A 144,179-nucleotide genomic window follows, 5' to 3' on the forward strand; every position below is an offset into this window, starting at 1 on the left:
TTCGCACTAATATTTGTGGCTTTACATCAACACAGAGCCCAAGAGGAGAGAAATATATTGTTATGCTTGTTGATGAATTTACCAAAGAAATATAGACTATGTTGGTTAAATAAAAATAAGAAGGTCTTAGTAGGTTCATGATGTTCAAGGCTCAAGTAGAAAATGAAAAACACTTCAAAACCAAATGTTTAGCATTAAATAGAGGAGGATAATTTATCTCCAATGAGGTTGAGGAATTTTTTTAGGAACATTGGATCAAAAGACTATATTCAGTTGTGAAAATCCCTTGGAAAGTGTAGTGTAAAGAAAGAACATGCCAGTTCCAGAAATGGAAACTGCAATGATGGACAAAGAAAAAGTGGACAACACCTTTTGGGGAGAATCAACTCAAACTTTTGTGTATTTATCAAATAGAAATATGTTGAGTCAAAACAGAGGCAAAAACCATTAGGTGAATTTTAAAGCCTAAACTGGGCCTCATAAGGAAAATAATAAAATAATAATCAAAATAATGAAAACATATCTATGAATTTTTAAAGAAAAAGACTACCTTTTATATTGTAATTTTGGCCTATCTACTTATATCCTTTCTAAAATGTCAAGTGTAGAAACCCATTAGATGCGAAAATACTAAACTATTTTTCATGTATTTTCATTTTGCTTCAATGTGGGTCTACTCAAAAGTATGCAGAGTGGGTATTCATTAAATGTGGAATTTAGTTCCACATCAAATAGGTGTTTGCACTTAACTATTCAGTAAACCCAAAAGGAGATAAAAAAACTGTGTCGAAGACACTTCTTCATGTATTTTAATTTTTTTGGTCAATGTGAGTCTACTAAAAAGTATGTAGAATGGGTACTAGTTGAATGTGGAATTTAGTCCTGCATTCAACGGGTGTCTATGTTTTACCTTTACTAATCCTATATGTAGATACACCAAAAATACAATAAAGAAAAGTTGTTTTCTTCTTTTTCTTCTAAAATATTTTCCCCTGGTGAGGACATCATCATATTAAATCCTATTGGTTCCGTTAAAGTTAATTTTTTAGAACATTCTTTTCTATAAGGCCCATTTTTTACCTAAAATATTCCCTAATTCCTTATGGTATATGGAAAGGAAGACTAGCTTTAGTAAAACATCTCAAAGTCTTCAAAAGGAAATGCCACATAAAAAGGAATGATGAAAAACTAGGAAAGTGTAACTCTCAAGTGTATGAGGGTATTTTCCTTGGATATTCATTTAAAGTAAAACCATGCAAGTGTTATAACAAGACAACCAATTTTCTTTTGGAATGCATTGGTGTTAGGGTAGATGAAATATGGCCACATTTAGCACAACCTCATAAAAATTAAAATTTAGCTGATGGTGACTATGATTTTAAATATGTTGAAAAAGAATAGATAAATCAACAAGAATAAGAAATGATCCCTCACAGAGACAAAACTCAATATATGTATGTAAAAAGGAAACATCCTACAAGCCAAATAACTAGATACAAAGAGCTAGGATTTCAAACAAGAAGAAAATTCATTAGAAGTCCTAGATAGGTAAATCTTCCTCTATTTTCCCAAATATGACCCAAAATTTTCATTCAATCTAATGAAGATAAATTGTGGATAGAAGATATGGATGAAAACATGGGTCATGTAAAGAAAAATAACACCTACGAGTTGTTTCCGACACCAAAAGGAGAGAATGTCATTGGTACCAAGTGGTTATTTAAGAACAAGCTGAATGATGAAGGACAAGTGTTAAGGAATAAAACCAGGTTGGTATGCAAAGGATATGTTATGGTAGAAGTTATTGACATTGAAGAAAATTTTTACCCCATATATAGATTAGAATCCATTATGATGTTCTTTGGATTTGCAATTCATAGGAATTTGAAGGTGTTTTAGGTGGATGTCATTTCAACATTTCTGAATGTTGAACTAAAGGAGGAAGTATACATTAAACAAATATATGGATTTTAGCTATCTTGAGATGAAATTCAAGTTTGCATACTAAATAATGTTTAGAATAATGTATCTTGGGAGGTACTCGCACAAGCCTTTTGTGCTTGACTTGGGAGGAGAAACCCACCTTGTGGGAAAGGTACATAAGCCAATGGATTTTGGACCCAAAGTCGTGGGCTTGGAACTCAAAGAAATCATTTTTTTATAATTTTTATGGAGGACAACTTTGATGGAAAAAAGGTGATCATAAGGAAACATTAGAGCTTATATATTCAATAGACAGTGAGGGGTCATTCACATAAGTGAAAGTCACATCTAGTGACAAAAAATTAGCGATCTAAAGAAGTTGCAGTACCTCCAAAGGAATTATGAATTGATTTATGAAGGAAGGCATTGAGAAGAAGTTTATTTTCATTGCATGGAAGGTTTATTTGGTAGCTTGGAGGATCACAAGTCCAAAAAGGAGCCTTAAGTTTTTTTATGAGAGAAGGAGGGTCGTACCCATATTAAAGGGACATAAGGCCTTAGGATTCATCCTAGAATAGGACAAAGTACAGTAAAGGTAGACTAAGAATATTTTTTCTAGATACATGAGGGTTTAGACCAAGATGAGAGACCTCAAGGTCTAGGAAAAAAAATTGATGTATGTTTTGAGGTAGGCTAAGGACTCTTACACCTATTCGAGGATCATTAGACTACATGGAACGTTGGTTTAAGGTGTTTTCTAATGACTATGTGAATAGTAGCAAAGGCTAAATGAAGAGGGCTAATGAAGGAAGTTTTTCATGTCAATGTTGAGAGCTAACAACAAGGTTTAATGTTTACATACACAATAATTTGAAGGACTAAATTCACAATGAGCGATTGAGTATGTAGAGAAGTTAAAGGGTTACTTCCCTGTAAGTTTGGAGGCAAAGGATAATCAAGTACTTAAGGAGAAATAGAAAAAAATGGTTGGATGAGAGGGATTGATACAACAAGTAATTAAAGTATTTGTTATTTATCGTTTTGGGTAGATTGAGAGTCTTATGAATTAGACCTCAATCCCTAGTTGTACACTATTATATGATAGCCTTGTATCAAAGCTTCATTAAGGGCCATGATCCTTCAGATGGGATCCTTAGGAATTTCTTATTGATGGATTAATAAGAAGTGTTTTAGCCCTGTTATAGGAAAAAATCGCTTCTACGGACAAAAATTAATTCCCTGGATCTAGTGCTTTGTGTTTGGTTGTGTTATATTCTTTCCACGACTAGCCCATGTAGTTAACCAAGGGGTTAGATGGGGGCAGAGCCCCCCCTCATTGCACTGATTGTGCAGTGGGGGGGTTATGGGGGGGTAAACAGCCGCCCTCTTTTGGGGGGTTTGAGGGGGGCAGGTAGCCCCCCTATACGGGGTCCAGGAAACACCTCAAGAAATTTTTTTTGCACCATATATTAGGTTGGGCGGACCTACCTATGGTTTTGTGCATGGTTATCACACATGCTTTTGGACGCGATGGCTTTTGGTCCATGGTTTTAGTCATGATGGTTTTCGGTCCATGTTATTGGATGCTTCGACATGTATAAATATGTATTGTAACATTGAAAGGAACATAATGAAAAATCAATCTCGTAGTCCTGGTTTTGGGATCCAGGGGAAAATCTCCGTGTATATGTGTTTTATGTGTTATGCTCTCGCATTGTTTATTTTTTGTGTTTTAGAATTCATCTGCAGGTAATTTCTGTACAGGATTAAAACCTACATTTGGTATTAGAGATATTTTGGCTTCAAGGGGATGCCTTTGTTGCTGAGGGGTTTCACTTGGGCTTGTGGTATACCCTGTTCAATGGGAGATCTGCGGGATCAATTCCAGTGGTGAAAGACAATGGTGAGTAGTGGAAAGATAGAGATTGAAAAATTTAATGGTCAGAGTTTTGAGTTGTGGACAATCAAGATGGAGGATCTGTTGGTGGATAAAGATCAGTGGATCGCGGTAGATCCAGGTACTAGACCAACAGGAGTGTCTGATAAAGAATGGAAGAAGTTGGATTGGAAGGCTAAGAACACAATACGATTGTGTGTCTCAGATTCAGTATTTTTGAATGTATCAGGGGAAGCTACAACAAAGGCTTCATGGGACAAGTTAGGGACTTTATACCAATCTAAGTCTCTGGTGAATAAACTGTTCGTATGGAAAAAGTTGTATAACCTGAGGATGAAATATGGAGACTCGGTGAGAGAACATCTGAACACATTTAATAATATGGTAAGTCAGTTATTATTTGTTGATATTAAATTTCAGATGAAGATAAGTGCGTCAGTTTGTTGTGTTCTATACAATATTCGTGGGATAGTCTGGTTATTGCAATAGGTAGCAATGCAACTGCCTTGCAGTTTGTTGAAATAGTCTCATCCTTGATAACGTAGGAAATGAGATGAAAAAAGATGGAGAGCTAGAATGATGATGCCTTGTCCATACGAGAACGGTCCCAGAATAGAAACAAAAATGAGTCATCGAGTGGGAGATCTAAATATAGAGGGAGATCTAAACTGCCAGGAAAACCTGTAAAGGTGGTTTGCTAGAAATGCGGAAAGGAAGGGCAGTACAAGAGGGACTGTAAATCTAAAGCTCTTGACAAAGGAAATGGATCTAATGATTCTCCTTCTACAAAGGAGAAAACCACCTCAAATGAAGGTGGGGATGTGTACGTGGCTTCTTCAAGTACACATGTAGATCATGAGGCATGGTTGATTGACTTAGGTGCATCCTTTCACTTCACTCCCCATAGAGAGTGGTTCTGCGAGTATGAGAAATATGATTGTGTGTTGTGGGGAAAAGTATCTGATGCGGATGACCCTATCCCTACTCTAAAGGTGACAGTCTTTAGCAACAACTGAAAGTAAAGTTTTGATGATTTCCTTTATGAAAGTACAGAGAGAAGGATGAAAAGATTAACCAACCTGGTGTCTTTCGCTTAGTCGATCCTTGTCCTCTCTCTTTGTCTCTTGTTCCCAGCTCCTTGCTCTCTTTGCCGGTCCAGCTACACACAGATCCTGCACAAAACAAGAGAGGAAACTACAAGATACATGTACTCATAACTGATGCATGGATTAGAGTGAATCAAATATACAAGTAAATACAATCCATCAATGTAATACAAGTATATAGGAGAACATGCAAAACTTTATTGATAGAAGTAACAGGGTTCTGAGAAGGTTACAACCAATGATGGCTCCAATCCAGCAGCACCTCCCCAGCAGCAAGAACTCTCCTCTTCACCTCTAGTAAAACAATCACCCAATAGCTCTAACTGTAAACCAACAGCACCTCCTTGCTTTACACAAAATTCCAGCCTCCTTAGACCTCATAGAAGAGCTCTATATATAGGAGAGAAGAAGAGAGGATGAGTCAGCTTGAGGCTGGCATAGAGCTGACTAGTGTCCTCTCCCTCTTCAGTTAATCTTCAGTTCTTGAGTCCACTTGGAGATCCTTGCTTACACATGGTGATCAAGTACCTCTTACTCATCACAGGGCAAATCTCATGAACCAAGTGTCAGTTTGGAAGCTTCCTGGGCAGTTGACACCTTGCAGAATGACTGTGCCACTTGGGCAATCTCGCCCAGCGCAGGTAGCCTTCATTAGATTTGACTTCCAGCGCAGGTACAAGGAGGAGCAGTTGCATTCCAGCGCAGATGCTCAGTGGAGCAGCTGACATGATCCAAAATTAGCCTGTTTTGAAGTGTTTTCAGGTGGAGAACTGATTGGAAGTGCTGTTGTTTGATGACCTTGTTCTTTTAGGGGTAAGAACAACATGTTTAGGGACTGAGGATCCCTGTAATTATTGACATTTCATGCTCCATGTCGCGAGGCACAAAAATGTCTATAACAGTTGCCGCCTAAAGTATGAGGCCGTTTATCGGGTGAGATGCTTTATCTAGAGGGTCCGAAGTTCATTCCAGTGCTGAGGAGGCGCCCTGTAATACAATACAATACAATACATTATTTTTCATTCTATTTTCATGATCTAGCTGAGGCGGGCATTCCCGTGCTCAGCTTTTATAAATACATTTTGGTACATATGACAGACGATCGTCTGAAGGTAGACTGATAATTTTCTGCTGAAATTATCATCCTTTGAATAGGATGATCATCTGCTGCAATGATGTACATGGCAAATGCTTTTATATTTCCTGAATATATATCGCAGCCCGGATGGATGAAACTAGATCCGGGGTCTTCACACTCGTTCGATCTTCACTCTAAGTACAAGTCGATCCATGTGAGAATTTCGCTGAAGTCGAACATGGAAAGAAATCGCTTGATTACCGGTCAGTAATGAAAACCGTTAACAAGCGCGAGAGGAATCACCAATAATGACGATGACCCTCAAGGTACTGCAGTACAATTCACGTGGCGTGAATAAAGGACTCGGCGTCGAACGCCACGCAAAATCTTCTGGTCGAAGGTCATTGATGTATACCTGTCGCCGGAAGTGAGAAACTTGCCATTGAGGCATGCAAGCTTCAAAGTACTGATGGGGGTGTTCCTAGATCAACTTCTTGGATAATGAGCTGAAGTCGACAAGAAGTGATCCGTCAAAGGAGGGCCTTAATGAATCCCACATCAATGACACGGAACGGAGCTAATGACTTTAGTGGAGGTGAAAACAAACTGTGACATATGATTCAGGGTGGCGATCATGAATGGATGAAGGATAATGTATGGCAGTGGATGGGACATGGTTGACACTTTCAGAATGACCCCTCTTGAACATATAACGACACTGATGCGATGGATCGGTAGCATTACCCCAAATGTGGATGGTTTGGCGAGGACCATGGTGATGAGACCGGTGAATGAAACAACCCAACCCGATGTGGTACGGAGGAAAAGTGTCATGTTCAAGAGTGACTTGCTACCATTAAACTTTGATGTTCTCCCAATTTTTCCCCAGTCATTTCTGACCAGTACCTCTTTATTTTTGTCAAGCTTGAGGAGGATAACATATGCTTGTTCTATAACCTGCCCTTCGGGCAAGCCCATCGCTATGATTTAACGAGCTTAGCGATAGGGAAACTCGTTCTCGTCTAAAGACAAGTTTGTCGCTATTTAATCATTTTAACGAGTCTAACGACAAAGAAAACTCGGTCCTTTTCATTTTTAGAGAGTCTAAAAAGGTACGGAAAGTCAACTCCATAATTCCTTTTTCGTCAGCAAATCCCTTAAGTCCGAAAAAGTATAAAACAATACAGAAGGGATGGTTGTTCGGTACTTTTAACGAGCCGAACAAGACAAGCGCTCGATCCTTTTGTGCAATAATCCCTCAGGTCCAAAAAGATTAAAATTTAGAGGAGGGATAGCGTTCCGGTCATTTAACGAGCTGGAAGGCCAAAACTCGGCAAACTTTTCATATTTTACGAGTCATTGAAAAGAGCTGAAAGAAGACTCGTCTTTTGAGGAACGAGTGATAAACAGGGATAGCTACAGATTCCAGGTACAGGTTGGAATTTTCCAATCACGACAGTGTCACAAGGATGGCTAGGTGAAATCACTCTTCGCAGCTGTTTCTCAAAAGAGGTAAACACACAAATGGAAGTGAATGATCGGCCAAATGAACAGTGGAGGTGATGGATGAAAACACGATCAAGGTTCTTATGGCTGATGAATTTACGATCTCAAAAGGTTATTTACCGGTTCATTTTTTCCATGAGCTTGAACTCTGGGGGAAACTTTTGCTCACACTTTTCTATTTTTTAACGAGCATAAATTCAGTCCTAAAACTGCTCAGATTTTGCGTTTATTTTTTAACGAGCATGAACTATATGCAAAAAAACTGCTCGATATGCCAGTCAAATGAAGAACGCCTCTCGTAAGGACCAATTTTTATAGAGCTTATGCCTTACCACAGCTGTGCTCTCTTTTGGAAAATTTTACTTTTGCCCCACAGGCTTCTTTCATGCAAGTTTGGAAACAGCTAATCTTAAAACCAGATAAATAACCGCCCCTAGCTTGCACTTCAGAAGGTTTGCATGCCCCCAGGTATAGGATAGAATTTCGAGGCTGCCCCTCCTCTCCCCTACTTCTGCTTTTCTTTGGGTGTTCACAGTTATTTGTCATCTTGCTAATCTAATGCTAACGATACTTGTCTTCTCGTTATTTTAAGGGGTCTCGCCCACTTTTAATAAACAGCTATTTGTGACAATAGAAGAACACTACTCAAAGACAAAACATTGGTATTATTGAGGGAGGCTTGCCTCTTTCTTATTATTCCAAAGACGGTTCGATTTGCTGCCGCAAATCAATCTCTTTCTTCGGCGGTGTCTATCATTGGGTTGTCCAAAGATGGTTACCCTCTGTCACAACAATACGGTCTGCTTCTTCGTAGACTGCCCCTGCTTATCCTTCAAAACATATGTTTCGATGGGCGAGGCTTGAATTCAAAGATGGTGACTACTTGTTGCAATAAGGGAATTCCTACTTGGGCATTGCCCACTTTTTTAGACAAAGGTGAATGACTCTTTGGTCAAACACATAACTTTAACAAAAGATTATTATTCCAGAACAACCCCACTTCCTTCGGACGGGGTACGGACTAGTCATATTCTTCTGCGGAAATTCTTCCTTATACCCGGGGTTTCTTCTGCCCGAAGCAGACCAGGGTGCATGCCCCCTGGGTCCTAGTCTTTCTTTCCGAATCACTCGCGCTCATCGGGAAGGAGGACTGGGGGCGGAGGCGAATCTTGAGTGAACAGACCATTTAGGATTGGTATTTGACTATTTGCGATGCGAGATCCCGGAAATGAAAGTTGGTCTACGAGCTTGACCACCCTTCCTTCGTGTGGAAAACACATTACTCTAAAGAGTGAGGAGACTATCGCTCCCATGCAATATATATAGTCGCGTCCAAGGAGTAGGTTATAATCCAAGGGTCCTTGAACTACCAACACGTTCATCCTGACGGTCTTCCCTTTCAATGTAACAGGTACATCGGGGAGGATCCCTAATGGTCGACTGGTTCCTTTATCAAAACCTGAGAGATTTCTCAACTCAGGTAAAAGCGCTGGGGAACCCAGTGCTTTCCAAGCAATAGAGGAAAGGATACTCACAGACGCCCCTTCATCAATGATAGTACCAGCCATGATCATTCTATAGATCTAGACAATGATTCTGAATGGTACACTGGCTGGTAACCGGGGTCTGCCTAGTTGATTCCAATCAAAGGATACAACCAGGTTGCTTGGTGGCGGGACCGAATATACGGCCGGATATGACTCTGATGATGTTCCTTCCTGCGATAAAGGAATGGGCACATTGCCCTGACGCTCATCGGAGTCGGTGCTGATGAAAAGAACCTAGATGGTGTCATCCTTATTCTCTTCAGTGAAGGTGTCGCATGAAGATGACTCTTCGGCGACGGTGTCATTTGAAGACGGGTCTTCAATGACGGAGTCATTGGACGATAGAACCTCTGAAGGAAGAACCGGGCCAACTGTCGTATCGACCTTTAGACTTTCGTCTGGTCTAGATTCAGTAGGTTCATTCTCAATGACCGACACTTCAGCTGACCACTTGAGTGGTTCAACTGGATTTTCAACTATCGAGGGATTAGGCGCGAGTTTTCGATATCCAGGAGGAAGTTGCAACGGTGACACCGGGCGATCTTCCAAAACTCTCTTGGCCTCATCTAAGAATGGACATTTGTGGAGGGCATGATTGCCTTCACACAATAGGCAGGGTGATCTTGGCCCCCTTCTTCGTCCTTCACTCTCGCTAGTTGACGGAATGCAATCAACATGACAACCAGAGGTTGATGCTACCGGATTGTGCAACCTTGGGGACCAGTCCCTTAGTATCCGGGGAATACAAGGACAATCACGATGGAAGTGGATCCCTTTGCAAATGACACATGGCGATTTAGGCCCGGTCGGTGCAGTGTGTGGGTTTTTGTCAGCTTTCTTCTGCTTGCCCCCAGTCGCCTTCGCCAGAGGCTCCTTCTACTTCTTTTCTCTCTTCTTCTTTTCCTTCTTCTCCTTGGGAGGCTGACTTTTGCCAGCTTTACCTTGCGAAGATGAAGGATCAGAGGAAGTATCAGAAGAAGTGGAAGGCTGGTGGGTAGTTCTAGATTGTTCTGACTGTTGATTCGACTGCTCAGGATTAGTGGCGATCTGGACTACATTAGTTGAAAAGAGCCATACAGGGAGGCCGATTGTCAATCCTGGAAGTGACAATGTAGCCATATGAGGCGCACCAACATCTCCCCAAGAGGAGAAGGGATTTGGACTTCCGCCAAGGTTGCCTCCTTGGTTGGTGGGCTCCATACTTTTCAACTGAAAGATCAACGTGGGAATAACAGGTGATTATGTTCCGCTTAAAATAAATTTTATTAACGACGCTTTTAGACACAAACTTGCTTTTTCATGTTTTAAGAGTCGAGAAAAAGCTAAAGATGACTCTAGTCGCCTTCGATGTATTAACGAGCCCGAAGTGACAAATACTCGGTTGGACTTTTTCAGTTATAGAGTTTGAAAAAGGCCAAAAGAAACTGCTCTGGAGATCTAGGCAGAGGGTGTGCCAAACCTTTCGCGAAACCACAGAATACGTTTTACGGTACGGGTGGTCGATCTTCGTGAATGCTGTGTTCACTGCATCGCGATCAGTAGGGCGGTCGACACGGCTTCCTAAGGATAAAGGATAATTGCCTATAGGGGTCTCCCAATATACGTGACGGTACGCGGGAGCGCAAGTCCGTATTAGTGCTATCGTCCCTCAGGAGGAATCACCCACCTTCGTAGAGATCGACAGTCACTACGTTTAACGACGCCGGAACACGTCTCTACCTAGACCTCTATTGTGAGCGTTATGTTACAATGCGTTTTTAGATTCATTCAATATATTTTAAGTTGATCTTGTTTATCAGTTTGTCTTTCAGGATCACCACGAGATGTATTGGTACAAATTCCTAAATGCAGCTAAAATGATAAGCAAGCTTTCACAATCTTTTTAGCTTTGAAAATCCTAACTACTGAGGGGAGAGAAAAAATAATATCTTTCCACACAGAGCACAAAGCACAAACTAATGCACTTTCTCCTAGATCAGACACACAAACTTATCAAAATGCAAATGCAAGATGCATGTATTTATTTTCTTTTCCTTTAACGTTGATGTAGACAAAAGGAAAACTGTTGTATGACTTTCGAATTCAATTTGAAGCGTAAACAAACAAGCTTTGTCTAAATGAAAAGACGCTTTACAAGTACTTGTTTCAACACTCAAAATATATGAATTCAAACCATAAAGTGAAAAACAAACAAACTCAAACAGCCATGAACAGTAATAAAACTAGCTCATAAGATCACAAAGACACTTTTACAGTTCAGGATCTAAGAGGTCACAACTATACTGGTTCGCTTTTCACAATGGGAAACTGTAACTGCAACAAGAAATACTGAAAGAACATTCACAGTTTCATCACACAACTGAGGCGGAATAATGTCAAGGAGAAGTGGTCTACAGCAAGTACAATGACCAGCAAGCAATCAGCAAAAAATCAGTGAAAAAAGGGCTCAGACACAAAGGGAAAGTTGAGCAAGACAATGGCTAACTGGACCAGCACAGGCTCTGGTCTGTCAGATTCACTCTCAGCGCAGTTCCCGAAGGGAGTACCTGCGCTGTAATGCAGACTGCCTGTGGACAGCCTGCACTGACTCACGAGAGTTTCGTCTACAAAGAATTCCGGGTCATAAAAAGCTCAAAAATGCACTGTTTTTGCTGAAATAAAAAGCTATAGGTCAAGTACAGGCTAAGGGATGATCAAGAGGATGAAGATCTATCACAAAGAGTAAAGAGTCTTTTGTAGATAGGCTGTTCAAATCTTGAATTTGCTCAACAAATGAGCAAGAGTAGCAGTCCCTCTACTTCGCTTTTGATATAGTCAAAAGCTTTTCGATTTGGTACTCTTTTCTTCAAGAAATGAATAGCAAAATACTACAAACACCAACAAGATACTAGGTTCTCCAGTGGAGTCGCCAGTTTTTTGTGGGGAAAAGTATCCGATGCGGATGACCCTATCCCTACTCTAAAGGTGATAGTCTTTAGCAACAACTGAAAGTAAAGTTTTGATGATTTCCTTTATGAAAGTACAGAGAGAAGGATGAAAAGATTAACCAACCTGGTGTCTTTCGCTTAGTCGATCCTTGTCCTCTCTCTTTGTCTCTTGTTCCCAGCTCCTTGCTCTCTTTGCCGGTCCAGCTACACACAGATCCTGCACAAAACAAGAGAGGAAACTACAAGATACATGTACTCATAACTGATGCATGGATTAGAGTGAATCAAATATACAAGTAAATACAATCCATCAATGTAATACAAGTATATAGGAGAACATGCAAAACTTTATTGATAGAAGTAACAGGGTTCTGAGAAGGTTACAACCAATGATGGCTCCAATCCAGCAGCACCTCCCCAGCAGCAAGAACTCTCCTCTTCACCTCTAGTAAAACAATCACCCAATAGCTCTAACTGTAAACCAACAGCACCTCCTTGCTTTACACAAAATTCCAGCCTCCTTAGACCTCATAGAAGAGCTCTATATATAGGAGAGAAGAAGAGAGGATGAGTCAGCTTGAGGCTGGCATAGAGCTGACTAGTGTCCTCTCCCTCTTCAGTTAATCTTCAGTTCTTGAGTCCACTTGGAGATCCTTGCTTACACATGGTGATCAAGTACCTCTTACTCATCACAGGGCGAATCTCATGAACCAAGTGTCAGTTTGGAAGCTTCCTGGGCAGTTGACACCTTGCAGAATGACTGTGCCACTTGGCCAATCTCGCCCAGCGTAGGTAGCCTTCATTAGATTTGACTTCCAGCGCAGGTACAAGGAGGAGCAGTTGCATTCCAGCGCAGATGCTCAGTGGAGTAGCTGACATGATCCAAAATTAGCCTGTTTTGAAGTGTTTTCAGGTGGAGAACTGATTGGAAGTGCTGTTGTTTGATGACCTTGTTCTTTTAGGGGTAAGAACAACATGTTTAGGGACTGAGGATCCCTGTAATTATTGACATTTCATGCTCCATGTCGCGAGGCACAAAAATGTCTATAACATTGTGGTGATGTCTTCTTGGGGGTTGACAGGAAGGCTAGAATCCTTGGTCACAGAAAAGTGAAGTTGACGTGCAAGGTGGAAGGGTTGGAACACTTTCGGGTTTTCTGCATGTTCCTGCACTAGCTAGAAATTTGATTTCTGTAGCAAGTTGAATGATGCAGGTGTAAAAATAGTGTTCGAGAAGGATACCCGCAAGATGGTTTGGAGAGCACTAGTATTTATGCGAGGAGTTTGAATTGGAACTCTGTACAATCTACAAGGTAGCATTGTTGTTGATCGCTGCAACAGTTCTTTGGTTCTTGAAAGTGGAGTAGAAAATCTAATGGTCTCTGGAGAGAAGAGTATGCTGTGGCATCAAAGGCTTGGACATATTGGAGAGAAGGGCCTTCAAATAATTCATGGTAAAGGTATGGTAGAAGGTATGAGTAATAGCTCTCTCTATTTTGATTTATGTGAAAAATGTCTATATGGGAAGCATAATTGGGTGAGTTTCCCGTCTGGTGGTAAGAGGGCGAAACAAATATTAGAGCTTGTGCACAGTGATGTGTTTGGACCTGTGAAGGTTCCATCACTGGGTAATTTTGTGTACTATGTATCATTTATAGATGACTTATCAAGGAATACATGGATATATTTCCTTAAGAAGAAATCTGATGTCTTTGATAGGTTTAAACAATTTAAGGCTCTGGTGGAAAACCAGACAGAGAAGAAAATAAAGGTGTTGAGGTTAGATAATAGTGGAGAGTTTTGCAAAAAGCAATTTGAAGAATTTTGTAAGTATGGTATAGCACAACAGAAGACTACTCCATACACACTTGAGAAAAATGGAGTTGTAGAAAGAGTGAACAAGACGTTGATGGAAAGGGCAAGAAGCATGCTTAGTGGTGTCGGGTTAGGACAGGAATTCCGGGAAGAGGCGGTCGAGACAACATGTTACCTAGTCAACAGATCACCCTCATCGACATTGGAGGATAAAACTCCACAAGACGTATGGACTGGTAAGAAACCCTCTATTTCACATCTGAGGGTATTTGGATGTGATGCATATGTACATGTTCCAATGGAGAAAAGAACCAAGTTGGATAGTAAATTTGAAAAGTGCATCTTTATTGCGTATAAGGATGGTTTAAAGAGTTATAAGCTTTGGAACCCAGTAACAAGGAAGGTCGTGTATAGTTGATATGTGGTGTTCAGAGAGGTGAAAGATGTTATTAAACTTGAAGTCTAACCAAAGCAACTTGAGAAGATATAGTTTGAGCTTAAGGTAGAAGAATCAAACTCTATAGTAGAAGAGGAATTAGAAGATGAAGAGCCACAAACTCTAGGCGTGAGAAGATCAGTTCTAGAAAGATGGCAGCCAAAAAGGTATAGTCCATTTCAAATTTTTCTTTATCTATTACTGATGATGGTCCCAGAACTATGAAGGAAGTAGTAGATTCAAAGGACGATGAACTCTAGAAAGAGGCCATGGTTGATGAAATGGCATCTTTGCAAAAAAATGAGGCTTGGGATCTGTTGGAGTTGCCAGCTGGAGGGAAACCCATTGGAAGAAATTGCATGTTCAAGACGAAGACAAGTGCAGAAGGAAAGGTGGAGAAATACAAAGCTTGATTGGTAGAGAAAGGTTATTCCCATGTGTTGGGAATTGATTTTGGTGATATTTTTCTCTTGTTACGAAGGTAGCTTCTATTAGATTACTATTTTCTATTGTTGCTGCTTTTCATTTGGAGGTAGAACAAATGGATGTGAAGACAACATTTCTTCACGGGGATCTCGAAGAGGAGATCTACATGAAGCAACATGAAGGCTTTGCAATGAAGGGTAGCAAAGAACTCGTATGCAAGTTAAAAAAGTCTCTGTATGGGTTAAAACAATCACCAAGGATGTGATATCAAAAATTTGATACATTTATATGGGGACATGGCTTCACCAGAAGCAAAGAAGATCACTGTCTATATTTTAAATTAACTGGTGACTGTGTTATCTATCTAGTCTTGTATGTGGATGATATGTTGCTGGTTGGAAATGACAAAGAAATTATCCATGATTTGAAGGCCCAATTGTCCTCCAAATTCAACATGAAATATCTTGGTGCTGCAAACATGATTTGGGCATTGAAATTAAAAGAGATTGAGCAAAGAGGAAGCTCTGGTTAAACCAAAGGAAGTATGTCGAGAAAATACTGCAAAGGTTTAATATGCGGGGTAGTAAACTGGTGAAGGTTTCTATTCCTGTAGGTGTAAAGTTATTTGCTAAACATTGTCCCAAGACATAAGAAGAGGAAGAGGACATGTCCCGTGTTCGATATGCAAGTGCAGTCGGTAGCCTGAAGTATGCGATGGTCTGTACTGGACCAATCATTACACATGCAGTGGGAGTATTGAGTAGGTTTATGTCAAAACCAGGGAAGGAGCATTGGACAACAGTGAAGCGGGTCCTTAGATACTTTCCTGGAACTAGTGATTATGGTTTGTGCTACCAAGGAAGACTAGGATTGGATAGAGTTTTGGATATTTGTGGCTTTCTTGATGTAGACTGGGCTGCACATTTGGACCAGATAAGATCTACAAGTGGGTATGTGTTTAACCTATTTGGAGGTGCAATCAGTTGGATGAGTAAAAAACAATCTATAGTGGCACTATCAATCGTAGAGGCAGAATATAGGGTAGCCACTCATGCAAGCAAGGAAGCAATTTGGTTGCAGAGAATGTGTTCAAGTTTGAGGTTAGTAAAGGGAGCTATAAGGATAGACTGTGACAACCAAAGTGCAATTTTCTAGGCAGAGAACGCTTCTTCTACCATTCAAAGACAAAGCACATTGATGTTCTATTGGGCAGCAGATCCCTCAATAGCATGTTTCTTGGGCTTGAAGCTCGAATTTTGATCATGTGTAATGTAAAGACCTCACAAAATGTGGGTGCAGAGCACGAGAGTCTAGGGTTTTCCACCCTAAGATAATGTAATTTAATGTAAAGTGTGTTGGCCCTAAGTAGAAAGTAAGTTTATGTTTGTGAAAAGTAATAGATAGATGCAAAGGCATGGTTAAAGGATAGAAGTGGATCTGAAGTGTTTGGGTTGTATTGGTAGGTAGAGGCTCTGCAGCTAAGTGCGCAAAGGCCTAGTGGACTCTGCAGCTGAGTGCGTGGACCCCTGCAGTTGAGTGCATAGGGCAGAGTCAGGTATGTAACTAAACTTGAGTATTAATAAAGATACGATTGATTTAGAATATTGTGCATCTGTTTGTACATCTGTATTTCTATGTTGTGGTTATTTTATGCATCTATATTATTTTCAAGTACGTGAGGTAATCTAAAAGTTATATAAGAAATAAGAATATTGGACCCGCACAAACTAAGTCAAGCATAGTAGAGTAAGGATTGGATAAGAATAATACAAAGGTGCACATGAGTTGCGAAGAATAGAAAGTTGTACGGAGCAGCGCAACACGCAGATTAGGATAAGATAGTCAACCTCCAGAACCCTCATCAAGACATACCTATGGTGTGGAAACCTAGTTCCAGCACCCTCCCATACTACTTCGGGCGAGACCTCAGTCCACGCTACATGGACTATTGCCGAAAGGGCTAGTAATATCGGAATTTTCTTGGCTAAACTCACTACTGAACCTGGGTCAGGCCCCACGTAGCCAATAAATCGTTCCATTGCCAAGACTGGGATCTGCCTAAGGGATGTCTGATGTCGTGCCACTGGAACCCAACAAATAAGGAAATTTAAGAGTGGTTGGACAAGAAGATTCATGAGTTCGTGACACAGGAAAACAAAACTTTGTAGGTATCCAAGAAAAGGTGGCTGGATCACTACGTGTATACAAAACTCCACGAGATCTTTTTCGCATCCTTTCCTTTTGAACTGTATGAGTGGATCATGAGGTTAGCCAATAGCCAGGGAAGGTGTATGCTCAACCAAATGATAGTGTGGACTCCAGAATTAGTGCACAGACTAGAGGCATCAAAAGATAAGATTGTGTGAGATGTGGACCATTGGCTAGACCAGATAATAGGGGGATTTATCACTAATTTTACGATAGATACGATTGTGAGCTACAGTGAAGAAAAACGACATTTTCTCAAGGGACTGCGAGGTAAGTACATTAAATCTTTGAATACCTAGATTAATATGTTGTTATGTGAAAAGCAGATTATGTGAATACATTAATGTTTGGAATGAGGCGGAGTGGAAGGATCTACAAAGGTAGTGGTAGTCCCTTAATTTCACCTTCGTGAGAGAGCGAGGAAGAGCTCGCTCGAGTCTCTCTGAGAAGTGTGGTCAGTTTGATAAGACAACACATTCCACAGTCACCACCTCCACCCACGCCACCACCCGCTTCACCTCCTTCACCTCCATCTCCACCCACTCCACCTGCACCAAACCCGCATTTTAGCATGGCAAGTGCGATCAAGCTACCCATATTCAGAGGAGTAGGGAATGAGGATCCAGACTAGTTCTGTTTCATGGTAAGAGCAGTGTGGGAAGTGTAAGAGGTCACAGATGACAAAATTAAAATGCTACATGGGTGAGCTTGTTGCAGGACCGCACGTTGACATGGTATATCAAGCACTCTAATGATCACCCAAATGCAGGAATAGAAGAGATCCAGAATGCGCTGAACAAAGAATTTAGCTGGCCTAAATTAGAGACACAGTCAATCATCGGGTTTAAGCATATCGCGATGCTTCTAGGCAAGACCCCCTAGGATCTGGATCAGTAGCTGAAGAGTATGATCTGCGAGGCTAATATGACACTCACGGATGCACAACATCGCGCATGGTTTGTGGCATCTCTGACACTGCACCTGAGGATGACGTTGTCACAACATAAACTTTCTACCCAAGCCAAAGCATTGGAAATGGAGATGAGGTTGCATCAGACACCGATATAAGGCCGAGGGTTTGGAGTTCAACAAATACATGTGCAACTACAAAATCTCTGCCTAGAAATGCAGAGCTTGAAGCAGGATAGGGCACCACGGCTAGAGGTGCTCGAGGAAGTGTGGTGCATCAAATGCAAAGGTCAGGGCCATGACAAGGATCACTATCTAGTATTCACAAACAACTTAGTAGGAGGGGCACCAATGTCATTGAGACTAGAAGCATAGGCAGGGTCGAGTGTGACAACTGCATTATGGTGCACGATCTGTCAGATAGGAGGAAAACACACAACTGATAAACATCATTTGTTGTAGAAGTATACACAGACTCCCTAGCAGTTGTTTTGTAATTTCTGCAAGTCAGTAGGCCATGATGAGCACACTTATCACAACTATGGGTTAATGATGGACCAGACCCCCGCATATAGGATGCAGATAGAAACGTGAGCCCTCGACCTAGCTGCGGGGATGGCACACACTGGATTTCGAGGGTGAGGTCGAGGACGAGGAGGAATGGGGCACTACACCCACAATTGTATCAACCCAATGAGAATATCCTATTCATACTGTGCTCAGTTTGATCATGAAATGGTAGATTGTCTTATGTTGATCGCACAGATGTGCGAGAAGTGGGTACTCCAGCCTCCTCTGACTCAAAATATTCAAATGATGAGGTCTGAACCGCGCAAAGAAGAACCAAATGTATACATGATGCTTAGAAGCAGTGTGAGCACAAGGGAGGATAAGGGGACGCAGCTCGAGGAAGATACGTGGGTTTGAAAGGCTCCTACAAAGGAACCTGAGTTTGACTTAGAACATGCAAAGGAGATGTTCATGGAAGCTAAGAAGAGCTTTGCGAAGGCCTCCACTTCAGGTAGTAAGGACCAACCAGAGCCAGGGATGGATCCTTCTATGCTTACTACCTTTTTGGAGACATGCATGAAACTGTTGCGCAAGAATAAGGTAGTTAAGGGACTACAGGAGTTGATCAATACGTGCGCAAGGTCAGGGGAACCACGCATAGTCCACAAACTAGGGAAGCATACATTTCACACTGGGAGGGAAATGAGATTGATGGTGAAAATTGGCAAATATGAAATGGATCAAGTAATCCTAGACCTGTGTTCGGACACAAATGTATTACTGAAGCAGACATGGGAATGCATGGGCAGACCCATGTTATAGTGGTCCCCTATTCAATTACGAATGGTGAACCAATAGAAGATTTTGCCCATGGGAAGGTTGCAAGGGGTAATAGTTGATATCGAAGGCGCGAGCACATAAACGGACTTTGAAGTAATAGAGATAGATTTTTGATGACAACAATCATTATCTTGTGTTGCTAGGAATAGACTGGGCCACTGATATGAATGGAGTCATTAACATGACTAAGCGGAATATGATATTCGAGAAAAAGTCCCTACGCTTAGTAGTTCCGCTAGACCCAACCGAAGGAGCACGTTACACTGAACCAGTGCGTGATGATGAAAGCGACAAGGATTTGGATTGTATTTACTAGATAATGACGCGAGACCAAGATCAGGTGAACCTGACTGCATATGGGAGAATCTCGTGGGAGTGCGACAACTGTTGTACACCAGATTCAAATGAAGAAGTAGAATGTTGGCAGAACTGGTTGCATGAAGTTACAACACTAAATTGAAACATGATGATTAGATCACTGTGTTGCCTGACAATAGAGGCAAGGGAACTGTGAACATATGATGGAGTAACAACGGTGGATGAATTCCTGGACAAATTTGAAAGTGCAGTACCAGAACAGGAGCGGTACAGTGTGATGGAATGGGTGGTGTGTGCAACAGCCACACGATGGTGGAGTACACATCAGAAGACCATTATAAACTGGTGCGAATATAGGAGGCAGATGCGCTTATGGTTTAGAAGCCCTCAGCGGTGAATGAGATCCGGGCAGCTAGGACAAAGCAGCTTGCGCGCCCACCAGTATCGATGGGTACAGACGTGTGTTGTGCAGTCCACACAAATACATCCTAAACTAAGAATCGAAAATTAGAACCAAATGCGGCAGCAGGAAAAGCGACACACACTACAAATATTCCACATAGGAGCAGTCAAAAAGCTATGCAGAAACATGAACAGAATTCACTAGGCGAGATGAACTGATTGGGACCTGCACGTACCAATGGTCTGATGGGCCTATAGGTCCATAAGCAAAAACCGGAACGTCAAAATAACCCAACCACTGACGAGAAGAGACGAAACCATAAAACTAGAGGAAAATCCCCATACAATAACTCCCACAGTTGGGAAAGTACGTGAGGACCCGGGTAAAGGAATTATGTAGTTACGGGAAGCCATTTGGCGAGGGAACTTGAAACTTCATCAACAAAAAAGAGATTGGGTATGACTTAGAAAGAAAAGCATGATGTTGGACGAAGAAATCAACAAACTAGAAACCGAAGTTGCGTAAGCATGCTGCATTGAGAAACTAAGCACGATGGGCCATAGTATAGCCAGCCATACTATGACATTAGAAGAATTTGTGACCCTGCTACCATGGCTGCGACCACACCTTACTAGAAAAAGTAAATAGTGGATCACACCATACAAGGAAGAACGTGACACACTAACGGATGCGAGGGTAATTGAGGGGTACCCATGGATCAGACTGGCAGGTAAATTGAAGCCTCGCACTGGTGGTGCGACCACCTGACTATCCGTAGGAAGCATAGTCTCAGCGCTCCAAGAAGTTGAAAGAGAGAGCGAGACTATAAAAGAGTCTATATGGGAGATGCCTAAGTAAGAGGCTGCGCGTAGGATTGGGACGTCATAAGAGTCGCAGCTGCACATAAGGGGCTGTGCTGCTGTGCAGGTAGGCTGGGAGATGACCATTGGTGTCATTGTCCATGACGAGAGGTCCAATTTAAGGCAAATAGGAGTGGGAAACAGAAAATTAAGATACAAATTAAGAACGAGATTTGGGACAAACTACCACCAAGAAGGCATTAATGATGCAGAAGTGGGGGAAGGGTTGAATTCAAATTCAAAGGACACTATAAAACCCTGAGGGCCAGCTCCAAGAAAACACTTGGTTGTTTGAGAATTGAGCAAGTACAGAGCATTGAGCACTCCATACTCTTACCATCCTCAAGTGTAGACACAATGACAACTTCTAGAATAAGATTTGCCAAAGTTACCGAGGATCCCCGTATGGTGCATGAGGAGCATGGAGAGGTGGCAGTTGCGCCTGAGGTTCCAAAATCACCACACACACAACGGTCACATAAAGATAAGCAAGTGATGGGGCCAGTCTGGGTATCGCCAAGAATACGACACTTTGGCAAATTGTCAATGGTGGAGAAGGGAAAAGTGGTCACCATTGAAACAACGGAGGAGGAGGAAGACTTGTAGGCCCTGATTGCCCAAATTGAGTTGCAAGATGATGAAGTAGAGGATGTCTCACAAAAGCATTTCGCAACAAAGTTACCTGCTTACATCCCCCCGTGGAAGGGGAAATCCAAGGTACTGAAGGACCTGGAGGCCATGAAGAGTGCACTCCAGAGCTCGCTCCTCCTTGATGATATATGGTTTGAAGGTCTGCTGTTGGGATGAGTAGTGACTATGAAGTTTGAAGATTGGGACCTCGTGGACAGCGAGAAGTTCCCATAGTTGGTTGCAAAGAAGTTAATAAAGCAGAAATGGTTGCGCGGTGTGGAGGAGGCCGAGTTACTCCTTCTGCGATGGATAGCCCACTACCACCACGTACCCATCACCATTTTTGTCATTAGGCAGTTGCTGTGCCTGGTAAATGATGGGTATCTTTGGCTGGAGGAGCCAATTCCCATCACAACTGATCTAATTCACCGACTTTCTCAGCTTCCAGTCAAAGCAAATGACCCCGCAGCCATAGCAAGAAAAAGCAGTGACTTGGCCCTCGCAGAAGCTATGAAGGCCAAGTATAAACTAGAAAAGAGAAATTGGGGGAATGCAATAGCAAGCTTTAAAGACCAAGGGGTGTGCATAGCCACCCAACTACTGGCTGGGAAGCTAATATGGAAATGTCGTGTCGACAAAGTACCAGCATCTATGATTACGTTGGTAGAGCAATGCGTAGAGGGGGTCCAGTTCAATTTGGCATAGTTCTTATGTGACAAATTCTTCACAAACTGTAGGGAGGCCCAGGAGTGGGGTATGACCTTCCACTATGCATGGTTTCTCTTATCCATCCCATTGGTTGTAGGGAAGCTGCTGGCGGATAGCCAATTTCCCACTACTAAGGGTGACCTACCCGAAGTCGTGAGGTACACCTCGCTCTGGGCTACAAAAGATGCAAATAGGATTTGTGAGATAAAGGTGTTCTAGATGTTCGTGGAGGCGAGCATCCAACCTGGATCAACCGCAGACCGCACTTGTCCCCTACAGTTCATAACAGCCTACAAAGCATGGTAGAATTCAAGGTGCATATGCATAACCTGTATATCCGAGTACGTAAGGGTCCAACACGAAAATGGGTCGAGCTTCCATTCATTGCAATAGATGGTGTGATCTTAGCCGTGATGGAGTCATGGCCTTCGAAGTGGTGCACCCCAGACTTGGCAAAAATGGAGAAGATTGTAGCTCAGCAATGGAAGAAGGACACCAAGTTGTGCTTTGCTCAGCTGGCTAAGAGGGAGTGCCAGGAACAAGAAGCAGCCACATGGTAGAAGGCAGCCGATGTAGCAGCATCAACACAGATAGCAGAAACCACAACCGTGCCAAATAGAGAGGTCGAGGAAGACTAGGAGATGTCCTTGGGGTAGCAGACCAGGGAAGGGGATAGGGAGGAGGACCACACAGACCCAAGTCCAACATCAACACAACTCAAGCAGCTACATGACCCAGAGAAAACAACCCCCACGAAGAAAGGGAAACCCACAAAGATGCCTATCAACCCAATCATGCTCATATATGGTGATCTATTGGATATCAGAAAAACAATTTGGGAAGTCACGGAAGGCACACTCTAGGGATTGCGGATGGAACAGAACACTGTGTTGGGGGCACTCAGTGTGCAACTACGAGGTTTACAAGTACAACACCTCCAAATAGGCACAATGGCCTAGTATGTCACAACAGGAACCGCTAAGGCCTAACAGCCGCTGCCCACCCGTATGGGTAACACCATCTTGCCGGAAGGTGCATTAGTAGCTGCAAGTGAGGATGACCAGGCTACAATGAGTAGCATCAAAGGTGTTGGCTTGAGCTTGGCCACCCTGCCACACAAAATACTGTACCAGCTACAGCATGGGATCATCGTTGAACTCTGTGCCTAGGAGGGCTGAGTGATCCAAGTCCCGCATGAGCAGGAAATCAACATGAACCAACTCAGTATCCAGAGGGATGAGTTGGTTGTGTAGGATACCAGATTGGAGCAGGCCATAAAGGATACATGTAGGAGCATTTTAGAGTTATCCGTGCTGGAAGAGCTACTGGCAATAGAGCGGGTCCATAGATTGGCGGCCGGAGTCCACGAGGCCTGGGAGGAAATAGCAAAGGTTCAGTTGGAGCTGAACCTACAAATTGTCGAGCTGCGATTAAAGGCGTAGCCCTCCACACCCTCGGAAGTCAGAGATCACCGTGCCCATGCTATCCAGATGTGGTTGGAACAAATTGGCCAGGCGAAACAGGGATGCACCAGGATGTTGGAGCAAGCACTAACTATACTTACGCACTTGTAGGAAGACCTAAACCTACAATGCCTAGAGGTAGAGGCGCACAAGTTGTAGCAAGAGCACGACAGTGTCCGGGACACTATGCAGACAATTTCCCTTACTCAATGACTCACCAGACTACAGCAAGCAAGGGCACTGAAGGACCGATTAGACGTTGCGCACCAAAAGGAAGCTCTACTTAAAGCATGCATCCAGCCATGGATCGATGAAGCATTCACAATCACAGCTACCATTAAAGGGAAGCTGGAACAGATGCAGGATTTGTATATGGTTAGACAAGAATGTGACCCTACTCATGAAAGTTCAGAGATGTGCATGCAACAAGTACAACAGGTGGCAAAACAATGTGCTACGAACACCCAAGTTGTGCGAGACCTACTGCATGGACTTCACGCAAAGATTACTGCACTGGCAGAGTGACTTGGGACGAGTCATGATGATTGTGCTAGGGGCTTGTTGGGCAGCGGATCCCCTCATAGCATGTTTTTGGGGCTTGAAGCCCAAATTTTGTTTAAGTGTAATGTAAAGACCCTGCGAAATGTGGGCGTGGAGCACGAGAATCTAGGGTTGTTTGCCCTAATATAATGTAATTTAATGTAAAGTGTGTCGGCCTACACATGGTCCGTGGACCATGGGATTGTATAAATAGAGCGAGGCTCTAAGTAGAAAGTGAGTCTAAGTTTTTGACAAGTAATAGATAGATGCGAAGGTATGGTTAAAGGATAGAAGTAAATCTGAAGTGTATTGGGTCATAGTGGTAGGTAGAGGCTCTGCAGTTGAGCACACAGAGGCCTAGTAGAGTCCGCAAGTGAATGCGCGGACCCCTGCAGCTGAGTGCGCAGGGTGGAGTCGGGTCTATAACTGAACTTGAGTACTAATAAAGATAAGATTGATTCAGAATATTGTGCATCTATTTGTAGATCTATATTTCTATTTTCTGGTTATTTTATGCATCTATATTATTTTCAAGTATGCGTGCCAATCTGAAAGTTGAATAAGTAATAAGAATATTGGGCCTACACAAACTAAGTCAAGAACTAATATAATAGCATAGTAAGGATCGGATTGGAATAATAAAAGGTGCACATGAGTTGCGAAGAATAGAAAGTTGCATGGAGCAGCACAACGCGCAGATTAGGATAAGGTCATGAACCTCCAGAACCATCATCAAGACATCCGTAGGGTGCATAAACCTGGTTCCAACGCCCTCCCATACTACTTTAGGTGAGACCTCAGTTCTCTCTATGTGGACTGTTGCCAAAAGGGCCGGTAGTACTGGGATTTGCTTGGCTAAACTCATTGCTGAACCTGGGTCAGGCCCCACGTAGCCAACATGTCTAGTATCACTTTGTGAGGGATATGATAGAAGACAAAAAGGTGTTTTTGGTAAAGGTGGACGCTTTAAAGAATACTTCAGATGCATTGACAAAATCTATCAGCTCTGAGAAGTTCTGTTTGTGTAGAGAAACAATGGGCATTGTAGGGTTGGGTAAATCAGTAAGCTCTCTTGTAGCCCCCAGTGGAAAGAAAACAACAAGTGAGAGAATTTTGTGTTGTGTTATATTCTTTCCTTGACTAGCCTGCATAGTTAATCGAGGGGTTAGAGTGGGGGCAGAGCCCCCCCCTTCATTGCACCAATTGCGTAGCGAGGGTGTTAGAGTGGGGTTTGAGGGGGGGGGGGGGGGTAGCCCCCCTCTACTGGGTCCGGGACAACATCTTGGGAACTTTTTTTTGACCCTATATTAGGTTGGGCAGACCTACCTATGGTTTTGTGTATGGTTTTCGCACATGGTTTTGGATGCGATGGTTTTTGGTCCATGGTTTTAGACGCGATGGTTTTCGGTCCATGGTATTAGATGCTTCGGTGTATAAATATGTATTATAAAATTGAAAGGAACATAATGAAAAGTCAATCTGGTAGTCCCAATTTTCGGATCCAGGGGAAAATCTTCGTGTATATGTGTTTTATGTGTTATGCTCTCGCATTATTTATTTTCTATGTTTTAGAATTCGTATGGAGGTAATTTCTCTACAGCGTTAAAACCTATAGTTTGATCTTCAACAACAAAGAACAAAAAGACCTATGTTTTCTTAAGAGATATTATAATACAGAAAAGATGCCTACTTGGAATTTGTAGTAAGTCCTCCTCCTCTCCCTGCTTGTGAGCTCCAACTCTAGTTTCTAATGTTATAAATGGAACCTAGAAAAAAGACTAAAACAAGCAAGGGAATTACAATTTCAAAATAGCATAATCCAATATCTCTAACCAATGAGCCAACATGGCATTGAAATACATAAGCATCGATATGAAACAAGTATAAGAAAACAAAGGTATTTATGTATTAATAAATAAAGGAGAGAGTTACAACCATATATAAAATCTGACTTTGCAGATGTCTCCGCAATCATCTTGTCCTTTCTTGCAACAAGGTGAACCTTCACACTCAACCCTAATGCATAAATGGATGGATTCCTTAATCTCAAAGTAGCAACATCAAGGCACTAGTAATCTCCAAATTCCAACCTAGACTCTATGGGAGGCAGTAAATTTACAAATTGAAACTTGTAGTTTAAGATTTACCAATCTAGGATTGAGATCCACATATGAGGGAGGATAAGCTTTAGGGATAAGAGACAAGACCACTAAAGTAGGATAAGCCAGGAATTTGAGATTTCTATCCATGGTGAATGGTTAAAACTACGGTAGAAGCTTATGGAAAAATAAGTTTCGAAAATATTTTTTAAGTTTCCTGAAATTCTAGAATTTGTGCACCTCCAAAGTAGAGCAATGTGTGCTGACAATCACTAATACTCAATTATGAAACTTGCACCCAACACAGGTGGATGTTGGGCACAACCCAATTTGGTCCATGTTTTCGTCAGACTCCACATTTTGAGGAGCGGAGCACAAAAATATGGCAAAGTTCTATTCAAGGAGCACTGTTTAGGGGCTTTGGGGTGGGTCAAAAGTCCCTTATTTTGTAATGGGTTTCGGGTATTAGTCCATTGTTTTGTTGAATCCATGGTATGCGGACCATGGTCTTGTAGTAAGAGAGCCTATATAAAGAAGATGTAATACTTTGTCAAATAATAACTAATTAATCATATGTTGTTCGTATTCTTTGTCTTGAATCTATATTTTTAGGGAAGGATACACAGCTGAGTGCATGGAGGCCTTGAAGTGTTCGTAGTTGAGTGCGCAAACAACCTGTTGCTGGGTGCACAGGTCAGGGAAGTGCATGTATTGGAGATTCTTATTAATAAAGAACAATTTTTGGTGAACTATTGTGTATCCTTTTGTGTTCATTCTCTATTGTTATTGATATAGTTATGCATGATTTTTACGAAATTAGCGAAAGAATACATGTTATACTGTTTTATGTTATGTATATGCATTAAGTACCAATATCTGCAGTTATTCATCAACGTGAAGTTATTCATGTACACGAAGTTGTCTGTAGATATAAGAAATAAGTGAAAAGATGGATGCGACAGGGCGCATATCCCTCTTGCTGCAGAAACCTACTTCTACAACCTCCCATAACTAGGTTGGCCGCAACCCAACTTGGTCCAAGTTTTGATCAAAGACTCTGGATTTTGGGGAGCGGAACCTATGGAACTAGTGAAGTTCTATTCACCGCAAAGTGTTTAAGGGATTTGAGGTGGGTCAAAAGTCCCTTATTTTGTAATGGGTTTCGGGTATTAGTATATTGTTTTGTCGGATCCATGGTATGTGGATTGTGGTCTTCTAGTAAGGGAGCCTAAATAAATAAGATGTAATACTTTGTCAAATAATAAGTAGCTAAGAATATATTGTTTGTATTCTCTGTCTTTAGTCTGTATTTTTTAGGAAGGCTCTGTGGCTGAGTGTGTGGAGGCATTAAGGAGTCTGTAGCTGAGTGTGTAGACCACCTATAGCTAGGTGCACTGATCAGGGAAGTGCATGTATTGGAGATGCTTATAAATAAAGAATAAGTTTTGGGGAATTATTATGTATATTTTTGTGTTCATTCTCTGTTGTTATTGATATTTTTATGCATGTCTTTAAATGAATTATGTGAAATAATATATGTTATACTATTTTATGTTATGTATATGCATTAAGTACCAATCTGTGAAGTTAATCATCAACATGAAGTAATTCATGTACATGAAGTTGTAGCTAGATATAAGACATAAGTGAACACACACATGCCACAATGCACATATTCCTCAAGCTGCAGAAACCTATTTCTCCAACTTCCCATGACCACTTTGAGTGAGACTGCGGTATGCTTGAAGGTAGTTGTCGAAAGGGCTAGTGGTTGAGGGTTTTGTTTATGTGCAACACACTATGAACCTGGGTCAATCCCCCTTAAACCAACAAATGGTTTCGTTGCCAACACTAGGATCTGCTTAAGGAATATGTTTTGGCGTTCGTCAAATAAAGGAATCCAGAAGTGAGTGGAATAGAAATCATCGATTATCAGCTAAAGACTGGTTGTAAAAGTACATCTTCAAATAGAAATATGAAATCTTCTTTAATTCATCCCACATTGAATTGTACGAGTGGGTATCTAAGTTGACCAAGCATAAGGTTTGATTCAAGAATGATGAACCTAAGGAGTGGAATCCTAAATTGATAGGATGACTCAAGAATGTCAGTAACAGTATCTCAAGGGATGTTGATTTCTATATTTATAACATTTCAGGATGATTTATCACTAAGTTCCTGATAGATGCAATCATATCATATAGTGAAGATGAATAAAGATTATTCAAAGGACCACGAGGTAAGTTCTTAAGCTCTTTTATTCTATGGATTAAGATGTTATCGTGTAAAATCGGGATACTGTGAATGCAGTTAGATTAATGTTTGGATGAAGAGGAAATAAGTCTGAGCCAAGGTTTGAGTGAAGTGGAAAACAATATAGGACAAATCTGAATAATTTTAGTGAAACTAACTATAGCCCCTTGATAGGAGGATTTGAGAGCGACAAAGAAAGATGTAACCCTACAACCCCATGACATTCTCCTTCCCATCCTGAAGTCACAACGAACTTAGGAGTTGAGAAGAATTAGGGCGTCTTTGGGATTCCCAATCCATATACCCCCTTTACACCCCATTCCCCTCCCCATAGTTCCCCTACACCCCCACCCCCTTTTCCTCCCCCTCCACCTAGCCCCTCAAGAAGGAAAATGACTGATGACATTGAGCTTCCTATTTTTAAAGGATTGGGATTAGAGGATCCTTATCATTTCTGGTTTGTAGTTGATGCAGTATGGACAACAAGAAAAATCACTAGTGATGATGTAAAGAATTCATAGATTGTCACATTGTTGTGATAGAGATGGCTAACATGGTACATGAAATACTCTGTGACTAATTTGAGTACTTCATTATATGAAATTAAGAAAGAATTGGTATCAGAATTCAAGAAGCCAAAATCAGAATCACAGTGCATCAAAGACCTAAAATAAATCAAACAGACAACAACTGAATCTGTGTGGGAGTTGGATCAATGATTCAAGTTTTTGATGGGTCAAGTAAGCTTTAATTTACCCCTAGAACAACATAAATAATAATTCATAGCCAATCTACTGCCAGATATTAGTTTATGTTTGACACAATAGAAGATTGTGACTCAAGTTGAAGCATTGGAGATTGTGATGAAGCTCGAAGCTTCACCAATTGGAGATACTCATGCAGGGATACAATAGATACATAGTCATCTTGCCAATTTGGCCTTATAATTGTAGGATCTGAAGAAAGATAAGAGACCAGCTTAGAGGTATGATGTACAAAATGCAAAGCAGAGGGTCATTATAAGGATCAATGCCTTGTGTTCAGAGATTATTTAGCAAGTGGAGTCCCTAACACAGTAAACCTAGGTCTGTGGTGCAATATTTTTAGAACGAGAGGCCAACATCACTCTAAAGATTGTTACCAATTAAAAAAGTATGTTCAGACCCCAAAATAACTATTTTGGAACTTTTGTAGATAATTAGGCTATGATGAGAAAAACTGGTGAAGTTACGACTTAATGATAGAGTGCATTGCTAATGCTTATAGACTACAAGATGAGGGACATACACATGAGGAGCCAGTCTATCATGTTGTTCGAGGAGGATTTCAAGGATGAGGACAAGGACAAGGACAAAGACCTGGTTGAGGACGTAGCCATATTACTTGTTATAACTATGGAGAGGTAGGACACTTCGCAATAGACTATCAGAACCCTACGACAACCTATAGTTACTACAAGTATTTTGATCATGTGATAGAAGAATGTCCCATCCTTATTGCAAAGATGCAAGAGAAAAGGAACCAACAACCTATAGAAAATATTCAAATGGTGACTGCTAAGCTATGTGAGGAGAAACTGCACATCGACATTGTAACAAGAGGCAAAGCTGCAACTGGAAATGATAAAGCCAATGGAAAAAAGGAATCTGAAGTTACATGGGTAAGAAAAACTATTAAAAAAGCTCCTGCATTTGATATCATGAAGGAAAATAAATTATTTATGGAGGCAAGGACAAGATTTATGCATGATGGGGCCTCTACCTCTACCACGCAACCAAATCAAAAGGATAACTACAAGATGGTATTGTTTGTGACACAAGATGAAGATCCAAATATTTTGAAGCATTTTCTACAGACTTGCATGGAGTTGTTGAGAAAGACTCTTATTCTCCTAGAGAGGTACCGCAAAGAGAGATTCCTACAATGAATAATCTGCATTGACACAAGAAGTGGATTGGAAAGGAAATGAGGTTTACAGTGTAGATTGGGGAATATGACATGGATCAGGTTATCTTGGATCTAAGATCTGATATCAATGTATTGCCAAATCAAACTTGGGAATTGACGGTTAAGTCGAAGCTGCAATGGTCAACTATACAGGTAAATATGGTGAATCAATAGAAATTCATCCCTCCAGGAATATTTTCAGGTATCACAGTAGACATTGATGGAGTTTGCACTACCACTGACTTCGAAGTGATTGAGATTATGGGCGACATTAATGCCTACCTTGCATTGCTTGGATTTTATTGGGACTTTGATAACATGACTATATTTAACATGAAAAAAAGGAGAATGATATTTGAAAGCAATAATATGAGAGTTATTGTGTCATTAGATCCATCAGAAGGAGAGAGATATACTGAAACTGTCATAGAAGAATACAACATGGAAGACATTGACAACATTTATAAGATAACAAAAGAAGAAGAATGGATTAGCCCTACTACAGATGGAAAAGTGACTTAGGAGGAAGATAGTTCCTCGACTTTAGGTTTAGAAGCGAAATTGGATAACTAGCAGAATAGGTTAGATGAAGTGTCTACAAGGCAATGTCTAAGCGTCACTAAAGAAGTGCGATGTATGCCAATAGAAGTATGTGATTTACCTTTGTATGATGGTTTGGGTAATATAAATATCTTCTTTAAAAATTATGAAAGTTGAGTACCATAATGTTAGAGATTGTTAGCTCTAGATCAAGCACTAAGGGCTACTCTTGCTAGATGGTGGGGTACTCATAAGAAGAATATAGGAGATTGGCAAAAGTGTAGAAGGTTAATTTGGGTGAGGTTTGGTTAAGTAGAAACAGAGCTTGTAGACAAGTATGATGGCCAAAATGATCCTAGAGACCACATACAACTTTGTATGGCAGCTTGGGGATAAATCCTACGAGAATAATGGGTGCATGGCTTCATCCATACCCTGGAGACAATTCTTCTGAATTGGTATTTGAAAATTGAGCTTTGAAATGGTATTGCTAGCTCACTAAAAATGGTTGATGGATTTATAATGACATTTAGATTTGAATATGACTACCCACATATAGACGAAACTCTCAATATAGTTAAGAAGAAGATTTTTTAGAATGAAGTTCCAGTTATCTAACAACCTGATTGGGCTGCGCAGATACGTAATGTAATGGAATGATATAATCTCACTGCCAAAGAGGATGAATATCCTCGCAATATTAACATTAACAAATCATAAGGGAATCACAAAGTAATTGGACCTGAGATAGAGATTCCTAATATAACAAAGCCATTGAGGATAAGGAAGGTGAATATAGGATCAGAGGCTAAACCAAAGTATGCAATAATAGGATATTACAGGGATGAAGACAAAGTTAGCAAGATTATAAATCTCTTGCATGAATATGAAGAGTTGTTCCCTACTAAGTTTTAAGATATGAAGGACATGTAAGGAGATTTTGGAGTCATTAGGATTCCTCTAAAGCCTAATGTGAAGCTTATCGAGAAGATACCTTATAGATTGAATCCAAAATACAAGTAAAAGGTGAAATAAGAATTAGACAAGATGTTAACAACTGGAATAATTGAACCTGTTGAAGAGTTTGAATGGGTAAGTCCCATGGTGTTTCGTGAAAAGAAGGCAAAGGGGAAATGAAAATTTGTGTTGACTTAAAAAAATTGAATGACACATGCCTACATGACCCGTTCCCTACAACATTTATAGATGAAGTATTGGACAATGTACGAGGAGAGGAGGACTATTCCTTCATAGATGGCTTGTCAAGATACCCTCAGATCAAAATTGCGCTAGAAGATAGACATAAGACAACTCTTTCTATAGAGTGGGGCTCTTATAAGTACACAATGATGCCTTTTGGATTAAAGAAAGCGTCTGTTGTATTTTCCAGTGTTGTAGTTACCGCCTTTAAATAATATATACACAAGTTTCTCAAATTATACTTCAATGATTGGACAATATTTGGGCTATTAAAGAAGCATGTTGCAAGATTAAGGCTAATGCTGGATATGTGTAGGTAGTATTAGATCTCATTGAACTTGAAGGAGTGCATATGTTGTGCACCATTTGGTATACTATTGGGACATGTAGTTTGTAAACATGGATTAATGGTGGATCTCATGAAGATCGAAGTTATTGTGAAACTGCCAGTAGCAAAACAGTGAGGCAACTGCACAGGACAATGGGACACACTTGCTACTAGAGAAAGTTTATAAAGAGGTATGAACATATAACTGTGTCGATGGAGAGATTGTTGGAGAAAGATGTGACTTTTCAGTTGAGCGAAGAGTGGCAGAAGATCTTAGATGTACTAAAATAGAAGATGGAAATTGTGCCCATTCTAGTTTTCCCAGACTGGAAGAAGGAGTTCTATGTACATGTTGATGCATCTTGCATAGCATTGGGTGTAGTGTTAATGTAGCTAGGAGCAGGAGAAATTGATCATTCCATAGAATTTGCAAGAAGGAAATTGACCAATGTAGAAAAGAAATATAGCATGACAAAAAAAGAGGGATTAGCTATGGTATATGAATTACAAAAGTTCAGGCACTATTTGTTGGGGCTGCACTTCAAAAAGTTCATTGATCACATTGCGCTGAAATATTTGGTGAATAAGCCTATTTTAGGAGGAAATATTTGTCGATGGTTGTTATTTTTCACAAGTATGACTTCGAAGTTATATTGAAGCTAGGTAAATCGAATGTTTGGACTGATGATCTATCAGGAATAAAGACAGGAGAATAACCCACATATATCAATGATAACCTACTCGATGCATAGTTATTTGTAATTAGAGTCACAGATAATCACTTTGCAGATATTATTCAATTTCTAGCCACAAGAATGGCACCCACGGAACACATTATCAAGAAAAAGAAGGAGTTGGTCATTTGATCAGCTGATTCCTCATTGATTTTTGGACGCTTATACAAAATGGAACCAAATTTTTTATTGCGCAGATAAGTCCTTGAACATGAACAACAAAGTATTCTCAGAGAAGCTCATGGAGGAGTCACAGGTGGGCACTATGTAGGAAAAACCATTGTGAAGAAAATCTTGGGCGTTGGGCTATGGTGGCCCAAAGTACAAAAAAACGCAATATAATTATGTCAAGCCTGTGATGTATGTCAAAGAACAGGAAAGCCATCTAGAAAAGACAAGATGTCACTACTACCACAGGTAACTTTGCAAGCTTTTGAAAAATGTGCTATTGACTTTGTTTGACCTATCAGTCCACGAGGAAAGAAGATTAGTATGAGGTATATCATCATTGCCAATGATTATTTGAATAGATGGGTCGAGGAACAACCAATGAAGGATTGCAATGCATAAACTATTGAGAATTTCATCATTGAATATATATTGTCTAGGTTTAGTTGCCCAAAGATCTTGATGAGTGACCAAGGCACACATTTCACGAAAAAGAGCATTCAAGCACTAACTAAGGAATTTCCAGTTTACCACCAGAAGAGAACTCCTTTTCATCCTCAGTAAAATGGTATAATGGAATCTTTCAATAAGATTCTAGAGAATGCATTGACCAGGGTATGCAATGTGAACAAAGATGAATGAGATTTAAGGAATCCAGTAGTTTTATGGGAATATAGAACAACATGCAAGAAATTGACAGGGAAGGCACTATTTAGGTTGGTATATGGAAAAGAACCAGTTATTCCTATGGAATACATCATGCCAAGTTTGAGAATTGTAGCTATCATGGACATGGAATATCTTGACATTATGAAGGAAAGACTGTCATAGATACTAGCTCTAGAAGAAGATAGATTCAGAGTAGGGTTCCATCATCAAGTGCAAAAATCAAGGGAGAAAGCCTGGCATTATAGACATATCAAGAAGAAGACATTCTAGGAAGGAGGGTTGTATTATTATATGACAGCAAATTCGTGAAGTTCTAGGGAAAATTTAAAACACATTGGTTACGACCATATATTATCAATCACGTCTCTGAAGGTGGTGTAGTTCATCTCAGGAAGTTGAATGGTTAGTTAATTCTAGGATGAGTGAATGGTAGCAGGTTGAAGATATATAGGGATGACTCTATCCCTGGAGCTTCTCAATGAAAAGTGAAGGGAAGGAAGTATTAGTGCTACCTGGAGTTGATAGTGGGTGCAGGACTATAAACTACTCTATAGAAAAGGGACTTCACTGAAGGAAAATTACTACGTGATACTTAGGAATATGATGAAGTTCGAAGGAACTGTGACAAAGAAATGGTGACTACGACACAAGGAAAGGTTTGTCAAAGTTGGCTTGACTAGGACATGGCACCCATTTCCATACATAGTAACTAAAGATGACTAACTCATCGTAGTACAATAATGGCCAAAAGAATGGATGGATCCACTCAGTGTAGTGGTTGGAACAGAGAAGGGTACCCCGCAAGATGTACGTACAAGTGGAAAGGATGCAAAGATAGAAACAGAGGAAACAAAGTAGGAGGATAAGGAACCCCTCAGTGATGTAGGAATATTAGAGGAGTCACATTTTATTTTCATAAGCAGAGACACAAAAACTGTGGTGAGCAAGAGGAAAAATCATAAAGCAGATAAGTCCAATGGTGTAGAAGCGCTTGTCTTCACTAATGTGGACATCGGCGAGATCGGAGAGAAGGTCCAAGAGACCACAGCTGAGATTTCAGACAAAATTAACGATCGATATATAACAATTTTGGTTCAGGTAAATCAGGGCAACGTGGAGCTAAATGCGTTGTCACAAGTATAAAAACCACTAGAAAAAATAGCTCAGCCACTATATGTAGAGTGAATAATAGAAATGCAATTCGAAATTAGAATTTTAAAGTTTCTAGTTGGGGCACTACAATGGTACATACCAAAGGATAGAGAATGATTCAAATAATGGAAGACCATTAATATAAACATTGTCTCATTTCCCATATAAGTGTTGCATGAATTCCATCAAAGTTTAATAATAAAGTTACAGGAGTGGGAACCATGAACCTTGGCTTTGATGATACAAATGGAAAAGGAGAAAGTTGCACTGAAGGAGGAGTTGGAGTAGGTGGCTAAGAAAAGAGATGATGCATGTTAGTGACAAAAACAATTGGAAAAATCCATTGAAGATAGTTGCAGCACAGTCCTGGATGTGAAGGTCGGTGAGGAGGAACCACCAGTAGAGAAGGTCGTGAAGCTCACCCTCACAATCAAGGAATCAAAGAATACACTGGTGAATATAAAATTCGAGTATGAAGTGAAGGTATCAGAGCTACAAATAAGGCTGTAGCTAGTCATGTAACTAGAAGTGCCCAATTAGAGGCATAAAGACTTAAAGGTAGCATTGGAAGGCATCTTCGACACAGTGGTAGACTGTGGGAAATTATTGGATGACACAATGCATATTTGGACCTCAGTGTAGGAGGATCCAGACATCCAAAAGATCATGGAGGAATTACAGTTGGAGAAGATGTAGCATGCCAAGATCTTGGTAGTTGTAAATACCCTACCATTCTTACATAAACTCGTTATTATTACTAAAGGAAGGAACCTCCAAAATAAGATAGATGATCTTTGAAGGAAGGATCAAATTTTTCAAGCAAGGAATCAACCATGGCAAGATGACACCATCAAACTTTCTCAGGCAATGGGCAAGAGGCTTACAGAATTGAAGAAAAGGGAGGTGAAAATACTATAGAAGGTTGTTGGCCCAACCATAGAGGCATTGCTCGAGGAGGTGCAAAAATAGGAGAAACAAATGCCAGAGACAATCCAGCAGTATAATGCAGTCTACAATGGAATTGCAGTGAAAATCAAGGGAACTGGAGATAAGTGACTCGGGATTAGTCACCGGTGAGTGTTTAGGGTATGTTGGGCACAACCCAACTTCGTCAAAGTTTTTTTCAAAGACTCCGCATTTTTAGGGGCAAAGCACGCTGATTTGGTGAAGTTCTATTCATCGCACAGTGTTTAAGGGCTTTGGGGTGGGTCAAAAGTCCCTTAATTTGTAACGAGTTTCGCATATTGGTCCCTTGTTTTGTCAGATCCATGGTATGTGGACCACGGTCTTGTAGTAAGGGAGACTATATAAACAAGATATAATACTTTGTCAAATAATAACTAACTAAGCATAGATTGTTTGTATTCTCTATATTGAGTCTGTATTTTTGGGAAGGGCTCTACGGTTGAGTGTGTGGAGGCCTTGATGAGTCTGCAGTTGAGTGCACCGAACACCTACAGTTGGGTGTGCAAGTCAGGGAAGTGCATGTATTGGAGATCCTTATTATTAAAGAAGATTTTCTTACGAACTATTGTGTATCTTTCAGTGTTTGTTCTCTGTTGTTATTAATATCATTATGCATGATTTTTAGCAAATTACATGAAAGAATACATATTATACTATTTTTTGTTATGTGTATGTGCTAAGTATCAATCTATTATGTTATTCATCAACGCAAAGTTATTCAGGTACACGAAATTGTAAGTAGATATATGACATAAGTGAACACACAAATTCCATAATGTGCATATCCCTCTGGCTGCAAATACGTTGTTCTACAACCTCCCATAATCACTTCGAGTGAGACTATGATCTACTTGCAGGTCATTGTGAAAAAAACTAATGTTTGAGGGTCTTGTTGGTGCACAAAACACTTTGAACCTGGGTCAAGCCCCCTTAAACCAACAAATGGTTTCATTGTTGGGACTTTTATATAAATAAGAAGTAATAATTTGTCAAATAATAACGAACTAAGCGTAGATTGTTTGTATTGTCTGCCTTGAGTCTGTATTTTGGGGGAAGGCTTCACATCTAAGTGCGTGGAGGCCTTGGAGAGTCTGTAGCTGAGTGCACAAACGTCTTGCATCTTTGGGTGAATAGACCACCTGGAGCTAGGTCAAGGAAGTCCATGTATTGGAGACCCTTATTAATAAGTACGAATTTTTTGTGAAGTATTGTGTATCTTTCTGTGTTCATTCTCTGTTGTTATTGATATCGTTATGCATGGTTTTACCAAATTATGTGGAAGAATACATTTTATACTATTTTATGTTATGTCTATGCGTTAAGTACCAACCTGTGAAGTTAATCATTAGTGAAAATTTATTCATGTATGAGAATTTTTAGGTAAATATAAGACATGAGTGAAGACACAGACACCACAATGGGCATATCCCTCTGGTTGTAGAAATCTGGTTCTACAATCTCCTATATGGCTTCAGGTGAGACTGCAATATGCTTTCAGGTCATTGCCGAAAGGGCCAATGGTTAAGGGTTTTGTTGGTGTGCAACAAACTCTAAACTTGGGTGAAACCCCCTTAAACAAATAATGGACAGGGATGGAGAGTGCACTAGGGCCAAAAACATGGTTTTTGTGCTTATTGAATGAGAAACATAGACTTTTTAGAGAAATAATTATTAGGTATTTGCAAAGGGATTATGAGAATGTGTCAAAGTATATTGATTGATCCAGTTTTTTAGGCCTTTTCAGAAGATGTGACAACATAACCTATAACAATTCCCCCACTAAAATATAAATTCAAAAGAAATCACTTTACCTTGTGACAAGTCTGGATCAAGAATAAATTAGTTCGATATCATCATCTACTAAAATACATATTATCATCATGATTTCATTGTTAAGGGAGGCATACCAATACTCAACATATAAGCCAATATTTCATGTACACTGACCAAAATGTCTCATCTAGTGATGGAAGAGTGTGGACACATGCTTGGATGATTGTCTTGATCACAACCACTATAGTTTGGAATATTGTATCAACCCTGAAATGACAGCTAGGATGGATAGAACTAGATCTGGTGTCTTCTACCATGTCACTTGATAGTATGAGTCTAACCATGTCAATAAATGAGCTAGAGTCGAACATGGTAAACACCATCTAATTATTGGTCAATTATTTAAATCATTAAAATATGTGAGAGAAACCACCGATAATTATAATGGCTCTCAAGGTACCATACTACAAAAAAATATTATGACCTAATGCCAATAATGAGGACCTATACCCAAGGGTAAGGAAAGTTGCCATTGAGGTATGCAATCTCCAAGGTACCAAAAGGAGGTTTTAATTAAAATTCCCTGATACGGAGCTGATGTCGATAGGAAGTGACCCTTTCTAGGAGGGCCTTGATGTATTCCTAATCAATGACATGAAATACGTATCAATGTTTGAGACAAAATGAATCATGGAGAGACAAACATGAGTGAAGGCTTAAGGTATTGTAGCAAATGTTAACTGAGGAAATTTTCTTGAACATATCAATGACACTTTATCGAGTTAGTATCATTGACCCAAAACTAATTATCAAATATTTTGATATGGTGTGATTAACCAAATAGGTAAGAAAATTACCGAACCCAAGAGTCACAGAGATGAAGTGAAAGAGTGTCATATTCAAGAGAAACTCACTTCCATTAATAGGTTAAGTACCCCATTTTCCCAATTTCCCCAACCATTTCTTATCAGTACCTCTTTATTTTTGACAAGCTTGAGGAGGATAACATATGATTGATCTATAGGTTCATCCTTCGGTTGAATCCTTTTGAATATATTTAACAAACCTTGAAAAGGACTTGAAAATGAGTGGTTTGGTCCCATCATGTGTGACAATTCAAATGTTGTTTGATGATTTTACAAATCCAACGAAGGTGTAACATAATTTATTTTTCATGTTTAGAGAGTTGAGAAAGAGGCGAAAAAGAAAACTCACAATGTTCCTTTTCGTATATTTAGTCTCTTGAGTCCAAAAAGGCAGGAAACGATAGTCAAGAGAAGATTTTAGCTATGTTTGACTAAAGTATTCGTTTTTTGTAAATAGTCTATCCCAATATGGAAAAGGGTTAAAATTATACTGGGTAGACATCTTTTCATTTATTTTAACGACTTCAAAAGGACAAGTGCTTGACAATATTTTCATGTTTTGGGAGTCTCAAAAAGGCTTAAAGAGGACTCCTCTTGGATGAACGAGTGATATAAAGGGTAGAAAATGGTTTTGATCATGGTGAGACTTCTAAAAACATATAAAGGCCAAGAGGTAGGCTAACAAGACCACTCACCATAGTGATTCCTCGGGAAAGGCTAAAACAACCAAGTGAAAGCATATGATTGGCCAAGAATATGGTGCTTATGGAATGAGAAAACCAAGGCTCATCTAGTAGAAACATGTAATAAAAATAGAAATCATGCGGGATAGGATGAAAATTGTTTCATTTTTACAAGCTTGAAACATAGGAAATTATGCTTTAAATCAGTTTCATTTTTATGCCAGATTGAAACAAGGAAAAATAATTACTAAAATTGGTTTTCATGACCCCAACATAATGAGTTAATTCAAAGGACATTCCCCCCAATCCTCATTTAATTCACTTAAGTAGATTACTTGTTATTAATAGGTGGATGGACTAAAGGTTCACTTATGAGATCAAGTGAAAGACTCAACACAACATTTACGAGATCTAGTCAAAGACTCGAATTGGAGGGAGATTTGTTTCATTTTTTAATGAGCTTGAGATAGTAAAATAACAATGCTCAACACACCTTGTTTCATTTTATAATTAATTTGACATAAGAAAACAAACTTTTCTCTCAGGACCTTGTTTCATTTTCTATCAAGCTTGACACAAGAAGAGGAACTCTACTCTGGGAGCCTTGTTTCATTTTTTAATGAGCTTGACGCAAGAAAAGGAACTATTCTCAGGGACCTTGTTTCATTTTTAAAAAATGAACTATGCTCTAGGATCAAATCATGGCCTCCTCAAGGCCATGGCTTCTAAGATGTTCTCATAAGACAGAATAACAATGGTTGGGAAGAAATAAATTGATCCAATGGAAGGATTAGGCCCCATTGCTCCTCATAAATCATTCACCATTTCACCCACTAGATCTAGGTCAAAATAAGTTTAGAAAACAATGAAATTCTCATCTTTTGTAGTAGGTACAGGCATGGGATAGGTAGCCACATAACCAACTTATTGAAGGGAAGATACCACTGACACATTAGGAACATTTAGGGAAGTCGAATGATTTGTAGTCAAAGCAGGACCAACAAATGAAAGTTGGGAATTACTCACCATTTTTCAATCATGTGGGAAACACATCAATCAAAAGAATGCATACACGACAATGTTCATAGCATAAACATAGTCTCGCCCTTGGAGAAAATTGAAATCTAAGGGGCCCAGGACTACCATAAGATCAATAGATACAATTTTTTCTTCCAAAGTAATGGAAAATCGAGGAAGGATCCCTAAAGGTTGATTGGTTCTTCTATTAAAATGTTACATATCTGGAGTAGTAGACACGAGCTGAGGGGAACCCAAATCTCACAAAACAATCGAGGATAGAATGCTAATAGAATGTCCCTATGCGATGGAGGGTTTTATCACAAGCCTTCACCTTGATTTCAAACGGCATGTAAGAAGGGAGACAAGGTTCTCCCAATTGGTTAAAATGACCTGATTACTTGGAGGGGTTTTGTGACAACACTAGGAGTTTCCATTTTCTTTGTAGAATAAAAAAGAAGAAGAACCTGAGCGATATGATCTTCACTTCGTATGGGAAGAGTATGATCAACTAAAGGTGGAGTTGAGTCAATCCTTTTCTCAAGCAATGGTTTGTTGGGAACAGGTGAATGGGATTAACATTTAGAAAGAGTGGGATTGCTTAAGGATGAAATCAGATCAATCACTTCATCAACTATTATGGGATTAGGGGAAATATTTTGGTAACTAGTTGGAATTTTCCATTGAGGAACAACAAGATTTTCCAATGCTTTTGAGGGTTCCTCCATGTAAGGACAAAGCAGAATAGGATGATGCCCTTCACATAACCTACAAGGAAAATTAACTTTACCATTTTTCCTGTCGAACTTAGTATCAGTAGTTAATGGTTTATCACCAGCATGGTCTCCAGAGGCTGATGACAATGGTTGATACGAGCCTATGGACCACACTTTTTAATACCTGTGGAATATGAGGACGATATCTAAGAAAGTGACCACCCTTACAAAGTGGGCAAGGTAATTTAACTTTACTAGGATTAATAGAAAGTTTCTCGTCATCAATTGCATTCATAGAAATGTTTTCTTGGTTTCCCCTACTTATTTTGCTTCTTCTTCTTCATCATTTTCTTATTCTTAGCTTCCTCATTACTAGAATCCAGACTATCACTAGGCGAGGATGAAGAAAGGGATGGGGAAAAATAAACGAAGAAGGAAAAGGGATAAATTTAGGATCAACTTGAGGTTGATGATTTTCAGGTGGAGGAATACTTGATTGAGAAGCAATTTGGACATTTAGAACCAAGGAGGTAAATAAAAAACCAAAATGGTAAACCAATAAAAAAAACCGGGAATGGATAATGTTTCCATATAAGGAGCAATGATATTTTCAAAGGAATTAAGAGGACCAGGATTCCCATTAGAGGGGTTTCCTTGACTAGTGGACTCATAACATTTTGCCATTAGTCTCAACCTAAGATCTACTAAGGAGGTGTTCCATTGTGAGGGTATTTTTTTGTGGTCAATTAATTTATTTACAAATTAAAGACATAAAATATAAGAATGGGGTAACTAGGAAGATAAGGATTACGAAGTCACCGTGAACTATGGATTATCATTTCTAGTACATGCAAGAAATCTCCCCAAATGTTGTGTTCAGTGTATCACAATGGATAGGATGACCGACTTAGTGACCTATGGAAGGATATCAACCTATACGAGACTTCCAAAATATACCCATAGGTACATAGAAGTGCAGTCCGTAGTAGTGCTATCTAATGTGTCCTGTACGATAGGAGGTATTCCAATATACTTTTGATACATGGAGTGCCATCTGATATACCCAAGGGTACATCGAGAATGATCTAATATACTTATGTACATGGAATACTAACTACACCCAAAATCTAACAAAAACAATTAATTACAACTCCTATGTTAAAATACAATGGAACAATTCTCTAGCCTAGATCTCTATGTGTGTTCTTAATGTTCCAAATTTTCCTTAGGTTAATTGAATAGATTTTAAAATTGATCTTCAATTAAGTTTCAATTTCAAGGCTCATAGTACAAATTCACCTGGACTTCCTATGATCAAACCAACTATATATTTCAATTTCTCTATTCTAATTCAATTAAAATCCCTAAATAAAGCCAAACCATGCAATGTAATCTATGGGCGACTCCCATGAAAACTATGCAAACGTAATCTATGTACAATTTAATTTCCTTTTGTGAAAATGAGAATTTTAACTACACAAATATAATCTATGGAATATAATTATTCAAAACAAGAACAATATTATTCCAAGTGAGCTAAAGAATAATATAACAAGACTACTTATGAATAACAATACCTTCCTTTACTGATTCAATGAAAGAACCAATAAAGTGTAGAGGAAATCTCTAATGAAATCAAATGTAATCTGAAATTTCATTAATAGAGGATTCAAATTGAAATTGGGTGAAAATTCCAAAGATGAAAAGCTAAATTTTTTCTTTTCTTTTCCTTTTAATTTCAAATGCAATGAAAATGAAAATGAAGGTATATTATTGACCAAAATAACACACATAAACTACAACTGTAATATGAAAATTATTTTTATCAAATAGACAATCAAGCTCATGTTTTTAAAACCCTAATGATAATAAGAAAGAAAAAATTAAACAAACTCTCATCGAAAGAAAATAAATCGAAATGTAAACATAATGATGACTTTACAGAGACATAAACAAATTTAGAGACTCAAGAAAACCTTCTGGATGAAATAATAAGGGAGATCAAGGAAAATAACAATTTTGTTTCAGATTCTATAGGATCGGCGTAGGTGTAGTGTGGGCACCAGAGTGCATTAACGCACTTCCAAGGAAGAGAGACTGCACTACAATGCTCTGTCAGAGAACAAAGAGTGCGATGGGGATAATTTTATCAAAGCATGACATAAGAAACCGTACGAAGCTTAAAAATGTGTTTTCCTAAAGTGGATTATTGTCTGAATAAGTCAAGTAAGGTCGCTTTGAAAGGTTAAAATATGCTAAAGCCAAGGAAGCTACTACAAGAAATCTCTTTCCCTAGAATGATCACGAAATTGTTATATAAAAAATTCACTTATGAGGAAAAAATGAACTCTTGAGATCTAGTGGTGTAATATACAGCAAAAGAGATAAAAATGATCTATAATTTCCTTAGAAATTTTAGAATATGAAAAATAGACCTACCTAGAACTTCTAGTAAGTCCTCCTCTTCTCATTGCTTGTAAGATTCAACTCTAGCTCCTCATGCTATAAATGGAACCTGTAAAAAATACTAAAACAAGACAGAGAATTACCATACCCACATATCATAATCCAATATATCTAATCAATGAGTCAACATTCCATTGAAATTCATAAGAATTGACATGACACAAGTATAGGAAAACATAGTGCTTTTTGTATTAACAAATAAAGGAGAGAGTTACAAGCATATATAGAAGTTGACTTTGTAGATGTCTTCGCAATTGTCTTGTCCTTCCTAACCACAAAGAAAAAGTTCACACTCAACCCTAATGTATAACTCAATGGATTCCTTAAGCTCAAAGTCGCAACATGAGCGAACTAGTAATGTCCAAATACAAACCTAGACACAATGGGAGGTAGTAAATTTATAGGGTGAAAGCAATAGTTTAACATTTACCAATATAGGATTGAGATCCACATATGAGGGAGGATAAGTTCTATGGATAAGAGATAAGACCATTAGAGTAGCATCAAATAGGAATTTTAGTTCTCTATCCATTGTAAATGGTTAAAACCACCATAGAAGCTTCTCGAACAAGAAGATTCGAAAATATTTTTTAATTTTCCTCAAATTTTAGAAATAATGCACTTGCAGGGAAGAGAAGCATGCATTGACCAACATTGATACTCTGTTAGGAAACTTGAACTCAATGAAGGTGGGAAAAAATGAAAATTGTGTTGGTTATGATTTGGGCTAACCTAGATTTGATCTATTCTATGCATCAATAAAACCCTCAACCAATGGCACTTTCAGCAACGACCTGCAAGAAGATCGTAGTCTCACCTAAAGTGACTATGGAAGGATGCAAAGAAGGTTTTTTAAGCCTTAAAGGATGATGCAATGGGGTGTTTTCATGTTTTATTATCCCTAACATTCATAAACTAGTTCGTTGCATTCATTTAACCACTTAAACATATCATATAAGCCATACATCATTACTGTACTAAAATAAAGTGAAACTGAAATAAACTTCTACACTACAACATATAGTAACAAAATATACACATGAAGACACCAATTTTACCATGTTTCGTTGTAATGCTATGTCCATAGGAACTGTTGCTTATAATAATAATTCTTGTACAAAAAACAGCTCTTGACCTACGCACTAAGTTGCAGGTCATCTACACACTCAACTGCAAACTCAGGCCTTTGCGCACTTAGCTGTAGAGCTGTCGAAAATAATACTAAGAGGGGCGGGTGAATCAGTATTATCAGAACTATAATTTCATTTCCCAAATAGATTTATATAGTACTTCAGTGAAGTGAACTAGTGTGTACATGCAACTGTACTTAAAGAAACCAACGTATATGTAGAGAACTTTTTATTTAGACAATTTATCATGTATTGAGCTTAAACTAGTATATAGTAGATTTATAAGATAGTGCAGTAAAATCATAATAAAGCATCACACATAAGGAACACACATGAACACCAACATATAAAGTGGAAACCTAATGTGGGTAAAAGCCACTTGTTGCTGTCATCTCTGTCTTCTTTTAATAATAAGAAAATTTGTTTACAATCTTGTACTCGTGCAAACTTATACCAGTACGTAGGAACCCACCTGCAAAAGGATACAACCTTCTCTCATTCTCCAGCAACTATTGGAAGGGAGCTACAACCCCCTAGCTCTTGTACTAGCCAATATGTTTACTAATACATAGGTGCCAGCCTACATGAAACTCCACTCTTCCACCAGGGACCACGTTTCATGAATTTATAGAATAGATACTACTAGAGCTGAACACCACAATCTTAAGGCCACGTTTCATCCAATTTTCATATTGGACCCATCAACAACATTGAAACTCAAAAAATCATAACTGTAATAAAACCATCAAATACATCTACATCAATTAATCTCTAAAACTCAATCGTCACTTTCTGAATCAATCAATCACTTGACAACCCATCATCTCTGTAGAAAATCACAATCAATCAATCTGATCATTCAGAACACTGTCACCAGAATACAGTCACCAGAAGACAAAGAAGAACCCAGAAATATACAACAGAAAATAGAAACAATTGAAACTTTAAACATCGTACTTCATAAGGTATACACTACTACCATGCATCAAACCAGCATGCATACGAACTTTTACCAAAGCAAAGTTGTGTACAAATCTATAAATGCTAACTCAAAACATCACAACTATTCCAAACTTCAGTGAAACCCAGATCATCATATTTATAGAATAAAACATGCATCAGTATTCAGATCTAGACTGTTCAAGATCAAACCACATAATGATAATACTTTTAAGCTTTTATGATCCCAGTCCATCAACCTTCATCAGCCATATAGGTGCCTCCTTAAATGAGATCAAGCAAACCATCAGAAGCTCATTAACATGCATATATGATCCAACACCTCATAAGATATTCAGAATACTTGCTCACTTGGCCTAATGATCTTCTCCTCCTTATATATTTTTAGGCCTTTCTCAATACCATGGACCAAAACTACTTAGAACCAATACCTTGGACCAATTACCTTGGGTCAAATACCTTCAACCAAAAACTTTATTTTTCCAAGATATGCGTGCTTTTCCATTTTTGAAAGTGCATGTGTACGTATACAATCCTTTTGTTTATTAAACCTGCATTTATACGCAGCTTGGACTAGGTGAACCTGTGTATACCTCTCTTTCTTCATTCTTTGTAGTCTGATCTGTAATTCTTTGACCCGTTGCACTCTAAGCTTTCATCTGAGTGAGTTTCCATCAAGGAAAACACATGTATCATAATGCCAACAATCCCCCCCTTTGGACTTGATGGCAACAACAACACCAAGTCCCTCTCCCCCTTTGACATCAAGGGCAAAGGATGAACCAAGATATATTCTCCCTCTGACATACATTATGTTGTTCATGCTCCCCCTAAGTACATGCTGAATTCTCTCATTGAGCTCCCCATTTGTACATGCTGAGATGCACTGAAACCGTCCATGCTCCCTCTGGGCACAAGCAGAGTCTGCAGAAATATTTTCTAAAAGAATATCATGACTCTATAACTCAACTATGTGAGGATGACCTTCCTATCACCAATGAATCATACATACATCCATCTCCCAACCAAGTGGGGATATATGAAATTTGACTCATCCACCCAACCAAGTGGGGATATACCAATTTTTTATACATGATAGAAACAATAAATATTATATCATCCATCCCATGTAAAGTGGGGATACAAATTACATCATTTGTCTTAGAGGACTCATTCAAATGTATGAGAAGATATATCACACCCTAGAATTTTACATGACTTAAGTAACAAATGGTATAAATATCTAAAACCATAGCTGGACTCATCAACCATAATGCCAAAAATGTTGAATGTAGGTGAAGGCTAATGCTCCCCCTGAACCTGTGCTACCAGTGCATTGTTAGTAGGTCAATGATCAAGGCATCTTTGTAAGTCATATAAGAATTAATAAACAAAGCATATCGATAGACATTAATCATTAATATCATTGAGATCACCCATATCAAAGCCCGCCCCACTGTTTTTCTTGTCTGGAAAACATATGCGCTCCTTGAGCCACAGAAACCCCCGTGTGTATGCAACAATAATTCATGAAACACGTGTATAATAACCGTTCTCTGAAAAATTGGATTTAACAGCAGGATGATGCAACAACTACTCCCAGCTTTTGTTTGAGATATTCAAATGTCTCTCTGGGCAGTGGTTTAGTGAATATATCAGCAACTTGTTCTTTGGACGGAGCATACTCCAATTTAACCTTTTTTTCAAGCACTTGTTCACGTAGAAAATGGTACTTGATGGGTATGTGCTTGGTCTTGGAGTGCATGACTGGATTCTTTGAAATACTGATGGTACATGTATTAACACATAGAATGGATATGGGTGGAGTACATGTGATCTGAATGTCTTGCAAGGTTTACATCATCCAAAGTAGTTGTTTGTAGCAAGGTGCAACAACCACATATTCTGCTTCAGCTATAGATAACACAATTTAACTTTCTTTATTGCTAAACCAAGACACTAACCTGGAACCCATATAGAATGCACCACCACTACTACTTTTTCTGTCGTCAACACTTCCTGCCCAATCTGGATTTGTATATGCATGAAGAGTAAGATTGTATCTCTAGGATACCATAAACCAAAGTTCTTATCCTTGAAGATATTTGAAAATTCTTTTGACTACCTGAAGGTGTGATTCCTCTGGATTTGCTTGGAATTTTCCAACTATTCCTACTGCATGCATGATGTCAGGTTGGGTACCTGTTAGATAAAGCAGACTGCCAATCATAGATCTATAAGTTGGTTGATTTACTACTACTAATTCATGATTTGAGATGAGACTGCATCCTGTCACCATTGGGGTATGTACAGATTTAGAATTTTCCATGTCGTACTTTTTCAAGATCTATTTGAGATACTTGGTTTGTGAAACAAAAATGACATCTTTATTTTGTTGAACTTGTAGACCAAGAAAATAGGTAAGTTCACCAAGCAAGGACATTTCAAATTATTGTTGCATTACTAAAGCAAAATTCTAACTCGTGGATTCTTCATTGCTACCAAAAATGATATCATCAACATAGACAACAATAATTGGAAATTTATCAGTTTCAATCTTTGTATATAGGTTGTAATCTACTGAACCTTTTGAAAAACCTTGTTGGTGTAGATATTTGTGAAGGTGGTAATACCAGGCCATTGCAGCCTGTTTCAAACCATATAGAGACTTTTTGAATCTACATACAAGTTTTGCATCATTTCCAACAATGAATCCTTCTGGTTATTCAATATAAACTTCTTCTTCTAAATCTCCATTAAGGAAAGTATATTTTACATCCATTTGGTATACTTTGAATTTCTGAAAGCTAGAAAGAGGAAGAAACATCCTTATGGCTTCGAGTCTAGCAACAGGCGCAAAAGTTTCTTCAAAATCTATACCTTCTTGTTGAGCATACCCTTTAGAAACAAGTCTGGGCTTGTTTCTAAGGACTTATCCATTTTCATTCAGCTTGTTTTTGAATATCCATTTAGTTCCTATAATATTTTTATCATGAGGTCTAGGAACTAATTCCCAAGTATTATTCTTTTCAATTTTCTCAAGTTCTTCATTCATGGCCTTGACCCAACATTCATCTTTGTATGTTTCATTTACATTTTGAGGTTCAGTGGAGGATAGTAATGCTAGATAGCTTGAGGTATCTGCAATAGTTCTTCTTGTTTGTACACCTGCCTCTTTTTCCCCTAAAATTTGAGTTTCTGGATGATTTTTCTTAACATACCTGGACGAAATCTTTTCTTCTATCATTTTCTCTTCTTCTGGTGCTTCATTGGTTTCTTCTTCAATATCATCGTGATTTGATGTGGGAAAATAATCGCCATCTTTGTCATTATTATAATATTCTACTTTTATCTGTTTTGGATTTTTGCATGCTTCATCAACTACAACATCAATATTTTCAACAATTTTCCCAAGTATTTTATTATAACATTTATATCCTTTACTTCGGGAAGAGTAACCAAGAAGAATACCTTCATCTGCTCTGGGCTCAAACTTACCAAGTTTTTCATCAGTCCTTTTGATATAACATTTTCTTCCAAAAACTTTAAGTATTTTATAGTAGGAGTCTTACCATACCAAAGTTCATGTGGAGTTTGAGTGTTATTTACCCGAACATTTTCTTGGTTGAGAATAGTTACAACAGCGAATGTAGCTTCACCCAAGAAGGTTGCAGGAGTTCCAGATTGATCTAGCATAGCTCGAGCCATTTATTTAATAGTTCTGTTCATTCTTTCTACCACTCCATTTTGCTGAGGAGTCCTTGCGGTGGAGAATTGCCTTTTTATTCCATGTTGTTCACAAAAGTCAAAGAATTCATTTGAGGTAAATTCCCCTCCTCGAGTAGATCTAAGGCATTTGATTTTTAGATCTGATTCATTTTCAACCAATGCTTTGAAGGCTTGGATCTTTTCAAATGCTTCATATTTATGCTTTAGAAGACCTATCCAACACATTCTGGAGAAATCATCAATGAACAAAATAAAATATTCTTCTCCACGAGGTGACTTTTTCCTTGATGGTCCACATAAATCAGTGTGGACAAGTTTAAGAGGCTTACTAGCTGACCCTTCTTCTTCCATGAATTGAGCTCTGTTTTGCTTACCGATTTGACACAGTTTGCATATTGTATTTTTAGGGATGCTCGTATATGGAAGATAACAAACAACCTTGAATCTGCATGCTTTTCTTATTTGAGAAAAGCTTCGATGTCCCAATATTCTACATGCCACAACCAATTTTCATCATTTTTGCTTAGATAGCATTGTTGTTGTCCTCCCTTGAGTATGTATAAGTTGTTTGGTGTTCTTTTACCATTGATCACAATCTCTCTTATATCAAGCTCATGAACAACACATACGTTTGACCGAAAGATCACTTCATTTCCTTGATCACACATTTGGCTCACACTCAACATGTTATGCTTTAAACCATCTACATACATAACATTTCCAACTTTAACCTTTTCTTTCAAGAAAATAGAGCCTTTACCTTTTATGACAGCAGGAGTGTCGTTTCCAAATGAGAGATTCTTTTCCTTTTCTAAGGCATTATATGAGTGAAGTTTTTCTTTGTCACCTGCCATGTGTTTTGAGCATCCACTATCGATGTACCATTGATTTTATTTTCCTTTTGCATATAAGGCTATACCACATGTTTCTGTTTGAGATTCTTTCCTTCTCCGTATCTTGGGATTTAATGGATTTTGCTCCTTTTGAGATGCTTGTCGAAATTTGCTCCTGCATTTAGATTCTTGATGACCAAAGTTGTTACAGATTGAGCATTCTATTTCATTTTCAAGAAGAGAAATGTTATTATAGGAAATTTTCTCGATCCCTATTACATTCCTTTGATTTTGTGCTTCTTTGGTCATTATGGTTTTATAAGCAACACATTGAGCATCTATGTGTCCAAATTATGACATCAAAAACATTTCCCATTAAAGAAATTCCTATGACTATCGAATCTATTGACTTGGTGATTGTAGTTTCTATTGATATTCATCTTTGGAGCAAATTGAGTGTGATTTACCTGAGGTTGGTTGTGGCTTCTATTCATCCTTAGAGTAAATTGAGTCTGATTTACTTGGTGATCTGCTTTATGCCTTTGCAGATGATTGTCATACTATTCACTGGTATTTGTTGCATCAAGATAGCTTTTGGTAGAGGTTGATGAATTTTGTGATTGAGATGCTTCTTTAGTATATCCAAGACCTGTCTTTATTAGAGGAGAACACCGAACTTTGATAATTTCATTTAAAGTTTCTGATCCTTTAGCAAATCTAAGATTGAGATATTTCGTTTTCTTAAGATCCTTTCTTAGACCCATAGTTTCACATTATAGTTTTTAATTGTGTTTTTCTTTTTCAACAAGTTGGCATGTTAACGTATCTATAATCATATTATTTTCTTCTAAATCGATTTTGATTTTAGATATTTCTTCATGAAGGTCTTCCTCTTCTAAGGCATCCCAAAAGTTATCATCATCATAAGCCATGAGAAGTCTGTAATCTTGTCTAGTTTCATCTTCATCACTATTAGATAAACCATCACTATATTCATAAGTATAGTAACTCCTTTTATTCACAACTTGTTTTCTATTCCCTTTTGCATATTCCTTTCCTTTTTCAATTTTATCTTTATGAGGACATCTGGCAGCATAATGACCGACTCTGCCACAAGAAAAGCATTTGAAGGGTAACTTACCTCTGAACCTTCCAGAACCCCGTTGAAGCTTTTTGACAAAGTTTACCTCATCTTCTTCTTCTGAAATATGTCCTGATTCATTGGGCTCTTCCTTTCCTTTTGCTAAAGCTTTTAATGTGGCTTCTCTCATATCTAATGGTCCTCCTTTTCTCATCTCAAAGGTAGTTAAGATTCCGTGAAGCTACGTCATAGTGATATTTTGCAGATCCTATTTTTCTTCTATGGTAGACACTTTGGATTCAAATTTAGCAGAAAAGGATCTCAAAACTTTCTCAACTAAGGTAACTTCCTTAATTTCTTCACCCAGATTCTTCAAACAATTGACAACCTCATCTATACGTAGGAAGTAACTAGCTATAATTTCATCACTATGCATTTTAAGAGTTTCATACTGAATTCTGAGAGTTTGAAGCTTAGCACGTTTTACCTAAGAGTCTTCTGTGTAGCTTAGAATGATTTTTTCACATATTTATTTGGTTGATTTGAGCTACATGACCTTGACAAACTCTGATTGTGACAAACTTCCTAATAAAGTATTGACAACTCTGGCATTGGTTTCATATTGCTTTTTACCTGCAGTATCTGTAGGAATTATTGTTGGAAATGTATATCCTCCTTCCACAATTTCCTAGACGTTCGTTCCAAGTGATTGTAGATAGGTTGTGGTTCCTATTTTCCAACAAACAAAGTTTCTCCCATCAAAGATTACCAGTCTGATGGATCCCGCGCTTTCTTGATTACTCATGATGATGGATCTCCCTTCAAGTGATCAAGCTTCCTCTGAAGGACCTACTCTGATACCAATTGTTGGAAATAATACTGAGAGGGGGGGTGAATCAGTATTATTTGATCTAAAATTTATTTCCCAAACATATTTATATACGCTACTTTAGTGAAGCGAACTAGCGTGTACATGCGATTGTACTTAAATAATTCAGCGTATATGCAAAGAACTTTTGATTTAGAAAATTTATCATGTATTAAGCTTAAATTAGTATATCAGAGATTTATAAGATAGTGCAGTAAAAGCATAATAAAGCATCACACATAAGCAACACACATGAACACCAAGATATAAGGTGGAAACCCAATGTGGGTAAAAACCACCTGATGTTGTCGTCTTTGTCTTCTTTTAATAGTAAGAAAATATGTTTATAATCTTGTACTGGTGCAGACTCATACCAGTACGTAGGCACCCACCTGCAGAAGGCTACAACCTTCTCTCGTTCTCCAGCATCTAATGTAAGGGAGTTACAACCCCATAGCTCTTGTACTAGCGAATATGTTTACTAACACATAGCTGCCAGCCTACAGAAAACTCCACTCTTCCACTAGGAACCATGTTTCATGAATTTACAGACTAGATACTCCTGGAACCCAACACCATATTATAGAAATTTTTGGGCACTACAACCCCAAGCATAAAATGTCCATAAACCAAGGGCTCCTAATTCCCTAAAAGTGTTGTTCCAACCCCTAAAGGAACAAGGTCAACTGATTACAGCTTCTCCCAGAAGTTCTCCATAAAAAACCACTCAGAACTGGTCAAAACAGGATCATTTCACCTGCTCCATAGGCAAAGTGCGTTGCATCTCACCTAAGTACACTATGTGGGTGCATTGCATTTCAAAAATCCCTTCTATGGGGTGCGATGGGCGAGAAGAGACAAATGTCAGTGTCAATCCGCGAGGTGGAGAGGCATAGAATCTTCCAGAAACTTCTCCTGTGACGCTTGCCTCTCTGAATTCGACCAAGGATGAGTAAGAGATCATCAATCTCCAAGTGGAAGCAAGAACTATCAAAGGGAAGACACTAATCAAATCACAAGCTGACTGATCTCCCTTATAGATATCTATATATGGATCCCTCATCCCAGAGATCCAGAGGCTGGAATTTTTCATCTTGTAAGGAATTGTTCTTGGTTTCTTGAGGCAACATCACAGTGTTGGGTGATCTAAGCTTTGCATGAGGTGAAGAAGGGCTTATCTGCTAAGAGGATGATGCTGGGTCAGAACAACTGGTTGTAACTCTCTTGGCTCTTTCTTGATTATCAATAAAGCTATTCAAGTTTTCCTCCATACTCTTGTGTAATCTATGTTTTGTGCATTTGTATGGTCAATTTACATCTGATCCTAGATTGTTTATGATTATAGATCCATGTTCTCGTATAGTGTTATGCTACTTTGATTCTATAGGTACTCTGTGAAGCTGGGTATACAAGGAAGCGAGTATCAAAGGACTATCAGAAGAGAGAGGAATCGAGCAAGGAACCAAGCGCAAGATAGAGGTTGGTCTCTTTTATTGTTCTCTCATCTATCTTTCATAAAGGAAAACGAAAGCAATTTTACTTTGTTTGTTTCTAAGGTAGCTACCACACCTTAGTGGGATTAGTAGTTCTGCATAGACACTTTTCCCTGTAACACACCACAATATGAAGGCCACGTTTCATCTAATTTTCATACTGGACCCATCAACAACATTAAAACTCAAAAAAACATAACTGTAATATAACCATCAAATACATCTGCATCAACCAATCACTGAAACTCAATCATCACTTTCTGAATCAACCACAAATAAATCAATCAATCACTTGACAACCCATCATCACTGTGGCAAATCACAATGAATCAATCTAATCATTCAGAACACTGTCACTAGAACACAGTCACCAGAACCCAAAGCAGAACCCAGAACTCTGCAACAGCAAACAGAAACAACTGAAACTTTAAAAATCATACTTCATAAGGTATATGCTACTTCCATGTGTTTAACCAGCGTGTATACACACTTTTACGAAAGTGAACCTGCGTACAGATCTGTAAATGCTAACTCAAAACATCACAACCATTTCAAACTTCAGCCGTACCTAGATCATCATATTTACAGAATAAAACACGCGTCAGTATTTAGATCTAGACTTTTCAAGATAAAACCACATAATGATAATATGTTTAAGCTTTTATGATCCCGTTCCATCAACCTTCATCAGCCATATAGGTGCCTCCTTATATCAGATCAAGAAAACCATCAGAAGCTCATTAACATGCATATATGATCCATCACCTCATAAGATATTCAGAATACTTGCTCACCTGGCCTAATGATCTTCTCCTCCTTATATAGTTTTAGGCCTTTCTCAATACCATGGACCAAAACTACTTATGACCTGTTAGCCCCTGAGGTGCAGTGCAACTACTTTTAGGGGAGGTGTCCCCTGTTTCAGCTCTGATGGCCACATCTCCTCTTGCTCCTCTTTGACCATAAACTAGACTTCAAAATATTACTCTCGCATCTATAATTGCATCAGGTCCTGATCCAAATGGATCCAAATATGCTCTCTAAGTCTTCAAAAGCTAGTAAAATTAGGCCAAAGACCAAAACAATCGTTTGAGGAGAACCCTTAGAATGGTGGAAAAACACTATCGGGAGGCAAGAAACACATAAAAATAGTGAAAAACAGAGTATCAGAGGCATAAACAGTGAAATGCATAGTCGTCGTCAGATCTAGCTGACCAACGGTCTAGATCTGTTCAGCGGGTCACAATTGGTGGTCACAATCAGTGGAGGCAATCGGTCGATTCAGGGCGGACCGTATGAAACTTGTGATGGAAATCGGTGATGCAACGTGGACCGTCGATCAAGCACACAGATCAACGACCCACGTTGAATCGCAAGATCTCTATCAGAAAATACAAGGAGTGCTTACATTATCCTAGGGCATGAGCGATGTGCGATGCAATGAATCAGACCTAACAGTTATATAAATAATATTGCATAAGATTTGAGATCTACCGAAAGGCATTTTCCTATGTATTTTGCATATTTTCGTTATTTAAAAAAATTCAAAGGGGCAGCACCGATGTGATAAAACCCGAGCCCGAAGGGGTTCGGGAATGAAAATATATAATATTTCAGATCCGCCAAAGCCATTTTTTCAAGATTTTTAGTGTTTTTAATGTATTTCAAAATACAAAGGGAAGACTAGGAACAGGCTATTTGAGACTTGCTATAGTGATAAGGACAGACCTGATAGAGGAATAGACCGTGTTTAAGGACTCTTGAAGTTTGAAATGGACAGAGCTTGGTGGGATTTCACAGTTTTGTCGTGTTTTTTTGTGTAAAATAGAAAACAATCATTGTTAGTAATTGAAAGGATTTCAAAGGCCCGAAGACCCATTCCATCACAGAATAGAGGCCGGGAGATAGATACTACGAGACAGAATGTCAGAAGGGGAATGTCAACAACGCAACACAACCAAACCAACAAATAATCATGTAGCATTGTTGGCACGAGCAAGCCACCTGACAGTGCAACACATTTACCAAAATTTGGTTACTATGCTGTTAGAGAAAGAAACCTCCAAGCTCATGTGTGCCTAGATAGATTAAGACACCTCGAGGCTTTGAGAGCATGGGAGCATTATAAAAAGCCTATAAATGGCTAAAAGTTAGAAGTATGAAGGGTTCAACTTTCGGAGACTGTGAAGACTCTGCTCCTCTAAGCTTCTCATCTTCATTCCAGCAATATAATCTTCTTTTGCTGTTACATGTTCAATTCCCATTTTCTCCTCCATTCTATGCTTGCATTTGAATAGGTTATTCATGTTTTCTTCTGTGACTAATGCCAGATAACTGTCATCTTATCTCTACATTGATAAATTAGATTCGCAAGCTTCATTTTCTTTCTATAGTTAGCCATTCATATGTGTTTATGTATGCATCTGCTAGTACGTATTCTCCATCTATCTATTGAATCTATAAACTATTGAGCATTAGTGGTCTAAAGCCTTGTAAAGCTGAGGGTGTTCATGCATGTCTTGAGTGAGAAAAGAGTTGAAATAGTCACCTGACTTGATACAAATCATCATCCATTCCCATATTTTAGAGAACAATATTGAAGATTTATATGTTACCAGGGATCTCTAAGTTACAACCTAGGAGAGTTCCTGGAGTGATAACAGGACCAATACCTTGGAACAAATATTTCAGACTAATTACCTTGGGTTAAATACCTTGGACCAAAAAGTTTGTTTTTCCAAGATATACGGAGTTTTCCTTCTATGAAAGTGTGTGTGTACGTATATGATCCTTTTGTTCAGTAAACCTACGTGTATATGTAGATTGGACAAGGTGAACTTGCGTATACCTCTCTTTCTTCATTCTTTGTAGTCTGATATGTAATTATTTGACATGTTGCACTGTGAGCTTTCATTTGAGTGAGTTGCCATCAAGGAAAACACCTGTATCATAATGCCAACAAGAGCCTCATCTTCCTTCCTGAACAACATATCACACGAATACAACCATTCAATTCAAGGTGTGATGTTTTTTTCTCTCTTATTATTATCGATACCTATATATACTATTACATCGAGGGATATATCCTCAAAATACCATGGTCCATAAACCACGAACTCCCTAAAACAATATATGATGGTCCGAAAACCATTCATATTTTACAACATTACATTATTTTTACAAAAAGGAGGGGCTTCGACTCACTTTGATGCCCTTATACCACACGGTATATTCCAACTATTTTGTTGTGTGGTCGACTTCGCACTCCACTACATTCTCCATTATGCACTATCTCCACAAAAATGCAGAGTTTTTGCCAAAAACTAGGCCAAGTTGAGCTGCGCCCAACAGGCCCCCAACACTCACATGTGACTCATCCCAAGTCACTCAGCTTCTTTAACTCTGATTTTTACTACAATATTGTTGTAAATATTGTTGAACTACTGTAGAGTCTCTATGAACTACTTTTCTTCAATTCACACCTCTCCAACAACGCTTCTGTCACATATGTTTCAGCCTTCTATACCATCATTTTCTCCCTCTATCAAAGCTCTTGGAGCTTTCATGTACTACCTGCTATAGTTGGAGAGCCTCATACTGCCACGGCTGAGTCCTCTCTGTTAAAACTTGTTCTTCCTTCTTCAGATCCTCAATATTCTTTTGTAGGGACTTTCCCTCATTGATTCTTTGTGAGCTTCTCCAAGCTTGGTAAGGTCTTTCGAGATGCTTGAATCTCTTCCCACTGCTGTTGCTTTTGGAAAATATTTTCCTGTAATTTCTATACATTTTTATTTTCCTGCAACAAAGTCCAAATTTGTAAACTCTTGTCTAAAAAATTTTTATAGTCTTCAACTACTATGGAGATGCTATCCATTATGGTTTTCAGGTCAGTCTCCTTCTACTCTCTTACTTCATGTAGCATGGTTGGCTATAGCTTCATATGTAGCTCGTTGATCTACATTTCATATTTAAATTTCCCATCTGTAATTTTATGCTTGTTTCCTTTTACTGCAAGGCCTAGCTTTGCAACCTTGTCCTCCATTGATTCTTCTTCATGGACATCAAGATCCAGAATCTCTTTACATATTGCTTCAACCACCTCCTTGATCTTCTATTGTTGTTGAACTACTTGATTCCTCTCCTAGATCATCTGGTTGAGATTCTGCTACAACGAAGCCCACTCTTTTCCACATGAATATTCAACTACGATGTATGTTTTTCGCGCAGCTTGAGCTCCTCTATTATCTCAAGGTGAAACTTATGTAATCTTGGCAATGGTACCACGTTCATGTTGACATGATTCGACCTTCCTTCTTTCTGTTGTACTTTGATGGAGTAAAAAAAAGGTGCTCCAACTAGTATTGGTGCTAACTTCACTGCAAGTGTAGGTTGTATTTTCCTTTCTTCTCCAATCCTCCGCTCAATCTGCACGATTTGTCTAATTGTCTCTGCCAAAATTTTAAGCTAGGTGATCTGCTCTTGCACACCTACGAGAAATGTGTCATAGAGATATACCCACTTACTCCATGACTCTGTTATTGCCTCCTAAATTCCACCCTCAATATTTTCCAGGTCCCCATCAGTAAGGACCGTTGGCGAGATATCCTTCGTCATATCTACCTATTACTTCTTCTTGATCTTCATGGTAGCTTTGCCCTGTGCCTTCCTCTTTTCTACAATAGCTTATTCTTTTTCTATATTTTCAGACTTATTATTTTTCTCATCTCCTTTAGGAGGATCCTCGTCACCCTCATCAAGTTTCTCTTGTTATTCTGATTCCTTCTCATCCTTATTCTTTTCCTTCCCACTCACTTCACCATGCTACGGGGTGTCCTCTTCTATCACACTATCTTCTGTCACACTATGAGGAGATAATATTATCTTACTAATTATGGCACGGGATGCCATTTCTTCTTTGTGTCCCTGCAAGCTTATATATGGACTTTGTGAAAATTGGCCTTGAACTTTGCAACAGTGCTATATTGTTTTTATAGGCTCGGTGAGAGGTGAGGGTGTTGGTTCACTCACATATGTATGTCCATGTGATATAATATGAAAAACAACATGTTCTCCATTGTTCGTGATCATTGGGTGCTATACCATAGTGAGGCATACCACATAGTTTCAAAAACATTTGAAGCTATTGGAGGAAACTTAAAATCCTCCGATTCTCTAAATGCCACATTGCAGTTATGAAAATTAGCTAAGCGTAATGAAATGTTGCACCTTTTTCCTGGACCTCACGCAGCCGTCCAAAAATTCTTTGCAAAGGTATTTGGCCCAGTTGTACTGAACCACATTGGTGTATTGCGCAGCTAATAAAACCATTATTGTCTGGACTTGATTAGCCTAACAATTTGGCATGAAATTCCCAACCAATATGTGTGTCACGAAGCAATATTCCTAGTCACTGATTAAGTTTCTAGAGTATCCCCTCTTTCCTTTTGTTAAACCGATTTTTTTTTTTCATGCTGTTAGTTATGGCATGGTCATGATCTCTTCCAATGAATTCTTCTGTGGGGTTCTGTGCTTGATATGGTAGTATGGTGATTCTCCATATCAACATTGGATCTATAGGGAACTTATTTCCCAGCCATAGACATCCATCGTGCACCAACACGAGCAACTATCGCACACAAGTCATGCTTCGCATACTTCTGCCGAAGTGTGGTACATTCAACATGTTTATTAATCCTGAATGCACTAATCAATTTTCCCACTACTGTAGTTCTAACCTCGTCACTCTGCTTTCTAGGTAGCTCACTTGTTTTAGATAACTATCTAGTGCGAATGGTGGGTATTTATTCTTGTCATTGAAGTGATAGTATGTGAACATTAAATGCGCTATTTTCCCAAGTAATTCCTCTGTAAATGGTACTTCTTCTAACAATATGGGTGTGAAAGTGCCAAAATTCACATCCTTGGATTCTTTCACTGGTTTAGCAATGGGTTTTCTTGATGGAATATATGGTGGTAGAGGTGATGGAAATTATGTGTCATCTGTTTCCATCTGCTCTACAAGCTCTGCTTCTTCCTCATTGTCTCTAACATGCTCAACTTCTTGTTGAGGTTTGACATGTTTCTTATCTTGCTTCTTCTTTGTTCTCTCTTCCTTGGTTGGTTTCTTCCGTGGACATATTCGTTGCTTTTGTGATGATTCTATTGTGGTTGATGTTGTTGTGGGTGTACTAACTTCCATGATTCTAGATAATCCCTTCTCATGAAAATTATGAATAATTTTTTCCCACGAATACTGAGATGACATATGACAACAAGAAATTCTGCAGCTTCTTCACACTATCAATAGTCGATCTCTCAATTCAACAAAATTCCAAATCTCTGCAGTACACAACATTTTATAGAAATTTTGAGTTTCTAGCCTCATCATTAGCTTAGATTTTATGCAGATTGTGTTCTTTGATTTCATATCTATCCTTAGATCTTGTCAATATGTCCTCATAAATGAAACTTTCCGCACATTTTAATGTTAAATTGCCCATTGTACAATCATACTTTTCTAGTGAAATTTGACACATCCATATTGTAGTGAACAGCCCTTCTTATGCTGCAGCTCCTATGTACTTTGACATAATCCACACTATAGAAAAGTAACTCCCTACGTCAAAGCTCTCTATAGTGTATTTTAAAGTCCAGTTCCCACTTTCAACTACACATGGCACTAAGACTTTCATCCCTTCTTCTTTAGAGCGAGGCTATATGGACAGGGATGTCATTGTATAGCTTCAACCTACTACCATTTACTCTTCCTTGGATCAATTCTCCAATTAGCTTTACTAAATGAACTGAGCTTGCATCTATAATATGCTTGATAATGTAGGGGTCCAACCATTGCATCTTGAATTTTCTCATAAATCTCATAAACTTACTTCCATAGAGGAGAACAAGGTCTCCTACCTAGAACTACTTCTGCTTAATATGTTTTTCATGCCAAGCCTTTTCCCTTTCTTTTTGTACCTGCTGATGGAATCCTGCTATAAATCTATCTTCTTCCAAAGCAATCAATTGTGACATTCTTTCCTCCATTATATCAGGGTTTTCCATATCTGTAAAAGTTACAATCCTCAAGCTAAGAACAATGTATTCCATGGGAATTACAACTTCTTTTCTATAAACTAGTTTGAAGGTTATCTGCCTTTTCAAGTTTTTACATGTGCTCCTATAACCCCATAAAATTGCTAGAATTATAAGGTCCCAGTCATGTCTATTCACATTGCATACCTTAGTTATTGCATTCTCCAAAAATATTATTGAATATTTCTATAGTTCCATTGGCCTGAGGGTGATATGGGGTACTTATAGGTTTTAACCCCGTACAGAAATTACCTGCATACAGATTCTAAAACACAGAAAATAAACAATGTGAGAGCATAACACATTAAACACATATACATAGAGATTTGCCCCTGGATCCCAAAACCAAGACTACCAACTTGATTTTTCATTATGTTCCTTTCAATGTTACAATACATATTTATACATGCTGTAACATCCAATACCATGGACCGAAAAACATTCCATCCAAAACCATGGACCGAAAACCATCACGTCCAGAACCATGTACAAAAACCATGCACAAAACCATAGGTAGGTCCGCCCAACCTAATATAAGGTCCAAAAAAAATGTCCCCATGGCCCTGCCCAGGACCCCATACAGGGAGGCTATCCACCCCCCTCAAACCCCCCAAACAGGGGGGGCTTTCGCCCCCCTTGTGAGCCCCCCACTGCGCAATTGATGCCACAAAAGGGGGGCTCTACCCCCACTCTAACCCCCGGTTAACTACGTGGGCTAGTCGTGGAAAAAATATAACACAACCCAACATTCTCCCGCTTGTTGTTTTCTTTACACAAGGGGCCACAGGAGAGCTTAATCATTTATCCAGCCCTGTAACACCCATTGTTTCTCTACACCAAGAGAACTTATCAGGGCTCACAGATTTTGTCAATGCATCTGCAGTATTCTTCGAAGTGTCCACCTTTACCAGCAACACATTTTTGTCTTCTATCATATCCCTCACAAAGTGATAATGAACATCGATGTGCTTTGTCTTTGAATGGTAAGCAAGGTTCTTTGCCAATAAAATTGCACTTTGGCTATCACAATCTATCCTTATGGCTCCCTGTACTAACCCCATACTTGAACACAATCTCTGTAACCAAACTGCTTCCTTTCTTGGATGATTGGATGCCATGTATTCTACCTCTGTAGTTGATAGTGCCACTACAAATTGTTTGTTACTCATCCAACTAACTGTACCTTCAAATAGGTTAAAGACATACCCACTTGTAGATCTTCTCTGATCGAAATCTCCAGCATAGTCTATGTCAACAAATCCACGAATATCCAATGCTCTGTCTAATCCTGGTATTCCTTGGTAGCATAAACCATGATCACTAGTGCCACGAAAATACCTGAAAACCCACTTCATCGATGTCTAACGCTCCTTCCCTCGTTTTGACATAAACCTTCTCAATATTCCCACTGCATGTGCAATGTCTGGTCTAGCGCAAACCATTGCATACATCAGACTATCGACTGCACTTTCATATGGAACACCAGACATGTCCTCTTCCTCTTCTTGTGTCTTGGGATACTGTTCGGCAGATAACTTTACACCTACAGGAATAGGAACCTTCACCAGTTAACTATCCTGCATATTAAACCTCTGCAATATTGTCTCGGCATACTTCTTCTGGTTCAACTAGAGCTTCTTCTTTGCACGATCTCTTTTAATTTCCATGCCCAAAATATAGTTTACAACACCAAGATCTTTCATGTCGAATTTGGAGGACAATTGGGTCTTCAAATCCTGGATAATTTCTTTGTCATTTGCAACATGAAACATATGATCCACATACAAGACAAGATAAATAACATGGTCACCAATTAATTTAAAATACACACAATGATCTACTTTGCTTTTGGTGAAGCCAAGTCCCCATATAAATGTATCAAATTTCTGATACCACTTCCTTGGTGACTGTTTTAACCCATTCAGAGACTTCTTTAACTTGCATAATAGTTCTTTCTTATGCTTTACCGCGAAGCCTTTAGGTTGCTTCATGTAGATCTCCTCTTCCATATCCCCGTGAAGAAATGTTGTCTTCACATCCATATGTTCTACCTTGAAATCAAAAGTAGCAACAACAGATAAAAGTAATCTAATTGAAGCTGCCTTGGAAACAGGAGAAAAAATATCACCAAAATCAATTCTTGTCACTTGGGAATAACCCTTAGCTACCAATTGAGCTTTGTATTTCTCCACCTTTCCTTCTGCATTTGTCTTCTTCTTGAACACCCATTTGTTGCTAATGGGTTTCCTTCCAGCTAGAAACTCCACCAGATCCAAAGCCTCATTTTTGTGCAGAGATGCCATTTCATCAACCATGGCCTCTTTCTAGAGTTTTCTATCCTCTGAATCTACTACTTCCTTGACATTTCTGGGATCATTATCAAAAACAGATAAAGCAAAATTTGAACAAAAAGCAGATGGGCTATACCTTTCAGGATGCCATCTTTCTCGAACTGATATTCTCACACCTAGAGTTTGTGGATCTTCGTCTTCTGATTCCTCCTCTTCTGTAGAGTCTGATTCTTCCTCCTTATGCTCAAACTCTATCTTCTTAGGTTCCTTTGGTTTGACTTCATTTTTAATAACATCTTTCACCTATTTGAACACCACATCTCGGCTATACACAACCTTCCTTGTTATTGGGTTCCAAAGATTATAACCCTTTAAACCATCCTTATACCCAATAAAGATGCACTTTTCAGATTTACAATCTAGCTTGGTTCTTTTCTCCTTTGGAACATGTACATATGCACCACATCTAAACACCCTCAGATGTGAAAGAGAGGGTTTCTTACCAGCCCATACCTCTTGTGGATTCTTATCCTCCAACTTTGATGAAGGCGATCTGTTGACCAGGTAACATGCTGTCTCCACTGCCTCTGCCTAGAATTCTTGTCCTAACCTGACACTATTGTGCATTCTTCTTTCCCTTTCCATCAACGTCTTGTTCATTCCTTATGTAAATCCATTTTTCTCAGGTGTGTATGGAGTAGTCTTCTATCGTGCTATACCACAATTCTTACATATTTCTTCAAATTCCTTACTGCAAGACTCTCCACTGTTATTTGAGCTCAACAGCTTTATCTTCTTCTCTGTCTGGTTTTCCACCAAAGCCTTAAATTCTTTAAACCAGTCAACGACTTTAGATTTCTTCTTAAGGAAATATATCCATATATTCCTTGAGAAGTCATCTATAAATGATACATAGTACACAGACTTACCGAGTGATGGAACCTTCGCAGGTCCAAACACATCACTGTGCACAACATCTAATATGTGTTTCGCCCTCTTACCACCAGAGGGGAAACTCACCCAATTCTTCTTTCCATATACACAATTTTCACAGAAATCAAAATCTAGAGAGCTATTACAGATACCTTCTACCATACCTTTACCATGAAGTATTCGAAGGCCCTTCTCTCTAATATGTCCAAGACTTTGATTCCACAACATGATCTTCTCTCCAGAGACCACTAGATTTTATTCTCCACTTTCAGGAACCATAAAACTGTTGCACCAATCAAAAACAATGCTACCTTGTAGTTTGTATAGAGTTCCAACCTGAACTCCCCGCATCAATACCAGTGCTCCCTGAACCATCTTGCAGGTATCCTTCTCGAACATTGCTTTTACATCTACATCATCTTGCTTGCTTATGGAAATTAGATTTCTGGCCAATGCATGAATATGTAGAACACCCAGAAGTGTTCTAACCCTTCCACCTTGCAATTTCAAGTTCACTTTTCCACGAACAACAATTATAGCCTTCTTATCATCCCCTAAGAAGACATCACCACCATCGTATTTCTCATACTCGCAGAACCACACTCTATGGGGATTGAAGTGAAAGGACCCACCTGAGTCAATCACAATGCCTCATGATCTATGTGTGTACTTAATGAGGCCAAATACACATCCCCACCTTCATATGAGGTGGTTTTAGCCTCTCCAGAACGATGATCATCAGATCCCTTTCCTTTGTCAAGAGCTTTAGATTTACTGTCCCTTTTGTAGTTACCTTCCTTTCCGCATTTCCACTACACCACCTTTACAGGTTTTCCTGGAGATTTAGATCTCCCTCTAGATTTAGATCTCCCACTCGATGAATTATTTTTATTTTTTTTCTAGGACCCTCCTCATATAGACAAGGAATCCATTTGGCTCTACATATTTTTCCATCTCATCTCCTCCATTAGCAAGGATGAAACTATTTCATCAAACTGCAAGGCAGTTGCATTGCTACCTATTGCAATAACTAGACTATCCCACGAATTTGGTAGAGAACACAACAAACTAAAGCACATATCTTCATCTAAAATTTTCATATCAACAGATAATAGCCAACTTACCACAGTCTTAAATGCGTTCAGATGCTCTGTCATTGAGTCTCCATCTTTTATCCTCATGTTATACAACCTTTTTCTTAGGAACATTTTATTCACCAGAGACATAGATTGGTACAAAGTCCCTAACTTGTCCCACAAATCCTTAGCCATAGATTCTACTGAAACATTCAAAGACACTAAATCCGAGACACATGATCATATTGTGCTCTTTTCCTTCTGATCCAACTTCTTCCATTCTTCATCGAACACTCCCATTGGCTTAGTACTGGGATCTACCATGATCCACTAATCTTTATCCACCAACAGATCCTCCATCTTGAGTTTCCATAACTCAAAACTCTCACCAGTAAATTTCTTAATGTCTATCTTTCCACTACTCACCATCCTCTTTCACCACCAGAATCGATCCCGTAGATCTCCCACTGAATAGGGCCTACCATAGGCCTGAGTGAAACCACTTAGCAACAAAGGCATCCCATTGAAGCCAAAAAAACTCTGATACCAAATGTAGGTTTTAACCCCGTACAAAAATTACCTGCATATGAATTCTAAAACACATAAAATAAATAATGCGAGAGCATAAAACATAAAACACATAGACATAGAGATTTTCTCATGGATCCAAAAACTAGGACTACTAGCTTGATTTTTCATTATGTTTCTTCCAATGTTACAATACATATTTATACATGTCGAAGAATCCAATAACATGGACCGAAAACCATCAGATCCAAAACCGTGGACAAAAAACTATCGCATCCAAAACCATGCACGAAAACCATGCACAAAACCATAGGTGGGTTTACCCAAATACGTGGGCTAGTCGTGGAAAAAATATAACACAACCCAATAGTACCCTTTTGATGATAAACCTGGAATTCCTCAATCAATGCTTCAATAGTTTTATTGAGGAAGTGGGAACCTTGGTCATTCATCAAAATATTTGGACATCCAAATTTAGACAATATATAGTCAAAAGTAAACTTCAAAGAAGTCTTTGCACTGCAGTCCCTTAATAGTTGTGCTTTGGCCCATCCTATCAAGTAATTAGTTGTTGTAATTATGTACCTTGTGCCAGTCCTCTTTCTAGGTGGGTTCATGGGTCCAACAAAACTAATAGCCCACTTATCAAAGCCCTGCAATATAAGTTGTGGTACCAATGGAATCTCATCTCTTCTTGAAAGATTTCTTGTTCTTTGACACACATGACATGCTCTAAAATATTCCTTTGCATCTTTGTGTAGTGAAGGCCACCACAATATCGTTCTCAAAATCTTCTGTGCAGTGGATTTTCCTACATAGTGTCTACTAGCTGCGCCACAGCTTCGGCTAGAATCATCTGTCTTTCATGTTCAAGAATATACCTATGCAATATTTCATTCAGTCATATCCTATATAATTGTCTTTGTATTAATGAAAAGTCAATTTCCTCAATCACTAATTCTTTCTTTTGCTACCTAGTATACTCTAAAAGAACCATCCCTGTGGTAAAAAATTGAATGATATCTACAAAATGGTCATCTGCAACTCTGATTGTAAACAAATGCACATCAGGTAGATTATCCTGTATGCTAGTTGGTTCTTCCCCTATTTCTAATATTGAAAGATGATTGGGTTGTACATTTAGTCTTCCTTGTTTAAAAATGATTTCAAAGTCATATTCTTGGAATAATAGTAACAATATGAAAATGTTCCCTCCTAATACATGCTTGTTAACCAAATACGTTAGTGATGAATGATTTGTAAACATTTTAAAGTGTGATACTAACAAATAGTGTCTAAATTTCTCCAAGGCATACACCATGACTGGTCTTTCGCTTTCTGTAGTGGTGTAATTATTTTCTGCTTTAGGTAATTTTCTAGTTGCAAAATCTATAGGATGATAAAATTTTCCTGCACCAGGTTGTGCTAATAATACTCCCAAGGGTATACAAGAGGCATCCACATGGACATGGAATTCCTTATTGCAATTGGGAACACTAATATAGCTGCTAATACCATTTTTTATTTCAATATTTTGAGGCTTTTCTAACATTCTTCATTCCACTTATAAGTTTCATCCTTCTTCAACAATTTTTCCATCGGCACAGTGATATGTGCATACGCCTTGACGGATTTCCTTTAATCCCCAGTATGTCCGAATGTAGTGCAAAGTTGTCTTACTATCTTAGGTGGAGGAAACTTCACAATGATAGCAATCTTAGTATGGTCCACCATTAGTTTTTTCTTGCAAACAATATATCCCAACAATATGCCAAAAGGTACACAAAATATGCACTTATTTAAGTTCAAAGAGATCTGATATTGTCTACTTGTGTCAAGCATAAGTCTTAAACTTCCAATATCTTTTCTTAGCAACCCAAATACTATACAATCATCAAAATATACCTGTAAATATTTGTGGATATATTCCTTAAAAGTTACAACCACCACTCTAGAAATAATCGCAGGGACATTCTTGAATTCAAAAGGCATTACTGTGTATTGATATGAGCTTCATTTTGTAGCAAGTGTGGTCTTATGCCAATGTTCAGGTGCAATCCTAGTTTCATGATATCTTGAAAGTCCATATGTAAATGAATAAGCTTCCTGACCTCCTACATTGTCTAACACTTCATCTGTGAAAGGGGTAGGGAAGGGATCATGTAAGACTACATCATTCCACTTTCTCAAATCAATAGAAACCCTGATTTCTCCTTGAGTTTTCTTTTCTTGCAACACCATAGGACTCCCCCATTGAGATTCTTTTATTGGCTCAATAATTCCTATTGATATCATCTTATCAAGCTCCAAATTTACTTTCTCCTTATACTTCGGGTTCAACCTGTAAGTTCTTTGTGTTGGTGCACTAACATCGCTATTAAAAGAAATCTTAATATTTGCATTAATTATCAACCCAGGGTAAGTCTATTTATTTCAAGAGTGTTAAGCATTGTCTATCCAAGTGAATTTAGAGGTTAATTAAAAATGAAATGATTTAGAACAGTTGCAATAATTAACATCTAATTCTGAAAGTTCATTCCAAGAAAATATGAAAGCAAAACCTTAAAATAGTTTCAAATCTATATTAACCTATTGTGCAGAAAGCTCAATCTGAATGCAAGTAAAATAAATCAATATTAGCAAGTCTAACTAGCATCAATAATAACTCATTCAGTAACAAAGGAAAGCTATAGAAAATGAACAACAAAAACTACTCGAGCTTCTAATTGAAAGAAACAACTGCAAACTTAAGATTTCTAATAACACTACTTCAAAATGAATAACAATCAGATACTTAACTAATCTTTTGAATTCACCAAAGATTAACACATAGATGTGAACATAGAAAGATCTAGAATCTAGTTTGAACAACAAAGGTAAATAATAACGATCAATACTCACATAAATCATAATAATTATAATTTAATGAAATAACAGGAATAACAGTTGCAAGAGTAAGCAGAAATAAATATGACACAATTGAAGTACTAAATCTCCTAATGAGCGGGCCTAAAGTCTCCAAAATTCTCTGCCGAAAGACACTCGGAATACGGTTATATGTATAACACAATCTTCTTCATTTAACTTGACAATAAAGTAACATCATCACCATAGTGAGAATTCTTGATGTCCAAAGTGAACAATTACAATCTTCCAATTTCTATCTAGCTATTCTATTTCACTTGTCGACTTTATATAACTTATGAGAGACAAATGGATAGAAGCGAATCCTTAGGATGAAGAGATCTTGAGGATTCCACAACCGACAATATGATTTCATTGTAAAATAGACTTGATTCTCGTGGTCTTCTACTATCCTTCATAATCAATACGTTGACCTTTTTCCTTTCTTAGTCGTTGTTGTTCCATCGTCTGAACAATAATCATCCCATTCACATTCCTACATATAAAAGTAGTGAAAGTTAGCTTTAACACTCAAGATTACTCAATTCGTTAATGATCAATTTTATCTAGCTTCTACGATTGTTTCTTCTCAATTATTTTCTAAAATGAATATAAAATGAATGATTCATTAACCTAGGATGAGGATAAAACATAAATTTTACATGGCCCAACATACTCCCCTGCTTGGCTTTCTGCATGTCCTCATGCAATCAAATGATTGAGGTGTAGTTGTGTCAAAGAGTAGGCAGGATAAACTTATTCCTTATATATCCTAAAACCATTTTTCTGTTTAATTATTGCAAAATCCTAGTTTACATGGTAATCTGGGAAATCATAATCACTGTAATACCCATCAGGGCGGTACCAAATAATAGTAAATATGAAACGACATCATATCCGGTCATGACCCATGCTTAGGACCATATTGTTGTACTTGTGTAGGTGGGTAGCAATAGCTTTAAAGTTTCTGTACCCAAATGGCTCCTTGTTCTTGACATTGTTATTGGAAGCTTCCCATCTTTGCCTTGCTGCCAACAAAGATTCCTCCTTAATTTCCTAAATGTATTATTTTCCTGCCTATATGATATTTGTATGGAGTGGTCCTGATTGGGCCACGACTCCTTTTCATTCTATGAACTGTTTATGTTGGACAAAAAGATGTCATCGTTTGATGGGTTCTCCTCCGACCCATAAATCTATGCCATATTACCTTTTCTGAAAAGTGTTATAGGCTTTAGCCCATTTAACCAGATTGGTAGAAAAAGAGACGAAATCTTGAAATTGAATGTCCCCAATGAAGGGGCCAGTATTGCTATCCAGTTCATCCTCAAAGAAGAATTTTTGCATGTATAATTCACATAGAAGGCATTGCACCCACTCATTTTGTTCCTTAAAACATTTGACAAAATCTAGAGTGCTCTTGAATTCTGCTGACTTAGCAGCCCTGACAGATTTAACTTTCAGCAAGAGGTACCTTTCTAATAAGAATAGTGCATAATTCGTGGTAGGTTTCTGGCAAGACAAAGCATCAAAGTAAAGAGAACAAATAGTTTCAATTTCTTCCTTGGCCTTATGAATCTTGGCTTGTGATTTTTCTAACTTCTTCTACTCATCTTAGAAGTTGGCAAAAGTCTCGTCTTCTATTATAGTAAGCTCCTCAAATCTCTTCTGCATCTCCTAGTGTACCTATAGTGGTACTACTTCTTCTTTATGTTGAGGGACCTTGTGATGGGTCTTTGTTAATCCATTTTGCAATTTTATGATAATAGTTTCCCTTACCAGAGGAATGTAGAGAGGTTTTTCCTCTGTCTGAGTTTCATCATCCTGTGTTATCGCTAAATCAGTTTGAACAACAGCTTCGGTGACTTCTTTGGACATACAACAAACTACCAAGGAATTTCCTTCAAAATCCATTTGAACAACAACTTCAAATGTTCCTTGGGGCATACAATAGTCTACCGAGGCATTCTCCTCAGAATTGGTTTGGACAACAACATTTGTGGTGTGAAAGTTTGTTTGGGTCTCCATTGAGAAAACACAAGGACCTCCAGTCTAAGTCTCAATATTCTCCAAAAGAAGTTTCTCTGTTTTGGTCCCTATTGAACAAACACAAGGACTTTCAGTGTGAGTTTCAATATCCTCAAAAGAACACTATTTTGCTTGGGTCCCTATAGTTCCCAATTCCACTTTCAGTTTCTGAACCCTAACTAGGGATAGCACTTCCAGTCACTTTAATCAGCTGGAGAGGCCAATCGCTCGACAATCTTTTCGTATTTTACGAGTCAGTTGAAAAGAGCTTAAAGGAGACTCGTTCTTTGAGGAACAAGTGATAAATTTGGGTAGCAGCTAATTCCAGGTAAGGTTTGGAATTTTCCATTCACGGTAGTGTCACAAGGATGGATAACAGGATCACTCTTTGCAGCTGTTCCTCAAAAGGGTAGACAATCAAATGGAGGTGAATGACTCGACAAAACAAAGTGGAGGTGATGATGAGAACACGACCAAGGCTTCAAAGGCTAATGATAATACATTCACGATGGTTATTTACTGGAAAATGGTTCATTTTTTAATGAGCTTAAACTCTGGGGGAACATTTGCTCATTGTTTATGTTTATTTTTTAACGAGATTGAATTCCACATTAAAACTGCTCGATATAATGGTCATTGATTATTTTGGTTTTACCATTGACAACTTTGTTCCTTCAAAGGTTGTACTGCCTGCTCAATTGCTTCATCAAACTAGTTAGAAATGAACAATACATGTTTGAAAAATGAGTTAAAACACTAATATTTTACTTGAATTACGTGAAAAGTAATTTAAAACTGTGTTTTACCTCTCATTTTACCATTTCATTTGAACTTTGGTTTGTTGGAGCTTTGGAGGTGCTTTCCCCCTTGATTTTCACTAGCTGATTCCGGGAGATTCTGTGGACGATTCTCGGCGCCGTCTGGACCAGGTAGGAGCTAAACTTGAGCTCTTTAGTTTCATCCTTTCCTTTTTGAATTCTGAGCATGTTTTGCAGTTTTTCTGAGCCTCTGGGGTTTGAAAAACTCGCCCTGGCTCCATCGCACCTCTTCTACATCGAAAGGTGCAATGCATGCTGGCTTGGCCATTGGCCAGTCAGCATGCATCCCACCTAGAACACTGCTGGGGGTGCGATGGGCGCAAAGAGGGCAATTTATGCATAGTTTTTCATGGAAATTTTTGCCTATTTTTCACCAAATCAGGATCTTAACTCTTCTCTTGTTTGTTTTAGAGATTCATTGGAGCAAAATGCTTGTTACATGGCGAGAACGTGAGCATGAAGAAGAGGACATGCTTGCTTTACATGATCCAGTTACAGTAAATGCACTATGGAACTGTGGCCTATTCAAGTTTTTCCGCATCTCTTGCATGAGGCAACAAATCAACCTGTTGCAATATTTTCTCTATGCATGGGATCCTACCACCCAGGTGTTCCATATTAGGGGCAAGTCCATCCCCTTGACTGTCGTGGACATCTATTTTTTGACCAGCTTATCGAGGCGGGGTACCCCTATCTCATTATCAGGTTCGGCCTGTGGGGGTGAATCTGTGAGAGATTACATTCATAGGTATTGCAGAGAGGGATCTCAGCTGAGTAAGGATGGAAAGATCATTATCCAAGATGTCACTGACAGGTCCCTAAGGACATTCTGTTTACTTTTTCTAGACTGGTTGGTAGTGCGGCTCTTCACGTGGCCAACAGGTCTTATATGCAGTACGCCTTGGAATGCCTTGAACCAAAGGTGTTCAAATGGTGTGATGCAGTACTCTCTGTGATGAAAGAACAACTGACCAAGGTGAAAAATGGAAGATTGAAGAACTTTGGATATGGTTCTATCTTGACAGCTTTCGCCTTGGAAAAGATCCCGTTGATGCAGCCGAAGTATGTTTCACTTGGTTTACCTCCACCGACTGAGCCACGGATGCAGAGATGGGTTGACCTTATGGCCAAACATGCTGGTCAGTCCTAGGTTTCCTTTTCTGATACCTTTTTTGAGTGGTCCAACCGTCAGGAGATGGTTTTTTCTGAGTATCAATATGCTAGTATGGATTTCCGGGGTGATTCAGATTTGGTACTGCCTGCTGGCGAGCAGTGGGGTGTCATCGGTAAATTCTCTGACCATATCTCTGTTTATCATTCTTTTATAATGTTCCTGTGATTTCTTCTATCAGGACTAAGCAAAACTCATGTTCTCATGCAAATGTTGGACCAGTTCGGCCAGTAGTACGCCTGAGAGTGCCAGCTGCCGCTCCAGTAGGAGAGGGTGTGGGAAGGGCTATCCTTCGCGACCTTGATGTGGTCGAGACTCTTTCAGCATTATAGGATCAGGTTGAAGGCCTCACTCTTGGTATTTTGGACGTGAGGACCGACGAGCTACCCCTGAGGTTGCAGCGACATACTATCAGCATACCGAGTCGGTGGACTAGGCTTTTACGCATGATTACACAGGTGGTGACTTGTTATCATCAACATCATTAGACTAGGGTGCCCCCTAGCGTTTTGAGTTTTGGGTCATTTGACCAATTTTGTCTTGGTTACAGAACATTATGTGTAAACCATAAACAATTATATATATATTTTTGATTTTCGAAGTTTTATTTTGGTTAAGTTACATGATCCTGATGCAAATACTGATGAAATGCTTCTTTTTATAAATGTTGCAAATGTCTATCTAACACATAATTTGCCAATGAGTCTATTAATGTGTTTAAGTTTCTGGAAATATGTTGATATTGAATAAAATCAAATTGTCTTTCCAAAATCTTGACCCTTAGGAACATGCGATAGATAGCTGGATTTCGGACAGAGTAGATACCAGTGAGTTGTAGTATGACGAGCTGTGAGTCTAGCCTGACGACAAGTCGGCTTATGCCATGTGTGATGGCATCAGAGAGAAGTTCTATCAACGCGCTATATTCAGCGATGTTATTTGTTGACCGACCAATACATACCCCTCTGAAACTTACTAACTTGCCGCTTGGATCAAAAATGGCCCAGGCCGCAGAAGATAGGTTCCACGAACTACGACTCGCTCCGTCGGCATATCCAAAAAAATATTCCAATAGGTTCGACATCTGCGACAAATGTAAAAAGTGGATTACTTGACAAAAACAATTACTCTTAGTGAAAACAAAAATGTAACAAAAGCATATGGGTTACCACACTGAATTATGCGTAGTAACGCTTAAGGTACAACCCATTACGGGGTTGTGCCAGTGGAATCCCGTCGTAATCCATTAACTCATAGGCTCCTTTTGCTAATACACGCTTAACAATATAGGGGCCCATCCACAAAGACTTGAACTTACCTGCTCCCAATTTATCGGATTCCTGGTCGTAAAGTAAGACCAAGTCACCTTCTGAGAAGACACAGGGTTTAACATTTTTGTCGAACTGCGCCTTGACTTGTTTCTTATGGGCTTCGTTAGCCAAAGTGGCATCACGACGGGTTTCATCCAATTGGATTAGTTCCAAGAAACGAGCCTCCTCTTCTGAAGTTCCGGGGAGAGGGTCGACTACGAGTTTGAGGGACAAGATTTCACACTGAACTGGTAAGATTGCTTCTAGGCCATACACCAGTTGAAAAGGTGTAAACCCGATTGGATTTCTTACCGATGTTCGGTATGCCCACAAGGCTGAGTACAGGATGAGGTGCCAACTACTTTTGTGGACTCCAATCATCCTTTGCAGAATCTGCTTCAGGACTTTGTTGATTGCTTCAACTTGTCCATTGGCCTGTGGTTAATATGGAGTAGAGCTATCGTGGGACAACCCTGTTTTGGCAGCCAATTCAACCATCATGTGATTGTGAAAATGCAATCCATGATCTGTGACTATAGCCTGTGGAATGTTGAATCTGGCGACTACATGATTGAAAAAAAAGGGTAGCTGTTTCACCAGTGTTATCTAATGTAGGCATCGCCTCGGTCCATTTGGTAAAAGAGTCTACTGCGACTATGATATACCCATGCCCCCCGGTTGAGGTGGGGTTACATGTCATGAAATCAATGCCCCATTTGGAGATTGGCCCAACAGCAACTATCGGTTGCAGAGGTGCAGGTGGTTTTCTGGTTTTGCTATTGAAAATTTGACATGCATGACAACTTCTGACTGCGGTTATGAAATCTTTGAACATTGTTGGCCAAAAGTATCCTGCTAGTAAAAAAATTTGCGTCGTAGCGTAACCAGATTGATTCCCCCCACACGTGCCTGAATGGCAATCATTCAGGACTTTTTCGGCCTCCTCATGGGTGAGGCACCTCCTGAGAACTGTATCAACACCACGACGGTAAAGTGCATCACCGACGATCATGTAGTCTTTTGATTGGTATCGAATACATTTTTGTTCCGAGCGAGAGGTATTAGACCTATATTTTTGGGTTTGGAGATAGATGATTATATCTCCATACCACGGATTGCTTGAAGATATCAGAAACAAATATTCATCCACGATGGTTTCTTCGGATGTTTCATCGTTGGACGACGATGGGAGATCGCATAGTAATTCCGCAAAAACCAGGTATTTCTTTGATTTGGATTTTGTGAATTCCAAATCAAACTCTTGGAGAATTGCTATCCATTTTGAATATTTTCCCCCTAGCAATTGTTGAGACAATATATAAGTCATGGGGTTGCAATCTAACAAAATAGTAGTTTTTCGAAAGAGGACATAATGTCGAAATCTCTGTATCGCTTGAACAGCTGCAAGAGCCAGCTTTTCAACATAGGAATACTTGCTTTCTGTATCATTTAAATTCCTACTCAAATAATATATAGGATGTTTAATTCTGTTGTCTTCTTGAACTAAAACCATTGCACTGGTTGTATCCGTTGCAGCTAGATACAGGTTAAAGTCTTTTTGATAATCAGGAGCGTACATTAATGATGCTTTCATTGGGGATTCTTTTAAAGCATCAAAGGAAGCTTGCGCAACCTGATCCCAGACGAAGGGTACTTCCTTTTTTAATAGATGTGTATAACCTTTAGCAAGTTCGACATAATTTGGAATGAACCTCCTCAAAAAGTTTGCTTTCCCTTGGAGTTTCTGAATCTGAAGAAAATTTGAAGGTGGAGGCAAATTTATGATTGCCTTACCCTTACAGGGGTCGAGACAGATCCCGTCCTTCGAGACTACAAAGCCAAGTAAACGACCAGAACTGACACAGGACACACATTTGTGTGGATTGAGTCGTATCTTGTAGTGTCGGCAACATAGAAATATCGCTCTCAAATGCTGCGGATGATAGGTCCGCTTTTGCGAGTGAGCCGGAAGGTCGTTGAGATATAGTTGAACGATGTTCTTGATGTCATGGAAGGCATAATTCATTGCCCTCTGAAATGTTGCCCCTACGTTCTTTAAACCAAAGGGTAATTTGCGATATGCAAATGTGCCCCAAGGACAAATAAATGTAGTCTTTGACTGGTCCTGTGGGCGGATATTTATTTGATTATACCCGGAGAATCCATCCATAAATGAAAAGATTTCACATCGACCGCATTCATCAATTATCTGGTCAATAAAGGGTGTAGGGTAGTTGTCTTTTGGACAAGCTTGATTTACATCCCTATAATCGATGCACACTCTAATTGTTCCTTGTTTTTTCATTACAGGAAAAATGTTCGATACCTAATTGATTAGAGGAACAGGGTAAATAAAACCAGCATGGAGAAGTTTCTCAACTTCTGCCTTAATGGCAGCGGCTTTCTTGGGGTGCACCTGCCATAGCCGTTGTCGTACCGGTTTGACATCTGGATACATCTTGATTTCATGTTCAACTATACTCGAGTCAATGCTTGGCATTTCATCATATGACCAAGCAAAGACATCTCTGAATTCACGAAAAAGAGCGTTATATATTTCCAGTTCTGAAGGAGAACAACAATTGCCAACATAAATATTCTCTACAACATCCGTTTTGGTCGAGATATTTATGGCTATAGTCTCTTCAATATTGGACAAGTTTCACTCAGAATCCACCGTGTTTACAGTATTTGATAGGAAATCAAAAACTAAAGGATGGTGAAGGTCATCAGGAGTATCTTCTTGACAATCTGGAAGATGGGAACGATGGTGGTAATCTTCCCATGGCGCCCCTTCAATTATCATTGACTAAACAATTCCTTCATCGGTGTGATGCACTTGCGACCAAGGATCTAAAGGGGTGTCATATTCCTTAGACCTATCTATCCAAATGCTTGATGAGCGTTGATTTGGGTTTTCCTCCCATGCCAAAAACATTGATTGCTACAATATTTCTATTTGTCTTGGAGGCAATACCTATAGATGATCCATGCTAATATCATTTTCTGAGATCTTTTGAATAGAAGATATCATATTGCAGGCTCCTACCATTGCCACTTCCGCCAGATTGATTGGAGGTGGTAGGGAAAAAGTCCCCATTAATATAGGGTCTTTTAGTAGGCCTACTCCAATATTTTGAAGCGAATGGGGGCTTCCATGGATCATCGGAATGCTTCTCGTAACTTGGGAACTATTGGGGAGAAACGTTTTTTGGTTGACGATTGTAATTCCTCCTTGAAAAGGAAATGCAATCTTCCTAAAATAGGTCGACACAATCGCAACCATAGCATATATCCATGGTCTTCCCAATAGGATGTTGTAATCGAGGTTTCCGTCGATTACTTCGACATCTATTTCTACTACTTTCTCCCCTAGTTCAACTTGCAAGTTACTTAGAATACCATATGGGGTATATGTTCGTCCATCAAATGCTTTTAATGTCGTCGAAGATCATGACAAGGTTGGAGATCCTAAAGTTTTTCAGCAACTCATCGACATAATACATGTAGATGCCCCCTCATCAATAATTGTTCTATGAACAGTTTTGTTGAGGGCTTTCACCTAAATGAGGAAAGCTAGTTGAGCTGGTAACTAAGGATCATATCCTTTATGATTAAAGGACACAAGATTAGAATCCTTTGGGTCTATCCCACCTATAGCTGATAATAAAGCCTGCTTTTGGGATGGGCAATTTTGTAGTTCAAGTGTCGACATAGCAGATGGTGATTGGGCCAGATCTTCCAGTATATTATAATGTTGTGCTTCTCTGGCACAAGGATTAAATGTCGACTTGTGTACTACTCCCTTTGGTGGTTTTATTGTTAGCTCTGGAATGATGGGTGGCGTAACTTCTGTCGAAGTTGTTGTCGAACTACTAGGTTGATCCTTATCTTTGTTGTTCGACAGCTGTGGATTCCCATGATCTTTATTCCTTGTCGATATCAAAGCATCATTGTGCTGTTTCGAAACTGACAACAGCAGCACTTGGGACGTGGAAGCATTTTCGCTAGCAACCAGATTTATTCCTGGATTTGGAAACGGATCAGTCAATACCACCGAGGTTTTTGAATTCTTGAAGAATTTTCTAAGCTCAGCTTTATATGGACAATCTCTTGTCCAATGATCCTCATCACATATTAGACATGGACGACTTGATTTCTTATCTCCAGAAGGGTTTGCGGAAGATTTTTCAGGTGATGATTCCTCCTGTTTCTTCTTCTTCCCTTTGTTTTTCTTCTTGCCTCCTGGTTGCTTGGTTTCTTTGCCTTTATCAGTCTAGACGGCATTTACTTCCAAGGTGAGAAGTTCCTCTTTTTCATTTTGACTGGAAATCTTACGGGCCTTTTTAGATGTAGCCTTTGTCGTTTTCGTGTCTATCATACCAATCACGCCATCCCCGGCATGAGAGTCATTGTTCGATTTAGGAGGAGGAGGGACGGAAAATTCCGGTCTGGGAGTGTCAGGGATTTTATCGTAGAGCATGCCAGACTGAATATAAATCAAGTCTAAATATTGCACACAAGCAATAAATTGCTCTTCAATGACGACTCCTCCTTTTGCCACATCTTCTGTAATGGAAGGTAATAATGACTTAATAAACCATTCAGCTAAAAGCTGACCAGGAACATACGTTTTTACCATTCTATGACGACATCGCCACTCATGAATATGCTCGGATATGTGAGTGGTCGTTGTTTGCTTGAAATTGGTAAGAAGTTCTGTTCCTATTTTGTACCTTATCGGTAACTGAAAATGGGTTAAAACGGTTGTGGCTAGGGCACTTAAGTTGTCAAACGAAGCTCTGGGTAACTCGATATACCACTTTTCTGCCAGACCAGTTAACGTCCTCTGAAAAAGGCGAAGCCTAATCGAATCATCGTTTAGGGTGTTTGATGAACACCACAGATGAAATGTCATCACATGATTCGACGGGTCTTCCCCCAGATTTCCATTAAATTTAGGAATATCTAATGGAAGTTTATGTGGAATCGCTGGCCACCAAGGGGCATAAGCAATTGGATCGGTCATTAGCCGATTTAGATCTAGTAACTCTAAAGTTGCCACGAAGGGTAACTGTTGATTCAGGTTTGGCGAAGCATACCTAGGATAGGATGGAATGGCCTGAGCAGTTGGTATTTGCATACCAACATAATGCATTTGATGTTGGTAAATTTGGTAAGGTTGATGGGCATAACCATTGTAGAATGGTTGATTTTGACCGTTTTGAATATACGGTTGCCCATTATTTGCAAAGATTTGTTGCTCAGATCCTTGGTATACTTGTTGGAATTGCGGTTGTTTGTATTGCACCAGCCATGGTTGCGAAGCCATCTGCTGTTGTCCAATACTGACCGTTTGACCAAGATGAGGGGTAATTGTACCCATTTGAGCCTGTGTCATTCCACTAGTTGGCGATTGCGGTTGAGTCGTAGGGACAAGAGATTGTTGCATTACAACTTGAGAAACCTGAGGTTGGCATACAACAAGCAACGCTTGTACTTTCGACACCATCACAATAGCCGGCGTAGTTGGTATATTTGACATAGGTAAACATTGTTGCATCGAATATACAACTCTTGGTTGTTAAGGCAGTATTGGCACCCAACCGCTAGATCTAATTCCAGCATAACCTGAATTTTGTTGTGAACTCTCGTATGGTTGTCCTTCGAGAGGAGACAATGAAAGGGTATATTGCCCCCCATACGGCGGTAATCCAGTACTCAAAGGAATTGTTTGTCCTTGAGGACCGAACTGCCCAAATTGACACCCTAAAGGATCAATTTGCTGAGACTCAACATAAGAGTTCCCGGATACTATTCCGGATGAACAAATAGGAATGGACCATACTGTCGAAATAGCCCTTGAGTGGGACCCTTCTAGTGATTGAGACCTAGTTGGGACAGATGGTATGCTGGAAAACATTGTTGGAGTGACATCAGGAAGTTCTGCCATCACTATGTCGGATGACACAGTCCTAGATGTCGACGGTTGTTCATACATTTCTATTCTATCCAAAAGATTTCCTAGCGATTCTACATGAGCTTCCAATGACGGTAGACTAATTTCTGATGAAGAAGGATATAGAGTGATCCCAACTCCAAATCGCAATGGAGTACTAGATGGAGGATCCTCCACAATATCTTCTATAACAATCAGACTAGGTGGAAGAGGTAGACCGTCAGGTCCGTAAAATATTTCTGGTGCCGAGGAAGGTATAGAATCTGCAGGGACAGATGTTTGGGGAATAACACCTTCCGAATTAGCTGTAGATGGAGCTTGTTCAGTAATATAAGTGTTTACCTTCACACTAGGATCAGTTCTACTGTCCTTTGGTGGCTACAAAACTTCTTCTGTAAAGGCAGGGATACCAGAAATGTTTGGAGTAACCGGAGTCTCCGAAGGTGTTGGAACACTTGTTCTAACTTTACCAGGGGATTTGGAACCGGTTAAACGAGTTCGCTTTGTCCGTAACAGTTTCGATTCTGGAGACAAAGACGGTTGACTCGTAAGCCTCCGCGAACTATGGGGTTTCAATTGACTTTCTTCCACGATTGCGGATTACTCGATCAACTAAAAATAAAGGGGAAATATGTTTCCGAATTAAATGAATTTTAGACACTTTGACACAACTTGCTTTTTCAATTTTTAAGAGTTGAGAAAAAACAAAAGATGACTCTAGTTGCCTTCGATTTTTAATGAGCCTGAAGTGACAAGTGCTCAGATGGACCTTTTCCTTTAAGGAGTCAAAAAAGGAATGAAAGAGACTACTCTAGAAATCTAGACAGAGGGATTACCAAACCAATCGCAAAACTGCAGAATACTTTTTATGGTACGGCAGTCAATCTTCCCGAATGTTGTGTTCAGTGCATTGTGATCGATAGGGCAGCAGACACGGCTTCCTATGGATAAAGGATAAAGCCTATTGTGGTATCCCAATATATACTCGACGGTACATGGGAGCACAAGTCCGTACTATCATTTATTGTCTCAAAGAGGAGGAATCACCCAACCATCAATGAAAACAATAGTTACTAGGCTTTACGACGCCGGAATAAGTCTCTAGCCTAGACTTCTAAATGTTGTGCGTTAGGTTCCAAAGCGTTTTTAGATTCATTAAATTTATTTTACAGTTGATCTTGCTTAAGAAATTTTCCTTTTAGGTTCACCGCGTGATGTAGATGTACAATTCCTAAAATGCAATCTAAGATGATAAACAATCGTTTAATCTTCTTTTTGCAATGAAAATCCTAGCTACTAAGGAAAGAGAGATGATATTCTTTCAACATAGAGCAGAGAGCACACACTATATGCACTGTTCTAAATCAAACCAACAAACAGTCTAAATGCAAATGCACATGCATGTATTTTTTTCAGCCTTCTTAATTTGTGAATGATAAAAAGAAATCCAAGCGCAAATCTAAATTATTTTTCAAAGCGACATTACTAGCAAGTTTCTTTTCAAGACAAAATGAGGACAATGACGAAACTTTGCGATTTGGAATTGAAAACTTGCTTTCGACACTTGAAAAACTAATAATTCAAATCAAATACAAGAGTAACAGTGTAATCGACTATCAAGAACAATCGTATTCTCTTCTATGACTGAAAATGACACTTGCGACACTTTCAAAGCAAGAAACGACAATTCAATTACGCTACTTCTTTGTAAAAGAGAACTGAAAATGGCTCAAAATACATAAAAACATTTACAGTTCTTTGCACAATGGAGGCGGAATAATGGCAAGGAAGGGGGTTTCAACAGAGGTATACTGACTACAGGCAACAACACTCTTGAATAGAGCTAAAAAGAGTGAACACAGAAACCAAAATCTAAGAGCAGAAGAGGCCTTGTCTGATCAGCGCACCTGTAACACAGGGAAAAAGAGATGCAGCACACCTACTACACTCGGAAGTGCGATGCATCCAGAATACAAAGAAGAGACAGTGCGATGGTCCAGGGACGAGACTTCAACTGGGTTCCGGGTCACAGTTTGCAGCTAAGTTCAGGGATTTAGGCCGAGCAAGTGGTAATCAGTAAATCAATCACAGGGGTAGATATAAAGAGGTTACTAGAGCCACCATAAGGGCAATTAGAGAGCTTGTAAATTGATTTTTTAGTTCATAAACAAAACCTAGAGATAGACTGAAGTAGCATTGATCTACTTTTCACTTGCATAGCAAATGCAATTTGAAGGCTAGCTGGCTTGACTTCAGGCTCCGTCTGTAAGTTTATAAAGCAAACAAATGTAGACAAACAAACAATCTATTCACTCCCCAGTGGAGTCGCCATTTTGTTATCGGGAAATCTAGTGTCTATGCAGAGCTGCTAGTCCCACTAAGGCTGGTAGCTACCTTAGAAACAAATAAACTAAAACCACTTTCGTTTTCCTTTATGAAAAATAGATAAGAGGGGAATAAACGAGACCAACCTCTGTCTTGCACTTGGTTCCTTGCTTGATTCCTCTCCCTTCTGATAGATCTTTGCCACTCGCTTTCTTGTCTACCCAGCTTCAAAGAGCACCTGTAGAATCAAAGCAACATAACACTATCCAAGAACATATATCTATTATCATAAACAATATAGGACCAAATATATATTGACCACACAAATGCATATATCATCAATCATACAAGAATGTGGAGGAAAAATTGAATAGCTTTATTAATAATCAAGAATAGCAAAGAGGATTACAACCAATTGTTCTGACCCAGCATCATCCTCTCAGCAAGAAAGCCCTTCTTCACCTCATGAAAATCTTAGATCACCCAACACTATGATATTGCACCAAGAAACCAGCAGCACTTCCTTACAAGATACAAAATTTCAGCCTCTGGATCTCTGGGATGAGGGATCCATATATAGATGTTTGCAAAGGGGGGTGAGTCATCTTTTGAGATTTGATTAGTGTCCTCTCTCTGGTAGTTCTTGAATCCACTTGGAGATTCATGATCTCTTACTCATCCCTGGGCGAATGCAGAGAGGCAAGTGTCACAGGAGAAGTTTCTGGAAGATTCCATGATCCTCCACCTTGCAGATTGACCCTGCCATTTGTCCATTCTCGCCCATCACACCCCATAGAAGGGATTTTCAAGATGCATCGCACCTCCCGTGTGTATTTAGGTGGGATGCAGTGCACTTTGACCATGGAGAAGGTGAGATGGTCCAGTTTTGACCAGTTCTGAGTAGTTTTTCATGGAGAACTTCTGGGAGAAGATGTAATCAGTTGACCTTGTTCTTTTAGAGGTTGGAACAACACTTTTAGGGACTTAAGAGCCCTTGGTTTATGGACATTTATGATTGGGGTTGCAGTGCCCAAAAATGTCTATAACAGGTGCGGTTCAATAATACTTGGTTTCTCCGTGACCTACTTCTTGATCTTTGATCATGCTTCCTAACATTCTCTTACTTTAGCACCAACACTTGTTCCAACATTATTCTTTTGTCTAGTGAGTCGAGTCACAGTCTGCATATGCCTAACCCATAATACAAGCATGCCCAACACACAACCCATGTCTGTTATCCATTCCAATATCAACCTCCCTTATTTTCTAACATTCTCCACTTTTAATCCTTTTCCTCCACCTTGAATGCTTAATTTTTGTTCACTTCTATTGATTCCTCTTTTTCCCTCATCCACCCCCTTACAACTCTTGTGTGCTGACCACATAGCACATCCCACAAAGAAACAAAGTTTTTAAGGGCGTGTCGTCCCTTCAGTAAGATCATACTCCACCTCCTTGCTTACCATGCAGGCCACTAAACCCAGTTAGAAGAATTGGTGGTCATTAAATGAATAGCCTTAGGTAACCAATCCCAAGGTAACTCTTTTCCCAAAATTCTGAATCTGTGTGCACTCCTAACAACTAATCATCACTTTTACATTTCCTCAATATTTACGTCAATTACAATTTCACCATAATAATTACAAGAAGGTAACAAAACACAATTGTTACATATATATATTATAATTTAACCTCAAATTTTTTTACTAATGATTATTTTATTTATTTAGCTAATATGGAATACAATACTATTTTTTTTATAAGCTGATGCAAAAAAATCCTATTGATCACTAGAAATATTACAACATATATAGATCCATAAGTGAGCGACCATAGCCAACTGACTTATCAACGTAGTACAAAGAATTAAGACTTAGAAGAACAATAGTAAGAACCAGAGTAACTAGACCCATGTCCTAGAGCAATACCATTATCAGCCCTAAAGGTTGCAATTACAACTTCGCCTTCAAACTAGACTGTGAAGGAGAGAAAACCAAACCCAGAAAAATATAAGAAAATTACAAGTCTTGAGCACTGGAAACATAACCAAAAGACCCATCTTACAAACCAACAATATGTCCAACCACCAATGACAGGACCAAGAGAGCCATATTCCACTTGTGAAAGCATGGGAATGTTGCACCCATACAAAATTTTAACCAAGTCGAAAGGGGGTTGTGATTGAGAAAAAGAAGAAGGAAAGCCATATGCCTATGCATAATCCCATTGAAAACAAGTGTTCCAAACCACAAAAGGAGAAATATGCTAACATTTAATGGTAGAATTATCAAAGCCATTGCATAGCAAGTTCCTTGCTCAAACCAAAAGTGTCTCAATGAGAGACTGTAATATGTCTACAATAGGAAAAATGGTAGCCAAAATTCCATTCACATTTCTATAGAAAAAAAGATCACATATGGTTTGAAATAAGTCTTAATCCGATGAAATAAGGGTAAGGTATTGCACACTATCAACGAGAGGGTCGACGTGGTCCCTAGGGTCACTAGGTGGGTCCGTGAGGTCCTGTGAGGCAGAATTTCAACTAATAAAATTTTCCACATGAGCCAACCTAAACTCAATACTTTCATGACAGAATAGTTGACTCCACGACATTTGCTTGATATCCTCTAAGTTAGAAAACAAATTATAATATGTGACTTTATTGTCCTTGAAGATTAGGCGAAGAAGTGAATCCATCTATTGGTGCAAGGTGAGGGAATACAAGGATTGAAGACACTTTTTATGGAACCTACTAGGATCAGGGACCCTTCTTAAATCCAAGTCCATCTCCTAAAGCTCAGAATTAGAGTAGGGACGTTCTCAACCTCCTTAACCTTGAGGAGGATAATTTTTTTCTTAACCTCCAAAGGAAACACATCAAAAAAAGAAGCTACAAAATTGAATGCAAAGAGTCAGGTGCGCTTGAAACCCATAGACCCTAAGCTAGCCCTCCTACTCATCATGTGTTGAGGAGGGGGCATACAGATCAAAATTGGAGAATGGACTAAACAATAACAAGAACCACGACCAACAAAGGAAGATGACAGACACACGACAAGACCGAATTTGTCGAGGTGGAAAATCGCTAGGTCATCCAACCACTTCCACAATAGGGGGAAATTTCAAGGCAATAGCCCAATTCACGACACCTTAAGGACATAAAAATCTAAAGCCCTCAGGAGCATACCAAATGTAAGTGAAAAATTGTGTGCATGCCCTCACTAGGAGGAAATACAATTGACCAGGTATCTAGAATAAGACTCGAACAGGGTAAGAGACAATACCTAGGATGTGACTGACAAGGACTATCCAATAAATCTTAGACAGACAAACTTTGTGTACCCAATAGACCCAATGTGAAATGAAACCAAACAAAGCTTGGGATATTGAAAAATACACCTTTAGCCATTAATAACAAGATTAACCACCAGCTACACCCTTCGTAAGATAGTGCCACAATACTAACATACATAATTTATGTTCAAATATAACAGGAGAAAAGCAGTAAAATGATATTTGTACTCAATATATTAAATAGAATTTATAATACCTTTCGTCACCTTCTTAGAGAAGATAATTGATTACCCTCCATCTCGATTGCATGCACCAAAGAACCCCATGCAAACACTTCCATATGCATTGTAATAGAGGGGGATGAGGGAACAACCTCAGAACCCTTCACCCATAAAACATCCTTTCACCACCCCATGGAATGAGACTACATTTATAACGACTTAACGAGTTATACACTTCCCAACACTCACCTTCAAACCTTCGACATGCCATAGCAAATGGAAGACAATTGGAGCAGGCGCATTTAACAAGGAAGTGTCATTACCGCGTGGAGAACACCTCCATCAAGGGAGGATACAATATTATATTAATTGTAATAAGTATTATATATTTTAAAACCTACCTTATGAGAATATGATATAATATTTTTTGATGTAACAACTTCTCTAGCATATAAGGTCATAGAATCACCTTTCAATGAAAAATGTCAGGGAAGAAAATTAACTTTGTGCCACACGGACTTCATATTCCATGGAAAACTTATAGTGCTTTGTAGTGGTCTATAAAATTCTCTATGCTCTTCCCAATATCGTGTCTCTTTATGGTTTTCACATGTTCTAAGTCTAAAAAGGCCCCACATGGTTTCATATGGTCCAATTTTGAAGGTGTTTGAGCATCACCTTTAATTAGGTGGTTGGTTTGTAATAATTCCAATCAAAGAGAAGGAAATAGAGTATAGGTGGGTGGTTGGTAGTAACTCCAATCAAAGAGAAGGAAATAGAGTTATCAATATTAATCTTCGAGGTGCAGTTTTATGTGTTAAATGGATTATTTAATGTTTGGTTTGATATAAGTAATTGAATATTTTTAAATAATTCCAAATTATTATTGGTAGGCATACTAATATGATTATATGAAGTAATTTTATTCCTATTTGTTTGGTATTAATCAAGATTAATAGTTTTATGTTAGTTAAAAATAAATATAAATTAGCAAATGCCCTTAAAGGTGAAAAGGTACACCGAAGGAATAGAAGATTTGGGAAGATCATCTAACCACAAATAGTGCCCATTGTTGAATGCATGCACAAAAGTTCCGCCAAACTCTCCAATGCAAATGCCACAAGGCAAGCCCACTACTCACAACCTATGCATGAGCATAAAGTGTTGGCAAACCTTGCCCCAAGTGTGTCATGCTTGGGTATCTGTCTTTTGTATGCTACACAGTACCGTTAGTCTCAGATTTCCGCTAGAGCACGAGATCGATCCCCATTGAGGTCCTAGAGCCTAATGACTAATTCCCCAAGTTGTACAAAAATTATAGAGAAAGTAAACTTATAAAAGATTTGGAAGATTACCTTAAAAAAGATAAAATTGTAAAGTTGAGAAATTGAAAAAGAGATATAAAACTTGCAACTCTGATAGCTTCAACAAATGCAAAAAATCTGTGACAAACTCAACCATACAATACAATACAATAGCATTTTTTAAAATAATTAATGATTCACCTAAAATAAAAAAGATCAAACATGACACTATGTTGAAAAAGATTTCATACGAGCCAATACTTCTCATCTATTACACCTAAAACAGAAACATATTTAAACTTATCCCAATATAAAGTACTCTCAACAGATAACATCATTTTTGTAAGGTCTTTTACCCTCCCTCCTTTCTCGTCAACCAGTCCTAGGCCACATGAATCCCCCTCACCCACGACATTAATGTATATAACCAAGTTGTTGTAAACCTAACTCTATCACTTTTGTTACCTTTGATACATAAACTCCGACGAGTGCTCCGTGCAAGCAAATAAGTCTGTCTTTTGGTAGCACCTCACACTATCTGTCCATTGGCTTGCCCAACCTCAAACTCGGCTCAAAGCTCAAACAAAAAACTTTATAGACACACTCTTTTAATATACCCTTTTATGTTTATTTTTAAATTAAAACAAAAATATTTTCAAAAAGGCTCTCACGTGTTCATAAACAATACACAAAAATTAGTGACGACTTGGTTAACGCGGCTCGACTTCAGCAGAGCCTGCCTTCACGTATTTATGAACAATTCGACAAATAATCCTAAAACAACATTAAAAAGAATTGGAAAATTATAACGATGAAAAATTAGTTTGAAGTTTAAAAATATTGGTAAATTTTTAAGATGCACACTATAAAATATTTATTGATGTATTTGTAAAATTATTTAAATTTATAATTTTTATTTTTTTTTAAGAAAAAAATCGTAATTTTATTTATGTTGATAAAATTACATTTTGTAGATGCATGAAGTATATGCAGTTGGATGTTCTTGTAATGACGGGCAACAATAGAAAAAAACACAAAATAGCAGATGGTTGTTCCTGTAATGGCAGGAAGCAAACAAAATAGAATAAAATAAGTTCCAGCAAGCCTAAACTTTTCTGCCCTTCTTCTTCTCCACCCGTCGCCAACCTCTAGTGTCGGGAGTGGGTGTAATAATAGCTAGCTGATTTTCCATTGGGATCAATGGACATTCTTTGTCATATTCCGAGCCCTTTGATCCATGAGTTGGTTTGATGCCGCTTACTTCCATTTGTGGCACTTGTTGCAGATCTGAAATGTGTGGCCCCAAATGAGTAATTGGGGCATTCTCTTCCTGAGTGTATTTCTATCTCATTTGAGTATTAGGTTCTGTCTGGTTCTCTGTAGGATCCGCATTTATGTCTTCTTCTTCCAACGGGTCAATATGCTGCCACCCTCTGGGCTTTTTTGTTGTTTCTTGGTTCTCCTAGGGTCCTTTCGAGCAAATGGGCAATCATATTGAAGGTGCCTTGTTTGCATGCAGCCCCTGCACCGGAACGCTGTGTTCTCGTAGTCAAGCGGTTGTATCCATTGAGAATTATTGAAGTTCAGAGTGATGTGATCAGGTAGCCCCTGACTCAGGTCCACTTCTACACATATTCTGGCAAATGTAAATATTCCCCTGATAGCTCTGTCTTCATCCATTTTTAGGAATTTCCCCAGGGAGTTCCCAATGGCAATTAATACTTTGTGATGCCAAAAATGTAGAGGGAGACCATGTAGCCTTACCCATACAGGCATCGTTGAGACTTTCATTGTATTGGCGTCGAAATCAGAAAACCAGGGGGTGATGAAGAGGCCAGCACTGCCCCAGAACCAAGGCCCCTAATTGATAATGCTGTCTCGTTCTTGTTCTGTGTTAAATCTAACTATGAAGAACCCTTTTGGGCATAGGTAAATTTCACAGTTAGATGTCCATGTTGAAAAGATCCATTGGTGCAGGGCATCTGATTTTGGCCAGAAACCATTAAATCTACAAATAACTGCATTTTTGGATAGATCTGTGTGTAGACTAGTTACCTCTGGCATAGATACTTGTAGCATTGGTGATTCTGGCTTTTGTTCAACAATGTAGGGGCCTGGTAGCTCTGGTGGTGGTGCTGCTTTATTTTTCATTTTTTCCTTCCCTTTCACTGCATCCCAAAAGGAACCTGTATTTTTAGAGCTGGTTCCAGTGCTTCCGCTACGCAGTCGGAGATTTAGAATAATGGTTGAATTTTGGCAATGCCGTAGCACTGTAGAGTTTGGTTGTCCTGCAGACTGTATCATGAATATATAAGGTTTTGATGTTGTGCTGGGGTTCCAAGGTGACCCTGGATCTCTTTTTCTAACTCATGGATGCTCATCCATGCAAAAGTGTTTACCCCCAATCGATTTGATGAAAATCTGAATCAGATTTGCATCCATGCGGCATAGATCGGTCTTGTGGAGACCTCGCTTTGTTGGATCTGGCAGTTCCTCTTTGAATCCAGATGCCTCATTCCGCTCTGGATCCTGCCCACTCCTTGGTTTCTCCAGATCTAGCTTGTAGAGGTCATTTATCAAGATCCACCCGCTCTGTCATGGGTATTTGTATTCAACAGGAAGATCCAGGCCTCCAGGTTCGTGGCCGCTATGGTTAGGGCCGCTATTCCCAAGCTCCATTCGATGGTGTATACCCTCGCCTGTTCAGCCAGGTACTAGTGTGTCGCAGCCTGCACAATCCATAAACTCCTTCGTGTTGTCCAGATCGGCCTTCCTGTCTCGCTTTTGACCTCTACTACTCGCTGATCTGAACAATTACCCTGGTGCGTGAGTAGAGGGCGCCCAAGCGTCGATTTTATGAGTGGGGTTCCTGCGTGACCACTGCGTCTGGTGTGCAATACAGCGATGGCTTGGCTAGCTGGTACAATAACCCTAGCCCTCCTGTCGTCATAAGCGAAACTGCCTTTGTCATTAAACCTGAAAGGGAGCAATCTGTGAGGAATGTGCTCCTCGACTGGAGGATTCAGTTTGGTGAATAGAACTGCCTGTTCCCATTTGACGCCATCGATACTGCCTTTTAGATCCGCCCAGGAGAGATCATGGGATCGATTCCGGTAACTCGCCCCTTCGTGCACGCTTTGTTCTTCGAAGCCATCCTGTTCCCTCCAAATTTATAATAATTTTATATCTACTCTCTATATAATTTTTAAGATTTTTAAGATAAAATAATTTATATTGTAAAATTTGGAGGATTTTTTTTATAACAAATGGAAATTGACTAATTCATTTTTAAAAAATCATGGAAAATTAGTTCACCTGCTAATATTAAAAACCAATCTGAAAAACCGTTCTATCACACAAATTTTATTAACTCAATTCATATTTAATAAAGAGTGCAATGAAAAATCCCTTTATTTCAATGTGGTCACCTGTGTTTCTACTCCCAAACCCTAGGCGCAATTCCTCAAATGTGAATGACAGACCACCACAAATTCGAATACTCTTCCAGAATGGACCAAGGAATGTGAGATTACAAAAGTCGCAGGGCAGGGGTTGCAAGTCACGCGTATTAATAATCGTCTGCGCCTGGGAGTACTAACAGACAAATCACCTGTCACGGGAAAATAACTGTTAGCTGGCCGAAGGCGGCAGTAATGGGACCGCTGAAATTATTTCCAGAGAGACTTGAGTCTTGGGAGGTTGGAGATTATCCTGCGAAGCGGTAAAAAAATTAATTCTACGAAGGAGGACGAAAATCCAAAGGTTTTATCGGCCAAATCTGCCTAGCCCAAGCAGGGCAGAGGATTAGCAAAAATAAACGGAGGTTTTGGGATGCAAATTCCAAACCTTTAACAACTTTTCAGGATCTATAATGATATATCATTTTATTGTGATATTATTTCATCTGAATTAAAGAGGAAAAATGTAACAATGGATAAAAATGAATGATTTTATAAAATCAACTTTTGTAGCCGTGCATCTAGTCAAAAAGATTGGTTCTTTGTGAAATTATATATAATCTATTTAAATATATAAACTCAAAATATTATATTAATGTCTTAGTTTCTCTTTTACTCCCGAGAGAGGTTGAGTAAATATCTAAGATAAATGGGATGAATCACCTATGTACAATGTTGTTATTTAGGTTCCTCTCTTTCAGGCTTTAGGTTTTTGACCACCTTATTCTATAAGGGCTATTGTCTCATGTGCGTAGAGGTTGACCATATATTCACATGGAAAATGGGTGAATCACCTGCCTATATTTAGCTCCTCTCTTTCAAGCTCTAGATCTTTTATCACCTTCTTGTTCTCTAAGGTCATTTAAGCTCCTCTCTTTCCATCTCTAGATATTTTATCACCTTCTTGTTCTCTAAAGACTATTGTTTAAGGTGTGACAATATAGATGGTCCATAAACACATTGTGCATAGATGGAAACAATTCTCCATCTTTATGGTGATATACAAGCATTTACTAAGAAGCTATTTCACTGGGTGATAATGACTAATTCAGTATATAGAGTACGTCCATTTTTTAAGAATTTCAATTTTAGATGTTTCTGTGAAAGTTCACTTTTGAAGTTGGAGATAACAATTTTTTTATTTTTTTTAATGGTTTTAAAGAGAGTTTGTTTCATGAAATTAAAGCTACAATTTATAAGTAAAAAATACTCTCCCAAAATGAGATGTATTGGATATATTTGATGTAAAATATAAATTACAAAAAAAACACAATTTTAATATTAAATTTAAAAAGAGCAATAGAATTTAACATGATAATGTCAATTATCAAGATAATCAATTTTGGAGGAAAAAGAAAAAATCTATATTTTTAATATTTTTTACTTGTAATCTTATATATCTACTCAATTTTCTATTATAGCCATTCATAGATACATAGTTAAATAATATATCCAATAATAGAGAATGCGTTCATGTTTTTCCGGTTTATCTCATTGTATCTATATTAAAAGTATCCAAAATGGATAATCCTTGGATATGAAATTATGTTCCCTATTTAATAAGTGCCGATAATATAAGTTTGAGTAAATCTATAAGAGGTTAAGTAAAAAAAATGGTTACAAAACTAGCTTTCTCTCTCCTTTGAAAATTCATATCTTAATTTTTTTTTGGTCAATTGATTTTTAGAACTTAAAATTTTCTAATGTGCTTCAATATTTTTTTTAAAATATAACTTGATTTTGGGAAAAATGATTGCTACCCTCTCTACTTTAATTCAATGATGACAAATGATATGTTAAATTCTTAATAAGCATATATTTATTTAATTACCTTAAACCCAATGTATTTCATGGAAAAAATAATTATTTATAATATATTTTAAATAGTAACACATTTTTCATAAAAATAAACCTATCATTATATATATATGAGAGTATCTTTGTAGTATCTTCTAATATATTTTATTTATATTAAAAATTAATAAAAAAAATTTTATAAATATATTTTATTTATAATTCTAAATATTAATCCTATAAACCTAAAAGATAAATAAATAAAAGTTTTATTTCAAAAATAGAATTAAAAATATAATTTAAATTCAATTACAAATTAATATCAAATATTTCATTAAGTTTAATATGATATATTTCATCTTAGGCTAAATTAAACTAATCAATTAAAGATATATTAGTACAACCACATTAAAAATATTAATATGGTTGATATAGCCAAAAGCTTCATAAATACAACAAAAAAAACTATTGCAACATGAAGAATGCCTTACCAATACACATATTTAACTGATTAACCATGTATGAAAAGGTTATGGATCAACTTTAACTTGAGGAAAAAAGGAATTACATATCTTATTGTAAAATAGACCATTTTGCTAATAAAATTTGCTTATATATATAAATAAATGTTATAAATAATAATGAGGAACTTATCATGGAGGAACTTATTAGAATTGGAATAATCTCAAATCCCTACGAAATTGGTGGGTGGGGAGCCATTTTACATTAATCTAATTTTTTAAATTTATTAAAAGTAACGAACCATTTTGGTAAATAAAATTTTCTTATATATAAATGAATGTTCTAAATAACTAGACTTTGCACCACATGTTGCAAAGGAAATGTCATAAGTCTAGCATTTGCACCCGATGTTGCAAAGGAAAATTCCTAAGTCAGTAGCTCATATAGAAGAAGGCAATAGATGAAAAAAGATATGATATGTTATGTGATCTACCTATAGCCGAATTTGAGTAAAAAAAAATCATAATGATCATTTGAAGATTTCTATGGTGAGAATCTTGAGAATGATGAGTACTTGAAAATAACCATTACTAAATGTTTATAATTTTGGTGACTTAACAACTCATTATAGTTATTATTAAAAATACTTCAAACTTGAGGTCTAATATGGGTATATATAGTTCATATTCTTTAAGAAATGCACTTTCCATTCTCTAACTTTTTGGTATCATGAAGATGAGAGACTAGTGCATCCCATTGTATTTGTCTAGTGCCATGTTTCACAATAAAGATTGTGAAAGTTCAATTTTATTTTAACAACGTTGATTTTATTTAAACTAGTTCTAATATAAACATATTTTCTATGTTTTATATTCGGTTAGATAACCTCATTATAGTACCTCAATTTTTTTATTCTTTACTTCTTCATTACACCAAACTCACTCATATAATCTAAATCTTATGGTATTTTAATTGTATTGTCAATTGATATTTTATATTCTCCAATAATTTATCTAAGAATTAACATCTTTGGACTATTCCTCTCAAGCAAATAGTGATCATAACTAGAGTTGAAAAATCTTAGGAATTTTTGTATTCATCATAGCCAGACTTTCAATAAATAAAAACCTAATCCAAATTAAGATTGTGATAACCTTATTTTAATTAAATTACCTTTAGAAATACCTAACTTATTTGTCATAAGGAAAAAAATTAAATATACATTTTATTATAAATATATAGAACTTAAATTAATATTTACAAATTTAGAATAAAAATTATAAAACATTAATCAAAATGCATTATATCTATATATATATATATATATATATATATATATATATATATATATATATTTAACAATACTTAAAATAATAAATATACACCCAAAACTTTAGATATTTAAAAAACTTGCTAGTGCAAGAATTATTGCATAAAAATGAGTAAGGTGCTTTATACTAGTGGCTAAGCAAAAAAGCAAGAGAGGAATATTAATGATGAATTTAATTCAATATAGACATATTCCATAGTCTATATAGTTTATAACATCACATAGAAAATAACCATAATTCACAGAACCTCAGAGGGCATAACAAAGTCAAAGATGGTCCATAAGATATGGCACATAAATTGCCACTAATATTAAAGACCAGAGTGTTCAAGGATGTTATCACATTAATCTAGGACTTGAAACTAAAGGCAACTTCCACACTGACAAAATTTTGTATATGAATAATGCTCTACAAACCATGTGTCCCAGATACTTTCAAAGCCCAACAAGGTGTTTATATCTTCATTTACACCCAGAGTGGGAACCATTGCACATAGAGAAGCAAAGCCCTTTGTAACCATCAAGGCTATTGAAACAAGAGAAGAAAAGTTCTTTGCAGCCTAGTTATTGTAGAAGATAAGCGAGAGCTTTACATCCTATGTGGGAGTTGGAAAATCCATAACAATGGTTTAAGAGGATGAATTCAGTGTCAGTTAGGATGTGGTTTAGCATTTTCATCACTGACCCATTGTTTTTTCCCAAAGGAATGGTACCTTGGGACATTTCATTTAACCTATATCCTGGGAATCCTTTCTTATGGTAGTTGGATAGAAGGACTGAAGGGAAATTAGTCCCAAACTCTGGAAAAGAAATATATTTTTACTGTAAGTAATAACAAAAAAGAGGATCTATGAGTATACTGCACATGGACATTAATACATGGGCTAAGTGCCCCAAATGAAACCTTCATTCATGATGACTTGAAGTTGAAAGAGGTGTTGATGGTATCTTCTACAAGCCCAAAATTTGCATGGCATCCTAACCCTTGTGATCCCAACATACCATTGGACTCATTGTTATCAAATTATATCCATCTTGGAGCTTGGAACATATCCCAAGCAACACAAAAGGCTGAAATATTTGTCTCAAATGACATACCTTTGCAAAATATTCTTGGAGGAAAGGGGATGGTCAGAGTAGGACTATACAGAATAATTTTAGCATATCTTGCATACCCTTTCGCCAAATTTCCACCTAATATAAGGAAGCAAAGTGTGATTACTCTTGTTGAGTCTATAATCCATGAAGCTATTGAACCATTTACAGTTGAGTACTCACTTTCAGTACGAATAGAAAATGGTGTGGAAGATAAGTTTAAAGGAAGAAGAACCTGTCTGGTGAGATGAGAAATGTGTAAGAATGCAAATTTTGATCAAAAAGTTTGATCCACACAATCAAAAGGAAACTATGTCCTTAGCAACTGATTTTACAGAGGAGATTTCATCTAGCTTGTTGCCCGAGAATCTTGATCCTGTTGCAGGTTTATGTGAGGTGGTTAATTTAAGGTGTATTTTAAGTTTTGATGATGATGTAGCCAATTACATGCCCTAGTCCAAAAACATGCAGCTGTTAGAGGATGAACATTTCGGATCATCTATTTTTCCTAAAATGAATGAAAGCTTGTTTCCATCAAAACCAGGAAGAGGATTATATGGATGTAGCTCCGGGGACACGAAAAGTATCTTGAGAATAGCTAATCCAATGAAATCAACTGGATTGTTTTCTCTAGATTGTCTACAAGGATGGGAAACGACCTTTTTTTTGTTTAAATAAGCAATAGCCAATATGGAAGAATCTGCATCCGAGAGCATAAAAAAGAAGTTGGTGAGGTTGTCGTTTCCATTGGTAAAAATAGATATAAATTAGAGTGTCTTCTGAAGCTGATAGGTGATGCCCACTTCAAAATTTTGATTACTTCATAATTTCTTAGCGGAAATGAAAATAGTGGGATTGTGCCACTAAAACTAGATGATTTACTTGGTAGTCTTGAACTGATGGAATATTTTGTAGTAAGTGGAAAATGAGAGGAAACAACTTCATCACTTCCTTCTAGTGGCAATGGTAATGGTGATTTGGATGTAGAGATGTTGAATTCAATTGTAGGAACTATTGGCATGAGCCTTTATGGGTAGAATTTATCATATGGTAATCCACCTAACAAACCTAACCATGACATTTATGACATTTGTGTCAACATAAGGCCTTAGTGGTGTGTGAATTTATCTAGAATATCTTAGTGGAGCTCATCCCTTCCAATAATATCCCGAGGATTTACAAAATTGTTACTTCTGGGTCTTACAGAATAGCAGCGCGCTGGCTCATAATAATACTCTAGAAAATATGGATATAATTAGAAATCATATCAATTTGAAATGTGCTAAAGAGGTCAAGAGGGTCCTTCAGGAAAGTAGGATTCTCAAACATCTAAATATGTCAAACACTGGCACGAGTGATAAGGGTGTTTCCTACATTGCAGTTGTTCTATTTTCAAACCATACCCTACAATCCTTGCAACTTGAAATAAATCCAATGGGAGGAGAAGGAATTGATCATTTTTTCTATCCTCTTAGTAGGTTCAAACCAGGCTAGCCTCAAGCAAATACTTCACTAAAATTTTCGTCCATTGGGGGGCATCAGACGAAAATGGGTAGTTCGCGTGTAAGTGAATTGTTGCAGATGATCTCCACAAACCAGAGTTTGTTAAAATTTGCTATAAATGATGACCGTAGCATGGGTGCAATTGATTTCATCAAAATTCTTGTAGCTCTTCAAAGAATTGTGGCTTTGAATTCCCTGTCTTTGAAGGGATTTAAAGGAGTTGTAGGAGATGCAATACTTGAAGCAATTATGGATACATTGTAGGTGAATCGTTGTCTTGAAGAGATTGATCTAAATGGAACTTCACTTCAAGCCTCTGGTAAAACTGATCATGTTCCCCAACAGCTTGGACAAAATGCTAATGCCAAGCCAGAGATTGAATTTCTGGAAGACATGCCCATGACAGTGCCCAAAACTACTAGAGTTTTCCTTTATGGACAAGAATTTGCAGGCAATATTTATGAATTTCCCTATTCACAATTAATCAATTTCTCATTATACACAAAGGTGAAGGCAACAATCCAATCTACTTCTATATATTGTTGAACTATTTAGTGAGGAGAATGATAATGTGTTATATATAGTACTTAAAAGCAACTATAGATAGATATATCGATCATGCAAGACCACGAGGAAGATTATTCATTATTTGGAATCAAATAAAATATAACCTAAAAAGAGGTTGCTTTTCAAAATTCATAAGAGTAAGAAAATTTTATAGTTTCTGAAATTTGATGACTTATACTTGTTATGAATGTTATTAGGTATTCCATGATAAATTGGACAGCCAAATTGATTTTTCCAATTCAAATGCCCAATATATGCAATTTTGGCTACATGTAAAACAAATCTATGTAACTCCATATTGCAGAGTTTTGCTCGAGCAAAGATTCCATCAGTAGACCAAATAAAAACTCGTGTGAACCTCGTTTAACCCATCACAAGAACTCAGGGTATCAAAATCAAGGTCGTGGAAGATGATGACTCTAGAATCTCAATTTGGAACCTTGTCGGTTAGCATGAGTTCCATGTTTTTCAAGATCTTGTGTTCCTTGGTCTGAGGAGCCCATCTTTCTTTCTCATAATTTGCAGACTGTTCAGAAAACTAGACAACAGAAAACCCAAAAAGCTTCAAGAACTTGAAGAAGATATAGTATATTGGCTAAGATTTATTGTTTCCAATTCCACAAGAGAAAAATCCTTTCTCACTCATGTCACAATTGTTTTCACTCATATTGATAAAATTTTTGAAAGTTCAAAATTGTACTTATGAGCGGTCTAATGCATTTACAGGCTTAGAGATCATTTCAATGGCCTTGTTGAATTATCCCCAACCATATACATGGTGGATGCAAGGTCATCTAGTTCAGTGAATAAGGTTTCTCATCATGTGCAACAAATGGCCAAAAAATGTTTAGAAAGGGTTCTGAAAATTTATCGAGTATGTGATGACTTAAGATTGTTGTTGTTCAATTGGAAATGTTCAATTGGAAATATGAGCATTCCAATAAGACAATTATGAGATGAGAAGAGTTTGCTCAACCATGTGAAACAAAGATTCTAGCACTGAGAATAGAGTCTCACTATGATGACCCCACAAGGGTTGAAGAGAGAAAAAGAGTCGTAGCATGCTCTTTGCATAAAGCTAGAGAAATCATTCTATTTTCAAGAGCTTGATTTCATCATAGTGAGTTATGAGTGTTTTTGTGAGGAAGTCCTTGGATGTCTAGTAAGACTAAACACCATAAGTCAATCTTCTTTGGATCAACAACAAAGGGGCTTTACAACTAGAAAAGAGTTAGAGGTGATTTTAAGAGAATCTCTACAGGGTTCAATACCCAGATTTGGTCCCAGAATTTTTGAGAATGTGCACCCAAGTGACCTTGTGAGCATGATGTTGAAACTAGAACTATGTTATGAAAAATATCCTTGTAGTCACAATTTTAAACTTTCCGTACCTGCAATACTAGAGGAAGTTTTATACAACCACAAACATGACAACTAGGTGGATAGGGCTACATCTACACTAGCTTCCATTTTGAGTATGATGATTCAAATCACACTTTCCTCACTCCTATATTATTCCCAAGGTTGCAGGTATGACCCTTTGGTTTTAATCTTTAAAAATACATAAAGAAAATAATCAAACTGGAGTCTCTTTTATATTTGAGAAGAATAAGAAACATGACTGAGTTATTCTAGATATCAGAGATCTCATGTCTTGTTTACTGCTCAACCTTAGATAGATTTGAAGTTGTATATCATATTCCATGGGGTGCAAGGCATAATATGTTATATTCGCCCACTTATCCATTTAATGAAAATTGATTCAGGATTGTAAGAAAGAGCTTCTACTTGAAGATTGTGAGCCATTATGTAATCACTCCCCCATGTATGTCTATTTATCTATCTCCCCAAGGACATTCCTAACTATTGTATGCAAATGGGGATACAGTGCTTATGTATACAATGCATCCCTTTGTTCATGGAAGGAAGGAAACATGGGGAATGCATCAAGGAACACAATGAATTATTCCATATGGTTTGGTCTAATTATCGAACAATGCTTTAATGGCCAGTTTCAAATCTCTTCGAATAATCAGCTCTCGAATCTCTCCTTGTAAAGAAATATTTAAGCTCCTTAGAACTGTCATGAATTCTCCTTCATCATAAGGACTACATTCCAGGCCTTGTATATTTGAAATCGGAAAACTATTGGAGAAATTTCATATATGGCTACTTGTGCCAATAACCAGGGATTTTCCTTTATTTCTCCGTGAAAATGGAATCTCTAGAAATCCAACATGATATCATCTAGGTCAAATTCTATCATTGAATACTTTGAATGAACCATAAAATCCTTCTATGGAATGAAGAAAAAAAAAACCAAACACATATTGTTTTCCAGCAGTTATGGCTTTTCCGAACTCTCCACCCCTCTTTTAATGCACTTCAATGAAACTTATCAACTAGTTACTAGCCCACACTTAGTTCTTCTCGACTCTCTGGATCCCATCTTTGAAAAATTTCCTTGTGTCTAGTTTATCCAAATTTACTTTACAACAAATATTGGTAGGGAGGAAAATACCATTTTTCATACTTTTCGCCTTTTAATGTGAAAGGATAGTCATTTAATTTGTCACAACCTACCAAAAATGACTGGGATTTCTCTCTACGCAAAAAGGTTTTAGGATACAAATGCAACTCTATGGTTTCCATGAGCCAGACCTTCCTAGTGAACCAACATAACTAAGTAGAAGACTCAAATCTTGGAATTTACAACTTTAAATTGGTTATACCTCAAAGAACCATGGAACACATAGGGAACCAAATTGTTTGTGTGGAAATATTCTGATATAGCAAAACTCACAGAAAACATGCCTCACTAGGAGAAATTTAGAGAAATGAAAATCATAATTGATTTGGCGGTTTGTAATCAATATTGGCATCCAAAAACTGGGATTGCTAAAAATTCAAGCCTCAAGGAATGTTGTATTCATCACAATTGTCATGTATTCTCCAAACCAACTTCTAAGTGGCTGGAGAGACCAGGATATAGAAATAGTTGAGGATGGTTAGAAAATTTATAAAAGAACGGTGCAAAATCACATTCAAGAAATTCAAGTAAGAACCCTTTTTCTATTTGCAATCCATACTAGAATTACATGTAGATGCATAATGGGAAACTCCTTCCCTATAAATGATACCAAAATACCACCAATTTGTCCAGACTCCATATCTCCATTACATTATATTACCTAGAGTGGATATAAATAGATCTCAAGCCTCAAGGTAGCTGACCAAGCATGAATATCCATCGGTAGCTTAGCTTACATAATCTCTACTTCCCTCGAGACATAAGGTCCAAATGGTAGTTTCCATGGTTATAAGATCCAATAATAGTGTTGTTGTTGCTACCAAGCATGGAATTTGAAACTTACATTAGGAAATTTCTCCACTTTCGCATCAAATTACAAGATTATATCCCAAGTTGCCCATACCTACTATCCATTTTTTCTTACCTCTGGTTTTTCTATTATGTTACCTTATTGTGCCAGTTCCACGGAAGATTGCTCATCATTGAAGAATGAGTGGAGTGAGATAAAAGGAATAGAAACAAATTCCATGTTATTTTTTATGAAACTAGATGTCATTCCTAACAATTATGTCCTTTCGATATATTTGATATATATATCTAATAATTTGATTTGCACCTTTTTCTCATTTTCATGCCGACCTTTTTTATCTGGAATGGTGCACCTCTACAACAAGATCTTGGGGTGAGGTAACATACAAAGTTCCACTTAAAAACTTGAGAAGAAACCTATCTCAATAGTCATCAATCGCGTTGACATTCGAGCTAAACTCGAAGTGAAATGGGCTACTGTATCAGTATACTAGATTTCTCATCACAAGACCTCAGTCAAACTCTTAAAGTTCTAAACTAAGTTATTGTTAAAATCATTCTAAGACTCTGTGTCATATGCAGGTTTCCAAGGACTATTATTAGTTCAGGGTATTTTAAGGCCACAATGTGTGTAGGACATTATACCACCGACATACAGGAAGGGTGAATTTGTTCTAGTGGAGTATCTAAAGCAAGAGCTACTCTCAGTTACAGTAAAAAAGCATATATAACTATCAACATACCTATAGTGTTATTGCTGAAGGAAGGTCGATCATCTTAGTGGTTGGATTCAACTACGCAAGGGACCTGCTTGGACAGGAAGAATTCATGGATGTATTGTAAAGACAATGCCACGATCTTTACAGGCTTGTTGTTGAGCTAGATGTGCCATCAACTAACGACATCCTTGATTCTCAAGGTGCTCAGAATGATGATGATGACAAAGAAAACGAAGATGGGTTTGTGTTTGCTACCATTGTTGGGATAGCAAAAGGGGTTGAGAAGGTATTGTAGAGACTTAATATTATTGAGAGGGACCTCCAGGACATCAAGTAAGAAATTCAAGGACTAAGGTATTATGAGCACAATCTTCTGATGGAACTCCAAAGAAAATTAAACAATCTAATCAACTTCTCAATCCAACTGGAAGAGAGAAAATTCCCACACATGTTTTATTTTGTTAGAGCAGACAACGACTTTGCAAAAATGTTGGTGATAGACATTGTTTCTAGCATGACTACACTAAAATTACATCTGTTATGTGAGAACATGCGTGAATTACATGTTGTTGATGGCGAACTGGGGTGCAATCTAATGAAAGTCGACAAGAAAATAGTGCAGAGCATCCTTCCATTTCTTAAAGGGTTCATGAAAATCCCGTAAATCATGAGTATAATGCACATGGACATTAATACATGGGATGCAGGGGTAATTCGAATATGGACTTCAATAAAGAGGATATATGGGGCACAATAAATATGGACAGTAATACTAAGAATTTAAACCAGGAAACATTTGGGCACATTGAATAGAGACATTATTACAAATCATCTAAACCAAGAGTATGCATCTAGTTTGCTAAGCAGAGTTCAAACAAAAATGATTATGGAATCCGAGATATGCAACCTTCAGGACCATATCAAACCATAGGCCATACAGGTTTGCAATGTGCTAGTTGTAATCAAACAATAAGACAACCACAAAACCTGACTGATGAAACTAATCCATCAATAAATCACAACAAATCCAAACTGTCAAAGGCCAAAAAATACTACTAGTGAGATTGAGAACTGAAAGAAGAATTTTGGCTTCCAAGGATGTGATTTGACCCCACACGCACCTTTCTTCCTCTTGCGTGCATTGTTTGAAGAATCAACAAATCCATCAGACAAGTACCCATCCTGATCTACAAATCCACATTCGCTTGTCTTAGAACAATGATTGACATTGTAAAGTGAATGGTAATGGTCGAGATTTCCCATATTGGGGCTCTTTCTCATGTCGACCATGGCATCGTCTGTAGCAATGAGGCTGACCCCAAAAGTTATCAGTGGAAACTGCTTTCTTATATCTCCATATTTTTCATTTAACAATTTCGAATAACAGAAGCTTCTTTGATGTCTTCAAAGGCTTTTGTGAACCCCTGATAACGAATACCCCCTTTCACAACATCTCATAATACAGGTCACCCATAGCAAATCTACTCCTATATTGTGTATGGTAGGCATTCCTCGTCACCCCTACTACGAAGCATGCCTCAGCAATCAAGAACGTTATCCAGCAAATAAAGAATAATATGATCACACATGTGCGAGATCCAACATGTTTGAGAATACTTCTGGGCCCAAGCACCTGGTGAAGGCCAGGACAAGAGCTTGGCTCACCAAAAGAAACAAAAACACCCTGACTCCATACCAAGTAGAGATGTACGAATTGTACACACAGAAATTTGCCTCGTCTTACTCTTTTGGAGTCAGGAATCCAGTGCTCCTCCTGCACTCTACGACCACTGCGAAGGAGAAAGTAATGATATTGAAAATGAAAATGAAGAACATACGCACCATTGATGCCATTGTTGTTTGCTTGCTTGTAGAACCTGGGATGAAGATGATTGGACAGATACCTCTTCGTGCAAGTCTTATAACTAAATTTGTAATAATTTAATACTAGATGAATGAATCAGATGGTTTAAATTAGTTTAATCATTGACCACCTAAATCAAGGGCACAAGAATGTACACATAATCTAAGCGGAGAGTTCTTCTAAGAAGGAAATGCCTTACAACATAATAATGAGGAAATTATTATGGAGGAGCTTATTAGAATTTGAATAATCTCAAATCCCTAGGAAATTGGTGGGGGCAAGCCACTAGGAATGAATATAATTTTTTAAATTTATTAAAAGACAATGAAACCTAACAAACTCTATAATGCACTACAACCCTTGATGAACATTAATACTAAGCATATGATGAGCATATTCTCTTCAGAATCAATCCAGGTGGTAAATTAAAAAAAAAGTGAATAGATCCTCATCCACCTCAAGTTGAAATAAAAAGCCTCCAGCAATGAATCAATAGAAAAAAAAGATAGCAATATATTTATATTGAAATTGTAAATTTATTATAAATTTATTTTTAAATTAAAAACTTAATTTATAAATAAATTTATATATTAATATTAATATGATATAATTTATTTATTTTTTAATTATTTTATACATATATATGAATAATATTTTTTATTCTTAAAAATTTATGGATATAGATTTTTTTTTTTTTAAAGGATAGTGGAATTATACCTAATTCATTGTATTGATTTTATTAAAGCATTTTTTAATAGAATTTGAAGCTATTAATATGACAAATAAATAAAAAATTGAACTTTAGTGGAGAAAACAATAATCATTACTCTCTATCTTTTGAAATAAATCATTCATATATATTGTGAATATGTGAATCTCCCTACCTATTTTAATCTCCCCTCATAATATGATGAATTTTGATGTAATAATTTGTACCCTTTTAATATTTCTCTTTTTATTATTATTGTTATAAAAACTACATAATAATAAATATATTTAAAAACTAAAAATCATTACATCAAAATTCATCCTATCCGGCAGAAATTAAATATATAAAGAAAATAACAAATTTACAATCATTCCTCTCAATTATTTTATTATATAATTATCATAAAAATATATAAAATATTTTTATCAAAATAAATATAATTAAACTCATATTTTCACTTTCTTTACTTTATTATATATCTTATAAAAATTATAAAATATTCTAGTATTCATCCATAATTATTTTTAAATTCATAACAAAGGAAAATTACAATCATTCTCCTCGATAACTTAAATATAAATCCAATTAACTTTTATAATTTCTTTTTATTATATAATATATAAAATAGGTTTATCTTCACCATATAATTATTTCAATTTAACAAAACCTTTTTATATTAATTCATAATTATTTAAAAATTCATAACCAAAATAGAAATATGAAAATGCTAGCTCATCACTTGGCAAACACCCGATTAGTAAAATGCCACCCGATACTTAGTAAAGCGTATACGATCACTGTACCATTTAATGGCGTTTCATCACGTTACAAAGCATTTCATCACATTACAAACATGGATGTGTCTGGAAGCGCGGGAACGGGAAAGTATATTTTTCTATGGTTTGAACTTTATTTAAAGCCGTATTCTAAGGATGCTTCAAATTTGTCTAGAAATTCTATTACGATTTTGAGGCGTACAAAATAATCTTTTCTAAAACCCTAAGCATATTTAAATTTAATGATATTGAGTCTTAAAACAAAGGCACTGATGCCGTACATCGATGATTGTGCTACGCTTATTTTTTTCAATCTCTAGCACTTGGGAAGGTCTCGAGGAGGCGGCTCCAAGGTTGCCTGAGGGCCGTGACCGTTCTTCACTATAAACACCGTATTCAGTCCCCATACTAAATGGTCGTCTAAATGGCAGTGGAGAAACCACACTCCTGTCCAAAGAGCAGCCGTTGTTTGCTTGTTATACTAACGAAAGAGTGAAGCATGATTGAATTGAATAGAAATGCAAGAATTGTAAGTATCAGTTTATATATACCTGGATTGTCAGCTTTGAATCTTATCGCAACCCAACCGCTCACAGGAGCTATTACTGTGTTGCGTAGTGGGGGATCAACCAAATTAAAATTAAGCGGATCGGTCGCGGGGTTATAGTTCCCGAAGCCTTCTCCTATCACATAAAAATTGAAGCCATGAAGATGCATGGGATGGTTCTCAGCCACGAAGATGTTTGTTGATTGAAAAACGAGCTGCACTGTAGCGTTGTATTTGAGCACTTTCACTTTTGTTGCCGGGAGAGGGATCCAAAGGTTTCGAGGTATATCATCTCCAGTATAGTTGAATTTATGAGGAGGTTTTGATGGAAAATCCCTGGAAAAGACCCCATTAATGCCGAAATAATTAGCTTGAAGGATGGCAATGGTGGGATCTACGAAGGATATGTTGTTCATACTTGCACTCAGCCTCGTTCCGTTGGGGCCTTCACAGGTGTTTCCAGTTTCACAGGGAAGCAACCCCAGTCCAACTGTGGAGATGAATTTTTTTTCCACAGTTTGTGGAACGTCGATTGGGTGCTCTTGGGAAGCCAGGCTTCGCATTGCTTTGCTAAATTTAGTGACAGTCGCAGTATCATTGTAGGATGGAAGGTTAGGAAAAATGGGACGTGCAGAATTCATATGCCCCATGTACTCTATAATGGCAGTTGTTGTGGTGTTATCGAAATCGCCTGCTGCCTGATTATTATATGCTCGGGCGGCCATATAGTATTTGCCCACAGGCTGGTTGGCCGTGAGAAGAACATCTGTAGTCTGACCAGCAGCGATGACGAGTACATCTGTTTTGTATGGCTTAGTGTAGGTAGCATCCACGGCTACAACAGTAAATTTGTGTCTTGCTATCTTGAAAAAGTGCCCAGTATTGAGTGCAGCATTAACGATCCGCAGAAGGTACGTTTCTCCTCGTTTTACAGGGAGCCGAAATGTTGCTGCATCAGCAATAATCTGCTCAGTATCTCTACCAATTTTCACAAGACCCATTTATCTAAGTTGAATACCTCATCTGTGAAAGGAAAAACTCAATACCCGATCTAGAGCACCGATACAGATCTCCTGGCTGCCCATTTATGGTGTAGGCATCGGACAAATTGGGCGCGCCACCTGTACTAATTGCTTCATTTATCACGGCTATGGGATCTCCGTTCCACCATTCTCCTGATCAATAACATCATCCCTTTTAATCAGTACTAACCATTGAAATTCATTAGAGTACTAACCATTGAAATTCATTAGATGTGCCAACATTTGTGTATTGAATCCCATGCAATCTCATCACCTATTATAATTGGAATTTCTGCATGGGGTTTAGGAAAGGGATATAAGCTTCACTAAAGCTCCATGCACGGTAGCTCGGAGCCATGAGATATGAGCATGCCACCACAAGGTTCCTTCTTGTCCTGTAATGTTGAATCTCTGCGTATAACGTCCACCTGGTTGAATCGGACATTGTGTAATATATGCAGGTCCGTCGGCCCACCCTGTACGCAACTGCTTAACTCCATGCCTGAAATATTTAAGCACGAGTTTTACCATCAAATCTATCTATATTATCATCGATCCTATTTGTAAAAACAAGAGATGTAACTTTGTGTGAGTTTACTAATGTCTTTTTACCATCAAACCTATCTATATTATCATCGATCCTATTTGTAAAAACAAGAGATGTAACTTTGTGTGAGTTTACTAATGTCTTATGTTTGGAATGGTTTTATCACTCATCATCAGTGATTCAAGTAAAGTATATCACTTTTCAGATTTATCATGCTTACTTGAGTGTTAATGATGACCATTTAGTAAAGTATATCACTTTTCAGATTTATCGTGCTTACTTGAGTGTTAATGATGACCATTTAAAATTTAAGATATTACTAAAATTGCACACAATATATATTCAAAAATTTATATCAATATAGTCATACTACCTATCATCATGGATTCAAGTAAAGTATATCTTTTTTATTTATCAGGCTTTACTTAGTGTTTGATGATGGTAGTGATGGTTGGTGAGAATATTCAAAATCTAGGATATGAGTAAATTCTCACATAGCATACATTCAAAAACTTATATTAACATAGTCTTACTATTTTATAGTGCTTTACTTAAGTCCATAAAGATGAGTAATAAGATCACTCAAAGTCTAAAACATCAATAAACTAGCACACACCATATATCCGGCCTTTCTATTCTCTCTGGTATATATTGAACGGTTCTTTTCTTTTCCCTCCTCTCGGGTTATGAAATGTGTACCTTCTCTCTCGGCCATTGATGGGATTGGTTGCACGCAGTAGGTCACATAAAGATTTCTTCATCGTGTAGGCTTTCAAAAGGGAATACAACTGGTTTGCCGACCCAAGCACTAACAACATATACCAGTGCACGAAGGACAAGATAGCTCAGAGGAAAATTGATGAAGACTTCAGGCTGTAGGGGGAACAAATCAGGGCGAAAATTCAGAACCTAGGAGGTGGTTCTCTATATGAGGGATCTCGTTCTCTTTCATATGGGTATGACTGATTCATCGACTGAAGAATCAATAGCTAAAGATACTTATATCAACAAAACTAAGAAAGATGTACACCCCCACATACAAGTGAGGCTATCACAGATATTCAGCAGAGACATACCAGTGAAGAGTAGCATTGTACTGGGCTCTGTTATAAGTTTTAACAATAACAGTGTCCCCATTTCGTACATATATCGTTGGACCCGGTAGCTGCCCATTGACGGTGACAATTGTATAATTCTTGCATAGCCTGGTTATCGTTTTCCGTTCAATCTGCGCAGGCATTCAAAGCATCAAATATTATAGACATCCGTTACTTATTATTCCATGATTATGTGCACATAGAAATACAACTTAAAAGTAAAGAGTAAGCACAACTTACAATGAAGGTATAATGGTGGATATCTGCGTTTATGATAGCTGCCAAATCAGCAACAAATGTCAATAGAAAAACAAGCCCAGCTGAAGATAGACGAAGTGATGGCAATGACATTGTTGCAGGAACCAATGTCGTGTAAACAAATATATTGCTACGTTTGCAAATCTTGAAAAGGGTATCTAGCAAATATCATTCATTCTCCCTGTGGACATTGAAATGGACAAGTCGATGAGGACCTAAGAGAAGCTTTGCATACTGAATGGACTATACTGGTGTGCTTTTCTGCTAGCAGGACCATATATAAAACTAATAACTGTGAGAGCAAGTTGTTAGGAATGTTTGGAAATCTAAAATAGCTTTACCATCGTTGTGGGGACTCTTAGGTCCTTTCAATCTTTGTGGGATTTATAGGGATTAGTAGGGCCTTCCACTATATTGATTTTCAACCCAGCCATGATAAATCTGCACAAGTGGTTCAAAGCGTCACACCAGAATAGCTGGAATCTGCAGTGTTCTAAATATATTTATTGTTTCTTCTTACCTGCCTGGCATCTCACGCAACTTGTATCCGATTCCACGTTCGAACATAATCATATCAATACTTTTGTTACTATTGACGGATGCATTCGTAGGGAACATTTCTGATTATCATCTACGCCCAATAATAAAAATATTCACTGTATTTTGATTAAGTGACCCGCCATCTAACTGAGCCTGTATCCTGTTTCACGGTACGAACATAGTCATATTGTGACTATTGGCGGATGCTGTTGGGGACCAGTTTTACTTATCGTGGACGGTCAAGAATAAAATCAAAAGACAGCAACCTTGCAAGTTCTCAATGTAAACTAACAATCAATTCTATCGACGCAACGGGAAAGAAGTAACATTGAAAATATTAAAAACAATTCTTTTATTAAATTAAAGGTGAGGTCGAACTGCAGATCATTGCTGAATCACTTGTACCTGTTACTATGATTGTTACTGTTAGTGTATTTGAAAATTCTGACACAATTGTAGTCCGTCATTATTATGCATCATAACATACATCTCATCAAAATGCAAATCTCCTATTTGAAAATTCTGACACAACTGTAGTCGGTCATTATTATGCATCATAACATACATCTCATCAAAATGCAAATCTCCTGTTTAAATCTTCTAGGTATATTTTCGGTTTTTCAACTTTATCATCTATATTTTATTTTTTCAACTTTATCAAAAATTCAGCCGGGCGGAGCGAATTATTAATAATCCAGAGATTCACTGCAATCACAATCATAATTACAATAGTGGAGATAGCTATCATTATTTGCTATCAGTTAATCTAGGCTGATTCATCCTTATTATATATTCAAGGAAAACTTAATTTGTAATTACCTTATGGTTTTAAAGGTGGAAAACTTAATTTGTAATTACATTATGGTTTTAAAGGTAGGTTTTTACTCCTATTATATATTTTTAGGTTTTGGGCCTTCAACCTGTTTCATTATGAATATGAATTCTTAACCCAATCAAACAAAAACAGTTTGAAGACATACTCACCTTAATCATATGTCCGTTCAAAATGAATACTTAACCAAATCAAACAAAAACAATTACAAGACATACTAAGCGGTAATCAAAATTAATCACAAATTCTAATTAATTATTTACAGGAGAATAGAAAAATAGATTTATTTGTAACTTTTTTAATTCAAATATTACAAAATTCATTGCCAACTTAAATTCATTTAATTTAGAAATAAAAAATAAAATACATTTAATCTTCCACAACACAATCCTACATTACCCCCTTCAATGAAGCATATATGATATACTGCTGCTGCTGATGACAATGATGATGATAATGGTTAACATCCACTGAAACCAAAATTAAGATAGAGAAAAATGAGTTTGCCGCTGGTAGTGACACTCATTCACTTGGTTTTAAATAATTCTTCTTAAAGATTTCAGGTCCATATTACCCATTTCTGATGGAAATAATTTAATGTAACGTGTCCTTAACATTTCGTGGCAGAGATTTAACTTTTTCTTTCGTGAGTTGTTCTGAGTACGAACCTCAGATGAAAAAATAGATTGTTACGAGTTTTCTTAACGTTCCGAGGGCAATAACTGGCGTCCAATGTCCTCAAAAGATGTAGAGTTATTGGTCACATCTCCTCAATAGATGGGACGGTGCTTTTGGACCTTCCGTATCACAAAATAAATTATTGTGTGACCTAGGGAGAATTTCGTGGAAAACAAGTACTCTGGTCCACTAAAATTAAAAGAGTGTCCTCCTTAAAAAGGTAATCCTGTAATCCTATTGCTTTCAAAAATGTTTCGAGGAAAATAAGAAACCTTCTTAATATTTGTAGTGTGTGTTGCTAATTAATTTTTAATAATTGTAAATTATAATATAAATATAAAATAAATATTTATAAATAAAAAAATTGTTACACAGTAGATATTTATATTATAAAATATAAAATATATTTTTTAAAATATAATTATGATAATAAAATTTCATATAATTTTATGAAAACATATATTTATATGGATGCATGTAAATGAAAGGTGAAGAGTTTATCTGAAAAAGAGATCAATTTGTTATTAAAGTCAAAAATTTCAATGACCTTAAGTAATTTAATTCTCACAAGTAACTTAAATGTCAATTTTTATACCATTTACTTTTGAAATGGAACATAAGATTGATCAATACTCTTTAATAATTAATTATCTATAATTTTTATTAATAATTTAAATCTTAATTTTTATGTGATTTATTTTTGAAATGGAGTGGATTAAAATTTTATTATTGATCAATATTTTTCAATAAATAATTATTAATTTTATTTTAAATTAATATATTTTAAAAAATAAAATAAATATATATTACATTTTAATAAAATCTTAAAAGAAAAATATTCATAAAATAAATAAAATATATAAAATAATATAGTCAATTTTATTATTATTAAATCATTTAAATTTTAATGAAATATACACATTTATATTTTAAATATAAATATTGTTAATTTATAAAAAACAACTCAATTAATAAATAATAATAATAAGTTATTTAATATTTAATATTATTATTTTGAATAATTCAATACATCCTCAGTAAAAAAAAATACAATAAACAACCGACATTTCATCATTCCTTAGATTGTTTAATTAAATAAACAACCAACATCTCATCACCATTTCTTTAGTGGTTCACCTTTCCTTACGTTGTGCACAGTTTTGTATTAGTGGTATGTCCCAATTCTATACATGATTTAGTTGTACCTTTCCTTAAGTTGTCCAGTTTTGTATTGGTGGTATGTCCAAATTCTATACCATTCATAACCGACATCTTATCCTCCCTTAGACTGTTTAATTAAATAAACAACCAACATCTCATCAGCATTGCTTTAGTTGTTCACCCTTCCTTACGTTGTCCACAGTTTTGTATTGGCGCTATGTCCAAATTCTACACAATTCATGTATAATTGTATAATTAACCTCATAAAAGGGTTTTTTTTAATCAATTACATGATTTTCTTAATAAAAAATACATTTTATACAAATTAATATAATAATGGAGTAAATGATGCCATTATAGACGTAGAATTATATTCTTTTATTATTAAACCATGCTTATAAAAGTTAGTCACACATGGAATTCTTAAAATACTTAGAGCCTCTATAATGTGAATCAATGTCAAAATTACGATCCAAATATTGTGATATCTGTGTTATTAAACAATGCTTATAAAAGTTAGTCACATATGGAGTCTTAAAATACTTAGAGCCTCTATAACGTGAATCAATGTCAAAATTACGACACAAATATTGTGATATCTGTCTATTTATGATGCGGTAAAAAAGGTTGTGTTTTGATATTCAAAAACTAATACAATTATATAATTCAAATGGTTTATATATTTTGATTCGCATTATTTTCCAGCTTGTGATATTAATGTCATTAATTGGTCTATAAAAGGTGAAAAATGATGTTCATTGATGTATGTGAATTATTTTATTAACATGTTCATGTTAGTTGATACTAACATGTGTAGGGCGGATTAGTGCATCATCATTGACCATGGTTAATATGGGCTGCTTATATTTAAAAATAGTTGACGAGGGTTTACATGGTTGACAATGGTTGATCATGGTTATCCAAGGTTATTTATGGTTGATGATGGTTGACAATTGTTGAGCATTCTTGACAAGGTTGACTATGGTCAACCATTAATGTAACAATGTATTTATGTTACATTGATGTTGACCATTGTTACACTAATGTTACATTATTGTTTACAATGTTTCTACATGGTAGGAGCATGGTCAACCATGGGTGACTATGTTTTTCATGGTTGACTATGGTTGGTAATGGATGACCATGGTTGATCATGTCTGACCATGGTTAAATATGGATGACCATGATTAAACTTGTTGACCATGTTTGAACATGGTTAACTATAGTTGACCATGTAAACAATCATTAAACACGTGTTCACCATGTTAGACCTTGGTTGGCTACGATTGATCATCTTGAAATTTGTTGACCATGTTGTTTATGGTTTACTATGATTAACCATAGATGACCGTCATTGACAATGTTTGACCACAACCAATCATGGGTTGGTCTTGGTTGAATTAGTTAAACATGGTTGAAAAAAGTAGTGGTTAAGTGCCAATTGGTGCATGTAGGGAGCATTAGAATAACATTATTAACCATGTATAATTATAGTTAAATAAGGTTGACTATGTTCCAATGTGATCTAGCTATGGTTTCCCATGTTTTAATTTGGTGGATCTATAGTTGATTATGGGTTACAATGGATGAATATGGTTAACCATTGTTGTTGATGTTTGACTATTGTTGGCATGATAGACTATGGTTCACTAATTGACCATATTGACATTTATTAACCATGGTGGAAACCATTTGACTATTGTTGACATGATAGACTATGGTTCACTAATTGACCATGTTGACATTTATTAACCATGGTGGAAACCATTTAACTATAGTTGATGAAAGATTATGTTGGTTCACTATGGTTGATAATGGTGATAATGGTTAAACATGGATGACTGCCCTTTGACCATACTAACCAATTTTGACCATGGTAGACCGTGATGTTTATGTTTGACCATGGTTGACAATTTTCTGAATAAAGGTTTATGATAAAGTTGCATAGATCAAGAGTGATTCCTTTCTATGGAGCACATCCTAGCACGACTTTTTAGTGCAATTTCCCCAAAGTGAAAATTTCGGAAAGTTTTGCTTGTAAAATATTGTAATTTCTTAAACAATATTAACCATTCATCATTAGATTGTAGATCTAACAGTACAAGTTATGTTACCATTGTTTCCCTAGAGGGAGCCCTATTTTAAAAGGGAATTGTATAGTAGTTATATGAACTTTGAGAGGTATAGAAAGATCAACCTAGTTTTCCTGTTTCTGGGTTTCCAGGATAAAATATCTATGCAAATTGTGTGGATGAACTATTGAATGTTTTTTGTATTGTATTAAGAATTATATGTATAGGGTTAAATCCTACATTTGGTGTCATAAAAATTTTGGCTTCAAGGGGATGCCTTTGTGGTTAAGGGGTTTCACTTGACTTGTGGTAGCCCCTTTTATAGTGGGAGATACATAGAAGTGATTCTTGCAGTGAAAGGGAAATGGTGTCTAGTTTGAAGATAAAGATCAATAAATTCAATGGGCAGAGTTTCAAGTTATGGAAGCTCAAAATTAAATATTTGTTGGTGGAGAGAGATTAATGGATCACTATGGATTTAGGTATTGCACCAATGCATATGTGAATATAATAGAGACCAAGTTGGATTGAAAGTAAAAGGGCACAATATGAGCATGCCTTTCAGATTTACTACTATTGAATGTTTCAAGGGAAGCTACATTGAAGGCTTCGTAGGATAATTTAGGGGATTTGTATCAATCAAAGTCCTTGGTGAACAAATTGATCATGTAGAAGAATTTGTATAACCTCGTGATGAAGGATGGAGGCTTAGTGACAAGCATCTGAATGCCTTCAATCCTTTGGCAAGTCAACTATTTCCTATTGATATTAATATTTCTAATGAAGACAAGTACATTGATTTGCTATGTTCTCCACTAGACTTGTAGGATAGTTATTTTTGTGGCCATAGGTATCCAACTACTTTAAAGTTTGATGAAATATTCTCATTCATGTTGATGGAGGACATGAGATTAAAAAATGGAAAGATAGAATGGAGTTTCATTTTCTATAAGACGACACTCCCATAATACAAATAAAAATAATTCCTAAAGTGGGAGATTTAAATCAAGAAGGAGATCTAAATCTCTAGGAAAATTTGTAAAGGTGTGTTGGAGATATGGGAAAGAAGGGAATTACAAGAGAGAGTGTAGATTCAAAACTACTAGCAAATGGAAGTCATTTGACGATGATTCCTCTACAAAAGTAAAAACATCTTTAGATGAAGAAGGGGATGTGTAAATGGATTATTTAAGTACAAATGTAGATCACGAGGCATGTTTAGTTGACTCATGTGCATCCTTTCATATGGATACCCACCAAGAGTGGGTTTTCAAGTGTAAGAGATATGATGGTGGTAATGTCTTCTTAGGAGATGACTCAATAACCATAATCACAGGAAAGAGAAAATTAAAGGTGAAGCTTATGGGTGGAAATATTACAACAATCCTTCGTGTTCTACACATCTCAAGATTGGCCAAAAAACTCATTTTTGTAAGCAAGATGAGATATGTAAGAGTAAAAAACGTGTTTGAAAAGGATACCTATAGAATGACTTGAAGGGAAATGGTATTACTAAGGGGAGTTTGAACTGGAACTATGTTGTGGGAGTTAGTTGGCTCAACCGACTAACTCGAGTCAAATTTATAAGTCTATAATGTAATGAAAGGTTAAATAATGACAGACTAAGTATCATGCTTGGTCTGAAAGTTAGACTAGCATAACTATCCTCACTATTAATATATGTATGTCTGCATAACAATGTAATAGTTTTGGTTTGACATAAAATAGAGATATATTTGCACCCTTATGCTGGTTCTCCATTAATGTGTCTCTTTGCATCTTTATCTATGCTTGTCGTATGAATAATTGATGTCTAACTATTGGTAAAAATGCATGCTTTTCATTGGATTAGAACATTCATTTTGTTGGTGGTAGTCAGAAATCAAGTCACATATAATGAAGGCATAAATGTTAACATTAGAAGAGATACAGTTATGGTCGAAGGAAAAGATCAATAATTATTTAAATAACTATGCACACAGAAATAGTCTGAAAATTACAAAAGAAAGAGACAAATTCTTCACAAAAGCACAAAAATGATTCATAGAAGGTGCCCTAGTCAAAATCAAGAAGTTCCTCAACTATGATTCCCATGAAAATACCTTGGAAGGAATTGATGCATGAATGTTACAGAAACTGTCGAACGATGGTTGAATGAATCTACATGAGTGGATTGAGTCGATTATTGAATACTATTGCAAAGAGAAAGAAATAGGAGATTGAACTTTGATTGAATGTATTAAGACTAGATTTTATGACGACCTGCATGACAATGTCCTTTGCACAATCCCTTCACTTTTACACAAGTTCCTTCTTGAAAAAGATGCATGATATATCGTTAAGTACCAACCATTGCTAGGAATAACATCCAATATTGATTGGAAGAAAGATCAAACCAAGTGGTGAAATTTTCTTGACATTCAGTGTAAAGATATAAAGGAAGCATGGGATTATTTCTTAAGAAAATAACCATGGCTGAAGGATACCTCTTTGCAAACCGATACTAAGTCAGGTTAGCATTGGGGGGTAGTGGATTATCAGAAATAAAGAAGAAAAATGAAAAATAAAAAAATAAAATTGGAGAAGTTCGTATAACTGACAAACATGGAATAAAGAAAGTCAATTGTCAGGAAAATAACAACAAGAGAACAACAGACCAAGTAGTGTTCAAAAATACAAATAATTGACTGATATACATAAAATAACAAGAGACAAGAGACAAGAGAGAGAGAGAGAGAGAGAGAGAGAGAGAGAGAGAGCGAAGATGCATGGGACTCCGCAGGAGAGTTGAGAGGTGTAGCACCACCTGCACTGATAAAGAATGAAGGTCTACTGATAACCCCTAGAGAGAAAGTAGACACCATAGAATTGACAACTATGGTCAAGTAATAAGAATAACTCTCACTGCAATAATAATGACTACCAATGTTTGAGAATCTTTTTCAGTCACGAAATTATTCAGAAATACTTGCAGTTTGGTATAAGGAACAATAACAACGAAAATATCAAGAGAGAAAAGATCAAGCCTGAGATCAATCAAACAATAATAATAAAATAGAATAACCACTTCTCCAGCTGACCAAGATCATGATCGTACCCCCTTGTCGTAGCTAGTAACCGTTGCAGAAACCAAAAGTAGAAAACCGATCGATGAAGATTCACAACTTTGTGAAATTCGGTTCACAAAATATCTAGATAGGGCATGCTAGACTCATGAATCATTATCACATGTTATCATTGACAAAGAAGAAGGTAAGAATACATCATTCGACAAGAAGCCTCACAATAACGACAATTCAAGTAATAGTCTAACATCTCGACCCACACTACCTCATTTAATCAATGAATCACATGCCCATCTATGAAGGAAATGAAGACCCAAAAAGGAACTAGTTTTTCTACAAAAAAATTTGGGCCGCAAATAATATTAATGATGACGACAAGAAAATGGCACAGTTTGCTGCAACCTTAAGAAAAAAATGTTAACATGGTTTATGAAAATTACAGAGAACAACCTAAATATAAAAGTGAAATTAAGACCAGTTTTCTAAGATTTTTCAAAGCTCAATACATCAAGAATTTATCAGCTCAAAAATTAAAGGAAATATGAAAAACGATATAAATATCTATTGAACTAGATTCCATATACCATCGAAGAACATATTTTAGTTAAACTGTATGTGGCTGATCTACTCCAAAAAATACGTGGACCATTGCGAATGCATGAAGTTACAACCTATGAAGAGGCATTAAAATTATCACAACACATTAAGAAAGATGACAAAGGCTAGTTGACTATCTCATTGACTAATAACAAACTTGAAGATAGACTAGACCATTTACAAAAATCTCTAATTCAATTGGAACTTCAAAAGAACCAAAGAAGCATGAACCGAACATACTACACATTTGCACCAATTATAAAATATTAAATAAATTAATAGTCACTGGCCCATTCCTGACCCTATTTGCTGATGAAATCATAAATGAAGTGTTGGGGCATGTCGCTGTGAAAAACACCCTCCAAAATTTTGCCTACACTCAAATTTTGGAGCCTACTGTGGATATTGTGATCAATCATTCTATAGTTACTTTTTGGCCAGCAATTCTTTTGCAAGATTTCAAGCTCCCTTCTTGGATTTCAAATGTCGAAGTCACCTTCTTATACATGCTTAGCCCGTAATGAATTCATTAGCACATTCTTTCACGCAAGATTGAATACTCGTAGCGCAGTCCATCAAGACAATGTTCGTGCTATGCTCAAACCATGTCAACAGTTAGTGAACATGTTCATTGACAGACTCTTACTTTCAGCTGTGTTGTTACTTCTATTTTGGTGAGTTTTTCAAACTGTCGCTTGTGCACATCTTCGCTCTCGTGAGTGCCGTTTTCATGTTTTCGACTGTCACTTTTACTTTATTCACTCTAAATAGTATCATTTTCATGTTATATTCTCTTTGGCATGTGTCACTTTCACCATCATTTGCATAATGCAAGTTTCGTTCACTCATTTATTTCTATACTGTATGTGTCATTTTTGGGCATGTGAAGTGTCACTTATCATGCAAACCAAAGTTTTGGCTTGTTTCAAGGGGAAATATTTGTGATAATGAGTTGTTCCTATCATGTAGACATGTTTCACACTCATTTCCAAAGTGATCCAGGTGGGTCTCCAGATACCAGTGGCATGGAAAAGGCTCAAAATTCAAAGAGGCGGAAAGATGATTAACTTGACATCAGATCGAAGTGCTCATCACCCTAATTCAAATGGTGTGAACGACACTCCAACCCAAGTCTAGATGAAGGAGATAGAGGCACTCAAAGTTTGGTTAACTTTTGCTGACTAGGAAGGATTAATGAAGATACAATTTGGAATTTTTTCGGCAGACAGAATCTGGCCAACTCTGGCCAGATTCCAAGCAAAATTGTCGCCTACTTAAAACGACTCCTTCGGTAAAAAATCCAAATTTTCAAAAAGGGCATATTGTTTTTGAAAACAAAAAAATTATAAAAAAAGGGTGGCGGGCCACCAACCCCACCACCCTAAACCGTATCAAAGCAATGTTTAGTGGAGGGGCAGGCCACTACCCCCGACCCCTCCCACAGAACCACCATAACCATAAGTGCAAGATTAAGGTGGTGGGCCGGCCCTTGGGGCATGGACCCAACCACCAACATTAAAATGAAGGCCTTATATGGTGGGTCGGACCTTGGGGCGCGGATCTAGCCTCCACCACTCATTAAAAAAGAGATACGGGCCAAGGAGAGGGGACAAGTGAGGTGGGCAGGCTACCCAAGGTGGGCCCAACCTAACCTCCCTTCCCATTAAATAATTTTTGTTATGTAAAAAAGGAGGAGGCAAGGATTGACCACCTGACCTCCTCCGTAACAAACTGATCTCAACCAACTCTGCCAAAGAGATTCTTGGAAACTCCGTTCAATTTTTCGATCTAATAGTCCCACTAAGACGGGTCGCTATCTTAGAAACAAACAATCAAAGCAAATTGTAATTTCCTTTATGTATGATAGATAAGAGAGAAGTAAAGAGGACCAACCTGGATCTTCTGCTTGGCTCCTTGCTTGTTTCCTCTCTCCCTTGATAGAGCTTTCCACTCGTCTCCTACTTGCCCCGCTTTAGAGAATATTTGTAGAGGAAAAGCAACAAAATACCATCAAAAGCATCTTGATCTATGATATCATAAACAATGCAGAATCAGAAATACATTGACCATACAATTGCATCCACAAATAACAAGATTCACAAATACACAATTATATGGAGGAAAACTTAAAGAACTTTATTAATAGTAGAAATAGAAGAGAGGATTGCAACCCAGCTGTTTGATCCAGCATCAAAGCCCTCTTTAGCTCATGAAAAGAAAGATCACCCAACAATACAATGTCTCTTCTCAAAGAGAAACCAACAGCACTTCCTTACAAATTACAAATTTCAAGCCTCTAGATCTCTCAGATGAGGGATCCATTTATAGATATTTGCAGAGGTGTGAGTTAGCTCTGGGTTTTTGATTAGTGTCATTCCACTGATAGTTCTTAGTTCCACTTGGAGATTTCATTGATCTCTTACTCATCCCTGGGCGAATTCAGAGAGGCAAGTGTCATATGAGAAGTTTCTAGAAGATTCTCTGGGTATCCACTTAGCAAACTGTCTCTGCCATTTGTCTACTCTCGCTCATCGCACCCTACAGAAGGCTCTCTCAGTATGCATCACACCTAGCTAGTGTAGCAGCTAGTATGCATCGCACCTTGACCATGGAGCAGTCAGTATGGTCCAGTTTTTGCCAGTTCTGAGTGGTTTTTTAGGTGGAACTTCTGGGAAATGATGTAATCGCTTGACCATGATTCTTTAGGGTATGAAACAACACTTTTATGGGTTAAAGAGCCCTTGGTTTATCGACATATATGATTGGGGTTGCAGTGCCCAAATATGTCTATAACAGTTCCCCCCTAAAGCATGAGGTCGTAAATCTTCTGATGTCGAGTGAAATGCTTTATCATGAGGATTGAGGTATTCAAATTGTAAGGTGACTGTTATAAAATAAAATACAATACAATACATTATCATCATTTTATTTTCATGATCTAGCTGAGGTGGACATTCCCATGATCATCTTTATAAATTCATTTTCATGTACATAGGACAGATAATTGTCTGCTGTTGTAGACTGGTGATTCTTGTAGAGTCATCATCCCTTAGCTTGGATGATCATCTGTGCAGCTTTTGTGTACATTCGATGTCTTTATTTTCACGAATATATCGCAGCCCAGATGGATGAAACTAAATTTGGGGTCTTCAAGCTCATTCAATCTTTGCCCGATATACAAGTTGATCCATGTGAAAAGATGTTCTGAAGTCAAACATGGAAAGACATCACCTGATTACCAACCAATGATGTAAGCTACTAACAGGTGCGAGAGGAATCACCAATAATGATAATGACCCTCAAGGTACTACAATACAATTCATGTGGTGTCAATATATGATCTGATGTCGAACACCATGCAAAATCTTTCGGTCGAAGGCCATTAATGTAAACCTGTCGCCGGAAGTGAGAAACTTGCCATTAAGGCATGCAAGCTTCAAAGTACTGAAAGGGTTGTTCCTAAGTCAACTTCTTGGATAATGAGCTGATGTCAACAAGAAGTGACCTATCGCAGGAGGGCCTTAATGCATCCCACATCTACAACACGAAACGAAGCAAATGATTTTTTGGAGGTGAAGATGATCTGATGATACAAGGTTCAGGAATGGCGGTCATGAAAAAGGGAGGGTGAAGGTATTGTAGTGGATGAGGCGTTAGATGGGTGGTGAACTCTCTGAATGACTTCTCTTGAACATTTCGGTGACACTGAGATGGATTGGTAGCATTAACCCTAGAAGATGGATGGTACGGAGGACCAATGGTGATATGACCAGTGAACAGAATAACCCAACCCAACTCAATCATGGTGATGGAGTGAAAGTATCATGTTCAAGAGCGACTTGCTACCAATGAATTTTTTCAAGTTTTCTTCCCTTTTTCCCTAGTCATTGCTGACCAGTACCTCTTTATTTTTGTCAAGCTTGAGGAGGATAACATATGCTTGTTCTATAATTTGCCCTTCGGGCAAACCTGTCGCTATGTTTTGGCGAGCCTACCAACAGTGAAACTCGTTCTTGTCTGGGTGGACAAGCTCGTTGCTATTGTTTTAACGAGTTTAACAACAAGGATAACTCAGTCCTTTTCATGTTTAGAGAGTTTGAAAAGGGATCAAAAGGAAGCTCCAGCAGTCCTTTTTCGTAGCATAATCCCTTAGGTCTGAGAAAGTATAAAATAATACGAAAGGGATGACTTTTTGATTGCTTTAGTGAGCCGAAAAAGACAAGCACTCGATCTTTTTTGTGGAATGATCCCTCAGGTCCAAAAGGATTAAAATGTAGAGGAGGGATGGAGGTTCCCTTTGCTTTAACACGCTGGAAAGGCCAGTAGCTCGGCAATATTTTCATTTTTAATGAGTCTAAAAAAAGCTTAAAAGAGACTCATTTTTTAGGAACGAGTGATGTTTTCGGGTAGCAACTAGTTCCAGGTAAGTTTGGAACTTCTCAGAACATGGCAGTGTGAAAAGGGTAGCTAACAAGATCACTCGTCGCAGTTGTTTCTCAAAAGGGAAAACAATCAAGTGGAAGCGTATGACCAACCGAAAGAATGGAGGTGACAGTAAGAACACAACCAAGGCTTGAAAGGCTGATAGCATGGCAATCACAGAGGTCATTTACTGAAGGTGGGTTCATTTTTTAATGAGCTTGAACCTTGCGTTAACATATGCTCAGTGGTGGGTTTATCTTTTAATGAGCTTGAACCTGGCGGAAACATTGCTCATTGGCGGGTTTATTTTTTAAGGAGCTTGAACCTTGTGGAAACATTGATCATGCCAGTTGTTTTATAGATTTCTCTCATTCGTAGGTTCATTTTTTAGCGAGCTTGCACCATGCAAAACTTTGCTCATTGCCTTTTTATGTAGGCTAGAAATGACCAAACTACAGAGCTAACTACACTGAAAGCTAAGGAACTACTGAGGTTAGGTAGGATGGTTTTGTCTTTCGACACAACTTTTCCTTTGTTCTTGCCTAGTGCACATAATTTTTTGGACCAACTGCCTAACCTAAGGAGTTTACACTAAAAAGCTAAAAAGCTAAAAAAATGAAACTGGTCACTTTTCACTTGCATAAAAAGGGTTGCATGTCCCCAGGTATTGAGAAAACGAGAATTTCTAGGTTACCTTATGGAAGTCCCTACATTTAAGCAGGATCGTTTCGTCCACAGAGTAGACAAAACACTTCCCTGGCTTTGTCCATCGAAATAGACAAAGGTGAATGGTGTGAGCTTCGAATCACATAACTTGCGAGGAGATAACCGTTTCAGATTAATCCCATATCCTACAAGGAAATGGTGTTTCACACCAATCATATAACCTACAAGGAAATCTGTTTTTTCAGCTGGGTTCGCCTGCCGAAGCAGACCAGGGTGCATGCCCCCTAAGCTTCGTTACATTCATCGGACTACTCATGGTAATTAGGTGGATGAACTAAAGGTTGAAGAGACATTCTTGATGTAAAGAGATCATTTAGGGATGATGTTTGACTCATAGTTGCGTTTGAACCGGGAAATGAAAGTTGGTCAATAAGTTGCACCACTTTGCCTTCATGTGGGAAACACATCACTCGAAAGAGTGTGGAAACAATAGCTCCCATGCTATAAACATAGTCACGCCCAAGGAGTAGATTGTAATCTAATGGCCCTTGGACTACCATCACGTTCAGGTGAACGATTTTCCTTTTCAAAGTTATTGGCAACTTTGGAAGGATCCCTAATGGTTGACTAGTTCCTTTGTTGAAGCCTGACAAATTTTTATTCTCACGCAGAAGCGATGGCAAACCAAGCGCTTTCCAAGAAATTAAGGGAAGGATACTCACAGAAGCCCCTTCATCTATGATAGTGCTAGACACGATCATTTTGTAAACTTGTACTATGATTCAGAATGGTACATTGGATGGAAGGCGGGGTCTCGCTAGTTGATTCCAATCGAATGAAACAACTAGATTGCTTGGAGGGGGTACTGAATAAATGGTGCGATGAACCTCTTGAACCAGGGAACATTCCTCCTGTTGTAAAGGAACGGGTGGATTGCCCCCAGGTTAATCAGACTCTATATTAACAAAAAGAATTTGGATAGTATTGTTCTCATTCTCTTTGGAAATTGTATCGTCTAAAGGTAGACCTTTTGAAGGCAAGATTGGGTCAACTGCCATCTTGACCTATTGAATTTGGTCTAGCATGGAATTAGAAGGTTTACTTTCAACGATAGGAACTTCGACCAATGGTTGAGTTACATCAGTCGGGTTTTCAACTAGTGATGGACTTGGTAAGAGTTTCTTGTATCTATGTGGAAGCCGCTACGGTGAAGCAAGACGGTTATGCAAGATTCTCTTGGCCTCATCCAGAAAATGACATTGGCGAAGGTGGTGGTCTTCATTGCATAATTGACATGGAATTTTGACCTTTCCTTTCTGTCCAGGAACTTCATTTTCTCTAGTTGATGGTGTGCTGTCAACATGATTACCATCGGTTGATGACACCGGATGGTGCGAACGGGGAAACCATTCTCTCAAGATTCACGGAATTCAAGGACAATCTCGATGAAAATGGTTTCCTTTGCACATTAGACAAGGATATTTAGGAGATTTAATGTGTGGTTTTTCACCAGATGATTCGTTGTTGCCCCCTTGCTTAACTGACTTCTTCTTCTTCTTCTCTTTCCCTTTCTTCTTCTTCTCAGCCACTTGGTTTTTAGTATCACTAGTTTCACCGAGTGAAGAGGAAGAAGGGGAGGGAGAAACAAATGAAGTAGAAGGCAAAGGGCCAATTTTAGTATCAATTGGTTGTTGATTCGATTGTTGAGGAATCATGGTATTTTGAATGATAGTCGTTGAGAATATCCATACCGGCAGACCAATTGTGATTCCCGGAAGGGACAATGTAGCCATATACAGAGCACCGATATCTCCCCAAGAAGAGAGAGGAATAGGATTCCCCCCAAGAGGGATTCCTTGATTGGTGGACTCCATTATCTCAACCTAAGATCAATGAAGGAACAGGGACGTTATTCCGAATTAAATAAATTTTAATGACGCTTTGACACAACTTTGCTTTTTCAATTTTTAAGAGTCAAGAAAAAGCTAAAGATGACTCTAGTCACCTTCGATTTTTAATGAGCCTGAAGTGACAAGTGCTCAGATGGACCTTTTCTTTTAAGGAGTCGAAAAGGAACGAAAGTGACTACTCTGGAAATCTAGACAGAGGGATTACCAAGCCAATTGCAAAACTGCAAAATACACCTTGGTAGTAAATTAAAGAGAAATTACCAAGGACTTATGTACGATAGTCAATCTTCCCGAATGTTGTGTTCAGTGCATTGCGATTAATAGGGCGACAGACACGGCTTCCTATGGATAAAGGATATTAGCCTATTGTGGTCTCCCAATATATACTCGACAGTATGGGGAGCACAAGTCTGTACTAGCACTTGTCATATCAAAGAGGAGGAATCACCCAACCTTTGATGAAAATGATAGTTACCAGGTTTTACAACGCCATAATACATCTCTAGTGTAGACCTCTAGATGTGTTGCGTTAGGTTCCAAAGCATTGTTATGTTCATTGAGATTTATTTTAGAGTTGATCTTGCTTAGAAGTTTGTCTTTCAAGGTTCACTGCGTGATGTAGATGTAAAATTCCTAAATATGCAATCTAAAATGATAAACAGTCATTTATTTTAGCAATGAAAATCCTAGCTACTAAGGAAAGAAGATAACAATTCTTTCAACAGAGAGCAGAGAGCACACACTAAATGCACTTTTCCTAAATCATTTTCCACATGTAGTCTAAATGAAAATGCAGATGCATGCATTTTTTTCGTTTCCTTAATGTGAGAATGCCAAAAAGGAAAACTAAGTATAGATTTGAACTATTTTATTCAAAGCGACACTTCGAAAATTTCTTTTCAAAATGAAAGGAAGACTGAGACGACACTTTTCGATTACGAATATAAAATTTCTTTCAACACTATAAATATTAACAATTCAAATAAAATACATTGGAAAAAGTACAATTGGCTATCTAGAAGAGGAAGACTTTATGACACTCTTCTTTTTTACTCAAAATGACAGTTACAACACTTCTTTGCATCAAAACGATAGTTCGATTAAGTTACTTTTGACAAAGAAGGACTGCAAATGATAGACAAACACATAAAAACATTTACAAATCCCTATCAATGGAGGCTAAATAATGTGAAGGAAGGAAGCTTTAGCAATGATATACTGATCATAAACAACAAAACCACTGAATAGAGCTAAAAACCTGGAGGGAAAACCAAATCCCAAAGGCAGAAATTGTATCATTCAATCATCGCACCTGTCCTTAAGGGAAATAGGGATACATCTCACCTAAAACACACGGGAGGTGCAATGCATATAGGCTACCAGTTACAGACAATGCGATGGGCCTGGGAGCAAAACAATTTGGTTTTTGCTCAAAATTTGTAGCTAAGTTCAGTGATTTAGGTTGAGCTATGATAGACAGTAAAAAAACAAAGTACAGGGGTATGATCTTATGAGGTTAATGAGCTACCACAAGGGCATTTAGGATGCTTGTAATTCAGATGTTCAGTTCAAAAACCAACCTGGAGATTGACTGAAGCAGCATTCATCTACTTTGCAGTTGCATAGCAAAAGCAGTTTGAACGCTAGCTTGCTAACTTTAGGCTCCGTCTGTACTTTATAAATAAAACAACAATAACAAACAAACAAACTATTCGATCCCCAGCAGAGTCGCCATTTTGTTTCAAGGAAAACTAGTGTTTTTTCGATCTGCTAGTCGCACTAAGATGGGTAGCTATCTTAGAAACAAACAATCAAAGAAAATTGTAATTTCCTTTATGTATGATACATAAGAGAGAAGCAAAGAGGACCAACCTAGTTCTGTAGAAATTTTGAATAATATGACACTTATTCAGAGATTATCCTTATTATACACTATTGCAGAATACATGCATAATACATAACCTCCTCTACGTTGATCATCAATTTAGCAGCATTAAAAACAATGAAACATCAATCGCATGCACACATTAACATAGTATGTAACCCGGGGAAAGCATACAGCTAAAAACCCCACACTATCTGTATATTATAATGATTGATAACATGTAACAATACATAGTACAATACTCCCCACAAGTACTCAGTACTATCTCCACCTGTTACACACAAAACTAGCTCAGATCCGAACAAGTCACAGGTTCAAATCTTCTCCGCTGCTTTGCCTGCCTCCACTGCACAATCCTGCAAGAGAATAAATGAGAATGGCTGATCCAAACTCCTATTTACCTTGGCTGATCCAAAATCACGTGAGAACAAGCTACAATTGCTTGGATATTGGCCCACACTGCGCAGTCCTCATTGGCATAACTCAATCCCATTGATTGTGCAAGATCCCATGCACAACTATAGTCACAACTGATAGCAATCTCAACCTCTAACACATGTCTCCACTGAATTGTCCATGCACTGAGTTAACTGATGTATTCTTCAGTTTCTTTATGAGTTAACAATTAGTGAACTAATTAATAATTAATTCACACAACTCATCAAGAGTAAAATAAAACTAGTTAAACCAAGTCAAACTGAACACAACTCCATCAACTCCACCAAACTCAACCACATGAGTTCTAAATGAAGCCCTGCATGCAGTAGCTCAACTGACCCACAATAAAAGCGTATTTCTTTTTGACAGCTGCATGTGCCACATCTGTAGCTCAAACTGAAGTGCTCCAAGAGGATAAGATGATGTTTATAGTCCAAATATTACTAAGGGCTAATAATATTTGACTGTTTCTATTTTTAGCCTGGCAGTCAAAAAATAAACTCTGATCACTCCGCTGTGAACCAAAAATAGAATTCCATCTATTTTTCCCAACATGACCAATCATCCATAAACAGCATCCTGCAACTTATAGACCATGATCCATATGTCTAAAACTAGACATAGTATAAAAATAGACTTTGCGCCAAAAATAGCCTGCGGGCCCACTTAGTGAAGGCGACTCCTTTCCACCAAGCTCCATCATCTTGTTGCATTTTCAACACTCCCTCTCAACAAGATATGGATTATCTGCAACCCCTATCCCACAACTCTGGAATGTTCTGCATGCAACACATTTGCCTGATCCACTTGCTCCAACAACACTTGGAACAAAAAAAACACTCCCAACTGACCACTCCGTTGGGCTAGGAACATACTCTGATGCTAAAGCTCTACCTACTGCTGACAAGTGCTCCCTCTCTGACATCTGTACTACTGCAACATCTCCATGCATCTTCCACCATTGCACACCTCTCTGTGCCACCTAGCACTGTGCAAAACACTTGTCCCTCTCGCATTGCTACAGCCTGCTAGCTATGTGCTGTCCTGGGATTCCCTACATTGTCGCTCTCTCTACCGCTCCATCCGCATCTGTCTCTACCCAATCAATCAGTTCCTGCTACTCCACATCGGGGCTCCCGTAGCAAGGTCTCATCCAAGAGGTTGGGTACCTCAAGGATCCTGCCCCTCCTCCTTAAGACGATCAATCCACATCACCCCACCTCCTACCTGTAGGTATGGTTGCATGCGATACCTCAGTCCACCTGGCTCGAAGTTTCCCCCTACTAGAGGTCTCTCCATGAGTAGATGTCTCTACTCGATCTCCACTCAGCTCACCCTATTATGGCTGCTCCACAACCTCCTAAAGCTGCTGCACCAATCGTGGCTCCCCCACAATTGTTTGAGACTTCTTCTGGCTTTGCATGTTGAGAGGAAATATACGCTCCCTCTCAACCACCAAGTCTCCATCAATTGCCTCGCTTCTCAAGGCTTTGCATGCATCTACATGCAACTGATAAAGGTTCCTGACTCAAACCCCTATCTTCCAGGTTTCTCCAGTTGTCTTGTTGCGCAGGAAAGCCTTTCCCTCACTGAAGACAACATCATATCCCTTGTCTTCTAACATCGCCACAGAGATAAGATTCTTCTTCAATCCTGGAACATGCATCACTTCCTTCAATCTAAAGGTTTTACCAGACTCCCTCTCAAAGGAAATGGTACCAATACCGGTCGGACTGTATCTACCATCATCGCTCATATCAATGTGCACTGTAAGATCTTTCTCATCCAGATCAGAAAACAAATCTCGATTTCCTGTCATGTGAGAAGACGCACCATTGTCCAAGAACCATACCGATCCCATCACACTCGATACCAAGCATGCGATCAACAAAAAATCATGCTCAAACTGCTAGCCTAAGGCCTCTCTCACTGTAGATCCAACAACTTGCTTATTTTACTTCTTCTGCAGACAATCTGTGGCATCTCCATTCTCAGCTTTGATGTTTCTGAGTTTATTCTTGAGCGTTGTTATCACTTAGGTTGTTCCCTGGCTCCTAAGGGAATACAACCGAGGTAACCACTAGCCAATCTTTTAGCTGTAGGTCCTAGCCTACCTGCAACCAGAGAGGGCTCTCTATTTATGTTTTAGCTTTGTTTTGGAGTAATTTTAGGCTAGTTATGATGTACATGGTTTTGTCTTAAATTTGGTTGGATGATGATTTCAGGCAGAACTGGTATGCAGTCCCAGAACAATTTAGACTATTGGGCAATGGAGTCAATGATGGTGTACTGCTGAAAGTATTTCTGGGGAAAAATTTAATGCTACAGAGCCAGACAGGCATCTATGGAACAATTCTTCAAATCTAGGAATCTATGGCATGAAATCAGGGAATGAAAGGCAGTCAAGTATCTTTCACTATGCTGATAGAAGGAAAGTGTAAGAATATTATCTAGGAGCAATTAAGAATTCCTAAATAGCATTCATAATGAAAGAATCAGTGCAAACATGAGCAATTAAGAATTCATATTTATGACCAATTCTGAAGAAAACACAATTAGAAATAGAGATTGAGTAGAGGGTGCATTCAAACAAGTCCTGAGCTATTCTTCTTCTCTATTGCTAAGATCATGAAACATATATGTGAATTTTTCAAACACAGAAAAGACAAAACATGGTTTAGGAAAACTTATTGTTCCATTACACAACACAAGAATTCTGTAGCAGAACGCAGTTCATTACTTTCACATCCAGACAGTGCAGAGACCATCAACTTCACCAGCCATTTGTATTATAAAGTCTGAAAATTTATAGCGCAGCTCTTAGGGATAAAATCACCAACCCTAAATACGTTCTATGGGGAGGTATATATACAAAAATGAGATACAAAATATCTAGATGATGAGTCTTCATGCAATAAATTACATCACCAACTCTTCCAAGGAAGTAAATGAAGAATTAAATGCTGTAGTAAGTATGAATGTGATAGCTGTCCACTTTATCAGAAAATTTTGACTTTTGGAACCAACTGAGTCGGTTGAGGCTCTGCTTTTAAATTTGCGCTTTTGGGCTTGCTGTCCCAATGCTTAGTTGAGTCACTGCCTTGACCTGCTCTGCCTGTTGTCTTCATGCTCTGTCCGGTGCCTGCGTACTCAACTCTGCTGACCTGTAGATGACCTATGGCTGACCAAAAAAGAGAAAGGACCGAGATTACTTTGGTAAAATTTCCAGCATTTCTTGCCACCAATCTTCTTTAGGTAGTTGATGTCTTTGTATCTTTATTAGTGTCTCATCTGCCTCGGTATATCTGTAAAAATTGGGTGGGACCTCAAACAAGTGATTGATCTCATGCTCAATGTAAAATAAGTTTTCCAGCTTGTCATAAAGACTCTGTCCAGATGGAGGCCCTGTTTCCTCTGTGGTACTTGTGGATGTTGTAATCTGATTTGAAATAAAATTATTCATCCTGGTGGCATACTGTTCCCGAGTTAGCAATCTTCCGGCACTGGTTAGCAAGCTGGGTAATCCCCTATTTTGTAATGCTGCAAGCTTTAGCTCGAAATCATCTACTTCTGCCTGCATTTCCTGACATTCTCTTTCTAGACTTTGCACAAAATTTCTTAGGGTCAACACCTCTTTTGCTATCAGAGCAATATCTGTCCTGTTACTAATGTCTAATGCTGCCAACTCCTCTTTAATATGAGTATTCAGGAAATGAATCATTTTACTGGCTTGCTCAGGCATATTCCCTATTGCTGCTCTAACCCTTTGATTCTCAAATTGAGCTAGGCCTATCAATTCTATCTGTTCATGCAAGGTCTGGATCGATTTCCATTGGTGAGTGATTGATTGGCCAATTTTGGCCCACAAAATCTTCTTTATTTCAGCTAGAGTCTTGTCCAAAGTCAGCTCCTTCTCCAAGGCTTTTATTTTTTCATTCAAGGCCTTAATTTCCCTTGTTTTTTCAGCTACTGTCATCTTGGATTTATCATAGCTTACTTCCGTTTTGGCCAACTTTTCTTTGGCCTCTTTTACCTCTGTTTCCTGAAGTTCTAGCTCTTTAACTGCTTTCATCATTTCTTCCATGCTCATGCTAGATTCAGGTGTTGTTGTTGTTGTTGCTGCTGTAGCATATGTAGTGGATGAAGCTGTTGTGGATGCAGGGACAATAGGAGGGGTCACTGCTGCTTATGTAATAGGAATAGTAGCGACAGTTGGAGTTGTTCAAGGTGGTTGGGAGGTCGACTCTCCCTGCTTGGCTTGAACTGCTCTTTCCAATTCTCCCTCCATCTGAATTATTCTTTGGTTCATCCTCATCAGTAGATCCATTGTATCCTCAACATCGTTTTCTTGTACCAGCTCTGCAGTTTGGGGGTGCATAGTAAAAGGCAACCCCAATTGTTTTCTGAGGGCAGCAATATCATCTTCTTTTTTCTTCATAAGGGCTCTGACACCCTTAGGATCCTTAGGATCATGTCCTAGGTCCACAATAATGTCCTCCAATGTTTTTTTCTATTATCTTTGGCTGAGGAGGACATTCTTTCCAAATCTAGTTGAGTATTTGTATTCTTCAAAGATTCCTTCAATTCATGGGCCAGCATGGCCTTATCTGCTAGAGTGGCATAGACCATATCACCTGTTTGCTTGTGCAATTCTATTTGGTCCATGGGGTGAATGTCCTTGGCAAGGACTTCTAAATTTGTCTTCACATAATCTGCAGCTGATTGTGGCTGCTGTATCTTCGGCTTGAAATGGCTAAGAATCATTTTTTCTTCTTTGAAGTCATAGGCTGCCATCAATCTTTGTTGTTTGGCAGGTGTTGCCTTGAGGAACTGATCATATAATTGTACTCTTAACAGTTCATTTTGAGCCTTGATTTCCATAAAAGCAGTTTTGATACTAGGTAGCCGCTTGCTTTATTGTGTTGAGGAGGATATCTCCATGCCATGCTGCCTCTCTTGCTCTTGCTGGAAAGAGCTAGTAGGTGTCTGCTGGCTTGCTTCCCTTTCTCTCCTTGGACTTTCTAGGACCTCTTCATTGATTTCCTCCTCAACTGGAGGATCAACTCTTTGCCTCTTGGCTTCGGGCTGCTGGGTAGACCCACTAGCAGGTGTGGAGTCTTCTCGGTCTTGCTTCTTACCTCTTTCTTCATTAGCAAGAGCTTGTAAAGCTCGCACTTGTAGTGCCTCTGTTTGCTGTAGAGGAGCTTGTTCTTGAGTTTTCTCCTTTGAGGTGGTAGGTTCTTCTGTAACCATTTCTTGCTCTGCATCCATTGGCTCCTTACCTTTTGCTGTACCTGTTGCTGATGTAGATGGTTCTTGGGTAGCTTGTGAAGCTGCAGCGGTGGATGTGCCCTCTCCAACTTGGTGTGGTAATTTGAATGTTACCTAGTCAAAAGAATCCAAGTCAAGGGTATTTTCTAAATCTTTGACATTTCGCTCCATAATTTCTTCTTGGGTAAATTCCTTAGCTAGTGTCCCTGCTACCCACTCATCTTGGTTGGCATATTGTTCAATTTGTGGGAATTTACAATGCTCATAGGCTGTCAGCCTATATTTTACTTTTCTAGCACTGATAAAGCCCTCTGGGTCATAAGGGACCCACCAGAAACTTCTTTTTAACTTGAATTTCTCCTTCAATATTTGGTCAGCATCTTGCCAACCTTCTTTCTTGTTCATAATAAAGGGGCCTAGATGGTCTTTAAATTTTAGGCGAGCTTTCTTCTTGGAACTATGAAAATGTGTGAGATCTGAATTGATGAGTTGCCTGTAGTATTCTAAGGCAAACAGTCTCATTGGTACATATCTTGGGGGCCTGTAAGGACAGAGCTCACAACCATAGATTCTGATGACAGTGTGATTTTGGTAACGATACCAATCACCTATTTTGTAATTTTTGGACAGTTGCAAGATCTTCTGCATGTCATATGATAATCTAGGAGGAGGAGTTCTCATTAGGAGACAAGAGACTGGATAATCAAATTGGTCAATGAACTCACAGTAGGAATATGGGGAGTTTTGAACTTCATGAAAAATAGATGACCAAAAGATAACAAACCTTCTTTCACCCTTTGAATCCAAGTTTTTGGTGGGGCATTGGAAGCATTCAGACTGGTAATACATGAACAAATGATAGATATATGATGAATATTTAAAGACTCCCTCCCTATCCAGTTTTACTAGCTAGTCATGTATTTTGTTGGAGATAAATTTGGCATAGTTATACTTGATAGCAGGGGGCTGTCTTGGGCTGTAGGCAGACAGCAGAACCAACACTGTTTCATCAATGTGCTCACTTGTTTTAAAAGCTAGCAAAGATGAAATCATATCTACAAGCAGCTTGCCCACCTCATTGAACTTGACATATAGGAATGGAGGTGGCTCAGTAGGTTGGCGATCTGCCCTCATGAATGTCTTAGCAATTCTTGCAATCTCAGAGCTGGAGAGCTTGGAGCCTTCATCCAGCAAGTATTTCATAGAGAAAGGAAACAATAGTTGAGTCTGTTTGAAGTTTAGCATCTGGTTGATAGAGTCAGGAGTAACATGAAAAAGTATGCTCCCAGATAGAGACTTGACAGCTCTCTGAGTTGGCTCATAGTTCTCAGCACATAGATGGATAATCTCAGGAAAAATATTAATAGAGGGGAGGAAGCAAAAAGGAAAATTGGACTCCCATATGCCATACATGTCACATTTCTTTAAAAAACTGTTTCTCAACTGGCAGAAGGTCTGCAAGTGATTCTTGTCCCCAACCAAATCTTGAATGAGGTAATCTTTATCAGCTAGGGGCATTGCTTCAAGCTCTTTGTTGGGTGGGTTCATAGGAGTGATGTTTAGAGCTGTTGGAGTGGCCATTTTTAAAGTATTTTTGAGATTGAGCTTGGAACAAAGTTTAGAGCAATAACAGACATAAGAAAGCTGCTTGGGAAAATTTGCAAAGGAGTTACAAAATAAGTTCAAATGAGGCAATAGCTTTGAATGTCTATAGTTATCATAAAAGAGGCAAATTTGCAGAGTTTTGAAAGGCTTCTCTCTTTGATGAATTCTCTGGATGAAAGACTGTAAGGGAAAATTGCAGAAGGAATGGGGATTATTACAGCTCAATTACTGAAGTCCTTTGCAGTGGAATGTGGCAAAAGGGGATAATGCTAAGCTGTTATAGAGTTCTTGCCGGCAATACGAGCTTAAAAATGGCTTTCAATGGTGAAATTGTAAGTGGGCGCAGGTTTACACAGTTTCTTTTGAGCTGGAGATTTATCAGTGAATTTAGGTAGCATTTGGGTACATGAGTGACTTTAATTTGGGAATTTGCGGGTATTTAAGCAAGTGAAAAGGAGAAAATGGCAAGAACAGGGGTAAACAGGTGAAAATTAGGCAAATACCTGGTTTTTAGTCGCCGAGGGCAATTGAGCTAGTAGAATGTCGAGCAATGGAGGCGAAATTGCAGGCGGCAGCGGCTCGATTGGTTGAATTTGGACTTTGGAGGCAAGGCGACGTGAAACAGCATGCGCAGCACACCCGACTCGACCAATAAAAATGAACTAAAACGGTCGAATTCGCGTGTTTTTATGAAAATTTGGGACTTTGGCGCTTTTGGCGCTTTTTTGCGATGACGTCAGCATGACGTCATCAGCGGGTACCGGGTATGGCAAGGTGACGTGGTAGCTGACTCGGGCGACGACGTGGCAGAGGACACGCTAGAGAGGCAAGGACGTAAGCAGGTGAGGTGGCGGTGACACGGGGCAGTGGCGGGTCGACGCAGAGGTGACGTCATGGTGACACGGTACTGATGTCAATAGCAAATGGCGATTTCTGGTTTCATCCCGCACCACCTTTGGGCATAACCGGTATCGGGGAGGGGGCCTCTGAACACGCTGAGAGGATGACGCATGGCGGGGGTATGGCAGGGAAACCGCCCATCCCCAGGATGCTAACCTCTGGCAGATCGGAGCATGAAAATGACCACCCACCGTTGATCTGTGGCTTGGAAGATCGGATGAAGGACGGGGCAGGCGAAGCAACAAAAGGTTAGGTGCGGGACCCGCCCAAGTATTAAAATGAAAATATGCCATGGTGGGGTGAAAACTTTGGTTAAAGCGGGTTTATGGGTTTATGCGGGGAGAACATAGTTTATGTTTAATTAAAACATTTAAACACCAAACGTTTGAAAAATGAACCCAGAGGGGTAGAATGGTAATATTTTATGGGTAAAGGGATAGGTAGAGGTTATTAACCTAGCCAAAGGTTAGATTAATCCTAGGGTTAGGACGCGGAAGGCTAATGATCAGGCCCCAAATGGACCTAGCATTTCCTTGACTTTGTTTTTATGGCTATAGTGCCAAGGGGTAGGATATCTAATATTTTTTTGGGGTTTTATATGATTTTTTGTAGAAATAGGGATGGGAAAGTAGTTTAGGGAGCTATACAATAAGATTAGAAGTTAATATGACTTTGTGAAGTGAAAGTGTAGGGAAGAGGCTAAGTTTATGAAATGAAACTTAGGCAGAGAAATTGAATGGAATGTGGAGAAATGATTTTTACACAAGAAATGTGGCTTCTTTTGATTGAGAAAAGCCAAAACTTGACTTGATATTTTACAAGAATGAGGTGAAAACAGGACTGGTTGGGCAGATCCCAAGGTCCTCAAGGGGTGTTAGTAAGAGACCTTTAGGGGGAGTGAAGGGGAATTAGACATGCTTCCAAAGTTCTGCCACCAAACAACTGCTTTGACACTTCTGTCATTGATGAGACAAGTTTTGTTTGACCATACAAAAAGAGATCAAAACCATGATTCTGCAACCTCAAACTACCTACCCAGCCTAATACATCTAACATTTTTTCTTCCTTTTGACTGGGTGCACTTAGACTTGCAAACCATGATTATCCTCTTTTCTTTTGACTGCCCTCCTATCTAAATCTACCCTTATCTCTTCCAAGGGCCCAGATTAAGAAGTTGGGCTCCTTAATTTCTCTACCTAATTACTCATCTACCAAGATTGAATTTTTTGGATAGACATTCTTTCACTATTCTACAACAGCAATTTAAACATGGCATGGTCCAGATTGAACTGTTGGGCCACCCATCAAGTGTGATAACAACAATACTTGCACATTATGGACTTACAAATAAGATAGTAGTGGCATTTTGACTAGCCATTTTCCTTCTCTTTCTTTGGGGTTCATTTTTATTTTTCTTTCTGACCAATTTACTCTTTTTTCCCTTTGATAATTCTTTTAGGGCATACCCTCTTCACATTTTTTAATTCTGTCTATCTGTATAGAAAATGTGGAACCTTTGTAGCATCAAAGATGAGCATATTTGGCACTTCCACTGTCAATCATGAAAAATGAAACCTATTGGTATAGGAACCTAACAGTGGCTCCACTTGGGAATGGCTTTTCTAGATGAAAAACCAAGAACATCAGGTCAGATTTCCTTATTTTTCAATTTTTGCTGTAGTCTGAAACTTCCTTGTCTTGGAGACCATTGATCTGAATCTTTGTAACCTGTATGCAGTACCTTTTGAGCTGATTTGTCTGAAATTACAGCTCTGCTTCTGTTGGTTCCTCTGAGTGCTTATAATCATCTTCATACTTCCCAAGTGCTTTCCTTTAGATAAACTCAAAATATATATCAAAATGGTGCAGTTCCCTGATTTTTCCTCAAAATTTGTTGCACTTGGTTCCTTATCAAACTGCCGTAAAATAAAACTACTAGAAATACAAATATTTATCTACAATATACAACTGTGTTGTGCTAATCAAAGGGAATCAAAATAGTGTTTGAGCATTCGCCCATTGACTGGACCTTCCTCAGTGTTTGTGCCACCCAAACTCTTCAGAAAATAGGTGTTATTACATTGTACAACCTGAATAACATAAGGTCCCTTCCATAGGAAATCAAATTTGCCATGTTTCCCTTTGTCCTCTCTTCTAGAATCCCATCTCATCACTTTGTTTCCTATGAAGAAGTCTTCAGCTTTTGTTCTTTTGTCAAAAATCTTTTTGAGTTTATCTTGGAGAACCTGGGTTCTCTGATATACTTCTTCTCTTGTCTGCTGCAAGTGAATAGTTTGATTGATCCTTCTTTGAATATCATTAGGCTCTGCCTGTATTTCTTGCAGCAACTTGATCACAGGGATTCCCAAAGATGAAGGGAACCTTGCCTCCATTCCATAAACCAATTCATATGGACTTGTACCAATAGATCTTTTAGTGGTCAATCTGTCTGCCCATAGTGCATTCACCAGTTTTTTATGCCAATTCTTTTTATTCTCCTCTAAGACCTTTTTGATGATGTTGATGAGGCTTTTGTTGGATGATTCAGCTAGGCCATTACCTTGAGGGTAATAGGTTGTGGAATGGCCCAAGGTCATGTGGTATTTGTGGCAAAAGTTGATCATTCTTTTGGATTTGAAAGCAGCAGCGTTATCTGTAATAATTTTTTCTGGACAGCCAAACCTTGACAAGATGTTGGTTTCTAAGAATTGCATGATAACAGAGTCATTGGCTTGCCTACAAGGGATGGCTTCTATCCATTTGGTAAAGTAGTCTGTGGCAGTCAAAATCCACCTATGTTGGCCAGAAGATGAAGGGTGGATTTCACCAATGAAGTCTAAACCCCACTGTTGAAATGGTTTCTCAGTTGAAATAAGTTTGAGGGGTAAAGGTAGCAGCTTTCTTTTGCCTTCAAAGATTTGGCACTTGTGGCAAGACATTACAAACTTTTTCACATCAGCAAACAGGGAAGGCCAATAAAATCTGGCCCTTAGGATTTTATCAGCTGTAGACTTCCAGTACAAGTGTCCACCACAGTCCCCTGCATGAAATTCCTTGAGAAGTTTCTCAGTTTCATTTAATGTTAAACAACTAAGCAAAATACCTTCATGATTTTTCCAAAACAAAACATTTTCTATGATACAAAACTTTGATGCTTTCATTTTTAAAAATCTCTTTTTTGTCCTGGACAACCCTGGAGGAGCTTGTAGGTTTAACAATATAAAACATATGTCAGCATACTAGGGTGATTGTAAAAAGGCTTGATTGATCTGTGGAGTTGCCATCACCTCTTCGTTGTCCAGTTCATTGATGTCAAGGGCTTGAAAATTGGTTTCAGTCATTAATTTGGCTAGTCCCTTTCCTTTTATCAGTTTGGTGGGCTTGATTTCAATGTCATATTCTAAAATGTTGGCTATTCATTTGCCCCTTTTGCCTTCAATTCATTCTTGAGTTAAAATGTCCTTGACCACTGCATTTGGAACATAGGCTATCACATGTGAGTAAAAAATGTAAACTCTGAAATCCTTGATGGCTTTTACAGGGGCATATGCTTGTTTTTCCATGATTTGATATTTTAAGGGAGCATCTCTAAGAGCTTTGCTGAAAAAGGCAATGGGCTTCTCACACCCTTGTTCATCCTTTTGTAACAGGACAACATCAATTGTATGCCCGGAGGCAAAGGAAAAAATGATGAAATCTCTATCAAACTTGGGGCTGGTGAGGACTGGTGTTTTTGTTAGGGTGGTTTTGATGTCCTCAAAAGCTTGTTTGGCTTCCATGGTCCATTTTACTTTAGAATCTTTCTTCAGCATATTGTTTAACAGTCGTATGAGCTCGGCCAAATTATGAATGAATCTCCTCAAGAAGTTAATCTTCCCTAGAAAAGCTTGTAGTTCTTTGATGTTTCTTGGATGAGGCACTTGAAGGATAGCTTGAATTCTGTCTGGGTCGATCCTAATGCCATCTTTTGAAATGATGTGACCTAGGAGCTTGCCTTCCTCTAGGCCAAACAGTGATTTCTTTGGATTCAATGATATGCCATATTTTCTGCAAATTAGGAACACTTGCCTTAAATGTTCTAAGTGTTCTTGGTCTGATTTTGAAAAGGCAGTGAGATCATCAAGGTAGATTACTAGGAAATCATGGATCTCTTTGGCAAAGGCTATATCCATTGCTCTTTGAAAAGTGGCCCCTGCATTTTTGAGTCCAAAAGGCATTTTGACATATTTAAAGGTTCCCCAAGGCGTTGTAAAGGCAGTTTTGTCTTGATCATCCGGGTGCACTAGGATCTGATTGAAACCTGAAAATCCATCTAACAATGAAATTCTGGAAGACCCCACTACCCTTTGTAAAATATGATCCATCTTGGGCAAGGGGTAATGGTCTTTGAGAGAGACTTTGTTCAAATTTCTTAAGTCAACACACAATCTTATCTCTCCCATTTTCTTCCTAGTAGGCACTAGATTTGAGATCCACTCTGAGAACCTGATTGAAGCAATGATTCCTGCCTCATACATTTGTGTAACTTCTTTTTCATTCAGAGGAAGGAGGACAGGATTCACTCTTCTAATCTTTTGTTTAAAAGGTTTTTGATTCTCTTTCAGAGGTATAGTATGTTGGATGACTGAAGTATCATAAGATTTGAGGTCCTCATAACTCCAGGCACACACATCTTGGAATTCCCTAAACAAGTCAATGTATTTCAATTTCTGATCAGCAGGCAAGGCTCTGGAGAGTTTTACCATTTTGTGATTTGTCGTGGTTCCAATGTTGCAACCCTCAATTTCAGTATTTAGTGGTTGCATTTTCGGCTTCCTTGAAATATCATTCGAATCGAATAAATCCTCCAATGGGGTCAAGCCTGTGGGCAGAAAATTGTCTTTTAGTTCAATTACTTCAGCTTCTGCATCAGCTAATTCATCAAGGTCTGTTTGCTTCAGTTCTTGTAAATTTTTTTTATCAAAAATTGTTGGATGCAAGATCAGATTTGCTGTTTCAGCTGATATATTTTGTTCAATTTTGTCTGTCAGTTGTTGATCATCCACAGTGCTAGTATCAATGTTCATGCTGGAGAATTCCTCCTTCAAAGTCAAGAAATTATTTATTTGTGTGTCATTTTCAAAGATCTGCCAATTTTTGATATTATCTGGGACAACAGGCCTATGTTTAATTTCAGCAGTGAAATGGTGGTTGGGCTCAAATGGTAGCTTGCAAGTGCTAGCAAAGGTTGCCAAGCTATGTGCATGTAAATTGTGCTTTCTAGGAATTTTAGTTAACTGAGATTCTAAGAAGGTGTTAAGTATTTCAATGGCTGCCCCTTTGTAAGCCCTCAACCTAGGATCATTTGTGACAAAATTTCCCTTCATCTGCTGTATGATCAGATCTGAATCCCCTAAAATTGAGACTTTGGTTGCACCTAGATTTTTGATGAGTTTGAGTCCCAACAGTAGGGCTTCATACTCAGCCATATTGTTTGTACATCTGAAATTTAACCTATATGCATGACCTTCAGCATGGTCATTCTGCATGTTGTGTATCCAAACCCCTGCCCCTACTCCTAATTTGTTTACCGAGCCATCAAACTCTAAGTACCATAAGATTTCTTGGTTATGACTTATCTTAAAAGTTTTAGAAGTTTGTTCAATGGGCAGATTTGGATCTTGTATGTCACATGATATATCATTTCCCTTTGTTACATCAATGCTAACAACAGTTTTTTGATCTTGAGTATTAAACTGTTCATCCATGCCCTCTGGTTGTGCTGTTATCAGGAGTTTGACATCAGTTTTGGGACACATGCCAGCATTATATAAAATGAATGAATCCATATCGGAATGTATGGAATAGATGGGGAAGTTTTGGGGTTTTTCTTGACCGCTAACCACATATTTCATTAGTGTTTCACGGTACAATTTCTTTGGTTGTCCAAAGACCGAAATAGTGGCATAGGACATGTCTAATTGCAAAGATCCTTGGAGTTTGGCCCCCCATGATCTTGATAAAAGCATACCGTACTTGGGTGGAATATCAGCTACCACCACATCCATCAGAATTGTTTTGGTTGGGTATTGGACCAAGGAGACACACAAATATTTAATTAGGCCTAAACACCTGACTTGCCTGGAATCAAATGAAAACAAATATTTGTATGGTCGTGTGATATCTAGGTCTAGTTTTTCCATCACAGATTTAGGCATTAGGTTATGGGAAGCTCCGGAATCAAACATTGCATTGTGTAACACCTTGTCATGAATGTTTAAACAGACATAAAAAGGTGGAACTCCTCCATTCGCTGTTTTTCCATTAACCTCAGGACCAAAAAGTAATTCAGGTTGATCATCTAAGACATTTACAACATCCCTATTGTCTGGCATTTGGAGTGACCTATTGATTTGCTGTTTGTACACTTCATGTTTCGTCAGCTCAGAGAGAGGAATAGCTATTTTCAGCTTACCAAGTTCTACTTCTAAATTGAAGGGTTTCTACATTTGAGTTCTTGTGTTGTGACCAACAGACTTTTCTTTTTCGGTTGAGTCTTTAGTGATCTTCTCTTGATTTTGAATGTTGTTTTGAAGTACCTCAGTTTTAGAAATATTTTCAGGAATACTATTTGAATTTGCTTTTGTGGGAGGACATGTAAATGTCTGATTTTTTGTGGGCTGTACATCTGATATATCTTCCACAGCAACCTCTCTTGGTTTTTGGTCTGTTTTATCAGAGGATTCTGTGAGAGCAGCTTTGTCTTTTGTTTTCATTGGCTATTTGGTATCCTTGACCTTGGCAGGTTCAGGTACATCTATGGTTCTACTTCTTAATTTATACTGTTTGTGAACCTCATAGACTGCTGCATCATAGCCTTCTCTGAAATCAAATGACTCTCCAGATTTGGTTTGAAATTGATTGCTGTTATGAGCCTCTTGGTCTTCTTAAGTTAAAAAAATTTGTTGCTCACTGTTCAAACCCATCAAGTTGATGTGAGGGTCATCTGTTGGTTCACTAGATGTTGAGGCTTCGGCATAGTTTTCTTGAAATGGAGGTATGATGTTTTGATCAGGGCCAGGCCTCCCAACATTTGGATTTTGATTCTTTCTAAAGTTTGGGCTTCTTGCAGTACTTGGTTGACCTTCCCATGATGACTTTCTTTCGATGGTTTCCACCCTATCCCCAAGTCTGTCCATACCTTTGATGATTGCATCAAGTTTTTTCTCAAAAGCTGAAGGTTCTTCTTTAAAAGTAGTTCTTCTTTCAGCTCTTGCCCTATTTCTTTTAGCAATTAGGTTTGCCTCCACACTAACAGCTATATTCTGCATGTCTGCTAAGCTTGGAGGGGCTCTTTCCCTCAATTGGTATGCCATGTCAGAATCAAATCCATCAGGGAATTTGATCAAAGCTAAATCAGGTGGAGGTCTAAGGTTTTGAGGAATGGCATTATAAACATTGTTGAATCTAGTACAATAGTCTAGGACAGTTTCTTGTGGGCCTCTTTTTATAGTGTCATATTCTGATAAAATATGCAAGGGATCTTTCTTCTTTTCCCATCTGTTGAGAAATGTTTGGTAAAGAGCATCCGGATTAGCTATGGAATTTGCAGGAAGAGCTCTAAACCAAATCCTTACATCACTTGTTAAACTTTGGACAAAAATTTTCATTCTCACATCATCATCATCTATTTCATAATTCTCAAAATAGTCCTGCATTTTCTTAGTGTGTTGTTGGGCTGTATAAGAGCCAGTTCCATCGAAATATGTGATCTTACTTTGATAATCCTGAGGCAAAGCGCCTAGATTTGTAGGTTGCTGTAAAGGGGCATAACAATTTTCCATATTGACAGGGATAAATGGGACAACAGGAAGGAATGGAACAGCTGGGACAACAAGGATAATAGCAGAAATATGTGTTGTGGATGGAGGTGAAGAGAAAGTACTTTGAGAGATGGATGAGGAAGAAGGAGAAGTAGGAGCAATGTGAGGACGGACTGAAGCTTTAGCAGGGGTTGGAATATAGTTTTGCTGAATTGTTTCAGGGCTTGAATCAGCAAAATCTTCTTGTTCCTCTTGTTTCCTAAGGATCTTTGGGATTAAGTTGGGATTGTCAAAAACAGCTGGAGGATCTGGGTCAGGGTTTGACCTGGTATACCGAGTTTTTTTCTTTGGAGCTAGCTTCTAAACCTGTTTTTGGTATTTTCTGGGAATGTTTTAGATTAGAAAGAAATTGGTCAAATTTTGGAACAGCTGTTTACAGCTTAAAACTAGAATGAAGATTGACTGAAGCAGCTTTTATTTAATCCTGTAAATGCAGAGCAAGAACAGTTTCAAAGGCTCCCTGGCTGACATTTAGGCTTCATCTGTAGTTTTAAGGAATAGACAGCAATTGCAAAAGTTCGTTCTCTCCCCAGTTGATTCGCCAATGATGTTATCACTCAGGTTGTTCCCTGGCTCCTAAGGGAATATGACCGAGGTAACCACTAACGAATCTTTTAGCTGCAGGTCCTAGCCTACCTGCAACCAGAGAGGGCTCTCTCTTTATGTTTTAGCTTTGTTTTGGAGTAATTTTAGGCTAGTTATGATGTACAGGGTTTTGTCTTAAATTTGGTTGGATGATGATTTCAGGCAGAACTGGTATGCAGTCCTAGAACAGTCTAGACTATTGGGCAATGGAGTCAATGATGGTGTACTGCTAAAAGTATTTCTTGGGAAAAATGTAATGCTATAGAGCTAGATAGGCATCTATGGAACAATTCTTCAAATCTGGGAATTGATGGCATGAAATCAGGGAATGAAAGGCAGTCAAGGATCTTTCACTATGTTGATAGAGCGAAAGTGTAAGAATATTATCTACGAGAAATTAAGAATTCCTAAACAACATTCATAATGAAAGAATCAGTGCAAACATGAGCAATTAAGAATTCATATTTATGACCAATTCTGAAGAAAACACAATTAGAAACAGAGATTGAGCAGAGGGTGCATTCAAACAAGTCCTGAGCTATTCTTCTTCTCTATTGCTAAGATCATGAAACATATATGTGAATTTTGCAAACACAGAAAAGACAAAACATGGTTTAGGAAAACTTATTGTTCCATTAAACAACACAGGAATTCTGTAGCAGAACGCAGTTCATTACTTTCACATCCAGACAGTGCAGAGACCATGAACTTCACCAGCCATTTGTATTATAAAGTCTGAAAATTTACAGCGCAGCTCTTAGGGAAAAAATCACCAACCCTAAATACGTTCTATGGGGAGGTATATATACAAAATATCTAGATGATGAGTCTTCATGCAATAAATTACATCACCAACTCTTCCAAGGAAGTAAATGTAGAATTAAATGCTGCAGTAAGTATGAATGTGATAGCTGTCCACTTTATCAGAAAATTTTGACTTTTGGAACCAACTGAGTCGGCTGAGGCTTTGGTTTTAAATTTGCGCTTTTGGGCTTGTTGTCCCAATGCTTAGTTGAGTCACTGCCTTGACCTGCTCTGCCTGCTGTTTTCATGCTCTATCCAGTGCCTGCGTACTCAACTCTGCTAACTTGTAGATGACCTGTGGCTGACCAAAAAAGAGAAAGGACCGAGATTACTTTGGTAAAATTTCTAGCATTTCTTGCCACCATTCTTCTTTAGGCAGTTGATGTTTTTGTATCTTTATTAATGTCTCATCTGCCTCGGTATATCTATAAAAATTGGGTGGGACCTCAAACAAGTGATTGATCTCATGCTCAATGTAAAATAAGTTTTCCAGCTTCTCTTAAAGGCTCTGTCCAGATGGAGGCCCTGTTTCCTCTAAGGTAGTTGTGGATGCTGTAATATGATTTGAAATAAAATTATTCATCTTGGTGGCATACTGTTCCCGGCTCAGCAGTCTTCCAGAGCTGGTTAGCAAGCTGGGTAAACCCCTGTTTTGTAATGTTGCAAGCTTTAGCTTGAAATCATCTACTTCTGCCTTCATTTCCTGACATTTTCTTTCTAGACTTTGCACAAAATTTCTTAGGGTCAGCACCTTTTCTGCTGTCAGAATAGTATATGTCTTGTTACTGATGTCTAATGCTGCCAACTCCTCTTTATTATGAGT

The 144,179-nt window shown here is 38.0% G+C and overlaps 2 pseudogenes across 1 annotated transcript; one reads left to right on the forward strand and one right to left on the reverse strand.

The window, feature by feature from the left end:
* The first annotated feature begins 29,906 nt into the window (after positions 1 to 29,906).
* Positions 29,907 to 101,907, forward strand: LOC149164938 (protein TORNADO 1-like; annotated as a pseudogene).
* A 2,915-nt stretch (positions 101,908 to 104,822) lies between these two features.
* Positions 104,823 to 108,403, reverse strand: LOC149164939 (laccase-3-like; annotated as a pseudogene). Its single transcript, XR_016260295.1, has 6 exons — positions 108,046 to 108,403; positions 107,785 to 107,936; positions 106,436 to 106,663; positions 106,186 to 106,314; positions 105,144 to 106,088; positions 104,823 to 105,039 (listed from the first exon to the last, which is right to left on the reverse strand). The product of XR_016260295.1 is annotated as a laccase-3-like (transcript).
* Positions 108,404 to 144,179: the final 35,776 nt, after the last annotated feature.

The sequence above is a fragment of the Pinus tabuliformis genome, chromosome 5_1 (assembly GCF_031772625.1).
Source record: "Pinus tabuliformis cultivar Carrire ecotype Pingquan chromosome 5_1, CPIR1, whole genome shotgun sequence".
NCBI lineage: Eukaryota > Viridiplantae > Streptophyta > Pinopsida > Pinales > Pinaceae > Pinus > Pinus tabuliformis.